At 38.4% G+C, this 144,179-nt stretch overlaps 6 protein-coding genes across 8 annotated transcripts; 1 reads left to right on the forward strand and 5 right to left on the reverse strand.

Moving 5' to 3' along the window:
* The first annotated feature begins 4,306 nt into the window (after positions 1–4,306).
* On the forward strand, positions 4,307–8,090 carry LOC308703003 (chymotrypsin-like protease CTRL-1). The gene is made up of 6 exons (XM_081386220.1): positions 4,307–4,417; positions 5,457–5,477; positions 5,598–5,766; positions 5,840–6,108; positions 6,189–6,322; positions 6,403–8,090. Exons 1-6 carry the CDS (start codon positions 4,357–4,359, stop codon positions 6,682–6,684), a joined length of 936 nt encoding a protein of 311 aa, XP_081242346.1. The 5' UTR covers positions 4,307–4,356; the 3' UTR covers positions 6,685–8,090.
* A 6,177-nt stretch (positions 8,091–14,267) lies between these two features.
* tcap (titin-cap (telethonin)) lies at positions 14,268–16,816 on the reverse strand. The gene is made up of 2 exons (XM_081387901.1): positions 16,418–16,816; positions 14,268–15,164 (listed from the first exon to the last, which is right to left on the reverse strand). Exons 1-2 carry the CDS (start codon positions 16,561–16,563, stop codon positions 14,774–14,776), a joined length of 537 nt encoding a protein of 178 aa, XP_081244027.1. The 5' UTR covers positions 16,564–16,816; the 3' UTR covers positions 14,268–14,773.
* A 4,656-nt stretch (positions 16,817–21,472) lies between these two features.
* Positions 21,473–38,233, reverse strand: syngr1a (synaptogyrin 1a; the record flags this gene model as incomplete). 2 transcript variants are annotated; one of them, XM_081348021.1, is made up of 4 exons in its annotated part: positions 37,874–38,220; positions 25,235–25,472; positions 24,109–24,254; positions 21,473–21,664 (listed from the first exon to the last, which is right to left on the reverse strand). In XM_081348021.1, the coding sequence occupies exons 1-4, from the start codon at positions 37,967–37,969 to the stop codon at positions 21,473–21,475; spliced, it is 672 nt and encodes a 223-aa protein (XP_081204147.1). In that variant the 5' UTR covers positions 37,970–38,220. The 2 variants fall into 2 exon arrangements, with proteins under 2 accessions (XP_081204147.1, XP_081204148.1); XM_081348022.1 differs by lacking the exon at positions 21,473–21,664 and adding an exon at positions 22,038–22,845 and having other exon boundaries at positions 37,874–38,233.
* A 1,430-nt stretch (positions 38,234–39,663) lies between these two features.
* fam171a2a (family with sequence similarity 171 member A2a) lies at positions 39,664–81,366 on the reverse strand. 2 transcript variants are annotated; one of them, XM_081348228.1, is made up of 8 exons: positions 81,111–81,366; positions 67,880–68,107; positions 56,945–57,037; positions 50,055–50,213; positions 49,718–49,897; positions 43,651–43,764; positions 43,258–43,384; positions 39,664–41,861 (listed from the first exon to the last, which is right to left on the reverse strand). In XM_081348228.1, exons 1-8 carry the CDS (start codon positions 81,208–81,210, stop codon positions 40,328–40,330), a joined length of 2,535 nt encoding a protein of 844 aa, XP_081204354.1. In that variant the 5' UTR covers positions 81,211–81,366; the 3' UTR covers positions 39,664–40,327. The 2 variants fall into 2 exon arrangements, with proteins under 2 accessions (XP_081204354.1, XP_081204355.1); XM_081348229.1 differs by having other exon boundaries at positions 43,258–43,378; positions 81,111–81,365.
* Positions 81,367–81,679: 313 nt separating this feature from the next.
* Positions 81,680–101,731, reverse strand: itga2b (integrin, alpha 2b). Its single transcript, XM_081348438.1, has 30 exons — positions 101,443–101,731; positions 100,644–100,771; positions 99,550–99,647; positions 98,982–99,141; positions 98,792–98,841; positions 98,636–98,681; positions 98,314–98,436; positions 98,003–98,047; positions 97,813–97,856; positions 97,628–97,690; positions 95,200–95,252; positions 94,888–95,099; positions 91,834–92,019; positions 90,782–90,827; positions 90,305–90,412; positions 89,944–89,999; positions 89,477–89,628; positions 89,038–89,142; positions 88,883–88,950; positions 88,656–88,803; positions 87,238–87,330; positions 87,054–87,133; positions 86,690–86,770; positions 85,880–85,985; positions 85,632–85,784; positions 84,859–84,972; positions 83,475–83,591; positions 83,276–83,377; positions 83,077–83,199; positions 81,680–82,930 (listed from the first exon to the last, which is right to left on the reverse strand). The coding sequence occupies exons 1-30, from the start codon at positions 101,616–101,618 to the stop codon at positions 82,823–82,825; spliced, it is 3,144 nt and encodes a 1,047-aa protein (XP_081204564.1). The 5' UTR covers positions 101,619–101,731; the 3' UTR covers positions 81,680–82,822.
* Positions 101,732–103,492: 1,761 nt separating this feature from the next.
* Positions 103,493–110,193, reverse strand: LOC308696204 (lens fiber major intrinsic protein-like; the record flags this gene model as incomplete). Its single annotated transcript, XM_081374669.1, has 4 exons — positions 103,493–103,684; positions 103,877–103,957; positions 108,559–108,720; positions 109,813–110,193. 4 exons carry the CDS (start codon positions 110,191–110,193, stop codon positions 103,493–103,495), a joined length of 816 nt encoding a protein of 271 aa, XP_081230795.1.
* Positions 110,194–144,179: the final 33,986 nt, after the last annotated feature.

A 144,179-nucleotide genomic window follows, 5' to 3' on the forward strand; every position in this document is an offset into this window, starting at 1 on the left:
ATGTTGAATATCTCCACAACCACAAGGACCATATTCATAAAAATGGTATCAAATGAAAGCCAACACTCATGGGATGTCTGCTGAAGTGTCAGAATGAACATTTATTGTACAGTGTAAGAGACAACAGAACTAGAACATGAAAAAAACTATCTCCGCCTAAAGAGAACCAGTTTTCAAAGTGAATATCAGCTTGGAAACATAACCTAGTATCCCAAAACCTCTATCAATCAGTACCCATATCTATGGGAATGAGTCAAGCCAAGTTTAAAGCTTGTAGGGAGAGACAGTGCAATGCTGCACAAGTTATAATACTTTAATGTCAAGGCGGAAATTTAGAACTGTAGATGATGGTCTGTGGTGCTATTTGACTTAATTAGTGTACCAGGTTGTAACACAAATTATATTACATTCACATATCAATATAGTTATTAATTCCATCCTAACAAAACTGCTCTCTCACTTCTTTAGGGTTAGGGGTTAGTAACTAGTTAGTAGTAATAACTATGTAATAGTCGTATGGCAAATGTATGTTTTTCCCCATCAAAGCAGTGGCTCTCAGGTTGTCAGTTTCATCCCTTTGAGACTGAATGGATTGAATAAGCAAGGTCAAGCTAAGCGCAATGCAAATAATGGTGTGTGTTGATTATATTGCAAAAATATTGCACAATATTATACTACAATAATCTCCAGAAAGAGCACAAAGACACCACTTCCTGAAAAATCACTTCAATCAAAGGGCTTTATCTTGGCTGTATTTTCCATATTTGTCTTGACAAATGAAACATTGTTCCCAATCAATATCTCTTCCTATTTGTTTTTCTTTGGACGCTAGGCTTACAGCTTCCTCTGGATCCATGTTATCTCATCTGAAGGCAAATATATTTTTCACTACACTAGTCTGATTGGTTTCTGAGTGGATCACTACAATGTCCTCTGACATAAGCTGAGGGCTTTGCTATCTAACAAACTTATTAAGGCTTTTAGCTATAGCAGACTGTAAAATAGGCTGCTGTGCAGCAAATAAATTAAAAACAATATTTCCATTACACATCTGCACAAAACTTAATTTACCTATTAGTAAGTAAGCTAGTAATTATGAAAGTAAATTAGCCTAGCTATACACTCACCTAAAGGATTATTAGGAACACCTGTTCAATTTCTTATTAATGCAATTATCTAATCAACCAATCACATGGCAGTTGCTTCAATGCATTTAGGGGTGTGGTCCTGGTCAAGACAATTTCCTGAACTCCAAACTGAATGTCAGAATGGTAAAGAAAGGTGATTTTAGCAATTTTGAGTGTGGCATGGTTGTTGGTGCCAGACGGGCCGGTCTGAGTATTTCACAATCTGCTCAGTTACTTTTCACGCACAACCATTTCTAGGGTTTACAAAGAATGGTGTGAAAAGGGAAAAACATCCAGTATGCGGCAGTCCTGTGGGCGAAAATGCCTTGTTGATGCTAGAGGTCAGAGGAGAATGGGCCGACTGATTCAAGCTGATAGAAGAGCAACTTTGACTGAAATAACCACTCGTTACAACCGAGGTATGCAGCAAAGCATTTGTGAAGCCACAACACGCACAACCTTGAGGCGGATGGGCTACAACAGCAGAAGACCCCACCGGGTACCACTCATCTCCACTACAAATAGGAAAAAGAGGCTACAATTTGCACGAGCTCACCAAAATTGGACAGTTGAAGACTGGAAAAATGTTGCCTGGTCTGATGAGTCTCGATTTCTGTTGAGACATTCAGATGGTAGAGTCAGAATTTGGCGTAAACAGAATGAGAACATGGATCCATCATGCCACTGTGCAGGCTGGTGGTGGTGGTGTAATGGTGTGGGGGATGTTTTCTTGGCACACTTTAGGCCCCTTAGTGCCAATTGGGCATCGTTTAAATGCCATGGCCTACCTGAGCATTGTTTCTGACCATGTCCATCCCTTTATGACCACCATGTACCCATCATCTGATGGCTACTTCCAGCAGGATAATGCACCATGTCACAAAGCTCGAATCATTTCAAATTGGTTTCTTGAATATGACAATGAGTTCACTGTACTAAAATGGCCCCCACAGTCACCAGATCTCAACCCAATAGAGCATCTTTGGGATGTGGTGGAACGGGAGCTTCGTGCCCTGGATGTGCATCCCACAAATCTCCATCAACTGCAAGATGCTATCCTATCAATATGGACCAACATTTCTAAAAAATAAGGGTGTCACAATTTCGATTTTAAATCGAAATCGATCGAAATTAATGCTCAATCTCGATTATCGAATCAAAAAATGGAATCGTCGATGCTGCCACGCCCCCATGTAACGGCAGCTCGGCTTGCCTGTAATAGGTAAAACTCCTTTTCTCGAGAATATTGAAGCCTTTATTTTAAAACACATTGCAGCTGCACAGCGAGAGCATCATATCTCATCTGAGCGAGCTGATTGTCTGCGCTGCGGCAACTGCACGAACCTATGGCGAGTTAGCAGTGGCGTACGGTCCAATGGGAGCGCATGGCGCCCTGGCCCTGCCAACCTCGAGCGCGCCAATTTGGACGTGGCTGGAGAGTATAATTCACAAAAAACTCGCCAAAGGATTTAATGTTTAAATTGACTGAAGCGAAGTACCTGATATGAGCGAAATAGCACGGCAAGGCAAAGCAGTACTCGTTCCCTTATCTCTAAGGGAACCGAGGTTACGCAAGTAACCAGGTAGCCTACGTTCCCTTACGAGAACGTTCTCTCGTACTGCGTTGCAAACGCTGTGGGAACCCAATTTAAAACGCCGTGCTATTTGCCTGTGACTGCTCTGAGGAGTCCAGGGAGCCCCGGGACTATAATAGCCAGGTAATAGGTTATATTGTTTAAGTTTCCAATTGACTGAAGATATAAGTTATTGTTACATTATGTTGTTAATAAACGTTTTAAATTTGACAATGTAGTGTGTGGTATTGCGAACAAAGGTCAGATATTATTATATTGCATAAAAGTCTTAAAATGGCATAGCTTGTGCTTTCAATTTATTTTTTTTAAATCAAGAATCGAATCGAACCGTGACTTTAGAATCGAAAATGTAATCGAATCGAGGATTTGGAGAATCGTGACACCCTTACTAAAGAATGCTTTCAGCACCTTGTTGAATCAATGCCACGTAGAATTAAGGCAGTTCTGAAGGCGAAAGGGGGTCAAACACAGTATTAGTATGGTGTTCCTAATAATCCTTTAGGTGAGTGTATGTCTGGTAAGTATATAGCTAGTTGGAAAACAGTTTAGCTTACCTGTTTCTGGCAACATTTGATGGTAGAATGGTAGAAACTTGAGATAAATGTTTGTGTTGACAAATAGATCAAGTTAATCTGTTGTGTGATTGTGTGATTCACTCCTTTATAAAGTTTTGTTCAGACTGTACTGTTGACACCTGCTGTGATCATCTTCTCTGGATCCGCTGCCTCAATCTGCTGCCAAATCACAGCTGCGCTGACACAACAGTGCCCCTTGTGGTGTGATACTCTTGTGGTATTTATTGATTATTATTTTTTAATGATCATGCTTGCACATAAGTTGGATTATATTGCACATTTGCCCAAAATTACAATAGGTAACATGGAAGAAAATGGAAGCACTTTGGGGAAAAAAATCCGCTTTTACCACTTTTAAGAATATAGTGTTAAAATGGACAAAAAAACATTTTCTAAGCTGACAACCTGGCTAGAACACATGTTGAGGGGATAAATATTAATACTGGATAGGTTGTATACTTGTACCAAAAAGTGTCCGACAAAGTTTTAATATCAGTTTTGGCCCCCTGACTAGAAGGGGGTTGCAATGATTTCCTGCAAGAGACTGATGCCATAGTGGCAAACATAATATCCACACTATATACTCAACCACTCGCGCATAGTTATGGAAGCTTTTTTCCGCCACGGAATAAAAAAAAAATGAAAAAGGTAATTGGTGATAAAGGTATTTTTTATCTCACAATTTAGAGAAAAAAAGTCAACAAGTTTCCTTAAACTTTCATTATACCTGGCCACCAATAGGCTATTATTGACTGGAGTAAAAAGTGTGACAACTAGCTAACTATTTCACCAATATGTGTTAAGTAGGCTAATAACATGCGCTTGCCGCTAATGGAAGTATGAGTCAAAATGGCATTTTGCAACTTAGTAGCAACTCCAGTTAAGCATTATAGAAGTATGCAGGTGAGCGGGGTGTGTATACACACTGGCTAGAATTGAAAACAAGGTGTGTCAGAGATAAATAAACGTAGGGTCCCATTGAATGTGGCAGCACTTGTTTTACGTGCCATTAGACACTCAGTGTCTAGGCTACTCTCAGTTAAAGAAACAGACAAGGAAATGAGGATGACACTGTGTCAAGCTGTGTGTGTTTCAGTGGCCATACTTCTCAACATAGCAGGTAAGATCTAAAATCATAAATGACAGGCCAGATATTAAAATAACCTTGTTTAATTGTAAATTTGTTTAAAATTATTTAGGCCTATTATGCATCACAATATAGATTACATCTATTGTTTTCTTTGTAACACCTAAAATGAACAGCCTACCAAACAAATGTTCTCTTTGTTAAAAATAAGAGAGCAATAAAATGACAATATTAAAAGTAAATGGAATTATATATGAACAGTTAGAATTATTTTCTTATGACTGATGAATTGATTTTAATGTATTCAATATCATAAAACAAGCATTATTATTTCTGATGACATACATTTTAAAAAGAAATTGGCTGTAATTTTTAAGTGCTGACTGCCAAACTTAAAGGTATAGCGGAGGATCTTTCCAAATTTTAGATAAGACCCGCCCTCTCCACTTTTTGAAAAGTTTGATTGATTCACCAGAATGATTGACAATTAGGAGGACCAATAGTTTACACTACCCACCAGGAAGTAAAACATCCTCCGCTATACCTTTAAATGCTACAGTACTCAACTGTGTCTCAATTGCTATGTTTAATAGAATGAAAGCAGGTGTTTGAGTCTATAATCACAAAACAAAAACAGTTTAGCCTATAGACTGCTGTTGTGAGTTTTGAAAAGGCGACCCTATTGAGAAATGTGTCCTAGTGATTGTAAAAACTGTATAACAAAGAAAGAGATTGGTTTAATCAACAAACTCCTAATATTTTTATCTAAAGAACATTATCTAAGTTTATTTGACAAAAGAAACAAAATGACGTACCTGTAAATGACTCAAAATATGTGTTCCACAGACGGAAATCTGTCGTAATGGAATTCATTGACAATGTTCAAAGAAAAGGAAACTATACTCACACAACCAGTTTTTCAGTTTGGTCTGCATATCTACATCTGCTTATCTCTATGCAAACCAGTTCTGACTGAAATACATGCACTGTCAAGAAAAGTAACACACAGAAAGTCTCAAAACTGTTTAGCAACTCTAAATATTTGTTATTTCTTTGTTTTTTCTTATTTTAGGCTCACTTTGCCAGTTAGACGGTAAGATTCTACACTCGAATGACCAAAAAAAAACAAAAAAACCCATGTTTAATTAATTGGATCATAATTTGTTGATCTCAGTTGATTTAACTCCAACAATCTTCTTTTTTTTCTCTTTAGTGTGTGGTCAAGCCCCCCTCAACACCAAGATTGTTGGAGGAGAAAATGCAGTTGCGGGGACTTGGCCCTGGCAGGCAAGCCTCCATCAAATTTCAACTGCAAGCCATTTCTGTGGCGGGAGTCTAATCAATAAAGACTGGGTTTTGTCTGCAGCTCACTGCTTCCAGAAGTATGATGTATTATATTACGCTTCATATGTAGATAGACAGAGGAATGAAAACCGATATGTTTTCTATCACCAGAATCACCGGATCTAATGTAAAAATCTACCTGGGACGCCAGCTTCAATCAGGCTCAAACCCTTTTGAGGTCTCCAGGACAGTGACTCGGGTCATCACTCATCCCAGCTATAGCTCATCTACCCAAAACAATGACATAGCACTGCTCCAGCTCTCCTCTTCTGTGACATTCACTGATTATATCAGGCCAGTTTGTCTGGCGGCTGCTGGTAGTGCATTTGATGCAGGTACTAAGAGTTGGATCACTGGATGGGGCAAACTCAGTTCTGGAGGTGAGTTCAATCAAACACGTCAACGATTCAAAACTTTGAATAATGTGTCACAAGAAAATTTCCACTGGTTTATGTTATAGCCACCTCTATTCCAAACATACTGCAAGAGGTGCAGATACCAATTGTGAGCAACAGTGTTTGTAATACAGCCTATGGTGGCGGCATAACAAGCAACATGCTATGCGCTGGAGTAAATGGCAAAGATTCATGTCAGGTACATCAGTTTCATGTTAGATATCACTCACTGTCTGTATATAGTCAAGAGATATTAACATTAGGTGTTTATCAATGCAGGGAGACTCTGGAGGTCCAATGGTCAGTAAGAACGGCTCCCAGTGGATTCAGTCTGGCATTGTGAGTTTTGGTATAGGATGTGCTGATCCCAAATATCCCGGTGTGTACGCCCGAGTGTCTCAATACCAGGACTGGATCAACTCTTTCATTGGCAGCAACCAGACTGGATTTGTCTCATTCAATTCCAGTGGATTCAGAAGCTCACCTGACCTGCTTTTATTTTCCATTTCTCTCACATCATCCATCATTCCTCTTATTTTCTCCTTCTATCTGTTTTCTTAAAGACAGAGGCATAATTCTCAGTTTTTTCTGATTACTAGATTTTGGTACGCTTAAAAGTGTAAACTATATAAACAGTACAGTACAAAAGTTTGGGGTTAGTAAAATTTCTTTCTATTCATCAATGAATCCTGAAAAAAAGTATCTTGTTTTCCTCAGAAATATTAAAGGGGGGGTGAAATGCTATTTCATGCATACTGAGTTTTTTTACACTGGTAAAGAGTTGGATTCCCATGCTAAACATGGACAAAGTTTCAAAAATTAAATTGTACGTTTGAAGGAGTTTTTCTGTTCCAAAAATGCTCCTTTCGGTTTGTCACAAGTTTCGGAAAGTTTTTTTTCGAGTATGGGCATGTGTGACGTCAGATGTAGCGGAATTTCCTTATATGGGTCCTAAGGGCACTTCTCCGCGGGCGCGCGCGCACTCGTAGATCAGAGAGAGAAGAGAGCGAAAGCAGTACGCCCATCAAAGCGCTATGCTCGGCTTTAGGGAAGTCAATGTTACCAAAGAAGTGGGTTTTTGGTTGCCAGGGCAAGACAACCCTGCACAGATTCCCAAAGAACCCAGCGTTAAGGGAACAGTGGATGGAGTTTGTTTTTTCGAAGCATCAACGGAGGTTGTGCAAGACTCTTTGTTCCCTGCATTTCGACGATGATTGTTTTATAAACAAAGCCCAGATCGACGGATTTGCAGATCGTCTAATTCCAGCAGTCCAGCAGTAAAGTTTCGCGGTCGTGCGTTGGAACCTAGCGGTGAGTAAAACTGCTTCAAATGTCTCTGTGTGTTGTTAGCTCGGCGCGTTAGCACAGCTTTAGCTTCGCCCACACGGCCCGCCTCCAGCCGCTCGTTTTTTTTTCGGAAAGACTCGGTACAGCCTATCTTTCTTTTATAAATATAATAAAACTAAAGACTTTTTGGAGATATGAAGGATGCAATACTACTCTATAGGTACTCAAGATTAACAGGAGATTGAGTGAAAATGAGCATTTCACCCCCCCCCCCCCTTTAAGCAGCACAACTGTTTCACATTGATAATGTTGAAAATGTTTCTTGAGCAGCAAATCGTCATTAGAATGATTTCTGAAGGATCATGTGACACTGAAATCTGGAGTACTGATGCTGAAAATTCAGCTTTACCATCACATTAATACATTAAATTTGTCAATTTATTAAAATATAAAAGTTATTTTAAATGGTAATAATATATCACAATATTACCATTTTGACTGGGTTTTTGATCAAATAAAGACTTCTTTAAAACATGAAGAAGAAAAACCTTACTGACCCCAAGCTTTTGTGTATGAGCCACACTTTACTTATATTGTGAGCGACTAGAGAATAATAATTAACATAAAGCAATACAAATGCACAAATGCCACTTCTGTATTTAAATAAAGGATTGTGTATTGAAGCACTATAACCTAATAGTCTATTGTGTCTGTCCTTAATTTTGAAAGCTCAAAACAACCAAACTACGTTTTGAAATGAACAGGGAAGGGTAGTAGGCTAACACACACACACACACACACACACACACACACACACACACACACACACACACACACACACACACACACACACACACACACACACACACACACACACACACACACACACACACACACACACACACACACACACACACACACACACACACACACGCACACACACACAGATTTCAATCTATGCTTTATTTGGGTTCACCACTGTGCAAAATTTAGTTAAGGGCGCCATCTTGTGCTCTGGCCGATGACCTGCATACTCAAACATTAGTTATTAAAATGAATAAAATTAACTTTTAATGCTTTTCAAATGCCTTTTATGTGGGCTACACTGATTGAATTGCTTTGTCCTGTGTAATTCCATTAGAAATAAATTATTATACAAAATTGTATAGCTAATGACAAATCCAAGCAAACAGATAAATAATCACAACCATAAACCTTTCACAATTTATTTTTGTGAAGATTTACTTTTCACAAGAATTACCACTTTGTGTTCTGGTCACCAAGGAGACATTAATGTGAGTAAAAAGCATGCTTGAGATAAAACATGAAACGTGATGTATGAAGAAAACGAAACAAATCATAACCCACAGTTCCCTTTCAAAAGCTAATGGGGGAAGAGCGCTATAGGAAGAAAACACCTTTGTTTGACCGGTTGTGAACACGTAGTTTATGGCAAACATGCCAAACAATCGGAATGTGCTATTTAGATGCGTGACAGGTGCGCTCATCAGGTTCCTTATCTTCAAAACCGCATTGTGGTTGTGTGTGCATGCCAGGGATGGGCAAAGAAAGCCTTATGAAGCACTGAGACTTTCCCAAGGGGGTAATCTTTCAGAAAAAACTGAAGCTTCCCCGGGGCCGCCATTGATTAGCAGACCATCACCTGCTATTAGCATTCCATTGACTCCCATTCATTTTGGCGTCACTTTGACAGCGAATAACTTTACATCTGAGGCGTTTAAAGACTCCATTTGTCCATTATTTATTTCTAAAGAAACACGAAAATGTATAAAAGGCTCCATTACCTTGTATCTTACGTTATGGCCCCGTAGAAGCAGTTTTTGTAAAAATAGGCTAACGATTGCATCATAACCACGCGACTCTCTGTCGCACAGTAGAGACATTACCGTATGGACAGGAGGAGAAGCTCACGGGCAATCGGGGGGACGTGGAGGCAAAATGACAAAATAATTAATCAGAATACTTAGCAAAAGTTTCTCCTGCTCCTAGCTCATGGACAGCTCCTACTCACACTCTCCGTCTCTGCAAGTTTCGGAAGAGAATGATTCAGATTTCTCTTGGCACAGCTACTAGAAGACAGACGGGTTGCTCACGTCACATCTTCGTCGTCAAGCTTAGTTTGAGTCTGCGCAAGTACGTTCAGCCATCAGAAAGTGAGTGCTTCTAATTGACTTCACTTTTCCTCGTTGAATCCAATACGCTGTGTCCATTTCTTTTACTGTCTATGGTACAAAATATTTTTTTTTGTCATGAACGAAGAGCACCAGAGGGTTAAACATCAAAATGGTCTGGATGATAGCAAAGAGCCTATATCCCATTCCCAGTGAACAATTTGATCTCACAGTGAGCTCCCAGGATACTCATGATGTGGTCGCAATGTGAGGTCACAGCAAGCTAAAAGTGTAAACTTACAGCGCATTAACTGTGTGTTCATACTATGGTCACAATGTGAGGTCACAGAGCACTCACTCAAACTATGTGCTCACCATGTGAGACCACTGTGATAATGAAGTATGACCATACTGTGATATCATTGTGTTAAACTCTCATTCCGTTCAGTGTGAGTTCACTGTGATCTAAAATTTCTCTATTATTAGTCAGTTATATCACAAACATTGTGTAGAACATATTTTACTACCATCAACAAGGTATTTAAAAAAATTCAGTTTCCTTGTTGTTGTTTTTTTGCATTCTTTTCAGTCTGGTGTTGGCACTTGACACAAATATTTCTATTTGACGGATGCATTCAGATTCTGGTGATTCGTAAAAAGTACAGACTACCTTTAATTGTTTCAGCAAACAATCCAGGTCTGTTTTGAAATGCACATTTAATCTAATCTACAACTGTCAGTAAAAAATATTATCATTACTAAAGTACAGAAAGAGACTGCAAAACACATTGATAAAGGACTAGCTGATTAAAGGAGAGATTATTGGGGTTGCGCTGTGTATTTAAATATTGGCACACATATTACACAATGTGACCAGTTTAAAGGAGAACTCCGGTCAATTTTAACATTGAGCTCATTTTTTTGTACATTTGGAGTGCTGTCAATACAGAGAACAACGACAAAAATCAGTGTTGCCTACACCGAGTTTATTCTATTTTTAAAATTTGCACCCTGTTGACTTCAATGGGGCAAGTATTAAACCTGCTTTTAGCCTCTTAACATCCTTGATGTGTCATTACAAGTGCACAGAAAATGTGAGTGATTCCTTCAGAGTGATCACGGTGAATCTGACTGCAGTAGATGTGAAAGATATGTATAAAAATGATGTTATTTAAGCCAGCGCAAATACCTGTGTTTACATCCTGTTTTCGGTTGAAGCCCAAAGTAGTCGATTTCCGAGTTCACGCGCGTGATCATTGGTAACTAAACCTATGCGGGTGAACTCAGCAATCGACTACTTTGGACTTCAACCGAAAACAGGATGTAAACACTGGTATTTGCGCTGGCTTAAATAACATCATTTTTATACATATCTTTCACATCTACTGCAGTCAGATTCACTCGTGTTCACTCTGAAGGAATCACTCACATTTTCTGTGCACTTGTAATGACACATCAAGGATGTTAAGAGGCTAAAAGCAGGTTTAATACTTACCCCATTGAAGTCAACAGGGTGCAAATTTTAAAAATAGAATAGACTCGGTGTAGGCAACACCGATTTTTGTTGTTGTTCTCTGTATTGACAGCACTCCAAATGTACAAAAAAATGAGCTCAATGTTAAAATTGACCGGAGTTCTCCTTTAAAGAGGTTGCTGTGCAATGCAAGACCAGCTGCTGTGAAGAAATACCTACTCTTACCACAAGAGGGTGTGTGTGTGTGTGTGTGTGTGTGTGTGTGTGTGTGTGTGTGTGTGTGTGTTTATCTCTCAAATCCACAAGGGGTTTTGTTGTTGGTGAATATGATTTGACGAAGTTCAACATGTTCTTGGATCAACATCCAGGAACAATATTTCAATCAACCAATCACATTTGAGGTAGGCCTACAAGTTTAGGTTTACAACCAGGGTTAGGTGCATCAGTGTTATTCATTTCCATCTGATTTTAGGGATAACTTATAGGGTTAGGTTTAGATGTTGATGCAGTCATGTATTATTAGTCTTGTGTGTATGTTAGAAGATTGTGTGTGTTTTGTAATGTGGTCTTTTGTCTTTTACTTACCTAAATTGTGCACTGTCATCACTTGTGACACACTCTACAGACACACACTCTTAACATTTTGTAGTGTTGTGCATTGGTGTGGATTACAGGCTGTGTGTGTCTGTACAGCCTGTTGCTGTGATGACTGATGTGTCTTTATCAGATTTGCCCTCTTATGCAATATAATTCTTCCACACCACACCAATTAAGAACACAGTCTCCTAGTTGTATTAAGCACGGGGAACATTTATATTAAGGAACAGATGTCACGTTGTTTGTTATGATCTCACAAACACTTGAAAAGAAAGTAAAATATGTTTTAAATTGTGCACTCTTGGATTGTTTAAATACATTTTATATGGGGATCCTGAAAGCTTCGTAACAGCACTCACTCTCTAAACAAGTGTTTATCTCTCTGTGTGTGTTGCCATGCAATGACTCACAACACAAATTGGTTATGCGGGTTATCTGAGAGCTCAAGCACATTAATGATACTGGCACATAATGCTGAAGATACTTCATACCAATAAGCTTCCAGGAGACAGACGGGGTCGAAATAAGATCAGCTGACAACCCACCCAACCAAAACAGCACATGGACAGACATGCTCTTCAAGCTGGTGATTAGATAGGATGAACAGTGATGCTCTAATCAAATATGTGTCTCCTAGAATCATGAGATAAAAACTTATACAGACTTGGGCAAACTAATGTTGATAATTTAGTTTATTATAAAGCTTGAAAGGCATTCATGGACGGATTATGGCTGTACGAGGCCCCGAAGCATCAGCCTCTCTCCAGCGAGCAGCTAAAAACAGTTATTTCAAACTGTACATTGCACAACGGCAACGTTATTTGCAATTTCTAATTTGAATTTTGAATTTCTCATAATTGCAACTTTGTTCCTCAAAAAAAAAAAAAAAAAAAAAAAACCTTTCAGAACTTTCGCATCTTGTAATTCCAGTTGTATATTTTGCATACATTTCAAATTAATTTAGGTCTACAATATCATATCACAATCATTGTAATATCCAAATAATCAGACATAAACCGTAAACCTGAGTTTCCAAAGCTGGGATGAGGGGAAGAGTGTGGTGACATTTGCAGCAGCTGAAAAAACGGACAAGAGAAAGAACGAGAACATGCAGGATTAAAGGATCAGTGAAGGGGTGCAGAAGCCCCCAGTCTCCACCACCAGCACCTCTCCTCCCTCTTGTCCTTTGGCTCTGTTGATTTAACTAAAAATATCTAACAGTCGTCAGTGTGACAAAAGCGCAAGTGGAGACAAATTATCACGATTATGACTGGAATAAAAGGATATATTTTAATTAGAGTGAGGTAGAGAAATCAGAAAGAGAAATGAAGCGATAGATGGAAAGAAACAGAGAGATAGACGCATTCGAACAAGACAGTGTCCTCTTGGCGATGACATTCTTGGCACTAATTCACTGAATGCATTCTGGGAGATGAACCAGACAGCATGTACCATAGTCACAGCACCACTTCACCCTTCTGTTCTTTCTGTAGCACTTTGTACAGAGCTCAGTTACTAATAAATGCTTATAATGTCATTCCATATAGACTAGATTTGATTTTCATCTAAAAAACAATCTTATTTATGGCATTCGTAAATTATTCTCTTTTTTTTGTCTAAAGCAGAAAATACCTTTTAAAACACACCAGGATTTGAAAATGTAGTATTAACAATTTCACTGTGAAATCAATGATTTTCTGTCATAACATATTACTGTAAAAAAACAAAAACAAGCAGATTTATAATGCTGGAATACCTGTAACCCGTAGCTGACCCTTGCCTGACTGCCTCTTTACATTCCATTCCACAACACGTCCCTGGGAGAACTGCTAATATTAATAATAATTTCAAAACATATACGATTATAAACAGGCACGTGCTCAGTTACACTCACACACTGCTTGGACTTGTTTTTCAGTTTGCAGCGTTTCCCTTAGTCTGTTGTCATGGTTTTTTAATTAATTTGTCAGTTAGTTCTGCTTTTTACACATCGTTATCACTAGCATTTAAGTTCTTTCTGTTTCTTTTTAGTTTGTCATCATTCACTATGCTCCTCCTCAGTCAATTCTTAAAGTTAGACATCAACCTTCTTAGTATTCCTCAATCAATTCTTTATAAACAATAACAAGAAAAAAATAATAAAATGATAAAACACTGCCTGCATGTTTTCCCATAATTTTTTTTGTAAACATTGTATAGGGTTTCTGCACAACAATAATTTAATTTTTTTTTAACTAAATGTGGCAATGTCTGATACATAATGATGACGTGACATTTCACTCATAGTTACTGCAGGCAGAAAACAAAAGAATAGGAAGTATCATCAGCAAAACATGAAATGGCTCAGCGATTTACTGCAGAACTACTGAACGCAATCAAATATTAGCGTTATTGTCATTTGGTGGATCTGGTGAAGAAGCTGTCAGCGATCAATATATTGATTTTGAAGATGTTGAAAATGATAGTTTTGAGAATATGTTTGAGATCGAATATGAGCCAGATGCTGAATGTACTGGGAATGTACTGGGAAATGAGCTCCGACGAGGACAGTGATGATGGTATAAAACAACATCTACTCAAACTGAACCCTTCCAAGCTCCAAAAGGTAAAAATAACTATTCCTCACTAATTGTATTCAAAGACAAAATAAAACATTTGATTTTATCCCAATAAAATTTTATTGAAGTGATTATCAATAATTACAACAACAAATACCATCTGTCAATAAAGTGCAGTTCTTATTTATCAAATAACTGAGTTTTAACAAAAATAAACTTTTTTTCTCTTTTACTAAACATTACATTTTTGCATGACCAACCCTGACGGCATGCAGCAAACATCAACATGAGCTCAAGAATGAACCTGTGTCCATTTAATTAATGGCAACCCAAAAAAGTGCTGTTTTGATTGTATTCTCAAAACAAAACAAGCAAATACTATTTACAACTCAAATTTCCATACGAAACCATTATGCTTGTCGTCAAGATCATCATTTTTCTTCATCCCATCCTGAATATCATTTCATCATTTGAGGTTTCACTCGCTGAACGTTCTGTTTGACTATCCCTAAAAACCTGTTTCTACATGCTCATTCCTTCTGTCTCATACTGCATTTAATAAAGTCCATAAAGTCTTTAACACATATTTGTCTTCCTGCTTTTCAGCCCCTCTGGGCCTCCTGGGACATGGATCGGCCCAGGGTTCTGGGTGCTTTGGCAAACTCCATTCGCATGGGTTTGACGGGCGGCAGGTCCCTGGTGATCTGTTCCACTGGTCTCTTGTCTGGACAGGCTCCGTCGGGAACCCGGGCAGGAGGGAGATCTTCCAGGGTGTGTGGGGCTCCCCGGCTCAGGCGGACGCCCAGTTCTGCAGGCTTGAAGATGGGCAAGGGCAGAGTGTTCCTGTAGGGTAAGAGCTGGTGCTCCCGTACACCTGTGTCCACAGTGCCCACTCTGAACACACCCGATGGACAGGCTTGATTGAGAGGACGGACCTGCCAATAACGGGACAGAGTCTCTCGGCGAGAGTCGTCCGACATCAGCATTGACTGGCTGTAGAGAGAGAAAAATTGAGAATTATGAATGAAAGGGGAGATCTGACATTTAATGTGTTTAAAATTACTTTGCACTATTATTTTCCTGCACTGGACATAATATGTATTTTCATTAAAAATATCTAAAGAGGCGTAAGATATTAAGGCTTGTTTTTAGAGAATGTTTCTTGATTTGAGTTTATTTATTTTTCAATTTTGTGTACATTTCTTTTCCCACCTGTTTGCTTTAAACAGCAAAAGCATATTTGCCAAGTCTTAATATTTTATTTTAGTCTTAATTTTGCTGCTCAAGTAAATTAAATATCATTATTATAGTTTTTTTTTACATTTTCCATAGTTTTTAAAGGAAAACAACAATGATAAAATTGATTCTGTGTTGAAGTAAATACTACAGAAAAAAAACAAATGTGATTTCTGCCTGAATAAGTTAGTATATTAGTACTCAATTTAAGCTTGAAGAAATTAAAGTGTAAATATCAACATCGGGCATGAATAATTAATATTTTCTTTATTTACACCGTTTTATTATTGCTTTTGTTGTTAGGTTTAGTAACTTGCTGTTTTGGAGTTCACCTGAACATCTGGAGTTCATTTTCTACTCAAAATGACACATTCATACTAAAAAATTATCCAACAAATGTTAGCGTTATTATGTATTGAGCACCAAGTATTGAGGTCTCATTACTTCTGTTATAGACATGTTGCCTACACAATATTTTCTGTATTATTTTCTTAGATGTTCTAAGTAAAGCATACACTTTAAAAAGCATGGCTTCATTCAGTGTTATATTATTTGAGTAAAATGTACTTGAAACAGAGTTTTGCAAAGTAAACTTCAAAGTAGAAATTACTCAACAAACTTTAACTGGTCACTTTTATTTGTTAATTACTTACTATTTACTTAACTTAATTCAATTTTACTTAATTCCATATGTGAAATGTACTTAAAAAAATCTGCATGCAAAAAACTTGCAAAAGAAAAATTAAGTCAATTTTACTTATTGTCTTTTTTTTTCAGTGAAGATAAAATAGGCTACTAATTAAGAATATATATATACATATATATATATATATATTTTTTTTTGTTAAGCATGCGGAATGATTTGACGGAAGTGTGCATATTAGTACCTTTTTTGAAAGGGTACCACCCCCTGTGATACCATATATCTTTTTTTCTGAGATTGTTCAAGAAAACAAAAACAACAAAAAAAGCCTCCATCTTGCTGCAGATATGAATATCTATGCACTCACCGATCCTCGGGTTGTGTCTTCATATTGATGCTGCGCCAGTCAGCAGTGTAACTCTCTCTCTTGTTTGGATTTTCCTCCTTCACACTGCAACTGAGCTTGGCTCCAACCACACAGCCTCCTTTCTTCTCCAGGACTGTGCACAGCATCTTCAGCTTCTGTTTATAAGTGGCTTGAAAACTTAAACTACAGTCAATTATCTGTTTTGCAGTGAGATAGTTTAGTCAATACCGCTTTGAAGATTTACAGTTTTCTTTTTCTCTTTTCTTGTCCTGGTTGAGTTTGAGGGAGGACTATCTGTCTGTCTCTTGAGCTGCCTTGTCGTCTGTCTGCTGGAGTGTGTGTCCGACTTTTATACAGCTCTGCTGCTATTTCTGTCCGATGGAGTCACTCTGCACTTTGTCCGCAAGGACATCTGACACACACCCACATTTCAAAACATTCACACACACAGCACTGGAACAGGGATGTGAAGACTTAAGAAATCCCCAGCAACTCACATTTCCATGACACATATCTATCTATCTATCTATCTATCTATCTATCTATCTATCTATCTATCTATCTATCTATCTATCTATCTCGCTTTCTCTCTATCTATCTGTTGTTCTATCTATCTATCAATCAATCAATCAATCAATCAATCTTTCTATCTGTTGTTCTATCTATCTATCTATCTATCTATCTGTCTGTTGTTATATCTATCAATCAATCTATCCATCTATCTTCCTCTCTATCTATCTATCTGTTGTTCAATCAATCAATTAATCTTTCTCTCTATCTATCTGTTATAGCTATCAATCTATCTTTATCTATCGTTGTTCTATCCATCTATCAATCAATCAATCAATCTTTCTCTCTATCTATCTGTTGTTCTATATATCTATCTATCTGTTGTTATATCTATCAATCAATCTATCCATCTATCTTCCTCTCTATCTATCTATCTATCTGTTGTTCAATCAATCTTTCTCTCTATCTATTATATCTATCAATCTATCTATCGTTGTTCTATCCATCTATCAATCAATCAATCAATCATTCAGTCTATCTATCTATCTGTTGTTCTATCAATCAATCAACCAACCTACCTACCCATCCATCCATCCATCTATCTATAAATGTTGTAATCAAAGTCAAAGTATAATCAAATTTGTCTTATCTTATATAAAAATGCCCAGTTATTACCTGAATGGATTCTGTTGCGGATGCTCAAATGCTTGATCGTGTTGTATCAGCGTGACAGTTGTTCCTCCATGATCCTATTAACAGACATGGAAAGTCTCTCAATGGAAACTAAACAGTGTTCGGATCTGGAACCAGACAGGAGATTATAAACATGTTGCAGCAACTGTTCTTTACTGGTAATCTTCTTTTGCACACATAATCTCTTTCAAAAGACATTTTTTAAATATGAATTATCACAGAAAAAAAGACTACTATGCTGCTATATTTATTTATTTTAGGAGATGAAACATGGCACATTTTAGCTGGAAGGTTTTGGAAAACTACCACTGGTTACAGATCAAGACTTTTTTTCCCAAACAACCAAAATATGGTTAATATAGAAAAGTGTTGTCATAGCATGTGTTCAGTGAGTGCAAGCGCTGTATTCACTCATCAGATGAATATAGTGCTCTGTGGATAGAGGTTGGGACAGTTGTATTCTCATGTTACACACATTCTGTCCCCTGTCTGTCATTGACTGCTCTCTCAGTGACGCAGTGAACGATTACAGGAACTGATCTCACTTTTGTGATGCCCCTCTCCTGCAATGTGGCCACTCAGCACACTATGGTATGGAAATGTAATGCCAGTCATGAAGAGTTACACATGAGAACCAGGAAATGTCACATCAGACCAGGAATGAAGCTGCTACTGTTTATGATATACACACATTAAATTCGTTTCCCGTCATGCATGTTCAGACCTAAATATGAATAAATGTCATTGCGTTACATTGCAATGATCAAATTCAAATTTATTTTAAAGCACTATCCTTTTTTAAGCATGATTTAAGTGTGTAGGGACACAAGAAATTCAAAATACAAAAGTATTCAAAAGAATTGGCGAATATTTCCATCAGTCAATGTCTTTTATTGTCATCTATATCAGACATTTTACCAGACAAGCAACATACAAGACAGGACAAAATACACTGAGCCATTTTAACCTAGTGATTCAGTTAATGGACAGTCACCACATCAAAAGAATTTACACTATTTTGTATCCCAGCTCCACAACTGCACATATACATTATATAATAACACATCTGATACATCACCTATATAACTGATTGTATTGTAGCGTTCCTTTTTAAGATTTTAAAATAAAAAGTTTGCTGATTTAGAAAACAATGTCACTAGAGAAAGGATAAACATTATTCTATGACAACTTTAAATGCGAAATACATACTATTATTATTTTTGATAATTATTTTGGTAATAAATTTATAAAGATATGTTTGTGTACTGGATTATATTACATCTTTGTCATCAAATAAAAATATGCTGGTTTTATATATTCAGGTACATAATTATGAACATTGTTTCAGAACTCAATTTAAAATAAAAAAAATTATTTATCTGTAATGCATGACCTGCTGCTCAGTGCAAAAGTTATTACAGTAACTATGATCAAAAATAAAATTATTAAATGATAAAAAAGATGGCCAGATAACACTATGTTAAGGGTGCTACAAAGAAACTTGTTAGCATACACAATGATGAATAATATTTTCACAAGTGTCAGACCATTATAATGACATGAACATTCACCCTAAAGATTTATACTAGTCTATTAATCTGTTCTTCATATAGCTTCACTGTGAGGTATTGGCTGGATTTGTGTTGTTAGTCATTAGCACTAATTTTTCATGCTCAGGGGCTCTACGTCTTTTTGTTCACATTTTTGAGTGAGGCATACTTTAATTTCATAGCTTTTGAAGCTGAGCGCTAGTCTGGCCATTTTCCCCCTCAAAAATGTGTTTCAAAGTCTCATGAATGTTAGTGTTGCACCACATATGTTTACACTGGTGATTAAAAGACACTGTCATAAAAATGTAAACGTGCACCATGTTGACAATGACATGCACATCGGCCCTAAACATATGTGGACTCTTAAAGCACACTTTTTTTTTTTGTGCATGAAAATGCATGAACTGACCCCACTGTGATTTGTAGTGGAATTTTCACCTCAAGTTTGCACGGGCATCCTAGCAGAGTAACCACAGGTGTTCATCAGATGTTCGGCGCATTTCAGCGGGTGAAATCCAATCATTTCAATAGGAATTTGCATCTGAAATTTTGTGAGAGGCGAAAGTTTTACCCCTTCGGATCAGATTCGAAGTTGGTCGCCTTGTTACCTAAAAAGAAAGCAGCTTGTTTTGAAAATGGCTCCTGTGTAAGGTGTGCTTCATACATCACTACACTGTTGACAATATTATATTCACTGGACCTTTTTTGCCCGCAAAATGTGACCGCACCTTATAGTACCCTATAATGAAAAGTTTAATTTAAAAACTTTTGATTGAAAAGTGTGTTTGTAGCCTAGAAATCTAGATGCACCCTAGCGGCAGCAAGATGTATTTCGCAGCCAGGGTAGTCTAGCAACTCTCCGTTGACGTTCGGAGCTGTAAAAACCTAAATTGGGTCAGGCCAATCACATCGTGTATAGAGTAGGCGGGGCGGGCTTAACATATGACGACAGAGTTGCGACGGTTCCCTGCTATTTGAAAACAAAGAAGAGTTGCTGCTTCTGGCGAACAGTCTTTCGAATCGGCTTTGGCCGCGACTCTGGAGGACTTGGAGTTAAGCTTTTCTTTGAGAAAAGAGCAAAGAACGGCACTTAAATCATTCTTAAAAAAGGAAGATGTGTTCATAGTTCAATTCAAAAGTTGAATCTATCAACTAACGTTAGGTCTGCTGTTGGGAAAACGCTCTGGTTGGTTGAAGCGCTGTCCTATTGCATGCAGAGTGAATTTGAAAGACAGCCGTTTATCCCGCCCCTCGGATTGAGCCGTGTCTATGGTGAGTTGCCAGACCTAACATCTTGATGCAGGTCTGGCTTGCCAGGCTATGTTTGTACAGTATTTCTTTAAAAATAATTGACACTTGGTTTGGTATTTTGTGCAATGTGACAGCCATATATTTAAGTGTTGCTTAAGTGTCCAATCACTGTTTATAGCCACTGTGCATATGGAAAGAAACAGACCTTAAATAATGTAATCACAGCCGTACAACTTTGCAGTTCAGCAGCTCTCACAGAATTCACTTTCAATAGCCTATATTCACTCTTTTACTTTCACTCTCTGTATTACATTATATACTATTCTTTTTTTCTCCTCTTTGTACGTTCTATGTGAACAATGCAGAGAATGATTTATTCCTAGACCTGATATTGTTAAAAAAAGATCATTTAAGACCCTTGGACATTGACAAAATGGCAGCAGAGAGCTATCAATGGAGAATGTGTTCTAGTGACAGGTTAAGGGTTAAAGTAATGTTCTATTGTATCACCTACACTTCACCAACAAAAAGACACTGTGGTCTTTAGAAACATTTCGTTTGGTCAGATTTTGTCACAAGTATGTCCAAATCTAGTTAGCTTCTTTGCCTATTAGAGACAAACTTCTATCAGTTTAGTTTAGAATTGTTTTCACAAATTGGAATTAAGTGTAATAAACCAAAGTGAAGGTCTGTATTCTATAATGGACACTTTGTAGAGTTTGCTCAGGAGGACACTGCTGACCAATCAATTGTCCCCAAACCCATAACCCCAAAGGCAAAATTTCCTGTTAAAAACAAAAAAACATTTCGAGAGATCTAGTGCCACAGTCCCCAATCTGCAAAATATTATATTTTATAGACTAAATGAAACACTCACTCAGTGTTTGAAACGCCCAACACCCACTATAAATTCCACAAGTGGTTATTATAGCATCCATATTCAACCCCAAGTGCCCAAAGTTCATGTTTGTCCTTTTCACCCCATATTTTGTTTCCCCAACCCCATCAGCCTAGCTTGTTAAGGCTGTTGTGTACATCCTTATACTTGACCTTAGTAGTCTTGGTTCTGGTATCCACCAGAGCCGTCATAATTAGCCTCCATGTCGGGGGTGTATCCAGTGTACTCCGTGCCAGCAGTGGGCGCTCCTGCGGGATCCTGGCTGGGATCAGTGTAGTCCTGAGAGAAGAGAGATGAGCTTGCGCCTAATTTGTACTTCTGGAATCCAAGGAAAGCTTGACCAGCCTTTAAGAAAATGAAGATGCCGGAAGGAGAGGTTTAGAGGGTGGGATCAGAGGGATTAGCAATGGAAATGACAGGATTATGGCAGCAGGAATGGAGGATTTTTTTTCCAGTTTGGATGGTGAAGGCATCAGTTAAGGAAGCCATGTACAGTTTAATTGGAAGGAGGGAATGAGAATGACAGGATAGGACAGAGAGAGATAGGGAGAGGGAGAAGGGAGGGGGGGAGGAGGGGAGAAAGAAAAGCAACATTAGTTTGATTAAGATACAAGATTAAGATGGTTAGTCAGCTTTAAGCTTAACAGAGTCAAGAATAAATTTAGGAAATGCTCAAGTGAGTGGCTAGCACATAGAAAACCCACATCCAAAACAAAATGTAGAACTTGAGTCAAACTTAATAGAGTTTAATCGAACAGCATCTGTCAGTACATTATAAGATCTATCACAAAGGATAAATATACATCATAGATAGCAACAACAGCAGCAGCTCAATTGTAAACAAAAATTAGATCATGAAATGCAATGGCAACAATAGAGGCAAATGAGCGGGAAATACTGTATTTCAGACAATGTATCAGGAAGACAACCTATAACGTTACAAAACAATTCTGTAAAGAGCTCAGCTGAACGTTTCATGTGGAACTGCCGCCCCCTAGTCAATTAAAATTGTAACCGCAATTTAAAAAACAATCAAATAATAATTTTCTGGAGAAAACAGATTATCTGGCACATAATCTGGCACCTTCAAAGGTTTGGGGTCGGTAAAATGAATCATTGTTTTTGAAAGATGTCTCTTATGCTCACCAAGGCTGCAACAATTAACTCAAAAATACAAAATTATGTTTTTCATAACTTCATAATTCCAGGCAGATATGTGTTGAAATGTTATTTGAAGCTCTTCCCAGTTCACACAAGGGGGTTTAGGGCTTGATACGGCACTTGATGTGGCTCTTGACATGGCAAACAAACAGATAACACGTAATATCTTCATTGGTATTCATTGGTGACTATAGGATTTGAAGGGTGCTTTTGTAGTTGATGTCTATGGCATAGTAAACAAATAAGTATGCGTGCGGTAAATGTTAGACAAATGGAGGTGGCGTATGTGGGGTGAACAGTTTGTCGTATTCCTCTTCAAACGAGACTTTCTTTAGGCGCTCCAGGGCCAGCAGTGTAAGAACACCCTAGAGAAAAACAGATCGGCCAGAGCCAGCGATCAACAGAAAGAATGACTGGAAAAACATTTCAACAACACTGGGTTAATCTTATGGATGCAGCTGGGTGGTTTCTGGAAGAGAAGTGCTTTGAGAGATTAGAGGTTAGAAGGATATATGCAAACAGTGAAGCAGAGATTACAGGGGTCAATAATTCTCTGGAAAAGTACAGAAAGTAGATTAGAGAATGAAGCTGTGTTGATGTTCACAGGTCATTCATTGAGAAGAAAGACAGGCATGCAATCTAATACATTTTCAGCTGAAAGAGAAAATATGCTGAAAAGCTTTGCTGAAAACATGAATAGAACTTTGGATAACACTGTAAACGTTGTCTCTGGATATTTAGATGGAAAGAGATTTTCAGTTGATGAGAATGTATTTGAGAAATATTTTTTCCTTTATTGGAAGTTATTACTAGCCTGGCTAACGTCAGACCTCGTCTCATTGAGACGTTGGCTGGGGACCACATGTTCATTTTCTCGTATTTGAGGCGTGGTTTACGAATGCCCAGAGCCTTTTATTGGGCGCTACGAATGTCTATCAAATGTGCCTGTACGTAGCTCATAGCCAATCGTTTCAGTTATACCAGATGACGTATGTAGAGCGACAGAAATTCGACGAGGAAGAAGACGAAATAAACTTGCGTTCTAAACTACTTAGAGCACTATCTAAGGCTGCATCGAAAGGTAACTTCGCGTCTGCTGCCATGTTGGATCCATAGATATAAACAAACTGCTTCGGTGTGTCGCATAGACGTCGTCATCGTCTTGCTGCTCCCTCCCCGTTCTGTGATTGGTTCCCTTTTTGAGGGGAAAATCTGGTCCATGGTGTCCAGGCTGCCTAGCAGCGTGAATAAAACCGCGCTGTGCTCAAGGCTGCATGGGGAAACCCAGGCTAAGTTATTACAGGAAGTTTGTGTAATCACTCTAAAACAAATACAAATATGTTTTAAATATCTAATATAATATATTAAATGTATAAAATGAGCATTTTGGTCAAGTGAGTCCTGAATGGTTTTGGTTTTGGTGTGTCACAGTGTTGTTATTGTTAACTAAAATGATTAAAAATTATTTTTTAGTGATTGAAAAAAAGTTTTAAATAAATAATTTTATTTATTCAAACTGTTAGATCAAATTAATTTTTTAGATGAAAAAACTCAAACTTACTGAAAGAAATTAACTATTCTAAATGACCTATCCTCCTAACTAAAATGGAAATATTCTCAGTACAGACCCATGTGAATATGGAGAAGAAGGCGAAGGTGATGGCTGCTCTGGCTGCGTCTCCGCCCTCTTTGAGGGGGTTGTCCTCTGGTTTAGCCACCTGCCACTGATTGGCCAGGAAACAGAATCCCACAAACCACACGAAAGACCAGAAGGCTGAGAGAAAAAAAGGGGAAAAAGGTTCAGAATTTCAGATCAATAAACAGCACAATAAATGCCTTTGATTGAAAAAAAAAAAAAAAAAACACGAATAAATATAAAATGATCTACAAACAAACCTAAAACAGTGATATTCACAATCTAAAGAAGATCTGATCAAAACAGTCAATTTATATTTACAGGCATAGATGGCGCCATTGCACCACAAATCCAGCATAGCACTGCAGCAAGTTTAGAAGCAGTTACATTTTACCAACAGAGGGCAGTGTCTTAAAGTAATGCTGCGGTACAGGAAGTTCGGATCACTGCTGCATCCGAAAGCTAGAGGTAGAAGGCAACAAGATACCTTCATCTGATTGATTTTTGAAGGCAGCATAGATGTATCCTTCGCTGCCTATGATATCCCACAATCCTGTGCTTTTGATTCTGAGACAGTTGAGCTAAAAAATAAAGATGGCATCTGAAAGTTGCGGTTAGTTTGTGTGTATGTACGTTTTTGATCAAAATTACATATTTGATGTAATTTCTAGCTTGAAATAACTATTGTAGTAATGAAATTTGCTTTGTTATCACCAAAGCTCTCACTACTTTGTTGTAGATCCTTAAACCATTATGCTGCATCAGAAGTTTGCCCTATATCAGTTTTGTGAGGGACCTTCGTGCGCAAACACTGCCTGCTAAGTCATGCTGAGAAGGAAGCAACGCAACAAGTCAGCTTCCTAAGCTTTAGGGACGCAGCCCTAGACTCTAAGTGTGCTTTTGAGCCAAGAAGACCTTAGAAACAAATGTATATGGGAAACATTATTAAAACCTTCTTAGAACCACATAATATAATTTATAAGTGTTATAAGTGTTTGTAAAAAAAAAAAAAAGAAAAAAAAAGTGAGGCAGATTCAACAGGAGCCTTGCAGTAAATTTATCTTATTAGTGATATAAAATATTGATATGCAATACTTCCATTCATATCAGCAGTTTACCTGAAACTCCAATATCAGCTAACACAGCCTTCTTGCGGTCTTTGACGCTGCTTATCTGAGGAAAGTAGATGTCCAGTGCCATAAATGCAGCACAGCAGAGGAAGGCCAGGGATCCCATCCCAACGGCATAGTTACAGGCGTTCTGGTTGCGGTTAAAGATGCAAAATTCCTCTACCTCATTTGGACGGTTCACATAGCCCTCATTAGCAATGCATCCAAAGATCACGATGGAAAAGATCTGAGGAGGAAAATTAAAAGAAGGAGACCATGAAGGGAAAACATGGAAAGAAAATCTGAGAATTTGGACTTCACACTTTCATTTATAACCCTGGGTTATTTTGCTGCATATTCACATTGTTCATACAGCCAACAGTATCCTTCGTACACAATGCCAAGTTTAAAGTGTAAGCTAGATTTGTACACAGAGAAGATGTGAAATGCAATGTACCAGTTTAATACAAGAAGGGATTTTGAGGAGGAACAAATTACTGGATTTGGAAATGTTTGTCAGTTTAATTTTACTTTTGTTAGTAAAGTCAGCATGAAACAGAAGTTTGGATAGTCTTTTCTTCCTTATTATGATGTATATGCTTCTCGAACAGGACCAAAAGTAGAGTGAGACTTGATCAGGAATTGATTGGATGGTTGTGGTTTGCTATTGCTGTGATGTCATGTGAGTGACAGGTTGTCCCGCCCTCACGCCGGTAAACACGTCATCGGGGAAAAGATGTCACCATGAAGTTACTTTGATTAAAGAATACGAGGGCACATGAATTTTAAATCAATAACGAGGTGCATGGATCAGTCATTTATAATAAATACTGCAATATTCCATAAAAAATAAGTCAATTTTGCCCAAAGCACTTAGTAGAAAGTAAGCTAGATACCCACAAACAGAACTTTATAATTTGCTTTGTTTTCTGAGTTATGTGAAAAGAACCAGTGATTTAATAATTACAATAAAAAACTTTGGGGCAGATTTGATATACAATTTTACACCACAAAGGCATTTTTACCCTCCTCTGTAGCCGGGGTTCATAACTTAGGTCTTAGTTCAGCGTTAAAAAGAAACATTAACCCAGAGTTAAACACAGTGTCAAAAGACCTAGAGCCAATTAAAGTTGTTGAAATGTTATTTATGTCCATTGTAGTGCTGATTTCAGCTTTTCTAGTATACAAACAAAGGAAATTAAACTGTTTCTCGCAGTCAACCACAACTTCTGGCCGAAAACATTCATGTGTACATCTGTTTTTAATCTCACTTAGTTGCTTTCTACTGGGTTTGTTTTCTACAGGAAAGCTAGGATATATTTGGCACTTCCATAATGATAAGTGCCTATTTAAATTCTGATGAGCCTATGTTCTCATTTTGGCTCCAGGAATAGTCAACTACCTTCAAGAGGATGAAGGCAAGTTTTGACAAAGGCCAGGGTTTTAACAGCTGGTCTGTGCATCTGTACTATATGGCTGAATGTGTGAGAGTCCGAGAGAGGCACATCATTACTCCACTCATGCAATTAAGTTGAAATGCTCTTGGCTGCCAGCAAACTCTCCCATAGTTGTTCCCTAATTGTCAGGTACAAGCCCATGATTTAACCCAGAGAATCAGCTTTATCATTAAACTAATGTTAAGGGGTTTGGCAACATCAAATCAAATAAACCCTAAATCTCCTAAGATTAAGGTTCAATGGCTCATTCAAACCTTAATCTTGATCAAGCACATATAATCAAGAAGATTAAAACATCAGCGAGTGAGCGAGTAGTAAACAAAGAGCAAGATGAATCGCACTTTGGCAATTGTGTTTTTTATGTGCGCTGAGCAGGAAGCGAAAGAGGAGAATATGGACGTGGTTATGGCTAGGGAAAAGAGGCCAACATGGCATACCAATTTTGCAAATGGAACTTGAGGTAAGTAGTTTTAAGTCTTAGCGCAATGTTGTGTTGATCACTTTGCATTTCATGTTGCATTTTTAATGGCTAGCCAGTAGACGTAGGTCGTAGCAGCAAACACAATGTGAGGTGATCATGCAAAATTTCTGAAACTGTCAGAAAATGAACGCAGGCTATCTTTGGTCACAAGACCGTGACAACGGCCGTCTTTGACCCTCTCTCACTGTATGATGTAGAACCACCGTTTAGGAACCAAGACCACAGTCATCTTTTGTCTGGGACAGCCCAAAATCGTACAATGTGTACTGGGCATAATGGCCGGTTCAGACTGCACTATATGACCCCGATTTTGGCATGATGCACTTGACATTGGGTGTCGTGGTGATTCATAAACAACAATTGTCATTGGGACGCAAGAAACGCGTTTCATCACGTATAGTGAGTCATAGGTAAGGGTTAATGCCCGACGAGGTGTCCATTGTCAGGAATTAATGGACGACGGCGAGGTGTGAACCGTCCGACGCGCAGCGTACAAAATGCGAAGTATTTACACTTGCCAAATTAACACATTTTTAAAACATTAGTTTATATTTTAATTAGTTTTACAATCGAAATCGAAGTTTTTACAAACAATAACTTGGTTTCCCTGGTTACGCCTGGAGATATTTATAGTCCGCTCGATTTATAGTCCGATTTTATAGATACTTTGACTGCCTGTTGCTATGGTTACTCACAGCTGATGTAGCCAGCGCATTTATTTATTAATTTCGAACGGTAAACAGTCAGTGTCACCAGAACTCCTTTACTAGGTGTCCTCTATCACTTTTTAATGGACACCCTGCAGCCAATCAGAATCGAGTATTCACCCAGACCATGGTATAATGGACGATAACTGATGCTGCATCTATGACAATGGTATTGGTGCTGCTAGGTGGAATTATGCAATAGAGAAAAGTTTCATGGAGCTATGGCAACAATACTCCTATCTTTATGATGTTTCCTCAAGGGACTACCACAACAGAGTGGAAAAAGTAACATTTTGGCGAACGATAGCAGAGGCGCTTCAGCAACCCGGTCAGTACTGGAATTAGCATTAAAGTGCCTGTTTTATAGTTTTTCGAATATTCCCTTTCATGCTGTGTGTAATACAGCTATTTGTGAATGTAAACGTTCTGCAAAGTTGTAAAGCCGAAACTGCACAAAAAATAGTTATTGCCTCTCAAAAGAAAGAATCAACTCTGAACTGCCTATATGAGTCGTTTGTATTTTAAATCCTACTGCGTGACGGTTTTACGTCACTAGAAAATACATTCGCATAATGCCCCCTATGTTGTACGTTGTCCAGCCCTCAAATCTCTCAAAACGCGGGATTCGCAAAACGCTTGCTCTTGAAAGATGGGTCAGTACCCATCTAACCCACTAACTCATGTTTTTACTCTTACTGAAATACTTACTAAGCAGCTGTGGGCCACTATTGCCTAAACTGTGTCTATTAATGCAGATTGTCTGTCGTTCTTACTACTTTGAGTAAAGATAAAGGATGTTTTCAAGAGTTGTTTTAAAATGTTTACATTACATCCGTCAATCACGTTAGTGCTGGGCGAACATAAGCATCGTTATTGATACAGTTCGCATGTGCACCACAACAAATTATAAATATACACATCGGTTTGTTGATGGACATACACTCGTTAATGCTGATGGTGAGGAATTACAGTTGCAACATCTCATAATGTACCTCAAACTAAGTAGTGTATCACTGAGAAACATCCTGCTCGAGTCGTCCTTGCGATGGAGGTTCGGGTTGAATAAGTAGTTCTTCCAATGTTTCATCATCGGACTCGCACTAGGATTGGTAAAATCGGCGTCATCGTTAAGGTCTTTACAGTGTGTACAATCGCTGAGCTTTAGGAAGCCTCCGGACAGACCTTAAGTTCAGTTATGGTAATGGGCGTTTAGCTTCCGAAACACACGCTGTACACGGTAAACCAATCACAACAGACTGGGCCATTTGGCCAATCAGAGCAGAGCAGGCTCGGGGAAAGGAGGGATTTAGAGAGACTGATTCATCCATCGAGTCATTTGAGAATCGTTGAAAAATGTGGTGATGTGCAATGCATATTATTATATGAGAAAAAAACTGTTTTTTGACTTTTGATGCATGTAAACCTGTTGTAGAGACCTCCAAATCAAAATTAGGAGTAGGGATGTTAACCGATGACCGTTTGACCGATGGTTGACCGCATCAACGTTAACCGATCAAAGTTGTCGGTAGTCGGTTAAAAAAAAAAAAGTGATCTCTAAATTAGGCTATTATAGACAGTGGACTAAACGCTACTACAGTTAGCCATCTCATTCCAAGATCTTTTTGTGTGAAGTGAACAAATACCTCACACTCAATTTTTCATAACTCGCCTGTTTGTACTTAATAAACCAATAAAAACATTTGCCGCGCGGTCACAGCGTTGGGGTTTGCACGCTCACAAGGTTTGTGAAAAGTAAAGGCTACAGGCTAAACACTCAAGGTTAAAGCGGCGTCTCTTCAGAGCTGTCATTTTCTTAAATGAGCTTCTAACGCTAGACAAACATCTTTATTTTCAACGTGATCACCTTGTACCCAAACCATTTCGAAACTAAGGAGCCATTTGTCCTCCGATTACATACAAGCTCCTTGGCGCCGCGTTTGCGGGACTCATGTTTCGCGCTGTAGGGGATTTAAAAAAAGTGACGTGAGTGTGAGTGTGTGTGTGTGTGTGTGAGAGCTGGAGGCAGAGCGGCAGAGAGATGCGACGCGACAGAGTTGCGAAATTGCAGGCGCGGCTCGAAATGGCTGTTATTTCAAATAGCGTAGCATATTTTAAACTAATCGGTTAACTGGTTTCAACCGGCTAATGAGGCTCGGTGGTCGGTCAAATTTTTTTTTCGTTTTCGCCATCCCTAATTAGGAGCCTTTAAAATAGCATAATAGTGGCACTTTAAGCTAGTACAACCATAGTTTGTTTACGCTCTTGTTTCGGGAAGTCAGTCGCTCGTTCTGGCTTCTTGACATTACGCACATCGTTAAAGACGGCAAGCGATGATTGGTCGGGAAGCAACGTGTAGTCTGACATGTTAATTATGCACGACACAGCAAGAATTTAGAAGTCAAAATCGCATAATCTGACACAGTGACTATTGTAACAGACAAAAATATTGTGTAGTCTGTACCTGGCATAACAGTCTTGCATCGCATTTTAGAAAGTGAGCGTCTTTAGAACACATAGAAAACATTTCTGGAGTTGTGAAAGTAGGTTTGCAGTCTGTTTTGACTGTGATGCAATAAATCGAGTTGTCCAAGTGGAACGAATGGAAAAAACATACACACGATGTAGTCTGATTCATGAACTAATTTCACTATGAGCTGGAGCCCTTTTTAGTGAATCACAACCATACAGCACGACCATGTTCGTGACAAGATTGTGAACATGGATGTGACAGTAAGGTTAGCCGCAGTATTGTCACGGTTATATATGCGCCACAAGATATCATCATGACAAAGCAGTATCACTGCTGACTGATTGTCCATATGACAATGTTGTTTTTTTTTTTAAATAACACATTTCTCTCTCTGAGTCTGTGGATTTAAGGAGCTACTGGTCAAGTATTTTGCATGCTTTTAATTAGCTGTCTGGATTACAAGGCTCCATGGCGAATGAGTGCATGAAAGCAAGCATTGTAACAGGCAGCACACGGGATCCTGATCTTGTGATCATCAGGAGCAGAGCTTTACATGCCCTTTTTTTTAACGTGATTGGAATGTTTTAGGCACATGTGTGAATGCGAAACAAGCCATTTGAATGTTTACATTTTTTAAACCGTGATCATTTGTAAACGCATTACTTGTTAAAATGTTTTTTTTTTAAAAAAATATTTTTGTTTATCTTGTGACAATGAGGTTGTCTAGTCTCTTTAAATAAAAGCATAAACTGTCCATATTCTATATATACACATTTTCACAAGCTTGCATATTGATATTACAATAATATTAAGCATTTTAGAATACATTTAATTTATATTCTCTGTTTTTGCTTTGAATTATATTATACTGTGCAGTATTGTATTGTTATTTGCCTCAATTTCCTACAGTGGATTAATAAAGTGCTACCCTAAATATTATATACATGTCACATTTTGTTGAGTTTAGCACCTCCCACAAGTTTAGTGTGTCATATTCTATTGGTTTTCATTGGTCCTCAATGTAATTTATGGTTCTTCAATCATCCAGACATATCAGCTGGGCCTGGTTTATGCTTGCACCATTTTAGAGCCAGTAACCATGGCTCATCCACCAATAAATCAATCAACACTTTGAGAGGAGGAGAAATACAGTCAAATAGAGCTGTCTAGTTATTCATCAGGACTGTTTATACAAAGCACAGTGGTGTTCCTGTAGCCGGTTGTGTAATGTTAGATAGTGGCCAAGACAATGACAGGTTATAGGAAACCTACAATAAAGTAAAACTAATCTACAGCTCATCAGTGATGCTCTAACATAATAACATACGATTCTGTTATGAACAAATGTATTTTTTTCAGTGTGAATCACTGAACTCAGATTAATCCAATTCTTGAGTCAGTGAATATAGACTTACATTTTTGTATTTTTATTACACAAGGCTTCAGATTACCTTAGCAAACTTGCAAAAGGCATATAGACCACTTTTATGATCTCTTTATAGTGCATTTGCATTCATTTTGAAGCTTGCTTCCATTTATTGTAATTAATTGCATGAAAAAGAGCAGCCATTCCATGTCTTTGATGGTCTTGATGGTTAGGATGTCTTCTTGACAACTAAAAATATATAATTTTCTGTCTTTTTCTCAGTCTATTACATGCCTGCCGAGCTTTGCCTCTCACTCTCCCCTCCCCCTCCAATCCCTCGCTTTTAATCTCCCTGACCTTGTGTTCACTATGCGGGGAAAGAGAGATCACGAGAGAGAGAGAGACTGAGTCATAAGACTACAGATGAAGACCACCTATACATCTATAGCGCTTCTCCACACAATCAACCTTACCATCGTTTCACAGTATTCAGAAATCATGCGTCCATGCAGCAACACTGGCCGAAGAAACAAGATTAGGATATTTATAAACATAAGTCATATGTACAGTAGAGCAATAGGTCTGCTGTGCTATAAACAGGAAAATTAAATCATACTGCTTTGGTAAATGCTCTGGTACATTTGCAAAATAGCTTACTTCATGTTAAAGATATTGTAATAGTGCCTCTAATAAAAACTAAAATAGCAAACATGCTGATGTATATTCTTATATATTGTATCAACTTGATCAGGGGCGCCGTTGTGGTTGGGGGGTTGTAAGTAGGTCCTAATCTTCCCCCCTGTTACGGCGCCCCTGAATCTGACATATATTCTTAAAGGGGTCACATGATGGTTCTAATAAGAACATTATTTTGTGTATTTAATTTAAAGGTTGTATCAGTGATTTCAGGCCCAAAAATTTTTTTTCACATTCATCTAATCTTTCCTAACGATCCGCTAGCTGCCCGCCCCATAAGCATGCCTTCAAAAAAACGCGTCTCTGTAGGCAGCCTAGGCTCTGAGATCTGCACACAAAAACAATTGGGTTCACCAACCACTCAAAACCAAAACAAATAGTGTTCCAACCAATCACTGACAGGGGGAGGGTGTTGTGAGGTTTTGTGCTCGTGCACGGCTGCACGCGAAGTCGGAGCTGAAGAAGAAGTTGGCTCAAAACCTCACAACACCCTCCCCCTGTCTGTGATTGGTTGGAACACTATTTGTTTTGGTTTTGAGTGGTTGGTGAACCCAATTGTTTTTGTGTGCAGATCTCAGAGCCTAGGCTGCCTACAGAGACACATTTTTTTTAAGGCATGCTTATGGGGCGGGCAGCTAGCGGATCGTTAGGAAAGATTAGATGAATGTGAAAAAAAAATTGGGCCTGAAATCACTGATACAACCTTTAATGCAATGTGTTTACGCAGTATTAGGTAAAAAAAGTCATTTTACACACACTGTACATTATTGTTGCTCCTCTATGCCCCGCCTTTCTGAAACGCGTCGATTTTTACAAAGCTCATCATTCTGAAAAGCGCGGTGTGCTCGGATTGGCCAGCGATCCAGTGCATTGTGATTGGCCCAAAAACCTAAAGCGTGTGACGGAAAGTTTTGTCATAGCCACTGGAGCAGATAGTATTTGTAAGGTTGTATTTCTTTAGGGACATAAATTACTGATTATAATGACTTATTCGTCTTATAATGTCTTTTTACACGTCACGCAATCTACGGGTGTGAGAACACTATATACTATGTAAACATAAAACTATGTCTGCATTTGTGATCGTAGAATTGAAAAGCAAGCGCTACTCTATATTGCTCAAAACTCGCATTTGAATAGTCAGTAGAAAATTCTTAAAATATGAAAACGTACTTACAGGCTGTGTCTGTGAGTCAGAAGCGCCAGACTGTACTTGCAAAGATGGAATTGCCCCACTTTTCAGAATCAGCCTTTGTTCCCAGCCGCCCTTGTCGTAGCTACTCTCCCAGGTTCTGGAAACAGTCCTCCGAAAAATGCGCAGCACACAGTCGAAAATTTTAGTTGTACTTTTCTTTAACAGTGTTGTAAATAAAGCTTAAGCACTGTTTTCGAATTGTGTCCTCTTTTGGAAGGCCAAACAAAGTACTTTTTGGCTTTCGCAACGAAAAACACAGGATCTCCACGACATGGCGGCGCCGGCGGCAACAATAACACAGAGAGAATAAAAGTTACGGCTTCTTTCTTTGCGTATACATTTGGGCGGTGTTATGAAACTCTGCCCTCACATACTGACGTAGATTTGTGTGGGGGGGTGTTTGAACAAAGCGTTTTAGGAAGGCGTTGAGCCTTAACTTTTATAAAGAATATCTCTTTAGGTTTGAGACTTTGTAACTCTGCAGATCTTATACATGCACAAACAGCTTCATAACACACTAAAAAACAACAACAAGAAATCGCATCATATGACCCCTTTAAATCAGTTCAAACTTAAAACTGTCCATTTAATTGAACTGATTCAAGAATCAATGATATGTTTGCATCATCACTCTAAACCTTCACTTTAGTTCATGTGGCAGTCTTCATATATTGAAAAACTAAATGCCAAATTCATCTTTATCGTTCATCTTTTCATCGTTTTTTTTTTTTTTAAAAGAATCACACCATTGCATACAAAAGGCTTCTTATCACAGAATGATTATATTATTTTATAGTATTATATACAGTGATAAAGGCCATGTTGATTGGCATTGCATTGTAAATATACATAATCCTTATGAAAATACCCAAGATGGCTTGAAGAACACAGGTAAACTATGGATGTCTTTGTCCATATAGGGTTTTCCTGGAATGTCATAGGGTTTATTACTCTTATGAATCTCACTTGTGGACTTTCTGCGTGAGGATTTCACAATCATGACAGAAAATGAAAACACTGACTGCATTAAATTAAATAAAGTAGAAAGGCAGCGCAATCCTCCTAATATGGCGTCTAAACAAGACAGTTACCCAGAATTCAACACTGAGTGATGTCAGCTTTACATTCTCAATATCGGTATATTGCGACAACCTAACGATATTTCATTTTTTAAATATCACAATTATTGTCAATACCAGTATATCGTGACATTCCTACTGTATATCCAGTATTTCTATGTATTTTTTATATTATATTGATGCATGTAAATTAATATTATTGTTAATTATAATATTATGTTAATTATAATATTATGTTAATTTTTCTCGTTTTTATTCATTAAACACATTGAATCTACTTAGCTTTTTTGTTTTAAATACTGACTTGAATCCAGAATAAGAGTGCAATATTGTATAAATGTGGATTAGATATGAGCTAGGCTAATGCATGAGTTAATAGTGATCCATTGCAAGAATATCACAACAACCAGAAATGAAAAAATCCTTCCAGGAAATAAATGAATCACAAACTATGATAATAATGTTAGAGAGATAAAGAGGCTCTGTAAACCATGTTTTCCCCCTTGACGTAGTAACTGTGCAGGAAAAAAAGGTGGACATATGGAGAGAAATGGAGAGTGTGTCACCCTGCAGCAGTATTCAACTGTGCCATTAGTCCCATAACGGACAACAGTAAAACGATTGTGCTATATTTAAAGCATCACATGTGCACTGTAAAGGACTGGGCAGGCAGGAAGGGTTCTGATTATAATATATATCCTTAAAAAAAAGAGCAATTGCAACAGACGAGCTGGAAAATTATGAGGTAATTCTGTTTCACAGAAACAGACATGCTGGTTGAATACAGTATGACAGCTTGGGAAAATAAATGAATGAACTGGCTGCTTATTCTTGCCAAGAGGTTTTTCATCACCCATGTTTTCAAGCTCTTTCTGTGAAATATTTGTCAGTGGAGTTTCCTGTGTGAAAGAGACTGCTCACATAAGTCAAAGATCCAAAAGATCATCAATTTTAAAGCGAGACTCTGTTTACAAACAGCAATGAGGAAAGACTCCAAGTCTATCCATCATCATATTTTTCTACCAGATCTGAATCATGACTACTGCATGCTAATGTTACCGTTTACAGAAGGAGTGAAAGTGGAAAGAGACACTGTTATCAGACATAGGATAAATGAAAGGTTTCAAATAAATATTCTAGAGGCAATCCAATTAATGCCTTTACTGTTCATCTATTTTGATTTTCCTCATAGTGAGCCTGTTAGTATCCAGCCTGAGGTCTCTGATTGTTGTCATGCCAATGGAGCAGCATTCACTCAGCCAATCAGAGTATGAATCAGACAAATACACCTCCAATCCATCCTGAAGATTCCATACAGCACTGCACAGACCACGCCACCCTGAAGGGTGTCATTTCTGTGCATACATGTATGCAGGTTGCCCGAACACTCTCTCTATCCTCCGTTGGTTGGAAAACAGGAAATCCCACCTCCAACTCACAGTACTGGTTGATCTCGGGATACTCAAACAAACAGAGGAACAATAACTAAAGCAACTTAAGTAATCCAGCTTACCTACTAACATTCAGGATAAAAAGCTCCAACATAGTCACCCTGATCAACAATATATATCGCACAGATGTATCCAATACAGCCAAAACCTTCCAAACCCTTTCTGATCAATACATTTCCATGACTTTTCTAGACATTCATGACTGCTGCAAAAGTATTTAAATATAAATCTCAAAGTTTATCAGGGGAGCGCAAAACATTTTGCGAGGGAACGCAAGATCGTTGACATAATTTTCCCTCCCATCTCATATTGTTTTCCTTCACCATGTGCCTTTAGGGGTTTCGTACTATTTATGTGCTGTTGAATTGAATTAAAGGTGATTTTTTTTTTTAAATATTAAATAATAATTTTTTTTATAAAATTAGAAAAGTTGCCTTGGCAATGAACTTTAAAATAGTAAGTTAGAATTACTAAGTAAGCTGAGTAACTAAAATAACTAAAACCGAAATAAAACAATTCATTAAAGCTAAAAATAAATATTTTTTAAATAACAAATGTAATTAAAAATACAAAAGTATGAAAAATATTTTTTTATTAAACTAAAAATATTAATACACAACACCAGTATAAAACACTAATACTAAAATATAAAAAATAAAATAAATAACAATAATTTGTTTTTATTTAAATAAATTACAACAATTTATTTGTCAGATTCAGATAATTATTCTCATTTGCGTTAAAAAAAATGGCCTAAGATTTGAATGTGGCTCAGTGGAGCTTTCTAAGCCTCCATGCAGAACATAATAACCACTGAATTGTTTTATAGACATTTCCATTAAAAAGAAATGTCTTTTTTTTTGTTGGTATTTTTATAAATGAGCAATGAGTGAGTCAGTGGTCATATTACAAACTCATTATAAAGGCAAATGTATCGATTCTCACAGGTAAATAATTTAAATTCTTGTATGATACCACCTATAGTTGTGGCTTAATAATCACCACTTCAGACACCTGGCCACCCCTCCCCCAAATCAGCCACCCTCTTATAATCTCCCACCACCCCCTCACCATGTGTGTCTCTCTCTCTCCACAAAACGTTTTTATCAGCAAACAGTGCTGCACACATGCTCATTCATGCAAGAGGCACATCTTTAAACAAACCAGGAGCCACTTGATTGAGTTCAGATATGATTAAGGAAATAAATGTTCAAATAAGCAGTGTTAAAATTGTTCAGTTAGTTAACATGGAGTCAGAAATCTCTCTTGTAAAGGTAAGAGGCAGACGTTGTCAGGTAGAGTAATCCACTTTTCCTTTATGAATACTGAGCTTCTTGAGCTAGTGTCAGGCTGTGTTATTCTCTACAGCTGAGGTCTGAGTCATGATCAAACTCTCTATTTACAAATAAATTAATGAAATTGAGCTACTGGACAAGTATAGTTATTTAGGTGATCTTATCAGATGATCTGGTCCATTAGTTATACAGTGTTGCACTAAACAATGGTTGTTTACAGCAACATTTGTATGCTGAATTTCACAAATTACCAATCAGAATCACGTATTCCAGAGAGCTGTGTAATTAAAAAAAATCATCTGAAAAATTAAATTGAAGAAATGATTTGCGAGCGCGCAGATTAGCGCGCGAGATGTGCATTTAGGCGGCAAAGCTTTACAAGCCGTTAACGCGTCATCACATGACACTCGGGTTCGCGCTTAAATTATGCAATTAGTAGAATCACTCTCACCCATGACACTATTCGAAGAATGGTCTGCGGTTGCTGAAAGAACGTAATTGGATCGAAGGTGCCGCCAGCCTTGCCAGCCCCGTATGCCTGCTCCATCCTCAGAGGTTCGTGATTTCTCCGTGTCGGAAGTTTTTGTTCTAGAGAGATAATTGACCTTGATTTCGAATCAATTTATCCCCGCGCTACACCTTGACTCTTCGTGCTTCACCCTCGTCTGTCGTGCGTTCTCGATCTCGGCTGCCCGTTTGTGGAGAGTTTCTTGTAAAACGATGTCTCTTCCACTCCGTACCTCTCTCATTTCAAGGGTGGAGAGAGGAGACTGAGTAAACGCGCATCCGGGGGAATGCGAGAGCGCGCATTATGCTGTCAAGCTTGATGCGCACTCTCGAGGATAGATAGGCGCGCCGCCGACCACGTGCCCGCCAGACGCGTAGTAGTTACTCTCTGTTTATGTTACAGAAATACATTTGAATCACGCGTAGATTACTTTAAAAACGTAAAATGTGTGTCGATATTCCCAAAAATGATGAGAACCCATAGAAGACCATTATATTGGATTTTATAATTACAAATCCTTGTAACATTGTGCCATCTAGTGACTGCCCATAGCCCACACCCAGAAGACAAATGCTTAGTCATATGTAGACACAATATTTAATAAAAAAAAATATTTATTTAGTTTATGTTAAGTAAAACCAAAAACAAGGATAGGGGTGCACCGCAAACTGCTCCAAATTCAGTTGCCAAATGCTTTTATGTGAAAATCTCAACTTTACAGGTGATGTACAGATCCAAATGATAAGATTGTAATGCAAAATGTTTTTCAAAATGTATTTTGTAACCATTAATATATAATTTATTTTATAATATTATGTAATAAATTATTTAACATAACTTCAGTAATGATGTAGGAACATCTCTAAAACAATCTATACACTTTCCAGGAAGTTGAGGGCACTTGTGAAAATTCAGCAGTTCATTTGAAGAGGAATGGTGAGAGATTTCTGTCGGTACATGCATGGCAGGTTCTCGTTGAGTGTATAATGTATTCAATGGTAATTGGCTAATGCTTCACAGGTTATGAGGGCAAGGCTTAAAGTCAGTATTACAATAAAATGTCAACTACTTAACGAAAATAACAGGTACAAGTGTGATATGAATAATTTGGCCAGGAACCAGAGCCCGAAGGTGATTGGTAATAATCAGACAAAAATAAAATCCATAAAACAAAAGTGAGGGTGTACATTTACTAAGATGTTATTTACAAATAAGTGGTTCACAGAGTTTAATAAGAGCGCTTAAGCAATACTTATTTAAAAAAAAAAAATTGACCATTTTTTTGCGTACATTCATCCATGCACATCCATATAAAAGCACAATCTCTATCTTCAGTCACACACAAAAACTCCATAAAAAAGGTTCCATTTTTTACTTCCACAGTTAACAGTTGCAGTGGTTCTTATTTATGGCAAAAATCCTGATGCAATGCAGCAAATATTAGTCTGAAAACATTTTCACAGGTGTCCAAGGTAAGTCCCTCAAAACACAATTCCTATTGCTGCACTGATCCAACAGGAAGGCTTATTCAGAGTACAAAATGTGTTCTGTATATAAGCAGAACCTTTTATTCATATCTAAAAGTAGCTTTCCTAGCCAAAACAGTCTCCTTAAACATATATTTTTTAAAATGGCAACACTGGTTTTAGATAAGTACAAAAGGGGAACTTTTACCAACAGTACAAAATACAGTGTCATTATCTGTCAACCACTAGGATTCAATAAGTCACATAGGAGTAAACACAAATTTATTTAGCAACCATTTCACCCGTTTGTGAAATGTACGATTTCCACACATCTTAATGGTTCAGGTCTACATAGTCACAAAACAAATTAAATGTTTAAGTAAACCACTACAATAAAAGAAATCTAAACTGATAAAATCTCTCAATTCTTACAACAGCCCATATTTTCATCAATATCAAATTTATATTCATTTCCATTCATATTTCTTTTGAGGAAAAAGCTTTTTAAGGCTTATGGATTGCTTCCCAAAGTCAGTTTTAAAATGGCTCATGGTAATTCTTACCAAAAATGGGCATCACTTAAGGAAAGCGAGACAACATCTTAAGTGCAGATTCAAAGTTACGACTCCCTCTGGCCTCATGAACTGCTGCTAGAACAACATCAGATGTCTAAACCATCTAAAGGACATCTAAGAGAGTGTGAGGACTTCAGACGCTTCATTACAAGCGACATTCAGTGCTAATTCTTGGTACCTAGTCTTGATGGTTGGAACAGATACCTCACTCAGGTAAGTGCCATGTCTCTTATTGTGCTTTTCATCCAACTTTTTTCTCCAGCTCTGCATCTTTACACCTCATCACTACTGAGTATCTATGCAAAAGAAGGGTATAGCCAAGACGGTGCCATAATCAGTCCTGGACAGCATGTGAGTTACTTGACATTGAACACTATGAGGGGCCTCTCTTCACGCTTTTGCCAGGGGCTCTTCTTATTCTCGCCGTCGTCATCTTTGTCGTCGGCTTCGTTGTCATCATCAGGACTGGTGACAGAGTCTCTGTGGACCTCGCTGGCACTACTGCGGGTGCTGTTGTCACGACTGCGGCCCTTACGAGGAAACGTCCCACCTCTGGACTCTGAGGTCTCGTCAAGCAGTGGTGCTGTGGAGTTCTCCTCAGGTGAGTACACAGCTGAATGGCCCTCACTGCTCGAGTCTGGCGTTTCGATAACGGGAAGTTTGGAATAAATCTTTCCATGAGCTTTTCTTTCACCTCCCTCCTTCACCTTGCCCTCCTCTTTTGTTTTTCGGTGAGTAGATTTCCCTGAACTCATGGGGATTCTTTTAGTACGGTGGTCCTGGGCTAGATTGCTGGGGCCCACGGGTGCACGCAAGGCTTCATTGCTCAGCTCAATGTAGGAGTGTCTAACAAGAGAATTTGAACGGCCATCAAGGGAAACAAACCATGCACGGGGGTGCGGCTTTACCCCAAACTCCAGCAGCTTCTTCTCTGTCATTGCTTGCAACTCTCCATTCATTTGTGCAATAGTGGAGTCATTGAAAAGGACAGGAATACGGACGGGGGCAGTGGATTGTTCAGATCCCCAGTTCTCCTCTGAAGGTCCCTCTGCTTGCTGGCTAGACTCTTCCTCTTCCTTTTCTTGCCTGGGCTGCTGCTGCTGTTGCTTTTGGTGTTGACCCTGTTGCCGTGGCAGTGTCATGCTAACCTGGATGCCCTCCATATCATGCTGCAGCTGTTGCTGCCTCTCCATGGCCTGCTCCACAGCTGATAGGTCAGAGGACAGATGCATGTAATGTGCAGGGATGACCAGTGTGGGCACCATGCTGTGGTACATGCTCTCTTTCATCTGCTCCATGGAGTGACAGAAGATCAGCTGGCCAGGCTGGGTGTTGACGGAACTGGGCCGAGTGAGAGGATCCCCTGCCGATGCATAATACTCTGGAGGTTTGCTGTCCTGACTGTGATCCTGATAGTGACCAGCAAACGGTGGCAAAAGTGGAGGTGGAGACGGTGGGTCTGACGAATAGCCCTGGTTGTCTTTAGCATTATGGTGATGGTATCTGCGCTCATCTGAGTCCTCAGCAGAGCTGTAACCTTTGCTATAGTCGTCCTGTAGAAGCGGATTTCGAGTTCCTGAGTTTGAAGAGTGAGTGGCCTTCAATGGGAAGCTCTCTCCTCGCTTTGTGTCAGCATTCATCCTGGAGTTGCGCTGCCTCTGGGTGGGGCCATGTTTGAAGAAGTCCTCTCGAGAGCTGTGGAGATCACGGTTGGAGGAAAGTTCAGATTTGATGCCGTCATGGTCACCGGCCGAGGAGGCTGTCTCCACGTGTCCACCACTGATGAGATTGAGCTGGGAAGTGGATGTGCCCTGGTCTCTCTTTGAACTCTCCAGAGTGGATGAGGGGTGCATTTTCCGACTATGGTGCCGAGGTTTCAGACATCGCCTCCTGGAAAAATAATAACAATATCTGTTAGCTATATCCCACCAAGTACTTATATATATATATACACACACACACTGAACAAAATTATAAGCGCAACACTTTTGTTTTTGCCCCCATTTTTCATGAGCTGAACTCAAAGATCTAAGACTTTAAGATCCAAGATCCAATACAGTAAAACTGCACATTTTTTTTCACAGGCACACCTGTGCAATAATCATGCTGTCTAATCAGCATCTTGATATGCCACACCTGTGAGGTGGATGAATTATCTCGGCATAGGAGAAGTGCTCACTAACACAGATTTAGACAGATTTGTGAACAATATTTGAGAGAAATAGGCCTTTTGTGTACATAGAAAAAGTCTTAGATCTTTGAGTTCAGCTCATTAAAAATGGGGACAGTTTTGCCAAAAGAAAAATACAAATGAAGTTTAGTGTCTTGCTCAATTTGCTCATGGAACTGATCTTGCCATAACATATTCTAGGGCTGCCCCCGACTAAAGATTTTTCTAGACGACAAGTAGTCGTTCATTTAAGCCATTAATCGACAAATCGCATGTTTATTTTTAATTAAATACTGAGGAGAATATACTAAACCATAAAGAGCGTTTAATATATAGGCGTAATATCGCCTATTCCGCGCTCAAGCGCACACATAAAGCTTGCTGCAAAGCAATGAATGTGCTGGAAAAAATAGCAAGGAGACATTTTATTTATTTGTTAATAAACTATTGTTTTCTGAGTCGGTGTTGGCTGCAAAGATGAAGTTCACGACCCGCCTATAGAGAGAAATGTATCTTTCATACGGATTACATAAGCAGAAAGTTCTTCTTTTCATTTTAAATTGGTTAATTTAGCAGTAGACATTTCAAGCTGTCTAATGATATATTTCTCATGTCTGTCAGGCAAGTAGCCTATACGCTGAGTTAATTTTTGTTAAGCGCTTCAGTTCACAGAGACTGAGACAGCAGAAAACACATCCTGTTTGTTTTTTTTATTTTATAAAAGCACGTTTTCTTGTTATTGTGACTTTACACAAATAAAAGTAGACCCTTTACAATTTTCAGAAAAAATGCAAGTGATCGCGCCGGCGCCTCCATGTCATGCATATTTAACGTTTGGATTTCCTGCCCGACATACTGTAATTATACTTTGTATTACTGTAAAACAAAGAACCGTTGTTAACAATCTGTCCCTCTAACAGACTTCGTCACTAGTTTTTTTTCTGTGACTAACTGACTAATAAAATTTTGGTCGACTAAGCCTCTTCTAGTCGACTAACGTTTAGTCTACTATTAGGGGCAGCCTTAGTTGATTCAAAACTTGCTACGGCCAAGCCTACAAGGATGAGCTATCACTTTTTCGGGCACACAACAAAAATGCATACAGAGTGAAAATACCTGCAGTAGTACAGTAGTAAACACAGCAGAATAAGCACTAGCAGGGCCATGGCACCCAGAATTGCTAGCAGGAAAATGGTGTGGTAGGTAGTGATGTCTCTCAGACCAGAGGTGTTCAGTCCTGTTCCTTCAACACAAAAAGCATTTTTATTTTCCCATCTCTTAAGCATTAAAAAATTAAACCAACCAGGTTTAGAAGTTAATGTTATAAAAAGATGAAGATGGACATTAAACAAAATTCGAATCTAAATTTATTTCATGTTTAAAGTCATTGTGTAATTTAATGTTTACTGATCCAGAAAAATACGAAACTTAAACATATTAAGTATATCCTCAAAATGTCTCTTATTTGTCATACAACATAACATGCCATGTAACTGCTGCTGTCCTCACCTGAGGTTGAGGGAAATGCTGCAAGCCAGTATCCTAAATTTGGAGCCACAAAACTCCATGTCATCTGAGTGCCCTCTTTTTTAATGTATCCAGCACCGCTTCTGATCCATAGACCTGCAGCAAACCAGGACTTTATTACAAAATGAGCAGACATGGATAAATGCAATGAAATATTGCTTCAGCATACAGAAAAAGCTCAATTTAATGTGAATGGGCAGTGTGCCAGGGACAGATTAGACCCAAACTGTGCCAAATTACACATCCAATAGCTTTTCTTCATTAAAAAGTCATTTTAGGATCAGCCTAGGTTACCATTCAATATTCAAAATCACATCTGATAATGGAATATGGTGCACCAAAGCAGGGCAGCGAGGGGCACACATTTTGCAACAAGCCCTAAGGCCAGACAAATGAGCACAGAGAGTTAATATGTTCTGACAGGGTGAACCCTGACAAATACGATTTCAAATGTCTCCCTCCACTAAAGACGAAATGCTCTCCCTGTGCTAGACTGGAGCATAAAAAATTGGACCTGTTACTATATAGTAGTAAAAACAACAACAAAATTTAATTAGACATTGATGCTTTTTATTGTCTATTAAATATGACTTATTTATCATTTCAGATTTAACAGCTTTGTGCACTTTCAGCTCTACAGCAGAATCCAAAGAACCAAACCCTGACTCATGCACAAAAACAGACCCAGGCAGCTGCATGCAATGTGTAATTATGCACACTAGAAGGTGCTATATGTTCATCTCAGCAGGGGCTTTCCCAGTATAGTAAGCTCCTCGAAGTACCATGTGCATAAGTATTCCCTGTCTCTGTATGGGCTGCTTCCTCTGTGATCTGTCTCCAAAACAGACCTTAGTAGTCACATGGCAAATTTCAGCAACACAATGAATGTTTTCATAATCTGAACACATTGGGGCATTCAGGCCCCACCCTTTTTAGATAAAGCAGAGGGCTGGGACTCAGCAGTCGGTGACATCATGTAAATTTGTGCTGTGTTAGTATGAGACTATGTGACTAAGGGCTTTGGGTTGTGCTTTGAGAATGGAATCGCCTTCTCATTTATATTCCCAACATCCACGTTTCTACAGTCTACAGAGCAAAGTCTTAGACAAAACAGACTTTTGTAGTTTACAGCCACACGCGTCCATCACATGGTCAAAGACACACTTACAGAAAGATTATATCTGCCCACACTCAATAATACAGGACCATGTTCTGCAGAACTGACTCTTCTCTGGAACACAGTTCTCTGACCATCCCCACACACTAAATATTCAGGGTTTTCTTTCTCTAAAGCTGTCCAGCATTCTCCATCTAGATTTAGACAAGATAGACTTTTCCGCATCCTTGTAACAGTTGGCACCGTTTGAACAGCTCCATGTACTAAGCTACTATTTACTCTATTGGCTCTAAAGGGAGTGCTTGTCCACCTTATCACTCATGAAGAAAAATTGTCTAGAAAAATATCTAGACAAGACTAAATTATAGTTGAATTTTTTCATGTGAATCTTTTCATGTTTTTCATATGATATATAATAAATAAATAAGTGATTACCAAATTATGAATACATGATTCATACACTACCATTCAAAACTTTGAGGTCAGTACGCTTTTATAATGTTTTTGAAAAATGTCTCATGCTCACCAAGGCTGCATTAAAAAAAAAATTACTGTAAAGTAATATTGTGAAATATTATTACAATTTAAAATAACTGAATTAGTATTATTAATGAATTATCGCCAATAATAATTTAACCAGTATATTAGAATGATTTCTGAAGGATCATGTGACACTGAAGACTGGAGTAATGCTGAAAATTCAGCTTTACCAACAAAGGAATAAATTACATTTGAAAATACTAGTGCAGTGCCCGCAAAATCAGTTTTTGTGTGTGTATTTAGTAATTGTTGTTTTGTTGTGATGTGCTCATTGTTACAATTACACAGCAAAAGTTCAGTGACATTTTTATTTGTGCATAGAAAGCAAATACTGATACTGACATAATGACATACAATAAATATGGAAAATTGAACTACATGGTTGTAAAACAATTTATAATGGTGATATTAGGTGACATGTATTTGGGTATCTGTGTACAGGTAGCAGGAGTTTAGATTAGATTAGAATAGTTTAACATTAGTTTCCATTTTGTTGTCATTGTGCAGATTATAATTATAGAGACAATGAAAGGCAGTTAGCGTCTAACCAGAAGTGCAAAAATGCAGAAAAGTGCAATGTGAACAGTATGGACAAGTAGTGCAGTATAAACAGAACATGACATATAGTGCAGTGTAGACAGTAGTATACAGTTAATGAAGTGGTATGGTGTACATTAAGGATATGGGGATTTGCCGTCACGATCGGTAAGAGGAGAGTTAACCTCGTTTAAGCCTGCATAGCCTACATGAGCTATCCTGTTGAATAGGCAGGGCAACTATTTAACATAGCATATTCAACATCAAATAGTTACAGGCTAACTTCAGCGCGCATGACACAGTAATAACTGAGCAAACAGTTTGTGAATAGGCTACTACAAATTATGGCCGTAAAAAAGAGACTGTGAATGCATTAAACTACTATTACACAGTAGGTAGCGATAACGTTAAGTGCACCAGAATAAAATATAATATTCATAAGTAAACAGTGTAGCTGACTTACAGATTCAGTTAACAGCCACAAATGAATAAGCGTGACGATTCAGGGAGCAGGCTACACAGTGACTTAAGCTCCGCTGCTTTCTTCGACCCTCTCTGTCTCTGGTCCTGCGCTGTGCTCACTCAGTGTGCAGTGTGAGAGGGGGAATGGCCAGCTGTGCTCACTCAGTGTGCAGTGTGAGAGAGGGAGTGGCCTCTGGTCCTGCGCTGTGCTCACTCAGTGTGCAGTGTGAGAGGGGGAGTGGCCAGCGGCTAGAGCGGCAAAAGCCAATATGTGCTTCTTTTACCGATATATTTAACAATATCTTTTGAATTCTTAATCCAAACAACATCAAACTTGGCACTGCACTTACTCGTGCCCCTAGAAAGACACCTGTCAAGTTTGAAATCCATCGGACTAATGTTTCGAGAGATATGCGAATAATAGACACAGACAAGACAGAAAGACATTCCTGTAATTTATATAGATAGATGTTCAAATAGAAAACAGTTTATTTAAATTCAAATAAATTTGAAATTAAATCCTAAAGGATTATTAGGAACACCTGTTCAATTTCTCATTAATGCAATTATCTAATCAACCAATCACATGGCAGTTGCTTCAATGCATTTAGGGGTGTGGTCCTGGTCAAGACAATCTCCTGAACTCCAAACTGAATGTCAGAATGGGAAAGAAAGGTGATTTAAGCAATTTTGAGCGTGGCATGGTTGTTGGTGCCAGACGGGCCGGTCTGAGTATTTCACAATCTGCTCAGTTACTGGGATTTTCACGCACAACCATTTCTAGGGTTTACAAAGAATGGTGTGAAAAGGGAAAAACATCCAGTATGCGGCAGTCCTGTGGGCGAAAATGCCTTGTTGATGCTAGAGGTCAGAGGAGAATGGGCCGACTGATTCAAGCTGATAGAAGAGCAACTTTGACTGAAATAACCACTCGTTACAACTGAGGTATGCAGCAAAGCATTTGTGAAGCCACAACACGCACAACCTTGAGGCGGATGGGCTACAACAGCAGAAGACCCCACCGGGTACCACTCATCTCCACTACAAATAGGAAAAAGAGGCTACAATTTGCACGAGCTCAGCAAAATTGGACAGTTGAAGACTGGAAAAATGTTGCCTGGTCTGATGAGTCTCGATTTCTGTTGAGACATTCAGATGGTAGAGTCAGAATTTGGCGTAAACAGAATGAGAACATGGATCCATCATGCCTTGTTACCACTGTGCAGGCTGGTGGTGGTGGTGTAATGGTGTGGGGGATGTTTTCTTGGCACACTTTAGGCCCCTTAGTGCCAATTGGGCATCGTTTAAATGCCACGGCCTACCTGAGCATTGTTTCTGACCATGTCCATCCCTTTATGACCACCATGTACCCATCCTCTGATGGCTACTTCCAGCAGGATAATGCACCATGTCACAAAGCTCGAATCATTTCAAATTGGTTTCTTGAACATGACAATGAGTTCACTGTACTAAAATGGCCCCCACAGTCACCAGATCTCAACCCAATAGAGCATATTTGGGATGTGGTGGAACGGGAGCTTCGTGCCCTGGATGTGCATCCCACAAATCTCCATCAACTGCAAGATGCTATCCTATCAATATGGGCCAACATTTCTAAAGAATGCTTTCAGCACCTTTGTTGAATCAATGCCACGTAGAATTAAGGCAGTTCTGAAGGCGAAAGGGGGTCAAACGCAGTATTAGTATGGTGTTCCTAATAATCCTTTAGGTGAGTGTATTTTAAAATGTAATTTATTCCTGTGATGGTAAACCTAAATTTTCAGCATCATTACTCAAGTCTTCAGTGTCACATGGTCCTTCAGAAATCAGTCTAATATTATTATATTTTATCTATGTATACATATATTTTTATATTATATTTTAAAATATATTCAAATAGAAAACAGTTAAATTAAATTCTAATAATATTACACAATATTACTGTTTTTACTGTATTTTTTAATTAAAAAATGCAGTCTTGGTGAGCATAAAAATAATTACATTATTTGTGCATTGTTAAATAATGCTAAATCTGCATGAATTTCCATCCAATATTAACAAAAAAAGTACTGTACTGTAGGGGTAATACTCAGACAACAGAACATCCTTTCAACAGACTTATCTGTCAAAGGTCAAAGGAGGCTTTTCCAGGCCAACTGACTCTCTTATTGCATTGTGAATTGAATGGGGACCTCTTATTGAATCTCTTAAATGCATTGTGAGACATCTTTAATTATTGTACTTATATTACCCACCAAGACCAGTTCAGGAAAACAAACTGAGAATGACATACATGCAATCACACATGGCAAAGGGACCAAGACGTTGAGGCTGCATACTGTAAAAGGGGGAGCTGGGATTAGGTTGCCATAGTCTAAGCTGCTTAGTTTAAAATCATTTGAGATTTCTCTGTGGAGCTAAGAGAGGCTAAATGAATCTTTTACCACACTTTAGGAGAGATCCCAATAAGCAGTCCAGACATTAGGGAGAAGAACTGAAAAAAAAATGTAACACAAAAATACCGGATAACCTGGAATGACATGTGAAACTATATCAAAAGCAATCTAAGGGAAATTAAGACCTAAATGTACAGCCAGAAAGTGGGCCGATACCCTATTTTAGTTGTATTGATTTTTCCACCAGAGCTGTTCTCTTTATTAAGCGGGCACCAGTGAAGGATCTAGGGAATTCTGCAGAGCTTGCCAGGTACTAAATCACATCTTGTTTTGGGAGCTGTGTCATGACAGGGTCAATGTCTGGAGATGATTTCTGCTTTATGAATTGGCAGGCAATTATCTCTCCGTTGTGAGAAGACTGAACAGCTTTCTTTAATTTGTACTGCACATTCACTTCACCTGCTCTCACTTTATCTGAACCTGCTTAAATAACTCAACTAAATTTGGAAAGTTAAACAGTCTTTCTCCATCTCCCCTTTACCATATTTTCTTACCTTTTCTCTGCTTCTTGTACACTTCTTAACAATTTACGACCCCCTCTTCCAAATGCCTTAAGCCCTTGTGGTCTTCCTGGAGGCTTAATTTTGCATGTACTATGACAAGGGTTTCTAATCCTGCCTCAGAAAAGTCAATGTCATACCGAGTTTAGCACCAAGCTGCCCCAACACACTTGTCTGGAAGTTTCTAGTAATCCTGAAGACATTGTTTAGCTGGTAAATGTGTTTAATTATGATTAGAGAGAAACTAGACCACTATAGAATCTGGATCAGCAAAAAGGGGTGCATCAAGAGAACATGATGCCCCCTAAAGTGGGCGTCTGTGATCACCCTCCTAATTACATTGGTAACAAAGTTGCTAGTTTGATTAATATAACTTGGATAAAATTGTCCATATACCAGTGTCCAAATTTACCCATATTTTGTTAAATGCTGTTTACCTGTTCTGTCCTCGAACCTCCAGACTGGGACACTGGTGGCAGTTTTGAGAGGAGAGTCAGAAGGAAGAGGGATAGAGATGTGAATGGCTTCTGACACCTGGACCTCAGTGCCATTGGGCCCAGTGAGCTGAGCACACATTGCAGCTAGTGCAGTCAGCTCCACCCAGCTACTGTTGGTTCCTGAATCAGAAGTAATAGCAGAAAATGTATAACACTCCATGAAGCCACAATGTGCTGTGCTGTGCGTGTGTGGGGTGGGGGGTAATAGTAATGGTCAGATAGATGGGTAACTCCACAGAAACATATCTCTTTGAAAAGGGTGTTTGGATAAACTCACCTGTTGAGTTGTTCTCCAAGGCGAGGGGGTAGGGGAAGCCCCCAAGCTCATATTGACTGCGGGAAGAGGTGAGCATTGCAGAGAGTGTGATTTGGGAGGTGTTTAGTGTTGGTCTGATGGCTCTCCTCTGAATTTGTACCCATGGCTGTCTCCGGGATCCTAGACAACAGAGATAAAGACTTTTTCTTTTTAAATGTATAGGTATAGTGAGTAAGAATGGATTAATCGTAAAGAATTTATAGATTCTGTTAATGATAAAGAACCAAGTCATAACAATGTCTCACATTATTTCACGTTATTTCTCACGTTATTGGTTCCCAACCCTAATAATGAGCTGCTTTTAGGATTTGTTTTATAGGATTCAGTAACCACTTCCTTTAACCAGTGTTGCTGTTATAATGAGCAAGTGATTCAACCTCTCTCTGCTATGGCCAGTCCTCTCTCTTGCCAGTCAGAAGGAGAAATTGTGGGGCAGGATAATTAAGTAATTGCTAAAATACCGCAAGAATATAAAGAAAATGTTTCCCAGAACTATAGAGTTCTTCAAAGTTTCCTGAAACATTTTACAAGAATCCAGAGTTCAGAATCCACACTGCAGTAATCCCTTCCCCTCCTCCACTTGGCTTGCTTAGTCTGCGAGAGGCAAATAGAAAGGCCTAAAAATACAAGCGTGTATCTCTCACTGTAGGCTGTCTGCTCTGATTAGTGCTGGGTTAGCTGATCACTGATCGGCCCAGGCATTCAGGATAGCGTGGCTGCAGTGGCAGTGCTTGGGGACCGTTGAAAGCTGGCAGGCCTGGATATTCCCTTTTTGTTGGTAACTGTTTTGGTCACAGACTAGTTATTCATTTACTTACCATATCCATCTCTTGATGAGAAGAGAAACTAATACAGTCCAAAGGAATCTCTAAAATTAAACCCTATACCAATTATCTGACCATCTATCTTTGGGCAACATAAACAAACATGTATACCAGCATTTAAGACAAGTGTGAGATTCAATTAGGCTATAAATGGCAAGGCTATGAGCCTACTCACAGTCTAACTTTAGCTTTCAGACTCTAAGCCTAACTGCATAATCGTGGCACTAGTAGCGATTTGCATCTTACATGATGATAAGGAAGGCGGCAACAGTGTCTGGCCAACAAAGCTTCCAATTCCTCTAGGATTGCTCAAGGATTGGGCTGCAGATGGGTTGATCCCCTATAAACCTGACACTGAAAACTATGATTATGCAGTAAAAGAACGGAACAGTCTATTTGGGTCTGATGCATTGCCAATTGGCAAGCCTCCTAAGGAGCTTGGGCATTATGAATTGCTTTGAGAATCCCCTTCATGTGCAGCATCATGTGGTTGGCCACCACTGAGAGATGGTTAGTAGTGGTAAACCTCACAAATGTCAGTTGGCTTCATGAACAGAATGAACATAACTATATAAAACATATATTCCCTTTAAAATTTCTTGTTGTGTCATAGATTTTCACAGTTTCTAGGTTTCCTTTATTCTCTTTTAGTTGGGCAATTGGGCCTACTCCGAAGTGCTGCCAACAGGCCAAAATCTTTCTGGTACAGAGAGGAGTGTTCACTAACACTAATTTTTAAGTCGGACAGAGGGTTAGATTGAGAAAAACTAATACCCCTCAGGGAGTGAACTCACCAAATAGACATACCACTTATGATAAATCACTAAAGTGCACTTCCCTCAACTACACTAACCAATTTATCATAATTTCCATGACAAAGCCATTAGATGTTAGTAGCATCAGTTGGCCTTTTGTAAAGAAGGCTGTTTGAATGCTATAGATTAGAATTGTTGACCTTGGGGTCAAGCTATCTGAGGAAAACAATCAGAGTTAACCCACTTAAGTGTCTGTCACCCACTCTGATATAGAGACCTTCAATTGTGGGAGTGGCCAGGTCAATGAATGTGTACCATCTGCTTACAATAAATTAATGTAAGTTTGGATAAAAGCATCTGCTAAATTAATAAATGTAACTTTTGTCTTTAAGAAGATTAAATGGTTCATAGCCCATAAGCTGGATTTTTGTCATGAGTATCAGAGATGATTGTTACACAATATTACATTTTACCTCAGGAAAGTAAACCATTATTATAGCTCATAGCTAGAAAAATAAACTGATGAGTATATCATCACATAATTGAAATTATAATAATTTAAACTCATAACAACGAGGGATGTCCCGATCAAGCTTTTTATGCCCACCGATCCGATTTGAGTAATTGAATATTGAGTATCTGCCGATACAGAGTCCCGGTCCAATACTTGTATTTACCTAGTGCTGGGTGCACACAAGTACATTACAATTATTAAAATCAATCAAATGTCTACAGGGATGTGCAGAGTTTCTCAGGGGCTCAAATGTAAAAAAGGGGTATCTATCACTACAAAGTAACTCTAATATAACAATTGCTAAAGTAATTATATTTATAGGCCTATATTATTTTATTTTAATAATAATATTAATAGAGACACACTCTCTCTCTCTCTCTCTATATATATATATATATATATGTGTGTGTGTGTGTGTGTGTGTGTGTGTGTGTGTGTGTGTGTGTGTGTGTGTACAATAAGCAGAATAATAGAATAAAAAGTGGATTTAAGGTTAGAAAGCATGAAGCTCACGGTTAAATATTCGACAGCTGAATATTAATGACTTAAAACTACATTTCTTGTGTAGTGGCTGAAATCCACTTCTGCTGAATGGGGATAGGACAGCATTGTTAAACAATGAAATAAACGTTTGCCCCTCATTTCGCTTTGTAATTCACTACTGGTTTTGTGTCTATAATATTTTATGCGGCTGTTAATCTTCATTGCTTGAGTGTATTTTATATTTTATTCAGGTAATTTTTCCAGCCTTTTAATTTGTTCTGACTTTATACTACAATCAAATATGCTGAAATGTAAAGATTAACCGGAACAATAAGCAGAATAATTGCAACAAAAAGAAGAAAAAAAAAGTGGATTTGAGGTTAGAAAGCATGAAGCTTATGGTCCCGAAGCAAGACACATCCCATAGTGACGCTTTGTGGCAAGTACGTCTCAAATAGTCTGACGCCAGATACAAATAAACAGTAAATAAATGACTTGAGTAATTTGTTAGAAAAGTATGCATCAAATATGTTTAACACCGTATGACATGCTAGAATAGACTTTATTGGTTTTCGCACCATTAAAAGGAAAAGAAGCCTGAATGTGCGTGCGCATTTTCCTTTTAATGGCGGTTGGCAAACCCACTTGAAGGTACATACTGCGACCTACTGCATGGCACCTCCGTGACATCTGATGTAAAATAAAGGATCGGGCTTAGGATAGCCAATGCCGATCAGTTAAAAAAAAAGTGAATTCATCGTCCAGCTCAGTTCAGTTCAGTTCTCATATAATGGTGTCAATGCAGGCAGATCAATAATATTGTTGAATATTAAATTAAATGTCCCCAACTAAGCAAGCCAAATGGTGTTCTCCTCTAATGAATGAACAGTGTGCATTGTGGTCGTGTAATAACATTAATATAACATTATATACATTTAATTTAGTTCATTTTGTGAACTATATCTATTTACTGTGATATGATCAACATTAAATGGTATTAAAAATACTCATACCATGATTGATTTTGGTCACACCACCCACACATGGTAGCAGTCGAATGACTCAATAGCTATCTGTATCTCAATAGGCCCTGTGCCTGGAAGCTATTCATGCAAGCAGGTCTCAGGAGATTTACATTCAACTCACACTCCTGCTTGATTCTCACCAGTTTATTCTCAGAAAAACACACTTCCCTCCTCTTTCACCCTGCCCCACTCTCTAGTCAAGGGAGTCATTTCTCATCCCTCTCTTCATTGCACGTGTTATCAGTTACAGATGTGCTTGTGCTCTTTTGGGAGAGAAAGACATAATGCCCTTACTGGCCAGAGAAAACGAGATACTAACTAAAAAAAGGATGCACAATGACTGATTTATACATACATACTAGTAAGGTAGATTTAACTAAATATAGGGCTATCATGAAATTACGAATATTTTGTTAATGGTTAATTATGATTAACAATATGTGATAAGATTTTAAAGTGCTAAATGTTTGCGGTTATTGCAAAAAATCACAATTGTATCAAAATTGCTTTCAGGCGATTCTATAATCAGGAAAGGACTAAATAGAATAAAATGGGGTTGCATATTGTAATGTAATTCATTCCTGTTGTGAAATGCGCCTAAAGATATCCAGATATACAAACACAACAATGATATACAGCAATGGCTTTCCAAACATTCAGATTCACCATTTATATTAGCATGTTTCTAAACAAACCCTCAAGCCCAAATCAATTGAGTGACTTCTTTTCAGACTGGCATGCTGTGAACACAAAAATCCACCCACGCTACGGCTCAGAGTTTATGCTGTTTCAGTCTGTACATTCGATTGACTCACTTTTCATAAAAAATGCTCACAGAAAACATAACCCGACTCTGCAAACAAACAAACTAGAGGTGCGTGTTTGAGCAAAACAATAAATGCATTATATTTGACATTAATTCGTTCTCTAGATTCAGGGGGCATTAACAAGCTCTTTATAACAGAAATTTAGTGGTCAGACAGCAGCAGAGCCTAATTGATGGACTAGCTGATTTCAGATCAGGTTTTACATGACACATTCCTCCCACATAACAGAGACGGATATGCAACACTTTAATAACCCCTCCTCTTTCCAAAAGCACATTCTACTGGCACTGCCAAAGTTGCCATGGTAATGGGTTTTGAGGCATGAGAAAAAACACACGCCAATGTGAGTCTTGATCTCCCACTACTTCCCTCAGTAAGCACCATGTAATTATCTGAGGCTAGATGTACTGTAATAGTACATAAATAATACTAAAATAACACTTTTACAGTTGTTTTTACATTTAAATATATAGTTGTTTATAGACTGATTGTTAACTCCAGTCAAATTTATTCATCTTCGGCTGTAGGACAACAACTGAGATATGATGCCTGATGGTGACACCTCTTCCCAAGGACAAAGTTGGGGCCAATTGCATTTATTGTACATTTCAATGGCTGCTTAAATAAAATTCAAAAGAGTTTCAATATTAAGGAGTATTATTAAGAGTCCACACCACAACTACAACGATAATGGCACTTTTTCCAGCTGATGAACGATAAAAACCATTGACAGAATCCAATCATAATACAACTGACTTTAAAGAGCTATAGCATTTAAAGCAGCAGATGACAAAACTGCAGTGCACACTTATAATAATAACAACAGGTTGTTATAGTGCACTGGTATGGAAGCTTTTATAGTTATCATTATAGTAATCTTTATATTTATCGTTCTTGGTGTGAACGTTTACTCAAGTCAGGTACAAAAATAATACTTTGGTACAGTAATGAATGATTACTCAAGGACTTTACACTCTTACTAAAATGTCTAAATCAGACTGCAAGGCCTTTTTTTCTGTGCTGGGCCCAACAAGTTGCCCATTTATCTCTGGAAGAGCTTGGAGACACTGATGGTATTCTATCCTCTCTTACTGAATGTGAAGAGGGAACGAGAGCAAGCTGTTGGCTTGTCAGCAGAAGAGGGAATGGGAGGACACTGCAACATTTGAGTGCATGTAACTATAATCACTGATCACATCAGGGACCCACACACACACACAGCTACACAGTCCCTTTATGCTCAGAGAGATCGAGCTCATTAAGTTGATAAGGATCAGGCAGAAAGAGCTGTGTCAGGATGCCTACACACACATACATAGAAAAAGGATATGCAGGGCTCTGATATTCAAGTTTGCATGAAGCACATTACATCATACTTGGTAGTCCATTGGGTAAAATCACTTCCTACCCAGAAATCTTTCAACTAAAAGTCAGTTTCCCACAACCATAATTTGAGCCATTGCACTCCACATTAAACACCTGACTAGCACTGCAAAACACACAAGCCACCCAGGCAACACAGGCAGCAGTTTCTCTAAATCTTCCTTATGTTTCCAGAGGAAACAACCACCTGCCAAAGCAAATGTGTCATTTGATCATGTTTGTAAATCTTAGTGGACGTTTATTGAGCGTGGAATGTGGTGAAATAGCTTGTAGACACTGCGCCCAGTCTCAGTTAAATTGGATATGCTTATTGGCAGCTCTTGAGATACGAGACTATAGTGTTAGTCTGATTATTTAAACGACCAACTCAGCAGTTCCACACATCTGCACATGTAAACACTGCAGGATGTGTGTGAATCAATGGTGCTGCTTTTGGATCTCAGATTCCGAGCTAACCATGTGGAACAGAGCCTGGCTGAGTCGCAACACCGTATTGGACGGTAACCCCATATCACTGATGGACACAAAGTATCAGTCAAACCTACAGGGAAACTGCGGTGCTCAAGTGGGCATTACAGGTTTAAGTCCAAACTGGGATGCCTTTCTCTCCCTAGTAATTCCATTTTTATAGTACTATAAATAGAAAAACTGTGGTGAATTTACTAAATAGAGTTTATTCTTAAAGGCTATGATTAAAGAGATTAAAGAGTTTACCCACATTTTTTTTTTACTTTGTCACCATTTACTTACCCTCATTTCATTCCAAACCTGTATGTATTTCTTTCTTCTGCTGAACACAAAAGATATTGTGCAAAATGTTGAGAACCAATCAACATTGGAGCCCATTGACTTGCATTGTAATAATAATAATAATAATAAATAAAAATAAAACACTGGGATATTTTTCAAAATATCTTCTTGTATGTTTCACAGAAGAAAGAAATTGGAACAGCATTGGAATGACATAAAGGTGAGTAAACGATGAGAGAATTTCCATTTTTAGGTTAAACTATCCCATTAAGAAAAAAAAGAGAACTCACCTGGAGAACCCAACAGTAACTGCACAACATCGTCATATAGCAGGAGAGTGGCCGGTCTCTGGGGAAGTAAATATAGACTTACGGAGGCGTATACTGAAACACAAGAGAGAGAGAGAGAAACAGAGGGATAAGTACATTACTGTTCAAAAGTGTGGGGTTAGTAAGATATTAATACTTTTGTTCAGAGAGAATGCATTAAATTGTAAAAATAAGTCAAAAGTAAAGACATTTATAATGTCACAAAAGTTTTCGGTCCCACTTTATATTAAGTGGCGTTAAGTACTACTGTATGTACTTACATCAAAAAATAAGTACAATGTACTTATTGTGTTGTTCATGTTGTATTGTAAAACACTTTTGCTGCTATTGAGGTGTGATACGGGTAAGGTTAGGGACAGGTGTGGTGGATTGGGTAGGTTTAAGGTGTAAGGGAAGGGTCAACTGTGTAATTACAAATGTAATTACATAAATTAATTACAGCTGTAATTACATGCAGGAATTTTTAAAATGTAGGTACAATGTAAAAACATGTAGTTACACAATAAGTACATTGTATAAAAATAATTAATTTCAATGTAAGTACATAGTACTTAAAGCCACTTAATATAAAGTGGGACCAAGTTTTTACCAAAATATTTAGCGGCACAGCGGTTTCCAACATTGATAATAAGAAATGTTTCTAGAGCATCAAAACATCATATTAGAAGGATCATGTGACACTGAAGACTGGAGTGATGATGCTGATAATTCAGCTTTGCCATAAATTACATTTAAAAGAATATAAAAATATAAAACACATTTTAAATGGAAAGGATATTTCACAATATTACTGTTTTTACTGTATTTTTGATCTAATAAATCAGTAGGCCTACATATGCAAAAAAATATATAATAACAGTAAGCTTTACATTCATAAATACTGCATTGCACTCTATTCTATATATACACACACAATGTTTATAATTTATATATATGTAAATGAATCATACGGTAGATGCATTGACGTACAGATGTAATTAATAGACCTTAGATGGTCATGGTCCATATGCATGTCTCAAGAGAAAGTTCATTCTACTTCATGCGACATTAGCTTAGCATGACAAACTTCTGGATCTTACTTAGCCATATTTGTAAGCTATTTGTCCATCCACATGTCCGTACAAATCAGTTAATCTTCCACTGTCTCATTTTCAGGAATCATTTATCCTGGAGAGCACAATGATGTTGTTTTTCCTGTAATATACAGTGGTTCACCAGATGTAGCTGCTTATTCACAGGTGTGAGACATGACTCAGCAGAGTCAGTTTATTGCAACACAGCAGGAAACCGCGTTCTCGCTTCAAACAAGCCTTTGATGACAGACACCATGTAAAACCTGACAAAATCTTGAGACAGTCCTGTCGCTATTTGTCTTCCTGTCAAACACTACCAGACCATCAGCTCTGTTGCTGTTCAGTGGATCCATCAATATTTTGTCCGGACAGACTCCTAAAGATATAAAAACCAGAGCCTTTGACATATTATGTGAAATTATTACATGGCTTGGCTGAATTCTAATGTATAATGCGGTCTGTTATTTCTTGATAACAGACCGCTGCGAAGTATAACAGATCGTTGCCATGAAAAACAGCGCGTTGCTATGGACGCGGAACGGACTATTTTCTTTGGTGGAAGCAATACATTCGTTTTTAAATCAATAAACTACGGTGGCCGAGAAGGGTCACAACACAAACAAACGGCACAACAACTACATATGCAGAAAACACCTCCAAATTCAGAAAACACATACAAGCGCCACAACAACTACATATTCAGAAAACAACTTTGTCGATTTCACATCACGTACGCTGCAAATATTCACAGCACGAGCAAATAGGGAAACGAACTGCAAACTGCAAAGACACAACGGATGTTTCCGTTTTTCTTTTATTATGACAGACTTGTCGATGTGCTCTGATACCGAAGTGGTTTTGTGTGTTTTCAACATATTAAGTTATTGTCCCCATAACGTATTAGTCCACGCAGATAATTGTTAAACATTCTGCCAACGTTGTTAGCTGGAAACTAGCTCGCTTCTGGTCACTAAATACAGTGAGGAAAATAAGTATTTGAACACCCTGCTATTTTGCAAGTTCTCCCACTTGGAAATCATGGAGGGGTCTGAAATTGTCATCGTAGGTGCATGTCCACTTTGAGAGACATAATCTAAAAAAAAATATCCAGAAATCACAATATATGATTTTTTAACTATATATTTGTATGATACCGCTGCAAATAAGTATTTGAACACCTGTCTATCAGCTAGAATTCTGACCCTCAAAGACCTGTTAGTCTGCCTTTAAAATGTCCACCTCCACTCCATTTATTATCCTAAATTAGATGCACCTGTTTGAGGTCGTTAGCTGCATAAAGACACCTGTCCACCCCATACAATCAGTAAGAATCCAACTACTAACATGGCCAAGACCAAAGAGCTGTCCAAAGACACTAGAGACAAAATTGTACACCTCCACAAGGCTGGAAAGGGCTACGGGGAAATTGCCAAGCAGCTTGGTGAAAAAAGGTCCACTGTTGGAGCAATCATTAGAAAATGGAAGAAGCTAAACATGACTGTCAATCTCCCTCGGACTGGGGCTCCATGCAAGATCTCACCTCGTGGGGTCTCAATGATCCTAAGAAAGGTGGGAAATCAGCCCAGAACTACACAGGAGGAGCTGGTCAATGACCTGAAAAGAGCTGGGACCACCGTTTCCAAGGTTACTGTTGGTAATACATTAAGACGTCATGGTTTGAAATCATGCATGGCACGGAAGGTTCCCCTGCTTAAACCAGCACATGTCAAGGCCCGTCTTAAGTTTGCCAATGAGCATTTGGATGATCCAGAGGAGTCATGGGAGAAAGTCATGTGGTCAGATGAGACCAAAATAGAACTTTTTGGTCATAATTCCATTAAACGTGTTTGGAGGAGGAAGAATGATGAGTACCACCCCAAGAACACCATCCCTACTGTGAAGCATGGGGGTGGTAGCATCATGCTTTGGGGGTGTTTTTCTGCACATGGGACAGGGCGACTGCACTGTATTAAGGAGAGGATGACCGGGGCCGTGTATTGCGAGATTTTGGGGAACAACCTCCTTCCCTCAGTTAGAGCATTGAAGATGGGTCGAGGCTGGGTCTTCCAACATGACAATGACCCGAAGCACACAGGCAGGATAACCAAGGAGTGGCTCTGTAAGAAGCATATCAAGGTTCTGGCGTGGCCTAGCCAGTCTCCAAACCTAAACCCAATAGAGAATCTTTGGAGGGAGCTCAAACTCAGTGTTTCTCAGCGACAGCCCAGAAACCTGACTGATCTAGAGAAGATCTGTGTGGAGGAGTGGGCCAAAATCCCTCCTGCAGTGTGTGCAAACCTGGTGAAAAACTACAGGAAACGTTTGACCTCTGTAATTGCAAACAAAGGCTACTGTACCAAATATTAACATTGATTTTCTCAGGTGTTCAAATACTTATTTGCAGCTGTATCATACAAATAAATAGTTAAAAAATCATACATTGTGATTTCTGGATTTTTTTTTAGATTATGTCTCTCACAGTGGACATGCACCTACGATGACAATTTCAGACCCCTCCATGATTTCTAAGTGGGAGAACTTGCAAAATAGCAGGCTGTTCAAATACTTATTTTCCTCACTGTAGATGCATTACCAGCGTTTGTACATTGTTGTCCTGATATCTGAACTATGTATTTATTTTTCAGATTGAAATGTTCTGTCCGTTTTGTGCTGCAAACCACTTCGGTATCAGAGCAGAGCACATCGACAAGTCTGTCATAATAAAAGAGAAACACCAGAGAATGTCTAAGAAGGCCGTAGACGGGCTCTGGAAACACTTACCTCTTGTAACCGTTACTGATTATGGCCCCCGGGAAACATTTCCGTTGTGTCTTTGCAGTTTGCAGTTCGTTTCCCTATTTGCTCGTGCTGTGAATATTTGCAGCGTACGTGATGTGAAATCGACGAAGTTGTTTTCTGAATATGTAGTTGTTGTGGCGTTTGTATGTGTTTTCTGAATATGTAGTTGTTGTGGCGTTTGTATGTGTTTTCGCTTTCGCGTCGGGGTCCTGTTCAGCCTGTCGGGGTTGTTATTCGCTATAACGACCGCCTCTCTATACATTATCCCTTACGTATTATTCATATTATGTGAAGTATGAGAAGCATAAAATAAATGTTACCCGTGGCATGCCAACATTAAATATTTCTTTATTTAAAAGTCTTTTTTAGTCATCTATCTTTGTCAGCTAATCTGAAATGTACCTCACCCTTGAGTGCTCTCTACGGGCAGGAGGACATATGCTGGCAGTACTCCAGAAGACTGCTGCATGCTGGGAGCAGAAATCCTCTGTGTCTCTTTCCCATCTGCTATGGCACATTGTAATGTCCCCCGACTACCCTGAGCTCTATGTTTTCCAGTGTTTATTTCATAAGAACATGATTTTATTCAAGCTCTTCAATGTAATGAATGCTCTCAGGATTATTAGCAAAAACATAAAACAAGTTTGATCAGTTTCTGTATGGGACTGTCTGCTGTGTATTTGAGAATTTAGCAGGCCACCAAAAGACATTAGGACCCAAATGCACAGTATAATGCATTCAGATTTCCCTGAGATCAAGAAAGCTTGTCACTTGCAGGAACAGACTGTAGGAAACATGACACAGGCGATTCATGCACATTTACACCCATGCAGTTATGCATACATGAACGCACACACAGCACAGATGCCCTGAACAGAAGGGGCTCTGCTCTCTTCAATATTCTGCTTGGTAGGTATGTGAACAAAATAAAGGGAACGACAACAATACTGCCCACACTGCATTAGCTAGAAGCTCAAAGAAAAGTGTGTATGAAGAGAGGGAGGGTAATGCATTGTGTGGTTTAATTTTACATCATTTGTGACCTTAGTTACCTTCTGAAGCATTGTGACGACACATAACACATTTATATACCCTGGCTTTGATCATACAGAATTCACTCAGAATAATGTATAGAGATGCACAATGTATTAGTACAATATCTGTTATGATATTGAGAGAGAGAGTCATGAGAGAGTCATTTACCATTCACTTTATCTTTTATCCCAATGTATCTTTAAAATAATTTATTAACACTGTTAAATGTTATCTTTGACAGATCTCAAAATAAATTTCTATTTTTCATAATGTATAAAATAATATTGTGATGTCTAAATCGACTTGTAGAATTTAAAACAATATTGTAGGTTTAGTTTTACTTCACATATATTTAAAGACAACATAATATGGAATTTTAATATCAAGCATTTATTATTTAAATAATTATAAGCTGACCTTAATTGGTGTCAGTGTGAACACTTGTTTAATAGATAATTTAATAGTGAACTGTTCCTTTAAATGCTTTGGGGTCACTGCAGATGGCCTCAAGCTAATATTAGCATGAATTGAAAGACACAGAACCCAATTGTGATATCATGGGCTCTTTAAAATCAGTAAAATAGAATTATTCAGTTAAACCATAATGGACTAAGAGAGATAGGCCAATTGAGGACAGAACAAGTGTTCCCGACTTCAATTGATTTAATCCGAGCCGCAAGCAACTGCCTTATCACTCCATGAGAATGACTCGCTCTCTCTCCCGAGTTTGCGTGACTCACACAGATTATCAAAGTGCTGCAGGGACAGTTAAAACTCCACGTCCACGACACTGTAGTTTTTTTTAGAAACCCTTTTTCAGCATGGCTAAGAGACGAAATGGAGGAGGAATGGGGGGCAGATGTTTTGATAGCAAACAGATTGGAGTTGGAGTACAGACCAATGCATTATTATCATTCAAATGACTGGCATCAAGTCATTTTCACACCACTGCTAGTCATGTAATTCATCTGCCCTGCATTAAAACAACCATCCAGATTAAAATATGAGTCTGCCAATTAAAAGGACTTTATCAACTATTAGTACGATTATAACCATCACAGGAATGTGCTGTTAACAAGCCACATGCAGGTGTAAATGAACAGGGACTGAATGATATATATTAATGTTAAAACAATGGTTTTTTTTTTTTTTATATTTGATATTAACTTATTATATACTATAATGTATAGTTTATTAATAGTATAAATATTATTTCTTTAAAAAAAATATTATACTGACAAAATGGCCAGCTTTAACTCCCCTCTCACCAAATGCTAGCATAATGTATCCCGATCTTCAAGCAGAAGGAACTGGATAAAATCAATCCACAATCTGACTTGTGATGCAGCCGGAAATTAAACCACACCATGTTCATTCGTCTGACCAGAAGAGAACTGGCCCTGGAAGACTGGAAGGTTTTTTTTCTCAGCTTTTGTCACCGATGGAGCATGGGTTCCTTGTAACTGTCGCCTCTTGGCTTGCTTTGTTGGGGACACTTAATATTCTGTAATATTATTAATTGACTGCACTAACACTAACGGATGAGAACCGAACTGAGCTGGATGATGACATCACTGTTTTCTTCAGAGCTGCTTCCTTGATATTATTGCATAACTGATGAACTTCCACAGTTTTTGAACTGAACTGAATCAACATTGAAATAATTCAACTTAATAATGACTGTTTAATATTGTCTAGAGCTGCTTTACAGCAGAATTTAATTCTGTTTGCATCGTTGCATCGTTATTTTACTGTGAAGCTGCTTTGAAACAATCTGTTTTGTATAAAGTGCTGTATAAAGGCGATGTGACTGACAAAGTGACGGGAAACAAGTTGTGCTTCTGGCCTGTATGCATAAACAAACACACAAGCAGGCCTAGAGTAGTTGAATGATAATAACGAAATGTCCCAAATAAATCTGATTTCAAAAATTGTAATTAATCGAGAACTTGTGGGAAAATTTCTATCAATATCAAACTCTACTTACCAACTCTATTTGACTTTTTTCATTTTGGACAGTTGATTGGTCTTGCCATCAATACAAAGAATATATCTTACATTTCTAATATCACTCAGACTTTGGGCATAGTATATTAATCTCTAATTGATTCCTGTAAATTGATCTGTAAAGGGACTGTGTCCTCACATTTCATTTAATTCAATAACTTCCTTTCTTCCGCAACTTCATTTCATTTACACAAGGGGTGTCCAAACCTGCTCCTGAAGGGCCACTGTCCTGCAGAGTTTAGCTTCAACTTGCCTCAACACACCTGTCTGGAAGTGTCTATTATGCCTAGTGAGACCATTATTCGCTTGTTCAGGTGTGTTTGATTGGGGTTGGAGCTAAACTCTGCAGGACAGTGACCCTCCAGGACCAGGATTGGACACCCCTGATCTACACAATATGTCATCCACATTTTTGACAGCATTTCCTAATTTGGTGTGACTCAATGGGAATGTGTGCAATGCCCCCCCAAGAGGGTAATGTCATACTAAACATGCCTTCATTTACCAGCCCGGCAGGTCTGGCACGACATGGAGTCACATTTGCTGGCTGTCTCCATATCTGTAACCCCTCTGGCTAAGTGGCTTCCAGCTGCTCGTACAGACAGCTTTATGCTGAAATACATGATTTCACTGCCTCCCCTCTCCAGAGGTCTGACCGCATAACTGGGTGGGGTTTGGGTGGAGAGAAAGGGGCGGAGGAGAGCATGCTGTTGTGCAAACAGAATTGAGCCAATCTTAGAGCGAGAGAGTCAAAAGAGGACACGGCCGTCTGGGGCCCGACTCCGAGCAGCTGCTAGGTATCACAACGCGGGCCGGCACGCTCCACACTGGGAGTGTTGTTTAACATTCCTGTCCATTTGTGTGCAAAGCTCCATCTGGATTACAGATCTAGATGGTTGATCTAAATAATAGGACGAAGCCAACAGATCGCAAATCACTCGTCAGATTTGGAAAGTTCACTGAGTCCATGAGCAAAAATATCACCATGTTAACAGTTGCACTCGAAACGGCAATGTAATGGCTAATAAACTAATAATACGTTTAACTAAAATACACTTTAAGATATTTTGAATAAAAGTAAATATGGAATATAAATCAGAATTTAGACATTTTTTTGTGTTTTGTGTTTCTTGCCAGTGTCACTCAGGGTGACAGAAACCTAGTTGAATTGTAAAATTTGGGCATTAAATTAGGGGTGGGAATCTCTAGGCACTACACGATTAGATTCGATTACGATTCAGAGGGCTACAGCACAATGGTAAAACTATTATCGATGCATTTTTTTTCTACAATTGTATGTTAACCCTCTGGGGTCTGGGCTGTTTTTGGGGCCCTTGAGATGTTCTGACATGCCCTGACATTTGTGCTTTTTTCAGTTGCTTATAAACATATTAATGGCAAAGGTGTAAATTCACTCTATAAAGCACAAACAGGGCATGATTTAAATTGATGTAAAACAGGTTTTGCTTGGAAAGCCAATATGCGAGGGGGCGTGAACGAGGAGTGGTTTACAACTTAGAACACCCACTCTGCATAATGACTCTGCATAATTAGCCATTCATTCAGGTGTGACACTGAATGAGCCACAATGCAAGGACAAAGATATATTTAGAAGAAGACTTATATTGACCATTTAAGATTTTGCTTACATCTATCTTGTAAATATGTTTTGCCATTTTATTAAAAAGGTTACAATTACAACAATATTACAATTTCAACAATATTTCAAGTGTACTCTTTCTTTGTAAAAAAAAAATGATTATAGGCCTACATTTTATCTATGTATTCATTACTTTCATATTTCGCCTGACTGTAACGTTGTTTTCATGAAATATTAGGGCATATTGTTAATTTGCAGTTTAATATGTTGCTTATACAAATAGCCTACATTTTATTTCAGCATATTTCAGTCGATTTTTACTCATCTCAGTATAGCAATACAGTTTGCTGAAACATCATCATTCATTCACACACGCGATTTAAATTTAAACTGTCTTTGCCAGCTGTGGTAAACAGCGCGCATCTCTGCCGTTCATTCATTCATAAACAGAAACCCACGTGAAGAAATTCACGTGAGAAGGAAAAAACTTACTAGTATTCCTCAGCTCGCTCCTCGATATACCCGCACTTCTGGGGGACATTTTCCATTATTATTCCTCACAGCTGCAAGACGGTGTAAACAAGTAATGATCTGAATAAACTTGTGTTTTCTCGAGCTGATATGGGGGCGTTCACAGGATTGCGTGGATTGCCTCAGACATTTGCGTTTGAATAGCGCGCGCTCTCCGTGGGCGGAGTCACATTACATCTGAATCAGATGTAATTAGCTCGACTGGAATCGCTCTCTTTTAATACAGATTTCACAAGATGAGAATATTTGTTTTTTATATAAATTACTTCATTAAAAAGAAGAGAATTCAAGCTTCATGCCTGTGTGACTGTATGCCTGTTTGACTGAGTATTCGCTGAGTTATTGTTCATTTTCGGACGCGTTTCAGAATGGACTACACTGGCAGAGAGAAGGCAGAACTCGCCTCGTGTTTATTTTTCTTTATTTGGCAAAAAGCACAACACTTTGTTTTTATTGTGAGTATACACAAAAATAATACACATTTAACAGAATCGATTGATGTATGAAACTTGTTTTGTAAAATCAAAGTCAAAAGAGTATTTCGGGTCTCAATTCAACTCACAAGGAAAAAAGCGAGCAGATCACGCCGGCGTGATCTCCGACATCTGAGGGTTAAAGGGGTGGTATAATGCCCTTTTCACAAGATGTCAAATAAATCTCTGATGTCCTCAGAGTGTGTATGTGAAGTTTTATCTCCATATACCATACAGATATTTTTATATAGCATGTTAAAATTGTCACTTTTTGAGGGTGAGCAAAAATGCACCGTTTTTGTGTCTGTCCCTTTAAATGCAAATGAGCTGCTGCTTCCGTCACAGAGGGCGGACCTTCAACAGCTTGTGTCCTTTTACCTCACACAGAAAAAAACAAAAAACAAAAAACTTTTAGCCTTTTATGTTCGAGTCACACAATGATGGAGAGACTCAAGAGGAGGTGACAACATGTAGAAGCAACAGGACATTTCTGAATGGTTAGTTGAAGAATTTATGCAGCTGATGTGGAGTTAACTATCTTCTAGTCATTGATTAGCATATTCTGTCATGATAATCTATAAATCCCATTCCCGGGGGCGGGGTTTATGTCAATTCTAGGGTTGGTGATGTCACTAACCCGGGAGGAAAGTGGTGTAGTCCCTACCAGCCCTTTGTTGTTAAAACGCTATTTAAAAAAAAGCAAATATCTCCCTTTGCTTTGAACTTTGAGCGTTGGAACTTTGCAGATGTTGTTTATGCTCAAACAGCAACAATACACACTAACTAAAGTTAGAAAAGTGAAATCATAATCAACCACCCCTTTAAGAATTTTCAGCTAACTATATAGGCTATACTATAGCTTCAAAACATACATCTAATCGGCCGCATTCACACTAATGTACAGCTCTATTTTGACATATCAGATGTTTGTCCTGTCTGTCTAATCCCTTAAGACATAAATTACTGTGTTTACATTCATTTCGAGTCATGAAAGCAATTTGAGATGCAAGTGCATTCTGCAGTAAAAAAAAAAATAAAAAATTCATAATCGATTCAGAATTGTTGAAAAGAGAATCCTAAATGCATCTGTGAATTGATTTTTTTCTCTCACCCTTAATCTAGATAGAAGCCAGGAACCTTTTAATCTACAGTCAAATGCTTCAGATATATCCCTCATTTTTAATAAGGGATTAACATGATTTCAGAGAAGCCCATAAACACTAACTGGTCTTGCTCTAACAGTTTTGACAGGAAGTCCAGTTAATGCGCGTGCATTTCAGCATGAAATTGAATACTCGGTTTCTAAAAATAATCTGTAGGCTTCCCCCAACACAATGTAGAAAACGTTCAGTCTTCCAATAGTACAGGAAGTACTCACGCGGGATGCGGCTGGCATGCCAGGGTGCTGAGTTTGTGACAAATCCGTGCTTTGATGCTGTGACGATGACCCACGTTCCTGGCCGGTACAGGAATGTAAGTGTGACAATCCCATCTCCTCCAGCAAGACTGGATGCTAAGATGCTCTGGTTTCCACACACCTGAACTGTGGATTCCTTTAGGGGTGACAGGTCGCTGTTATCGAAAACCTGGACTTTAATCAGCACCTCTGTGAAAACAAGAATTAAAGGCTTTTTAAAAGAGGACATATTATGCTTTTTTTATATTTTCAACTTTCTTTAGTGTGTAATGTTGCTGTTTGAGCATAAAAAGGTCTTTGCTAAGTTACAAAGCAAAGTCCCTCCCAAGGGAGTTATTCTCTGTATCAGTAAGCACTGTTTTTGAACTCTATGTAACACCTTGATTGTAGTCTTGATTTCACAATATTCTTTATTTAAAATAAAAATAAAAAGGGACGAGGCCTGGTTGAGTTGTGTTGCTGAAACGCACGGTTATGATAAGGGGTGTGACAATTCCGAAACACGCTCAAAGCAGTTTACCAATCACAACACACTAGTCCAGCCAACCAATCAGAGCACATTGAGCTTTGCAGAAGGAGGGGCTTCATATATACCGTAACAAAACAGTATTACTGAGAGAATGGGAAGACAGGTGCTGCAACAATGTAAAATATGTGAAAAAAAAATAATATATATATATATATATATATATATTTTCTTAACATTCAAGCACGAAAACCTATTCTAGTAGACTACAAAAACAAAATCAAGACTTTGTTAAAGGGCATAATATGGCATCTTAAAGCAAGTATTTATTTTTATAAAATAAATCATTTTAATACAGAACTGACATGTACAAATCAGGGTTATTATAATTTACTAAAACAAACCATAAACAAATTTTCATTACTTGAAATAAAATAAGCATTAAGTGAAATAAAAAAAACTAAAAAAAAACTTGAATCTGTCACAAACTGCTCTGAGACACAAAGTTTGAGGATCCAAATGCAGTATTTATTGAAAGGGTAATCCACAATCGTAGTCGAAAACAGGCAAAGGTCATAAACACTGGGTAATCAGTCCAAACAATAACAGGGTCATGGGGCACAGGCAAAAACAGAGGAAACCAAGAAAACAGGACAGAAGATCGAAAGCCAAGATAAAGAAAACCAGGAGAATTCTTGGAATTGCAGTGTAACACTAAACAAGACTTCACAGGGAATGACAGAAAGAACAGAGGCTTATATAGGGTGAATAAACAAGAAGATGAGACACAGGTGAAAACAATGAGTGCTGATGAGTCCAGGCAGAGAATTATGGGAGATGTAGTTTGTCCGGGTCGGAGTGCCCTCTGATTCTCACTGGTGATCGTAACAGAACCAAATGAAAACAAGAAATGTTGCTTCTGCAACTAGCTGAAATTAAATGTTTAAGTTCTAAAATAAGTACTACTACCATGGTAAAAATGTAATGGTTTTTATGGTATTTTTATGAAAAACAGTAGTGGATTCATTTAGTGTAAATGCACAAATGCTATAGCTTAAATCACACAAATTACTGTAATTATATTCCATTAAAATCATGTCTTCATTAATAATATGCCACATTTCTGCCACAATAATACCATGGTGCAGTTAGTCTTACAACAGTAAATCCATGGTAAATGATTTGTAGATTGAAAAGCCTTCTGACTGTATCATTGGCAGTGTTTCTCCTGTTTGTCAGCGCCGTTTCATCAGGATTTAAATCTCTGAGATATTTGTGTTCTTCACTGAATTTAAGCGCTTCTAAGTTCTCACTGGATCTCACAGCACTGTTTAGTGGTCGTGTGACCGAGACCAACGAGTAAATGCATCAGCTATAGTATAGTAAGCTTCGCTGCCATTTGAACTTTGCGGATAAATGGTCCGTGTGGAGTAGTTGAAATGAGCAGCACTGTTTCGTTCCACTTTTGGCGCATAAACATTAAATCGGAAATTTATCGTACTCCTGTTATCGATTAATCGAGGAAAAATATATTAGAATAATTGTCTTTATCGTTTTATCACCAAATCGAGCAATCTATTCCAAATCTACCTGTCCCTCAACAGCAACTACGAATGCAAGTTTTACATGTTAGTCAGACCATCTTTCCTTTCTAATTGATTGATAAGTGGTAAACTGGACCACAAACAAAAGCTACACAATACTACATCCGTGTATGGTACTAAAATTTAGTCAAGTCTTACTGACTTATTGACCTACACATTCACTAAGAGTTTATCTTAGAACTTCTAGACCCAGTGACCTACACTGAACAAATGACATGACTATGTTTAGAAGTGTCTGTCCTGATCCGGCACGTGACGCACTCTGGCTTGTTTACATTGAAGACCATAAAGCATGGAGTGCAGTTGAGTCTCTACTCAGTGAGCCAGATTGTCTGCCACCATGTTCGATTGACACTGGGCAAATGCAGAAATGCTGTCTGGTTTAGTTGCTGGACATGTGCTTACTGTTCGAAACGGATGACCTGGTTCATTCCACCCAGCATTTTTACAAGCCATTTAAAGACATGTAAACAGGCCAGGGAGATAGCAAGTCTTTGCCCTGTTTTTTGGTGATCTGGGTACACATGGTTACATCTGGATTCATGAAGTTTAAATGTAGTTTTTAAGTTTCCATTTTTTTGGGCAAATATATTTTTATTGAAAAAAACTTTTACTTTAAAAGTCATATTTTCCAACCTGAACTGCGTACCAATGTTTGTTTTGCTTTCTGTTCACACTTGCATGCTGCAGTGTCCTTCAGAACCTCTCATTCTTTTGATTCTAAATGGGTCAATTGATGCATGTTACCATGGATACTAGGAGATGTCAGCAGGCTAACTGTGGGAAAAAATGGGTCCCTGCATTTCCTGGTGAGGGGATACAAGTTCGGTTCAAAAAATAAGATCCTTTGAGTAAGTGATGGGCTGTAGATCTAATTGCACACCACAGATTAGGGGTGGGAGATATGACCAAAATCTTATATCACGATACAAATCATTTTATTTTACGATAACAATGTATATCACAAAATAGTTTGCTTTAAATAAGGCTGATATAAAATAAATAAGACAATTGAAATTTTTTAATTCTCATCACCAATTTCAATATTACAAAAATAGGCTAATACAAGCCTAACTAAATAAAAAAACAAGCTTACTGAAGAAAAGTAAACAGTCAATTATAAAATAAGATCAAAGAAACAAAGTACAAGCAATAGAACAAAAACTACAGAACGAAAACAAAAATGAAAAAGACCTACCTGATAAACTTCAAGCACTAGAAATCAGAAATACTGCATAAATTGTATAAAGTACTCAAAAATGCAAATGAGTACTTGTGTAGTATGTAAATGAGTAAATGCACTGTGTAAATTAAATCTACATTTATTAATATATTCAGTCAAGAGCAGTGAGAGATTTTCTCTTTGTCTTTTGTTCTTTGATTAACATTAATGACAGACAGCAGCAGGTTTATTAGGCTGCTGTCCTTTTAAGATTCACGAGTTCACACTTACATATAATTTTGAAGGGGTAAAGTTTAATGCGTGTTTGGCGTGCTGTCCGGAGGGAGGGCTCCGAGCTCGGAGTTCGGCCCGAACCCAGAGTACTCCCCCCGTATGTAAGTGTTTTAGGACTAGAAGCGTGGAGAAGGGGTGGTGGAGGGATGCTGCAAAAACTGTCAATGAAATGAGGTGAGACTGCTGAGTATATATACCTCTTACCATTGATTGCTGAGTGCTCTCCACTTGTGTTAATTATCTGAACGTGCTCCTCCCGAACCTTGTTAATAAAACGTCATGTAAAAGCACGGATCTAATATACTGTTACACATGCGTTTGTTTCTTAACGGTTTACCTTCATTTAAGACACAAACGACTGTGTTTAGAAGGATACTTGCAAAGACAGGCATTTTGACACATAAGTGTGTGTTTTTGACCATTCAAGCCCACTAAGGCACCAAAAATAACTCACATGCTCTATGAGCAGCGGCTTCATATGCTTCTCTCAGATAATAATAATGACTGTTTAGTGCGAGTTAAATCAGTTTTTTGGCCTATTTTCCCTGTAAAAGAAAACCTGCTTAATAAATTATGCACATCTGAATATACGTTTTTCACTTCCAGCCCGCGTTAACAATTATATAGCCCTATCACTTATAAAATTAATAATAGTTGGTTTGAGATTGGTGTGGTTTGGAATTGGTAAAATGAGCATGGATTTTTATTTATTTATCAGAATATCGACTGACATATCGACCCTTTAACTGAAAGAGGAATCAGAGACAGCGACATGCTTAATATATTATTACATTAATATATATATTTTATTAATATTACACATTCATGATTCCTCAGAAGGACATTAAAAGAGCTGAAAAGGCTTTTAAAAACAAAAGAATCTTCACTTCCACTCAGCCACAAGGATTTCCTGCACACAATTCCATTTCCTGTCTATTGTTTGAGTCGAAGTGCAAGGCGCAAATAATCCAAGAAACATTTCTGCGACATAAAAGTTCTCAGCCTCAGCGGAAAACTGAACTCACAGAAAAACGTATTTTACTACAACTAAATGTTTATTGAAAACTAAAGCAAAATTTGTCAAATATAAATATTTGTCTGCCTTTGAGTGGAAGGTGAAAACGAAGCCTACATTTTTCTACTCTTTCCATGTTTAGTCCTGTCCACTGTGATAGTCTCTTTAAAACAAACAGCACTTCATTATTTGCTTGTATTAGGGAGCGAAATCTCTTCCACTCACTCACACAGTGGTCAGCGTTTCCCTGCAGGCTGCGTTTTTTTGTTATAGGCAGCTGATGAGACTGCATGGAGACCACAGCACTCGGAGTGAAGCACTAATGGACATTTGCCAGCAGTTTGCAAAGTCTCACTTTTGGATAATAAACATTTTCAAGATTTCTGCCCCGTTGAAATGTCTTCTAGTACCACTCAACAGACCATAAACATCTCAAATGGCAAAATTATCAATATAAACCATTACGTTATGCTTTTTAAACTTTTTCATGCAAATTTCTCTATATCTTTATCTCTGGTTTTGTTTTGTAAAGCCTTATTGTTTGGGCAAGTGTTACGGCAGAATTGAAAATGGGAAAAGATGGTCAAGTTAGGAAGTCCTACAAGACAAATTTCTGCTCTATATCTAAAACCCATGGGGGAAAAGGTGGTATTAACTGGTTGAGAGGTGGTCCTGGTGTTACCAATGGCTCCAGACCACCCTGTTGTTTTTTCAGGCAGGCAGATGATGTGTTAATAGCCAAGCAGGAATGTCTGCCTGTCAGGAGCCCTGTTTGCCAAAACCACTGGGTTTCACTGGGATGCTCAGACATAAAGGCAGCGTAGCCGTATCCTTACTGTGAGGGCTGAATAAACAGCACATTTCAGTGCTAAAACCTATTTTTTACAGTCTATGGCTAAAACACACACAGTGATGTATTTGTGGTAGCAGGGTCCAAAATGAACATTCACTCAGCACCAAAAGCAAGTAAAGATTTGGCCAGAACATAACACATACTTAAAACATAATACATCATTTAAGTTGATTTGTAAACGAAAATTTTACTGTTGCTGGAGTGATGTGCACAAGTATCCACATAATAAGCCACCAAAACAAAAATATAAGAAACGTCTTATGATCATGTGAATGACGACCTGGTCAGTGACACAATGTTCTGTGGTATAAGAGAAGGAAACCGCAAAATAGTTACATTTACACAATAATACAAATATATAAAGTAATAGAAAAAAATATGTATGTAATTAATTATAAATTAACTCATAAATTTCTTTTTCTAAAATTAATTGTATTTTAATCTTCAGTCACACTTTAGATTAGGGTCCGATTCTCAGTATTAACTATTAAGTACAACTTATGCCTCTATAAACTTCTAAGTACTGCTTATTAATAGTTAGAAAGGTAGGTATTGGGTAGGAATAGGATTGTAGAATATGGTCATGTAGAATAAGGCAGTATTATGTGCTTTATAAGTACTAATAAAAATCCTAGTAATATTCATGTTAATAAGCAGCTATAGTTAATAGTGAGAATTGGACCCTAAACTAAAGTGTTACCTTATTTTCAAAATAAATTAAGATATAAAAATAATAAAATAATTTTACAATGACAAGATAGATAGATAGATAGATAGATAGATAGACAGACAGATAGATAGACAGACCAACAGACAGACAGACAGACAGATAGATAGACAGATAGATAGACAGACCAACAGACAGACAGACAGACATACAGACAGATAGATAGATAGACAGATAGATAGATAGATAGATAGATAGATAGATAGATAGATAGATAGATAGATAGATAGATAGATAGATAGATAGATAGATAGATAGATAGATAGATAGATAGATAGATAGAGTCTCTAAACCTGCTTTGTAGAGTCCTGAGTACAGAACATCTCATAAATCATTCCCAAAAGCCTCACCCTTTCTCTAAGCACCAGCTGGATGATGTCCTTTGTCCAGGAAAACAGTAACTCAGGTCCGACAGCAGGACAAAACGTTATGCAATAGTTAGACAAAAAAAAAAAAAACATACTTCTATTTGTTCTATGCCAATATTAGGGCACACCCACTCTTCATGTGATGATAACACTTTGAGATGCACGTGGTCTCTGTCTCCTCATGAGATGCTTATAAACAAGGAGCTTTTGCAGATATTTTCATGTTGGTTGTTATGCGAGGAAAAAAACACTGCTAGGATCCAAAAAAAAAAAAAAAAAAAACTAAGATCAAATAGCTCAAGGTCTGACTTGTGATTTAGTACACATTTAGCTTGTACGCTCTGGCATCTTTACAGATTTAAAAGGCTGCAAAAATAAACCAGTCATCCAGAGTGCCAGATTTTGCTGGAAGTGAAAAAATATCTTCTAAGGCCTCTAAAGGTTTTGATACAACCCCGGGGAGGAAAAGCACAGCAGAAATGTGTTGACTCAGCTCTAATGAACCCATTGTTGCTCAGGGAATTTATATAGACTTCTGCACGAGGAAATGTTTGTCGAGCCTGAAATTCACAAGACTGCTTGCTTCCTCTGTCAATGGTAGGCACTTAAAAATGAAAAAAGATTTAGACAATTTATCAAGAATAAAAAAGCTTCAGCAGAAACATATCATTTTTATCAATAAAAACAAAAACAGGCTTAACATTTAGAAAGCCAAGTACGAGATTTAAAATTACTTTTAACAGATAATTAACTACAACATGAATGTTGTGCATCAACAATAACATGATTGAATCGTTCCGCTTTTCATTACTACGTTTTATTTATTTCCACTGAATGAGTTGCCCAACAGTAACTGTAACAGTCTGCTAAGAATACTGCATGACGAAAAAGGATTACAAGCAAAATTAGAAACCCTTTTTAAAGCCTAATCCAGATTACTGTTTCAAAACATCACTAAACTCATATTAGACAATAATACTGAGCAAAACACAGATTTAACATAATAAACAAGCTGCTGTGCTAGAATATGTCTGGCTGTAGTGTGTTTTATGGGCAAAAGGCCATCTTGGGTTTAATGTAGATGATGTAATCTCCAAATTTTTCATGCATTTTTCCCAAAGCTTTTCACGCCCACCAATCAAAACATCTAGACACATTGTGATGATGTGAAGCAGTATCTCCTCAGAGGTCAGGTTTACAGGGGCTCTGCTGCTGATAAATCTGCCATTTCCTCTAAGCGCGAGGGTGTCTGGTGTCAACAAAGAAATTCCTACCTTTGAACAGCTGCCTGGGGAGTTCACGGTGGGCTGATGGCCAGACGCACACTCCTTAAAGATGTGACGGCCCGTGTAACCAGAAAATCCTGCCAAGCTATTCTGTACCCTTCCACCCACAAACAGTCCCAGCTATAAAGAGCCTTAAATAAAAGATCTGCTGTCACCTCAGAAAGACCTTTCTATGACCTGCCAATGCAGGTGCTTTAAATGTGCAAAATCACAAAACAGAACTCAATTCACTTCATATCACTCTCTAATAGTGGTTAATGGAACCATTTAATACAAGTTAAACTCTAACGACAGCACTGCATATGGGCATGTAAAATATTGCGATCATCAAACAGCATATAAATCAAAACTGTCTAACGTTACCGAATGAAACGTCGACCTAGGAAGTGGTTAAGACGGTGCAGCTTTAGGGGTGTTGATGGACTCGATCTACCCCATTTGTTTTGATTGTCATTCTTAATCACGTAGTCTTTGACAAAAGAAAAGTGATTTTCTCAACTTTTTGTTCAAACTAGCCTTTTTTAAGAAGATTACCCACATTCAAGTTTTGATTAAAACAAAGAATGCATGAAGCTAGAATGAAATGTTTTTGTTTGTTTGTTTAAAAGAAGAGGCTCTGTTCTTTCTTTTGATATATTGCATGGTCAAATATTCATACAACAAAATATTCTGGGGGCCAAGACATTTTTGTGAAAATGATTAAAAATGCTGCCGCTGGCTGGCAGGGAAAGAGTTAAACTCCTCCTCAGATAACTCTTTCCCCACCACTGATGGAATTTTCCGTCATTTATGAGACAATGCTTCCCTGCCATTGATGGATTTTTCGCTGTTCTGTGGTAGAGGGCGCTATTACACATCTTCTGAAATAGTACAGAATCTCCTGATCAAAAGACATGCGAAGAAGAAGCAGAAACAAGCGAAACATATGCATATATACGTAAAATAACACCATCATCAACACTAAACAGCATATAAATCAAAACTGCCCAATGTTACTGAATGAAATGTCGACCCAGGACGAGCTATAGGACTGTGCAAGCATTAGTGGTGTTGATGGGCTCGATCTACTCCATCTATGTTTTTTTGATTATCGGTCTGAATCCGATCTGGATGTAGTCTGACAAAAACACAATTTTCTCAGCTTTTTGCTCAAAATGTAGCTTTTTTTAATGAAACTTACCTACATTCAAGTGAATGATTAACCTATAGCCTAATACAACTTTTTTGTTTAAAAGCAGATGCTGTTCTTTCTTTTGAAATATTGCATGTTCAGATATTCACACTACAAAATATTCATGGGGCCTTTGCAAAAATTATCACGAAATCAAGCGTAGCGTCAGTTCTGGCAGGTCACGTTAGTCAAGCTCGCATCAGCTGACTCTCAGATGATCCACGTCTACCTATAGGAATACGACGCCTATCACTGTATACATATACTGTATAAGCTCCTTCAGTATTATCAGCTGCTATCGCGTTTCTCAGGAGCTAATTACCCTCCTCCATCCCAAGCTCCTCCTCTTGCCCAGTCAGGATTTGGCATTATGATTCCCTTGAATAAGAAAAAATTCTCGAATTATGTTGTACTTTAAAATCTTGAATTAATGATCTGCATACATTCATGTTGGTTCTGTTCTGTTTACCCTAAGGTGAGTTATTGCTGCTCTCCCTGCTCTTATCCATGCTAGGCTGCATGGATGCGCAGGTAGTTCTTGCCCAGAACGGAACCATACCGCCAATCCAAACTGTATGCTAATTGTCAATCGTATTCAACGATAGTGGTCCTGACAGAACTGCTGGCGCTGGCTGGCAGCTTTTTTCAAAAAATGCTCGCAGGGAAAAAGTTAATGAAAACACCTTTAATCATCAACAATTTTTGGCTTGTTGCAATTCTCTGATCATGGCGATTTCTTTGAAAAATTATGGGGAATGTAATTTTTCACTAGGAATTTCGATGATAAAAATGCGTTGAAATAATGTGGGCTGATATACCATCGTTTAACATCCTCGTTGCTCACAGTAGGTCTGTCTTTATAAGTTATCATTAAAAAACAATTCCCCTGTAGAGAACATTTATGGGATATATACTTCCAGAATCTGACTGTAGTAGTCAATTATACAATTATCTGTATGGCTGATTTGATTTCAATGGAGCTGCATAAAGTCATACAAGTTTCGATGACATCTAATAAAAGCTTCATGCAGAACAATGCAGGGATTGTGTCCCAAATAAAAGCATAGAGTGGCAAGCCGGGGCAGCACTCAAGCAAGTGCTGTCATGGTAACACTCGACTTTGCATGAGAGGAGGATGTAAAACCCCCTTAAGGGGAATCTCATGAAATCTACTGGAAGTTGACAATGCAATGACTTACTATGTGGCGACTGGACGGTATCCTACACAATCATGAACACAAGAAAAAAGGGAAGAGCAAAACAACTTTTTTCAAACGTTTCAATGAAACCACCCCAAAAATGATTTAAATATAAACCAAAAACTATTATAAGAGGAACAATACAGCTGTTTTTAAAACTGCAAAATGGGCAGGGTCAACACCTGCCTAAAGGCAAAGACCAATGCACTAAAATCTCCAGCAATCAGTTTGCATTAGTGTCTAGGCTGGCCTTCCCTCGCCAGGCCTTTGTCCCGAATCAGAGGTGGCGGCTCTAGGTGTCAACTTGATTAGGACAGGGATGTGCGTGCCTTGCCACTGCAAAAACCCATCAGGATAACAATATTTCACGCTCTGGTAGATGCTTCACAGCGTGTCAGTAATAAACATCTGATCCCTCGATGCGATTCACACAACCAAAACTCAACCCTTTACCTCACAATTGTAAAGCTACGCTGTTTAAACTGATGCAAGATCTTGAAAAAATCTATGATCACAAAAAAAAATCCTACATGTACACAAGGACGTAAGTGAAAATCAGTGTCAAATTTCCTGAGTGTCATGATGAAACTAGAGAAGTGACAGGAAGCTGCCCTGCCATCCTGCTATTGTGTTTAAAGGGTGACTTGACAACTTATTTTATGCAGTGCTGAGAAGAAACATAATCAGATTTAATTTGAAACTTCACAATATTGCACTTTAAAAAAGTACAGACTTTAGAGGAATTAAGGATGTAGAATGTTGATAATTATGTGAGAAAATGAGTCATGCTGCGGTAATTACTTGCTGTTTCCCAATCTAACAGTAATAAATGATAATAATTATTCTAAAAATAAAATAAAAATCAGTCTTTGAATCCTAGGCCAAGTTAATGTAAGACAAACTTTAATGCTGCATGACAAAGCCTGAAAAATCTGAAAGTCAGACAAATAGACAAACAGATGGATGACAGACAGATAGATAGACGGGCGGGCGGACAGATGACAGATAGATAGATGGACAGACAGATAGATAGATAGATGGACGGATAATGGACAGATAGATAGATAGATAGATAGATAGATAGATAGATAGATAGATAGATAGATAGATAGATAGATAGATGAACAGACAGACAGATAGATAGATGGACGGATAATGGATAGATAGATAGATAGATAGATAGATAGATAGATAGATAGATAGATAGATAGATAGATAGATAGATAGATAGATAGATAGATAGATAGATAGATAGATGAACATACAGATGGATAGATAGATGAGGAATAACATTATCTCTCACTGGGTTTTCAGAACAAATTAATTTTCAAAAACAACTCATTAATATGTATGACGTGCTTAATATGTGCATAAAAAGATACTGCACATAGAACAAAAAAATCTCCATGGAAGGATATGATAATGCACTCTTGTGCTTGTGCCTTGATCCATTTTTTAAATCTAATTTTACTTTTTCATATGTCACAAGAAATTCAGAAAACATGACGTTTTTGACTGACTCTGATTTAAATGTTTCCCATCAGCACAACAAGGAGAGCTTAGTCAGCGGAGCCCTTTCCAGCAGACTGCTTTGCAATAAAACATGGATAAAAAGGATCCCAGGCTTTTTAAAATGTCATCCCAGGTTTCTCTCAGCTCCAGAACAGGGAACTCACACATGGTTTTATTATGTGGCTTCACCTTTAGGTCTTTCTTCAAAGGGTCCCAGTAAAGGTGGAGTCCACAGGCTAGCGGTAAATTAACTTTTGATGTCAGCTTAAAAACCTCTGATGACTTTTCAGAATTCAGATTACAAACCACAAAAAGTATGCTGACAGTCAAAGTTTCAAGTATTTAGGCTTTTTTTACATTTCTGTATTTAAATGACTCAGAGATAGGCCGAAATATCTGTGCCTGAGTTTGTGAGCTGCTCAGTGCACATGAGAGAAAAGACGCTTCAAGCCCACATTAATATTCATTGGAAGTCGCTGAGGAAAAAAGGGGGTTCACAAAAGAGTTTGCACAAACAGCTCTTAAAGATCCGCTTGGTGCTATGTTGACAAACTGGCAAGCAAATATAAGTAGAACAATTATTATTATAGGGGTAAAATACATTTATTTAAACTAACATTAATGACAAACAAATTTGATTCAAATATGAGTGCATGTATTGTACATAGGCATATATTTGCAGAATATAAGTGTTTTTTCTCTCTCCTATATTTCAATATTTGTTGGCCAAAGCAATGGTTTGGTATTTCTATTTCTATGTGTTACATTTTTATTCTTGGATTTTCATAATAGTAATACTCTTTAAATTATGTTGACAAGTCCACAATATGCAGTGACAGGTTTTCACTGGGGCAAGTTGTCACAAAGACCAACATGTGTTCAATGAACTTTTTTCCTCTGGTGGAGCTGGGGAAACAGAGATTTAGATGCAAAACAGAGATTTTTATAAAAAGGATTTGTAGCCTACCTCAACAAACTCTGACTTTCAAAAACAGAAATATTTTCTGGAATAAAAAGTGTGACAACTAGTCCAGGTCTCCTCTATGTCTACTTTTAACGTAGGCCTAAATACATAGATTAATTCAAATTATTAAGAACTACCGAAGTTAGAGAGGCCGATAGGGAACAATGTTGCCGCTCAGTTAACTTTCTTTTTCATGGAATTTTGGGTGGGCTTGAAAATACGAAACGATGCTAGCTTTAGTATAGTTAGTTACTAAAAACTGTGTACTTTTTTTTTACATTAAGATAAGAATGCCACACACAACTTTGTTTCTGAAGCTTAGGGCCTGTTGAACAAACTTCTTCCATTTACATATACACGGAGGGGTCATTTGAGGGGCCGAACAGTTTGAAATCCTTTGTTTCCAAACTGTAACTCCCATAAGGCTCTAAAGTAAATGTGCGCAAAAACAACGGCGCGTGATAAACTGCTGTGAGCCCAAATGCGGCAGTTACATAATAAAGTCCCACACGCTCTCTACACAAACATATCCCGCTCAAAGACGGATGCTACAATCTCAAATCAAACTCACCAACTGGTCCTGGGGTCGGCAGTGATTTCGCCAGCGTCCTCCAAGAACTACAGAGGAAAAGAAAAAGAAAAAAGGAACGGGAGGTGTGCGGTGGACGCATTCTTACAGCGGCATCGTCAGATCCTCCTTAAGTAACAGTTCATCCATGTTTGTTTGCGGGATGGCAGAAGACTGACTGCTCTAAAGTGCGGTTGCCACTGATGCCCACTCCCTTCCCGAATACGGCTGCTCCGCTTCTTTCAGTCCTGTTGTCCCAGATGGAGGGAGGGCGAGATCCTGGAGTGCAGGGCTCCCGTGCGCCCTCTGTCGACCGAGGCTCATGCAACTTTTGAAATTTGAATCATTTGAAGGCCGTTTCCAGTCCTTCGTTGGCTGAGCCTGCTTTCTCCCAAGGTTTTCTTTTCCTTCTCCATTCTGTCACTTGATGGAGTTTGGGTTCCTTGCCACTGTCACTGGCTTGCTTAGTTGGGGACTCCCCAACTGAATGGGGGCACTTAATATTCAACAATATTATTGATCTGAATGGACTGACGCTGCTGTGAACTGAACTGGACGATGAAATCATTTTTGCAGAGCTGCTTTATGTATTAAACGAACTAATTTAATAATTGATGATCTTTACAATGCAACTGAATCAACACTGAACTGACTTCAGATGAACAACAGTCAGCCGAGATTTTTCCTAAAACTGCTCTGAAACAATCTTTATTTTAGGCTATAAAGCACTGTATAAATAAACGTGACTTGACTTTTTCTTTGATAAGTTATAAAGTTTTACACATACATAAATTAACAGAGCATTTGATGAATGTGATTAAAATCACTCACAGGTAAAGATGGCAGACAAGTATTGGCTTTAGTGCAACTAAACTACTTAGTGCACTTTTAAGAGGTGGTTTTTATTCATATTACTTCTACATGGTCACTATATTTCACCTCACTGGTCGTGTAAATGTAGGCTACTCACACCCTGAAACTTTGCACGCAAAAAAAAAAAAAAAAAAAAAACAAGTTTAATTTGTTACTCAAACCCAAAGCATTGTAGTTACATGCACGTCCTGAGTTAGACGCGTTCCTGGGTCGACTTATTTTGTTGATCCTGGAACAACATTCCTGTCCGAAAATGTTATAACCATATCCCTACCCCTAAACCTGACATAAACTGTAAACATGTCCCTTAAATCTGATTTGTTGATTGGAACGTTGATCCATGTTGTATTTAGTGAAATCACATTCTGCATAGTTGCACAGACATTTTAATGACTGAAAATGAAAAAACAACAACAAAAAAACACCAGAAATTACATGACTTACAATGATTGATGAAAGTCAACAACCATCATTTATGAAGTATATGCATAATGAATTTCTGTGCAAATAGTTCATGAATGAGATGAAATGAATGTGACTATTTACATTGGTTTCATTAAAAAGGCTCAGTGTTCATACAGCTCAGTGATCTCTACTGATAATCATCACCTGCTTGAAATACTAGGAATGTTAACAAGGGCATTGTCAAATATTATTATTTTTTTATTCTGCCTATTTCTCCTATTTCTGCCTAAAGCTATATGATATCTACTACATGCTGGGCTGGTCACCAAATGCCTGCAACTCCATACAAACCACTATCATACATGTTTAATAAAACTGCAGAAAGAATAGAAATATAACAGAGCAAACAAACTTTAAAAGCTATAAAGCATTATAACTCAAGATTTGCAGTCTGACATCTCGTTCTGTTCACCACTCAGTTGCTGCCTGTCATCATCATCATCATCATCGTCACATGGAGGGCGGTTACGCTTGAAAAATCCCACCTTAAAACAACGCTGCATGTTAACATGGACGGAGATTTATGTGGTATCACATTTGCGTTTGTTTTACAGTTATAAGCTTTGTTTGTTGTTGGCCCAGAGGTCTAAATGAGACAAAGCACCCTCTGCTGTTCAACATATAGAAGTACCTTCCAGAAGATTGTGCTCAGGGCAGCCAGTAGCAGGAGTCCAGCGATGACTGACACTACTATCCACCACACAGGAACCTCCTCTTGTCCATCTGGCCGTCTCCATACTATATTTGTATGTGTCTAGATAGAGTTTATGAGGGGGTTTAAGAGGAGTTGCATATATAACGTGATACAACCCAAAGAACTGACGTCTCACCTGTGCTTTTCCTCTGGGCAGGACAACTGGCTGGATTTTTGAGGGCACATCTGTCACCTCATAGTGAGCCGTGGAGTGAAGAACGTAATTTACATATGGTCTCTGAGCAGAGAACAAATACAAACAGTGAGAGAAAGGGGTGTGATTATTAGACAACTTCTTTAAATGTTTAGAGTTTGATCTTTAAAGTTTGGCCCACCTTTAAGAAGGTTTGTACCCATAGCCTGCTCATCACTCTTACAATGGCTCGCTCATCTCTCTGCAGTCCCGCAGCCTCACACTCAAACAGAAGACATTGGTCACCACTAGAGCAGTTCTGCACAGTGAGAGATTTAGCAATATTTAACAATAAATTCATTACAGTTTTAAAATATAATTGTATGAGTCCTGAAAGATGGAGGCGTTTGCACATGCTAAGTGCCTAAAATTAGAAATGTCAAAATCTAAATGAATAAGCAGCTTCTGTTTACAAGAACGATCTGTGAAATCACCCTCTACTGGTAAAGAAGAATCACAACATTACTGTAAAATAAAATAAAATATCTTTTTCTAAGTTGGGTTTGTTTTTTAACTAATACTTCATTCAGTAAGGATGCATTCAATTAATCAATAGTGTAACTCTTTTTTGTTACATTGTTACAAAAATCAATTTCAATTGAATTAAATGCTGTTCTTTCTATTTGCCAAAAAATCCTGAAAAAAGTACCATAGGTTCTACAAAAATATAAAGCAGCACAACGGTTTTTTCAACATTGTTTACAATAATAAATGTTTCTTGAGCACCAAATTAGCAAATTAGAATAATTTCCGAAGGATCACGTGACACTGAAGGATGGAAAATTCTTGGAAAATATATTACAATAGAAAACTGTTATTTTAAAATTGTTATACTATATCACAATTTAATGTTTTTACTGTATATTTGATCATATAAATGCAGGCTTGGAGAGCATAAAAGACCCCTTTCAAATTTAAAAATAAAATAAAATCTACAACCCCAAACTTTTGAACTGTGTATACACTATACACACACACACACACACACACACACACACACACACACACACACACGTCTGGTTTACTATCTTTGTGGGGACTCTCCATAGACGTAATGGTTTTTATACTGTACACACTGTATATTCTGTCCCCTTACACTAACCCTACCCCTAACCCTACCCATCACAGAAAACTTTCTGCATTTTTGCATTTCCAAAAAAACTAATTCTGTATGATTTATAAGCTTGTTTACCCATGGGGACCTCAATTTAGGTCCCCACTGTAACACGAGTCCCCATGAGTCTGTGTGCATTCAGGTTGAAGTCCCCACCGGGATAGAAAAACAGGTACACACATACACACACACACACACACACACACACACACACACACACACACACACACACACACACACACACACACACACACACACACACACACACACACACACACACACACACACACACACACACACACACACACACACACACACACACACACACACACACACACACACACACACACACACACACACACACACACATATATGATGTATATGACAAATGATGTGATAGAAGGTTCTGTACCACATGGACTGCATGTTGCCACTGCTGCTCATATTCAGTTTTTTGCGACAGGTCACGTTTGTTGAAATGATGAACCTGGCCTACGGTGACGTTGGAGGACTCCAGCTTCACTAACTGTGATAAATAGGTAGTTTAATGTTTATTGCCATTGAATACATAAATGGCATCACAAAAATATGTCATGATAATTTGTGCAATGTATGGTACCATGGTTATGCCACAGTACCTTGGGGTCACTGTGATTTTGCCAAGTAAGACATGTTCCTGGGTCAAAATATTTTGTTAATCCTGGAACAACATTTCATGTCTGAAAATTTAGTCCTAACCCCATCCCTACCTCTAAACATAACCCTACCCATAAGTTATCCCTAAAATCAGAGGGAAATGACAGGTGAATAACACTGATGTAGAAGCACCAAAGCCTGTTTGTAAGCCTAAACTTGACATAAACTGAAAAACTTGTACCTCAAATCTGATTGGTTGATTGGAATGTTGTTCCAGGATCAACAAAAATGTTGATCCAGGAACATATTGTACTTGGTGGAATCACATTAACCAGTACCTTGGAGTGACAAGTAGATACCAGTGTATGATTGGTAATCATTCAGTATCAGTTATGCATGTTAACACTGTGCCATAGTACCACCACTGCACATCACTGTTTACAGATATTTTTTCAATAGTGTAATAAAGTATACTAGTATAATATAATAACAAATGACTTATTCAGAGGGTTTAGTTTCAAAATCATAGTCAGTAGGGGGCACTCTCACCCCACGTGGGTCGATGTTGGAGTAGTCTGTTTGACAGGAGATGAGCTCTTGGGAAGCATTAGCAAATACATATAGCAGATAGGACTCGTTTTGTGAAACAGGAAACTCCAGTGTAAGCTTTGCATTCACCGGACTGGGGCCCATGTTCCTTAGCTGAGACAGGAAATTATAAACTTGTGCATAAGTATGGTAAAACCGTTTAAGTGAAGGTGTTAACAATAATCCTAGACCTAGACTGAGAATATTACCTCATATACATGCTCTACGAGTGGGCCTACTTCATTCAAGTCTTCTGGATAATCCTTTGGCTCCCATTTAGCAATAGGCAGGACACAGTCAGCAGGAGAAGAGATTCTGTAATGAAGAAATGAAATGGTCATTCAAACATGAACCAAACCAGTTTTACTTTCAGAAGAGTGAGAAATAATATTCAAAAAGAAAATTTAGCAACTGTAGTGAAGCATGTTAATACATTTGATTTTATATATACGCTAGCGTTAACATTTTTGGGGTCAGTCATTTTTTTAAAAATAAGTCTCTTATGCTAACCCAGTCTGCATTTATTGGATTAGAAATACAGTAAACAGCAATATTGTGAAATAATATTACAATTTAAAATAACGGTTTTCTATTTTAAAATATTTTAAAATGCATTTCTTCCTGTGATGGCAAAGCGGATTTTTCAGCAGACATTACTCCAGTCTTCAGTGTCACATGATCCTTCAGAAATCAACATAATATTTTGTGGAAACTAATACATTTTTATTTGACAACATTCTTTAATTAATAGAAAGTTCAAAAGAACAGCATTTATTTGAAATACATTTTTTTTAGAACATTATACATTTCATTACTGTCACTTTTGATCAATTAAATGCTTCATTGATAAACAAGTATTTAATTATTTCCATAATAACAGTCTTGTGAATGGTTTACTATGCTAAAATATTCTATCAAAGCCTTCTATCAAGTCATTATCTCACTTCTGTTTCGTGCTTTTTTGAAATGGGTGGGGGAAATAAAATGACACAGTATGAGAAAATGACAGTAGAACTAACCCACGCATTTCCAGGGAAGCTGCAGCAGTAACATTAACCTGCAATTGGACCAGGTTACTGTCTGGTTTCTGGCTGTTCTTACTGAAAACAATAAGAGAGACCAAGAAGAAGAAACAGAAGATAATAATCACTGTCATCATGGGCAACACATACCAGAAAGCGTTTGTTGGAGCAGACAAGCTAGCAAAAAAAGCTTTTTTCCCCCTGTTTTGTTTTGCTTTGTTGTGTGTGTGTGTGTGTGTGTGTGTGTGTGTGTGTGTGTGTGTGTGTGTGTGTGTGTGTGTGTGTGTGTGTGTGTGTGTGTGTGTGTGTGTGTGTGTGTGTGTGTGTGTGTGTGTGTGTGTGTGTGTGTGGATGTTCAGACCTTCGTATTTGCATTTGGAATGTGATGTGGTTCTCCACTTGTTCCAGACCACCCATGCTGAAGTAAAGACCTGCTTTCAGCTAAATGAGAGAAAACAACCGAGAGCAAAATGTTTTACAACAGGCTTATCATGAATGGTCAAATGATTTGAGGTGGGTTATTATGTTGATTATGTCACCCTGACCTGATGTCCACCCTCCATGGGGTTTCCCAGATCACAAACCACAATGACTGAACCATTATCCTTCTTCTGACCACACACCAAGTGACTGAAGTCCTGCAAAACACATTTTACACCTTATGTGACACAACTCGGCAACAATGCTACTATTCACAAGAACATAAAATAAGTGTGCTGACAGAAAGGGGACAGTCAGATATAATTTGTTAGGCTTGATCTAGTTGTCAGGCCAGTGGAAGACAGTTTCTTAAAGGAGAACTCCGTTCAATTTTAACATTGAGCTCATTTTTTTGTAAATTTGGAGTGCTGTCAGTACAGAGAACAATGACAAAAATCGGTGTTGCCTACACCGTGTTATCCTCTTTTTAAAATTTGCACCCTGTTGACTTCAATGGGGCAAGTTTTAAACCTGCTTTTAGCCTCTTAACATCCTTGATGTGTCATTACAAGTGCCCAGCCATGTGAGTGATTCCTTTATTATAGATTATCACGCGCATGAACTCGACAATCGACTACTGTGGACTTCGACCGAAAACAGGAAGAAAATACAGGTATGAGCGCTGGCCGAATTAACATCATTTTTATTCATATCTTTCACATCTACTGCAGTCAGATTCACCGTGTTCACTCTGAAGGAATCACTCACATAGTTGGCCACTTGTAATGACACATCAAGGATGTTAAGAGGCTAAAAGCAGGTTTAAAACTTGCCCCATTGAAGTCAACAGGGTGCAAATTTTAAAAAGAGGATAACACGGTGTAGGCAACACCGATTTTTGTCGTTGTTCTCTGTATTGACAGCACTCCAAATTTACAAAGAAATGAGCTCAATGTTAAAATTGACCGGAGTTCTCCTTTAATGATTAACTAATCATTTACAAAACATGACTATGCGTTTCATAAATGTTTAATAAATTGTTACTCATTAATTAATCATTAATGAATGCATAGTGATGTTTCATAAATGATTAGTTAATCATTTACTAATAACTTGTAAATGACTTATAACAGAATTTACAAAACATACATAAAATGTTAGCATATCACTTGCTAATCATTTATGAATGTTTTGTAAATGATTAGTTCATCATTAACTAACCACTTATAAATTACTTACAACTGAACGTTATTATAAAGTGTTACCAAATAAATATCACTGCCTTATCCACACCCCGGTTAAGTCCCCATTGACTTCCATAGCATGGAAAAAAAATACTATTGACGTCAATGGGGCCCATCAACTGTTTGGTTACCGACGTTCTTCACTCTATCTTCTTTTGTGTTCAGAAGGAAGAAACTCATACAAGTTTGGAACAACTTGAGGGTGAGTAAATGATGACAGAATTTTCATTTTTGGGTAAACTATCCCTTTAATGTTCTGTAGCTATCAACAAAAAACAGAAAAATGACTAAACCCTCACCTGCTGGTTGCTCACAACACCCTGATAGTGTGTGTGCGCTGGCGGGCTGATATATAGCTCAGTCTCGTAAGCTCCCTCTCCCTGATTTTCGGCCTCGATAATCAGCAGTGCTGGATTCTCATCGCCGATCAGGATTGGTTCTGTTGACCTGTTTTAGATAAAGGTTCGCTTAAGATAATAGTCTGTAAACATTTCATATCTATACTGTAGCTAACAAAGGAACCTACGCCACTGCTTTCAGCTTCAGGTCTGGAATACAGATGTTATCTTGACCACAGTTTAGTATTATCCGTGCCTAGACGCAACAAAACATTTCAACAGGTTATAATGTTAATAAATATGTGCCATTGTAACAACAAAAACGATATGTTCCAGCATTCACCTGTCCAAAAGCGACACTTTGTCCATGCAGCACTGCATCTTGGGAGTCAGCCAGACTGTAGTTCATCGAGAAGAAGATTGGACTTAGCTTGTCCTTAAACTCAGGCTTAAAAGGAAAGGAATGAGATGAATGATAACTCACGAAACACACTGCAACATTAACATCTTCTTTTTACATGACAAAAAAAGGATCATTAAGAGAATTTGATTGCAGAGAGATCACATGAATGACCCGTTGTGCAGCTGGGAGCACAAAAACATTCTTGTTTTCATTTTGTATTAGTACTCTGAGCAAACTGGATCTAATTTATGTGTGTATAGTTTTTGTACTCTCAAAAGCACTTAGAACATTCAGTGATCTGCAACATGAAGGTCACAGGACTTGTGGTTCTTATCCACAGGTCACATGTTCAGCGCATCAACATTTTGATGAAACACACCAGTAGGTAGGCCGTGAAGTTCCTACAGACATCTCCTGAGTTTCTTTCCATCGAGAGTTGGAAGTAAGCGTATGGCTGGTTAGAGTCCAGTAGGAGGGTTCGTCTGGCCATGCTCTGCTTCATCCTGTCCAACTGAAGCTCTGTGTTGAGCACTAGAGGAAATATTTTGCACAAAGCTGAAAAACCTGCAAATCTTTGATAACACCTTTAATGCACCCAAAATATTTTCTTATTATTATTAAGGAAACTATATTACTATATTACATTCTTTTAAATGTACACTAAGCTGAATTCAAAACACTAATAAAGGCTAAAATTAAATTAAATGTAAAATGAATAGCAGAGTTCAAACCACAACTATTTAACGGGAATGAGAAACGATATCGTTGGAATCACTTTTAGAACAATGTTTTCCTGCTGATGAAACGCTCTGTTTATTACTAAATTATTTCATATGGATTACATACCAATCTCCTCAGGAATTCTGTGTCCAGATACACTGATGCATGCCATAATTATAAAGCTAAGGAAAAAGAGAAAACAAGTGAAGATGATAGATATTCTATAGAAGTACCACAACCATGTAGGTTGACATTCAACGCAGAAAATATGGATTGCTGATCAATGGAAGTCCTTGATGTATTGAGATTACTCCTAAAAACGATGTGGGTGTATCAATAGCTCACTGTACCATTCCTCACACGAACTCTTTTAATCCTTGAGAAGCTTTTTTTTTTATAGCTGACTAGTCAAGCATTTTGAATGCCAGCCTCTTGAATCATAATGACACAGTAAAGCTGTCTCTTGTGCTAAGTTCAGAAACATTACCAAGTAATGAAGGTGCTGCTCTGGTGGAGTCGACACAATTTGTCTTCAGGGTTCAAAAGTTCAGGGAAGAATAAGAGTCGAGCCTGTGTCCTCACAACAGCTTGTGCTCTAATAAAGTCAAACACGTTATTGATCCAACACACAGAATCATAGTTCAGATCAGTGGTTCTCAATTGGTTGGTCACGACCCTGAGCAGGGAAAAACTGCTCAACGCATATTATATAGTTCATAAAATAATATAATAAAGGATTCAAGGATAAAAGAAATTCTTTGGTTTACTTTCATATGATAAAGTAATTTTGTTGGGCACTGTGTTGGGTCACCATTTGATGTCTAATGTAAATTCCGGGTCCTGAAGCAAAACCAGTTGAGAACCTTTGCTTTAGACAAATATACTGAAAAGGATGAAGCGTATATTGATAACAATAATGAATTTAAGGTTGTTTGCAGTAATTCAGATGATTTTAAATTAGCACCTGTAGGTTGCCACTTTGCTCGCACCCCAAGCACCAATGATGAGATCTAAAGAAGAAGAAAAAAAGCATATTATATGCCTTGAAATTTAGAAATCTCTCTATCAGCAAACACCACAAAGTGAGTGAAACAAGGATTGAGCTACAAGACAGCCATGTTAAATTGGAGGAAAAGAAGTGTGGGGACTACTTAGTCTGTGATAAGTGACCTAAGAGCACCAAGAGTCCCTCTTAAGAGATTGAGGTGCTTTGTGTCAAAAAGCATTGCCATGTCCACACTGGACCCCAGTGTCAGAGCCCTTTTCCATTTACATCTGTACTAAGAGGGTTGTGGCTCTGACTAAAGCATTCCTGTCTCATGGTGACTCCCAAACAGCTCTTTACTCCTCCCAAGGGATTGTGGGAAAGGGCTGTTAGTTGAGATTGTTCACAACAGACATTCGAACTTTGAGGACAGTCTCTGAAGCTTTTGTTGGCTCTATCATTCGGTTATTTATTTGTGGGTTTTGTACTCCAGGCATGACTCATAGATGGCTATAAGGGGTTGCTGGGAAGGTTATGGTATTTTGATGCAGTGACCCAGCTGAGGTTTCCAGGTCAGATTTTAATGGAAGATAATGGCAGGTGAACAGTGATCTCAGGGTTCTGAGCTAGGTGAAAAGAGACACAATTTGCTGATAAGGCATTATATATATATATATATATATATATATATATATATATATATATATATATATATATATATATATATATATATATATATATATATATATATATATATATATATACATTTTTTTTAACAAAATAAAGTAAATGTGAGTATTGAATTAAGTTTACCCCAAAAATTAAACCTGTCACCGTCATGATGTTCCAAACCTATACCACCTCAATTCTTCCATTGAACACAAAAGGAGATCCATATAATGAAAGTGTTTACATGCTTGTATATGGTGGCTTTCATTGTATGCATTTCATTGTATTCTTTATTGTTCCTCTTTTTGTGTTCCAGAGAATAAATAATGCATGAATGCTTTTCAATTATTCACATCACATACCTGGATATCCATTATCATCAATATCTATCCCTCCTCTCATGCTGAAGCCAAACATTGGAGGATCTATGAGGGTGTGAAACGGGCTCTCGATGACTTGAACATACTGGGTGGTCAAACCATCACTCTGACCCAGGTAAATAAACACCTGACCTCCTTCACCAGAGCCAGGTGCCCCCACAGCTACATCTGAGAATAAAGGAATATTAAATCACATTTGTTTATTTTTATTTAAAGGTGTAATAAATATACAATCGTCCAGCATCTACAAAAAAGGTTAACTGGGTTAACTGTTACCATCCTAATCTGCAATTTTACTTACTACTACACCGTGTCAACGCCCAGGAAGGAGCTATACTCTCTCTTTGGAGAGGCTCAGCACCCAGGGGGCACGGTGCACATTGGAAATATACACCAAGATGATGGCAACCACTTATCCAGTGGGCCAACCTCAGCTTGGAAACAGCCTTCCCTTCTGCTGGTCTCTGTAACAGACAAGAGATGGTCTGAGGTCCTGAGGCTTTGCATTCTGTCCAGTTATAACCGCAAGGAGCGGAAGTGACGGAGAAAAGCCAGGGCTGGGTCTGCCTCCTCCGGGCAGTGCTTGCAGGCTCACCACCTGGTCCCGTTTTAAGGGAGAGGTAGGAACCTTGGACACATATACAGGCTGGGGTCTCAGGATACCGTGAGAGTTGGTCGGCCTGAATTCCAGGCTTGATTCGTCGACCAAAAATGCGTGCAGGTCCCCTACCTTCTTGATAGAGGCAAGCAAGCAGGAGAACTGTTTCTTTAAAAACAGGATTTTTAACTCAGCTGCCTGCAGTGGCTCAAGGGGAGGTCTCTGCAGTGCAGTAGCACCAGAGATAAGTCCCAAGAAGGTATAGAGGGGGTGCAAGGCGGATTCAGTCTCCTTACTCCCCTCAGGAACCTGACGATCAAGTCGTGACGTGCGTTAATATAAAGGCAACATACATTTTGAGGGCGGAGGGAGACAGCCCTCGCTCCGACCCATCTTGCAAGAAAGAAAGCACGGAAGTGATCGAACACCTTCGGGGGCCTCTCGGTGAGTTTAACACCACTCAACGAACAGAATCCACTTCAGGCGTAAGCATGCCTCATCTTTAGAGGGTGCTCTCACAGAAGTGATGGTGCCTACAACGTGTCTGTGGTAGATCACCTAGAACCTCCGCTTCGGGACCAGATATGGAGGTCTGGACGCGGATGCCAACGGTGCCCCATTCCTGAGATGTCTCAGAGGAATGGGTCAGGAAGGGGCTGTCGAGAGGAGCATAAGTTTGGGGGAACTAGGTCCGGTTGGGCCATTAAGGGGCAACTAGGAAGACCCGTTCCTTCTCCCCCCTGACTTAGCACAGTGGAAGGCTCGCCTCGGAAGGCCCGAAGGTGGCCCGAAGCGGGTTCTCAGTGTGTGGTGCAACACTTACCTGTCTCTACATGATGGCAGAGAGTGCATGAGAAGGCAAGACCGGGTCCTTGAACCGCACCCAGCTGCCGGCTGGCGAAACAAGAGAGGGCTGAGGGGTGCAAGGCTTTACAGGGTCGCACACTGCCAGTCTGACCCTCTTGGGACCAAGGAACAGAGGAAATTGCTCTTTCTTTGAAAATGGAGCCAACGGCGGAACAGACACACACACAAACAAAGAACTCCACCTGTGAATGAGGAGTGAGGGACCCACGGGGCTTTGCCGGGCGGGGAACCCCTCACTGTGATCCTCAGATCACCCATCTCATCTCACCCGGCACTCCAGCCATCTTCTGGGAAGTTGGCCCAAAAGAACTAGAGCGGGGCATGGGAATGGGGACTCCAGCTTCGCGGACGAAGGCGAGTCTCGATCTCAGCACCGAGATGGTCATGTTCCCGCACTGAGAAATTGAGTCATCCACAAAAGCTACCTCAGCGTGCTTTAAGCCCAAACACGTGATACAGCTATTGTGACCGTCAGAGGGGGACAGAGCCCTACCGCACCCAGAAACGCACAGATGGAATGACATCTTTAAAAAGATGCAAACACATCCGTGTTGCTCTTTCAGGAAATGGGACACGTCATCAGTGAAGCACTCACTACTTCCGCCCTCAACCAGCCGTCAACATGCTGTTAAAACAGCAGTTGAGAGCTTCAGAAGCTCGCGATCACCGCTGCAATCTTGCTGTAGAAACACCAGCACTGGGAGAGTCTTCCAGAAGAACACCGACACACTCGCTCGTTGTAACACAACAACACAACCGATCGGCTCCGAAGCTAAAGACAACTGGTGCATGCATCCACTTACGTATTTATACCAGCGCTGCGGAGCGGAGCATGTGATGCAATTCACGCACGCCAATATGCATTGGCTCATTTTAACAATACTTGAAGATGACAGGCTCCCTAAGCGTGATTCCAATCAGTCGACACGTCGACTACGACGAATGTGACCGAACTGATAGGGAACTGTAAATTTATGTTACCAGAAGCCCATGTGTGATGCATCACTTCTGATTATATTTTATCTAAATACATATGCTTCTTTTTTCTTCCCATGATACCTGAAACATTGTCATATACTATGAACAGGATTTGTTTTACAGTGTAATCTCATGACAATGCTTTCCTTAAGAGAAGCACTGAAACTCAGCATGAATCTGAATTATACTGTCACAGCTGAAGAACACCTGACCCATTTAGGTCACATCACTTTCAGATGCTGCTTTCATAACAGAGAAAAAAATATATGGCTTGTGCTCCTGCTGTTATTAAGTAACAAGATTAATTTGATTGCAGCTAGAAAAAAAGATTGTGATGGTGATGAATGCAATTTTATATAACAGCAACCACAGTGCCTAATTTAACACATTGCCATCTGTAAAGATCAATGCCTGGGGCAACTGACAGATTTTCCTTCTGATTCATACTTTGTCTACATTAAACTCATTTGGCTGTTCATTTTCTTCTTGTACTTATACACAGATGGTTTGTGCTCAGAATTATCAATAAAAACATTAAACTGCATGTTATTTTCACAGTAAATACTACTTTGTAATGTCAGAGCAGTCCTCACCATTAAACCCATCATGGTCGATGTCTCCCAAAGGGGCGATGGCGCTGCCAAAACGCCCATAGGCATATGTCCCTGTCAGCATTTGGTTGGGCCTGGAGGAGAAGGAGAGGCCCTCTCTTTGCAGGTAAACATATACTTGTCCCACTTCTCGAAATTTCTGAGTGGACAGCTGCTCCATAAAAAGCGGTGCTCCAATCAGGATGTCATCGCACCTGATGACCACAGAGAGGATATAAATCATTTAAAAAAAACATTTAATAAATTCTCATGAACTACCAGAACAAGAAATTAGTCTCTGCGGGAATCATTTACCCATCTCTGTTGATATCTGTTACTGCCACAGAATGCCCAAAATAAGATGCTATCTACAGAAGACAAGACAAAAAGTTAAATTACTGCATTTAAATCTTTAGGGTGTGTCCTTACCTTGACAACATACACTACCGTTCAGTCTGGGGCAATTTTTTATGTTTTTGAAAGCAGTCTCTTTTGCTCACCCAGTCTGCATTTATATGATCAAAAATACAGTAGAAACAATAATACTGTGAAATATTATTGCAATTTAAAATATTAACAATATTATATTTAAATTGACACATGATCCTTCAGAAATCATTCTAATATGATGATTTGATGCTCAAGAAACATTTATTATCATCAATGTTGAATTGATAATATGTTTTATGACTGATACTTTTTGTTCAGAATTCTTTATATATATATATATTACTGACTCAAAACTTTGAATAGCGTATAATAATTTTAACAATATTTTACCATTAAAGACATTGTATTGTTTTGTTAAATATAATAACAATTTTCACTGTAAATTATAAGATAATTTATACTCTTTACTGACAAAAATATATAATTTTACAGTGTAGTTGTCACGTTGTGGGTTTCGTTTCTTGTTCCTTGTTCTTGTCTGTCATGTGATCCCCTGTTCTAGTCATGTGATCCTGCCATGTGTTCCCTTGTCTGTTGTATCATGTTGGCATTGGGTCAGTGTGTTTAATTGTTCACAGGTGTCCCTTGTCTTGTCATTAGTCTTTTGTGTATTTAGCCCTCATGTTTGCCGTGTCTTTGTTGAGCATTAGCAATGGGTCAGGGCGGTGTCGACAGAGCCTGCACGAGCTTGTTAAATCTAATACATTATAACAGTCTTTCTTTACTATCACTTTTGATTAATTTAATACATCCTTAAATAAAAAATTAATTAAAAATAATAATTCTGACCCCAAATATTTGAACCTATAATAATAGACAATAATGAGAACAATTTAAACTCAATTGTACTGGTTCATACACTGTAAAAAATTATTCTGTGGCTTAGTAAATATTACAGAAATTTTTAACTTTATTAACTTAATAAAATCTCTGTATATCGTTTACTTGATTGTTTGAGTTAAACATACCAAAATAATTGAGTAAAAATCCAACAGTTAATTTTATCTAAAATTTACAGATATATTTAAGTTTTTTTCAATAAAATAATTTAGTATTTGACTAACCAATTATTTCTTTATAATATACTTAATATATATGTGAAATTTCTATCAAAATATTTGAGAATGTTTAATTAAACTGATCTGTTTCAAGAAACAAAAAAATTACTTAATTCAAATCAATATTATTAATATATTTAACACGCTCTTAAAATTGAGTAAGTTTACTCAATTAAAACAATGCCCCCCTCCCCCACCCTCTGACGTGACGAAAACTCGACGGTTGGAGTGAGCGTGGCTGTTTGAACTCTCCAGTCAAGAACAACAGCTCTCTTCTCAGCGTCGCAGATTTGGTGCATTTTCACTGTGAAATTCAGGTTGGTGTATGTTTTATTTTATCTATAAAATCATTACTGTGCTTTAAATCATATTTAATGCAAAACAACATAGCCTACAGAGGCGTAATTCGACACCTAAACGAGACGAGAGCCGCGTTTGTCTTTTTGCGTGATTGAAACGCTTTGCATAAACACATGACTGACTTTCATAATGATAATGAATATAATTATTATCATTTGGATGATAAAATGTCCTCAGAACTATCACTTTTTGTTTATTGGCAGGTTATGTCAGTCGCTCGCAGTATATTTCGGCTGTGCCTCGACTGTGAGTGAAGCAGGACGGCGGTATGAAGTTCAAAGTTCACCCGCAGAGCGCGAGTCTGTCTCCGGCACGAGGACCAGCGCAGATTCGGTGGATATTGGATAACAGAGTGGTTGATTACACTTGAATTTGGCTACCTGAATGTTTAAATATTTCATTTTTACTTGTTAAATAAGTTTAAATGCAGGCAATATTGTATACATGTTAAAAACAGTCTAAAATGTGCTGTATTGCTGTACTCATTGAAAATAAAGGCCAATGTAATGTATAATGGTGGTTGTCTGGAGTACTATTTTTACAAAGGTTTAGAGAAAATAAAAAAGTTAATATTACTCATTAATAAAAACAGTTAATAGCCTATTACTCATAAATATTGTTTTTTTAATGTTTAAATGTTAAATTATTTCTACTCAATTTTATTTGTTAATGTACCAGATGCAGTTACTCAGATTTACTTAATTTTTTTACTTGCATTTACTCAATTCATACAGTATATTTCATTGATTTCACAGCTTTAAAATTTACTCAATTTTTTTGAGTGTAAAAATGTTTCACCAATAAAATTGAGTAAATAATAGTTAAACTTTTTACAGTGTATCCAAATCAAATTTAACCACAGATACAAGTTTAACCTGAGTGCCACTAAGCGCCTTCATGATTTGCAGGGACACTGTTGCTCCATTTATTATTTTGACCTAAAAAAAAAAAAGAACAGTACAACGACTGATTACATTGACTAATTCCATAATCAATTGTGTAACTGTGCAAGAGCTTAACTGGAGTGCAATCATCCACATAAAAGTGTAAGAGCACTTACAGAGCCTGCAGTGTGCAGATCGTTTGGGACGCCAACAACATAATCTGCAATCATTTTAAAATAAGAAAAGTCACAAAATATCGCTGATAAGAGCTGCAGACCAAACTTATGTTGCATTTTTCTAAAAGCTGCTGTTTAATTTAAACTAAATATGTAAAAATTAAGATAGCTTGTCAGTTATGATTATCACCTGGGACATGGTCTTCATTAAACTGCCCAGCAGCAACAGAGTATCCTATGATGCAGAAAAATGAAGAATCCTCAATGGATGTTTCAGATTTTCATTATCACTTTATCATTATTATTTTTACACTCTTGGAAGAAAAGTTTCTATGGAACCTTAAAGTGTTCTGTCAGGTGCTTCATATATAGAACATTTTAGGGGTTCCCATCGTGGGATCATTTTATGGATTTAGTTATAAATTAATAGTTAATAAATTAACAGTCTAATTAATTAGCCTTTTTTGGTCTCTGTTTTGAATGACAGCTGTCACATCTTACCCAGATACAGGTCGTAGTAGTCACGCCTTGGTGGTGTTTTGGTCTCACCGATCACTGAATGCTTGGGAGAGAACGTGCTGCCACTGCTTATGATGTTTGCAAGAGATGCAGTGATTATCTGACCTGAAGTAAAGAGAAAAGTTTACATAGGTATAGTCACAGCACACTTCACAAAGACGTAGGCTAACTCCCACTGAAAGTGCTCTGTCAATGCACATTTAAAACAAAAACCCTCTTTTCAAATGTTTGAATCACACTATCACAGTGAACTTGAAGACAGACATCATTCTAGTGGACTTCTAGCTTTTCTAACATATTTTACCTTGAAAATAATAGCCTCCTGGTGCACCAAGTATCACTCTGCCATTCTGTCACAACCAACGCAAGCAGTTTTTACATGCAGGAAAAAAAAAGAGATGTTAAACTATTTAAAGCCTATTGCAAATTACTCCACTGCCAGAAAAGAGAAACAAGGAACCTTGGTGATGTCTGTGGTAAATCCAGCCTCACAGTAACGCCTGTCAGGATCTGTACACGGTCAGAGTACTTGAAACATTAGGCATTGAAGAGTAATAACAATGTATTTGTATTTCAAATTTATAAACACTGCTGTAAATCTATAGCAGTTACATTTCTGTATGTGACAGCAGTAAAATTCAGTGTCTTACAGCCTCTGGTGTAAATCGCCTCTACAAATTCTTCCCTGCAGGGGGCGTAGTTTGCCAACTCTCCTGTTTGCATGTTCAAAAGCTGGCAGTTCCCAACAGGCGTGTTCATGGCCTCCTCCTTTTCCAAGAGCACGTTCCAGTGGAACATGGGGGCACAGGCCTAGCTCATATGAAACATATAAAACTCGTTTTGAACTCCGAATTAAAACCGGGGAACCCCCCCAAAACGTAAATACAAAAAATATTTCTCACTTTATCATATATTTATAGATGACAAAAACGTTACTGTTTTGTTTAAAACATCTTCACTAAAGCTGATGTTAGCTTTCAGTGTTTGAGGTGGCAAAATACAATTATGGTTGCTCATGACAAACCTAAAACTACTGGACGAAATCCCTTTAAAGGTCCCTGAATAATTTACATTCTACGACCAATTATAACAAACTATATCAAACCTAAAAATACGGATTTGGCTGAAAAACAAAAAAACAAAAAAACAAACAAGATGCTTAAATCAATTCTATTAACTAGCTTTTGTGAGGGCTGTTTGTGAAATGCAGTAACTCACCAAGATGTAGTTCTTGTAGGTTCGAACTGAAGCGCCCAGCCACTGGTTTGATTTGTGAGCCATAAGGAGCATTTTACCAAATGTGATGTTTTCATCACCTATGAAACATTCATTGAAAAAAAGAAAGAAAAAAGGTGTGGTAGAATTTACTTTTACTGTATTTATGACAACATTTCATGACACCAAATACTGCAGTGTTTCCACAGGATTTTGTGAAACTGTGATGGGTGGACCTCTGTCCTTCTAGGGGTGGTCTGGAAGCATGAATACATTGATGTTTTTGTTTAAGTTCATTCATCAATCTGGTGCACTTTGAGAGTTCAAAATGAATTGCTCAAATCACATTCAGTGTGCAAACTGAACAAAGTGCATCCGTGCATTGACTTGTACCTGAACTTTAAAGGGGACTCAAACCTCTTTTTAGCTGTGATATAGTGTCTCAGTCTACATTACACTACATAATAATAATAATAATTTTATAATATTATTCCTATGACAGTAATAGCCATATATTGTAAAAAAAAACATTGCAAAAAATTGTACTGAAAAATAAAATAAATTTTCGTAATTAGTTTTGTCCTAATTTCTATACTTGAAAGAGATAAAACACGTGAGCTTTTAATTTGACGGAAACTGCATTCGAGCTTTACAAATGGGTAATCGTCAACTATGCAAATGGGAAAATAATGCGTAACTGGTGGCCGTTAAGTTCCCACATGCACGCTAAACTCAGCACATGCACAGATGAAGTTAACTGCATTCATTCACTGTGAACTGAGAGACGTGGATCTGATCACTTGAGCGAAGTGCGCACTTCTCTCTGTGCAGCACAGTCAGTCTTTTTTGAATTGATAAGGACACAAAGCCTTCTCGCACTTTTGATTTTAGTTTGTTTGACAGCAATGGGAAAAAACACGACATTAAAGACCTTTTGTTATTATAAGAAGTTTAATTCAATTTTCAAGCCGCCACAGACTTAATGAATGGGAAGCACTACAATCTATTTGTGGTGGGCTGACACAAATAAATAAATGTATGGGAAGCACTGCATACTGCAAACTTAGCCAGTACATATTAAATGATGCTATACTCACCTTTTTGGTCAAAGTTTAAAGTCTGACACGATTCTTCACTTGTCGAGTTACACATGAAGACAGAGCCACCATGCGAGATCCCAGGCTGTCTGGTGTTTGCTCTGGGTGCTCCAACCACCACACTTATACTGCAGGGTGGACACCAGAGCATACATAATCAGAATTTTTCACAGAAAACCTTCAGCATTTTTATATATATATAAAAAAACTCCATAAAACAGAGAGAGAGAGCAAGAGAGAGAGAGAGAGAGAGAGAGAGAGAGAGAGAGAGAGAGAGAGAGAGAGAGAGAGAGAGAGAGAGAGAGAGAGAGAGGGAGATCCGACTACAGTTCGGAAGTTTTTATTCAGCAGGAATGCATTCAATTGATCAAAAGGGACAGTAAATACATTTATAGCGTAACCACAAGATTTCTATTTCAAATAAATAAAATTCCTGTAAAGATGTATCAAAGTTTCCACTTAAATATTAAGCAGCACAATTTTCTGATTTTCTTTATCAACAAACCAGCATATTAATGTCATATTAATGTCTGCTGAACATTTAGCCTTGTCATCACAGCAATAAATTACATTTTTAAATATAGTAAAATACACTGTTACTGAATTGTCAAATTATTGCTGTCTTGGTGAGCATAAGAGACTTGTTTCAAAAACATAAAATTGTACTGACCCCAAACTTTTGAACGGCACTGTATAATTGTATAGTATCATATTTGGGTGAAGGGCTTAACAGATTCTGGAGCAGTTAACCAGCTAATCCATATGCAGAACGTTTGCTGTGGAGGTCAGCACCACTCACCTTTTGCTGCTTGACTGATAAAAGTCCACTGAGAAACCAAAGTAGCTGTCTTCTGGGCCAGAGAAGACTGTGTAATTGTTCAGATCCAGGTTAAAGCCACTGATGTGATTTGGATCAATGAGCATGGACAAATATACAATAAAAAACACCAGAATGACTTTCAGCCTTTTCTCCATCTTCTCTGAGATTTTTGGAGTCGTCCAAACTCTTTCTACACAATTCTCTCTGCCACTAGGAAGAAGTTAATGTTGTTCTGTCCCTTTGAGAGATGTCGGCACAACTCGTTATAATACTCTGTGGTTATTGGAGTTAATATGACACTTGTGGGTGTCTGTTTCTGATGTGCTTCCTTCAGATAAGATGAGGAACATGCCATGGGTTTCCTGAATGCTCAGTGTGTTGTGGCATTTATGATTAAAATAAATAAATAAAATAAAATAATAAATAAAATAAATTAATTTTAAAACATTTTCTGTTTTGAGATTGCAGCATATGAACACCCAGCTATGCCTTTCAATGAATCCACATTACAGTAGAGAAAGTGAACATGCCAATGTACCAAAATGTAATTTGACAACAGCTCAAAATAGACAAAAAGAAGGAACATTTTCAGAAGTGATAGCAGAGAAGTGACAGAATTATGTAAGCAGAGGTAATGCTCAGGAAGTCTCATCATAAGAGACAACACACTTCTATAGCTATACTCATCTAATCGTAAAAACGTTATTACATTTTTCAATGTTCTTTTAGATCTGTTGCAGATTTGGGTCTGAGTGCAGCCTGGAGCAGTTCATTAGCTCTTTAAATATGAACATTTACTTGCTGTTCAATTTGCCTTCCAATATTTGTTGTTTATCCGTCTAAGTCTGGTGGCTGAGTGAATGTCTTTCCTACTCTCTTTATTGCGTCCTTCCCATATAGGGGACATACAGGTCAGATTAAGTTTGGGTATGTTCATATATGACTTTATTTCTGTGCTTTTCCCAGTGCATGTCAAAGGAGATTTTTTTTTTTCTGTTTCTGTTTTGTGAAGTTCATTGTTCTTTTTTATTCACTACATTAGTTTTATTTCACAAAACAAGATGTATGCTTATATTGTTTGAATTGACATTAACCATCCATATTACAATTAGTTTAAAAAAGGGATGCATGAATAAGCATTAAATATTTTGCTTAATGTTTGTTTGATGTCATGCATTTCTATTCTGAGACAATCTGTTCACTTCAGCCTAATAAAAACAAAATGACATGCTAAATATTTACAAGCTCAGAGGGATTTTCATCTTATTTTCTGACATTGGCTACATTCTGTATTGCACTGAATTCATTTGAAAAAACTGCGCAAAGATAATAAACCTAAGAGGCAGATATATTGATATAAGAAACAGTCAAGGACAAGGGAATGACGTTTGTACCAAGAAGCTGTCAGGGTTATGTTGTCATTCCATATTTCCCTGTATGTTTGTGTTTGTTCCTTTGATTGATTCATCTCACTCCCCTGTCGTTCATTAATTAACTCATTAGTTCCCCTTGTTTGCTCTGTATAGGCCTATATAAGCCCTCAGTTTAAGTTAGTTCTTAGTTAGTTTACAGGACTCCCTTGTAAAAGAGACTGTGTCTCAATGGGACTTTTCCTGTTTAAATAAATGTTCTATATATACATATATATATATACATATATATATATATATATATATATATAAGTGTGTATATAAGTGTGTAGTTTTGACTCCTATTCTCCTGTGTCTTGTCCTTTTTTGATTAAAAAGTTTTTAGCTTAACAAATCTAACAAGTACCAGTGGAGCGAGAGATTAGATGCTGTTTGGACCGATCCTGATATCATGCCTTTTAAAATAGGGATCTAAGCTTGGAATTACACACCTGCAATCCTACAATCTCTGTCAGTAATGGATGGTCTGAGGATGTGCTAATTTGCTTTAGTTAGTAAAAAAAATGGGACGTTCAGTCAGTGATGTCTTAAACAATATTGCATGAGATACAAGGTTTATTTGAATGACTATGATTTTGATTAGATTAGGTAATTCTGTATTAGATTTCTGACAATTCCATATTGTTCCCTTCCATATTGTTTTCAGGACCTCTGGGCTGCTTTGAAAGATCTTTCCAGAGCACCTTACATTCTGTCACCCAGTCGCCAAGGCAGCTCCAACGAGGATGGAGCACCAGATCATGCACTGACCAGGCAAGGAGAGAACCAGCACAAGGCCCCAGCCAATACACCTGCACAAGGCCAGGTGAGAGACATGAGACATGAGCATGTTACTTCAGTCAGTTTGTTCACACAAAATAAATACTTCATTGACTTAAAAACTTTATTTTTAGTTAGACTTTATTAACTAAAAATTATTTAGTTCATATTTGTATCTGTCTATCTATGATTTGTTTTTCATCACACAAGATTTGTTTACTCACCCAGTGATTGTGGAAGTTCAATGTAAGCACAGCTGGACCAAATGACCTTGCAGGATTCATTCCACAACCTGTGAAGCCGATCTGCAGATCAAAATACACAGGACAACTACTGTATGGGTCTCCTGCCAAATTCAAACTTCTTGCCAAATCTCTCCCTATTTATTTTGGGGCAAACAAGCAGTTCATTTGTGTTTCAGAAAAAAAATTAAATAATGCAGCCAAGTATGTTCAGCTGTTCATCGACTTGAATTACGTGCCATTTCAAGAAATCAGGAATAATATAAAACAAGGAACACGTAGGAGAATCACAGGAAATAAAGTTCGGGAAACAACTACGTGTAACAGAAACAAGACGGAACACAGAACAGAAAGAACTCAGTGCTGAAATACACAGGGAGGGTTATTTGGAGCTTGATGGGACCAGCAGAGACACAGGAAACGTGGAGCTGGGTGGGACCAGCAGGTAACGGAAGAATCAGGAAAATATCTTCTTCCATTTCCTTAAAAAAAAAATACAGAGGCCAGCTACAGCTCATTGTCAGCAGTGGGAGTGTGGGCGGGGCTTTCCTCCATGCCCTTGTATTCCACAAGCCAGTGCCGGCCTGAGCCTTTTGGGGGCGCTAAGCAGAATTTGATTTAGGGGCCCCCTCCCACCACGCGGAGTCACCTGTGCTTGATGATTATTGACACAAATGTCACGCTATAATGTTACATTATAAATTAATACAATGAGGTTATGTATTAATACAAAACAAATACTTAATAAAAAAATAAATAGCCTACTTAAATAAAAAAGTTGTAACTTTTCCTTTACTCTTTTACTAACTCTTTTAAACTTCTGAAAACAAACCGTCACAAAACATATTAAATAAATTATTTGCAAAATATCCTCCAACGTTTTGCAACACTTTGCAGTTTGAATGATGTCTTGTATGAACATGACGGAGTATGTTTTTATGTTTCCAATGTTCGATCGCGCCCGCGCCTCTCTCTCTCTCTCACACACACACACACACACACACACACACACACACACACACACACACACACACACACACACACACACACACACACACACACACACACACACATTCCAGCATTGCAATCTTGACATCGCAGCCTGTTCATTATAGCCATAATAAAATATAATAATAAAATAGTCAACCTAACATATAAAAATTACACTGCTCTGTTTAAATAGTCAGTAGTACAATTCGTAGACTACCATTCAGTGTAGGCCTAAGCACCGCTCCACTGTGATGTTTCCAAGCACATTTTTGCGCATGTGAAGAGGATGATTTTTTCCATCGATATCGGAACGTGAGTGAAGTACAAAGAAGCCTATAATAAAGAATAGTTTACCAACCAAATACATCGCGAATGTTGAAACATTTTGATTCTAATGAGAGAGTTACGTGAGCCCAACGCCGCTTACTTTCAATTTCGCTTTAAATTATTTCGTTTTGGCTTGTTTATAGTTATTTTTTTTATTCTTGTTCTGTTTTGAATATCATTAAATTTAAAGGATAAATCATTGATTTAAATGTCAATCATCAATCATTGATCAAATAAAATTTTTTTTTATTTGCAGTAAAAAAAAAACAGTCCCACGCTGTTCCACAAGCAGTCCCACGGCGATGCACAATGTTGCTGGCTCTCACACTCTGTGGGGCTAGAGCTCCGGGGTGATGGTTTGCTCAGTCCTCTTGTCTGGCTCTGTCATCGTGGCAGGCTCGGGCTCTCTGTCTGCAGTGGGCTCTGGCGTTAGCTCCACGCTAGGCGTGGGAGGTGGCTGGCAGGCCTCTGGAGCGGGGCTGGTGACGTCCTCCTTTGCTGGGCAGATGGTGAATGGGGATCCGCAGTTCACCAGTACCCACTCCACAAATTCGGTGAAATCTTCCAGAGGACCAGCACCAGGCAGACATTCGTTTAAGCTGGTTATGAAAAATACGCACAGTGTGTGTTCAGGAAAATTCGTTAAGCGCAGCAGTTGAAGAAATTTCCTGGAGTGGTCCTCGAGAGTTTGCTGTTCCTGCTCCATGCAGAGTAGCTGGACGGCCGATAAGTCAATCCTTAAATACTACTCGTTATGAGGGTTTGGTCTTCTGTCACAGTTTGTTGGCTGTAGTAAGCATCATGTTTCCACTGTCGGGCCAAAGCGAGCATGCTAGTGCGTGCCAGGGCCAGTCGTGTTTACTCTGTCACTTCTGGGGTTTGATTGGGCGTCATCTGGGCTTCCTCTGGGCCAACGGCCTAGGTTTTTTGGCCTGCCGGATACCTTTGTCCAAAGCGGGGCAACTGGGTCTTGACGAATGGTAATGGACAAAGGCGGAGTTTACTTGAGTCAGGAGAGGTTCAACACCGCTGCTCATTTCTCATGTTATTCTACCAGCTGTCAGGCTGCCAGCTAACTTCAACATTTAAGACATTTAAAACAATTTTCAGCTCAAAACTCACTTTCAGACACCAGCGAGTGTTTGAAATAACTTCCTTGCGATCTGATGCGGATTCTGATCACCGTATGAGGCAGAAATATATTTATATGCGATGCTAAAGGCTACTTATGCTAACCATTGTGATAATAAATACATTATGTTTATGGAAAATACCAGAGACTGCTTGAAGAATGTAGACAAATCATATATGACTATAATCGTGTATTTATTTGATTTTATGTATTATCTCTTCCCTGTGCCTTTGTACCGTACTAATGCATCCGCATATGTCATAAAAAACATGCACTCCGGTTAACTCGTATAACTCATAACTCCTGTTTTCATAACTTTTTCATGAGCTCCCTCTGTTACGCTGTCTGAAAGGATAACAGTATAGTGAGAGGGGAGGGATCGCTCAAACCTCCTCAGATCGCATAATTTCATGGAAAATTAATAGAAATATTCAATCTTTCTTAAGAAATATGATGAAAACATGATATTTTATCAACATTCTTCTAAATGTGTAAGCCTTTGGACTTAAAAGCCTTAGTGGAGTTGGGCATTCCACTGATCGCAATAAAATGGAGACAGGTTCAACCGTGTGTTCTGTTTTTATGTGAAATGGTAAATACCAGTTTGATTCAGCGTGATTGATGTGCACTCCTGACACAAATGAATAATTTACTGTCACTGTAAAATGTTTTATTGTAAAGCATTGGTCAAATATCGATGCTGTAATTTTAATTCTTCAAGTAAAGACCAAACGTTCACTTCTGTCATGCTCATTTTGCGATCTAGCTATTTTCAGTCAGCTGGTGAAATGGTGGAGTTGTGTGACATTGTTCTATGGGGGCGTGTTAAAGGAGAACTCCGGTCAATTTTAACATTGAGCTCATTTTTTTGAAAATTGGAGTGCCGTCAGTACAGAGAACAACGACAAAAATCGGTGTTGCCTACACCGTGTTATCCTCTTTTTAAAATTTGCACCCTGTTGACTTTAATGGGGCAAGTTTTAAATCTGCTTTTAGCCTCTTAACATCCTTGATGTGTCATTACAAGTGCACAGCCAATGTGAGTGATTCCTTCAGAGTGAACACGGGTGAATCTGACTGCAGTAGATGTGAAAGATATGAATAAAAATTAAGTTAATTCAGCCAGCGCTCATACCTGTATTTATTTCCTGTTTTCGGTCGAAGCCCACAGGAGTCGATTGTCGAGTTCTCCACTGTTGCTTAGTTACCTATGATCACGCGCGTGAACTCGACAATCGACTACTATGGACTTCGACTGAAAACAGGAAATAAATACAGGTATGAGCGCTGGCCGAATTAACTTCATTTTTATTCATATCTTTCACATCTACTGCAGTCAGATTCACCATGTTCACTCTAAAGGAATCACTCACATTGGCTGTGCACTTGTAATGACACATCAAGGATGTTAAGAGGCTAAAAGCAGGTTTAAAACTTGCCCCATTGAAGTCAACAGGGTGCAAATTTTAAAAAGAGGATAACACGGTGTAGGCAACACCGATTTTTGTCGTTGTTCTCTGTACTGACAGCACTCCAAATTTACAAAAAAATTAGCTCAATGTTAAAATTGACCGGAGTTCTCCTTTAAGGGCAGGTTTTAGAGAAGTGCAGCAGGGCTACTGGCCCTACAGTGGAAACACAACTTGATTTTGGTCTCGGTGCTTGAGGCCCAAGGCTATTGGCCCTGCTCGGCACGTTGTTAGCTCTGACTCGCACTGGCCCGACAGTGGAAAAGCGGCTATTTACAAAGGAGATCACACAAAGAGTCCTTTAATAAATTCAACAAGGAACATGTAGAAGAATCAAAGGAAATGATGCTCAGGAAACAACCAAGTCTAAAATAAACGAGACCGAATCAAGAACAGAAAGAACTCTTAAATAAGGTTCAAATACACAGGGAGGATGTTCAACTGAACAGAAACAAGTGTGTGGAACTAATTAACAACCAAGGAAACTAACTAGGTAACACATGCAGGCAGGCAAAACAGGGACAGAAGTGAAAACAAAACCAAAACTGAACAGATACGGTACAAATTAAATATACACTAAATTTAAAAGATATTTGAATCAAAAAACAAGAATTATGACTTGACCACTGTTTTCTTGTGCACCAGTGAGCATTCAGTTCACTTGAAAGTTTGAATCATGAACGTGAGTTTCTGTTTTATTCAAAACTATAAATAAAGTCTGAAGTTTTCTCATCTGTCATCCTTACCGCCATGAGATGACCAAGGGTGACTGACAGGCCAATGACTGCAGGGGTCACAGAGGAAAAGGCTGATTTGGGATGAGTGGCAGCCTGGACACACAGCACTAGCTGGAATGTAACAGCCATCTCCACTAACACAGCCTGATACAGATATACCCCCGGGGCCACCTGAAGGAGGGTAAGTGGAGTTTTATCTGTTATTGTTGGACACTATCTGTCTTTTCAGACTGACTCAACTCCTTTCCTCTTTCACTCCCATTACGTGACAAACTATAAACTCATATTGCTTTTCCTCACTTTCTCTGATACATACATATACCACTTTTCCCTTGCTCATTCATTTTGATAATTTCTTGCCATTTCCTTCTCAGTGATTACCCGACCTGTCTTTCTATTATGATGCATCTGTATTTCTGTTTACTATTACAAACTTTTTGACAGATCTGTATTGTACAAAAAAGAACACAAAAAAGAGAAAACAGAAGAAAATGTAGTGTTCCACATTGATAAGTGCACAGAGATGTCATTTCATGCTGAACAGGAACAATACAGAATATAATATGGTTTCTTACATTTCTACCACGTACTATCAAATTTCTTCATTATGTATTTTCTTCTTTAACAACCATCAATGGTTAATCAACATTGAAAGCAGAATTAGCTCATTAGCTAATTAAAAGTATAACACTTTGCATGTCACAATGAAATTAAGAATAATTTGCAAGTAATCATTAAATTAGATTGTGGAATAAATGAGAATGGCTTAATAGCTTGGCAATTACCCAGAGTTAACATTATAATGGTGAATAAAAGCCCTAATTTTATCGAGCAAGCGCATTAACTATAGACACAGAAATGTGTTAGATAAATCTAAATTGGTTTCTTCAAGATTTTCACAGGTCTCCAATGAAACCAAATTGCAATTCATTAAGCTACATTTAATTTTGATTCTGACAAAGTTGAACACAGAGATGAGAAGATCCAGATGACGAAATCAGAGGATCCGAAACACAGAGATAAGATGATCTACAGAACAAAGACATCAGAAAAATATATACATCAGACGATCCAGAAAAGACATCAGAAGATACAGAAAGCAGACGATCCAGAACAAATATATCAGAAAATACTGAAATCAGACGATTCAGAACAAAGAAATCAGAAGATACAGAAACCAATATCCATGACACAGAGAATAATATTAGGGAATCTTATAGACCTATAACCTAGGAGAAACCTGTAAGATCAGAAACCTCTCACCTCAGTAACCCCCAGGTTGCTCCTTAGGGCAATCGGTGTAGTGCCTAACAGCAAAGCACAGGCACTGAGGGCACCAAGCAGCTGGGCTCCCACCAACAGGACAGCCCGCCAGGGACTCACCCTTAAGCCTGCGACCAATGCCAGGGTAACCACTGGGTTGAGGTGAACCTCACCGAGGCAGACACGGGCCAGGGCTAGCGATACTCCGAAGGCAAAAGAAACATGCAGTGGGTCGGTCGAGCATGCCGGAGAAGAGTCCAGCGTCGGAAGGGGTTCGTCTGTAATGGAGTCCCAGGACATATGCCCTGGATGCGGCCACAGCACGACAGAAGAGAGGCTGATGAAGAGGAAAAAAACGGTTCCCAAAAACTCACAGAACATGTCACGTAAAAACAAGCCAGTCCATACATCCCTCAGGATCAAACTGAACGTGGACATGGGTTTCAAGGTGCTTCTTCTTTTTCTCGTCTTCTACAACTTCAATCAGTTTGTATTGCTCCTCGTATAAGATCTCCAGTAGCAATTAATTTTGAATTTGCAGTTCTGATTCTAGATCTTGAAGAGACATCAGCATGATAAGAATTATCTATTTAAATTGCTCAAATTCACACGCACGTCGTTCTTATATTTGCCATTCAGCACGGGACCCTGTGACGTCTACAGTTGGATCCCTCAGCTTTCACCCTGCCTTCTTTTGTCCACTGGCCTGATCTTTCCTGAACACTGTTATAGAAAAGGCTTTCACCGGGTGCTAAGTGAAGAACCAGGAACTGCTTTCAGACTCTCTCCATATGCTAAATGTCTCCTTTCCAACCCCAATTGGATTTTCTTATCGAAAACCAGCAGTCCTCTCTCTGGGGTTTCACCTGCCAGAGGGGGGTTGAGGGTCTGACTTGATTCAGTCCCTTTATCGAAAAAGCTCTCATGTATTCCTTTGAGGTAGTCATGACTGAAAGGGATTAAGATGTGTCGAATATCCAACATTTTACCCAGCAAGTGTTAAGACGAAGAAAGATTAGATCGTTGTAGGCGTTAAAAATCAGAGAGGAGCCAATATTGTGAAGACTGTAAAGAATGGTGCAAAGGAGACTTTTGTGCTTTCATTCTGAGCTGGACAACCCCAAATACAAGCAAAACTCAATTTCAAATCACAAAATTAAAGTATGAGAGTGCTACTCTAAGGGATGTGGTCCATGGCTATACCTGCTCATGCTTTCAGCGGCAAGCTCTCTCAAAGTGACTGAGAAGAAAGAGTGGAAACGAAAACTCTTGCGATAACATGGCTGACCACAACAATGGCTGCACAGTTTGAGACTGAGCTTCTATGACATTCTATAGAGGTCACAGTATGAATGTAGGATCAGGATAAGTTTGATATGAGTGAAACATGATTAGGAACTATAAAGTTACCTTTTTAGAGGAAAACAGCTAGCTCTTCTGTATATGATGAGGCTTTTGATGGAAGGACATTGGAGGACTCAATGTATGGACAGAGGGAGCAGCTCATAGCCTTCCTTTGTGAAAAAGACATGAAAATGGTTAGTCTGTATAATGCATTTGTTTGAAATCAATGCATCATTAACTAATATATAGTGTAATCACAACAACCTGTAGCTGAATGCACTCAAAACAATAGAGATGATTGTGGAGAAACTTCCCAGCTCTCCCCCAACTCACCATCATGAGCAGCAACAGTGACGTTATCCAGGTTGCTGGGCACTAACCATCACTCAGGACTGGAAATGGAACACTCACACAGGCTCCATTGTGAAAAAGGCCCAGCAGCGGCTGTATTTCCTTCACCGGCTGAGGAAATTCAACCTGCAACAGGAGCTGCTGATACAGTTCTACTCTGCAGTCATAGTCTGTCTTCTTCACGTCTGGTTTGGCTCTGCAACCAATGCAGACCTCAGAAGACCCCTCTCCAAGAACTGTACTCATTCAGAGTGAGTAAAAGTCCAGTGGATGCTGCAAACTGGTGGTGGTTGAGGGGAGATCCCCTGATATGATTGTAAAGCACTTTGGGTGTACAGTAGTACAAAAGCGTATTTATAAATGCCTCATTCTATTCTATTGTAAAAGGGCTGGCAAAATTACTCTGGACCCATCACACCCTACATAGCACTGAGCACCAACCAGGCACAAGAAAAGTTTCTTTCCTCAGGCCATCTACCTCATGAACAGTTAAATGCTCCCACTGGGTAATAAACTGCAATGCACAACACCATTTCATATTTATTTAGCACACCAAACCTCTTATTCACATTCCCTTGCATTGCAAATAACATACCTGCACATACAGATATGGTCTATTTTGTATTTTATATATTTATTTTATTCACTTTAATTTAATTATCTGTATTGTCACTGTCATTCGAATTTGACAATCACACTAAGCCATATCGTGATTTTAGTTTTATTTCAAATCATCGTGTAGCCCTAACTGTCAATACTGACATTACAAAATCACATTGTTTATATTTATAGACATTAAGATTCTGTGGGAATGAGATAAAAGCAAAAACCTCTGGAGCAGGGATGATGTCCTCTGCCTTTGTGCTTTCCAATAGGTTTAGAGTGGTTGACCCACAATTGTAAAGGGTCCAGAAATGTGAAACTCTTGGTTAATATTTGGAAAACAAGCATTGAGATAAAATCCACCAGAGTAGCAGTGGTGGCTACTGTAAAATATTTCTAGGTAGGACTGTGCCACATCCAACAATTTTAGCAAACATCCCAGAATGACATAACAGAAGGAAAACAGGCTTGAAACGTATTTTAAATAAAGAAAATTGCTTTCACATGTTCAGGATTAAGATTGATGTTAATTCTCACAAAACTGTATTTTCTTTTTTTTTTTTATTTTTTTTTTTCATGGTAAAATAAAAATACTTTTTCATTTTCAGAATTCACAATTTATGTATACAGTGCAACAGCAAAACTTTTTTTTTATAAATATAAATAACTACAATTCAAGCTGCAATACCAAACAGGACAACATGCAGATGCCAACAGACCAATACCAGCCGTTTCAAACTTGCATACAGCTACAGATCCATTCAGAACACAGCAGAACATACCTCAGAGTATACCTTCAACATCCCTTTATGTGAAATTTAAAGGGGAGCTATTATGCCCCTTTATACAATTTTGTTAAAAAAAACTAAATAAAAGTGAATTTCGTATAATAGCAAATATCTGACATTGACCTGAGAAATAAGGTAAATGAGACCAATGACTCAAAATATTTTTTGCTGATATCCAAGAGAAAAAGGCTGTCTAGGTCTTTCTAAGGTCAAAGCGGTATTAAGATTCCAGTTCAATATTCTCGTCTCAGTAGGTTGATGGCGTCTTATCTTACAACCTCAGTCTGCGGTTTTAGCTGGCTCTCAGATTTATGTTCATTTTGTTCAGTCTCTCCCCTGGACAGGGTTGGGTTTATATTCATTGTCCATCCTCAACCTGTGGCCATCTGTAAATGGTTTCTGAGCTTCTGCAGAGCCTCAGAACCATGCAGGTATAAATCTAATCAGGCCACCCCTCCTGCATTTGAAGATTACATTTGGTCACCCCACCAGCACAAGGGCTTTGTTGTTCCAAGAAGTTCAGAAGAGTATCATTTTGGATTGGATTCCACTGGAGGATTTTTTTGTAATTTATTCAGGCCTCAGGGGTTTCACATCAGTTTCTGTTCTTTTAGTGAAACTTCTCTGGGAGCAGAAGTCTAAGTCATTGCACTTTTCCGCTGACTTGCATATCATGTCAAGCGCTGCTGTTCAATTCACACCAAAGAGCAAATCATATAAAAAAAGAAAAAATTAAATAAAAAAAGTGTTCTCATTGTGAATCACATTGCTTAAGCCCCATAACATTTGTGAATATAGCAGGAGAATTAGGTGCATGAATAAAAAAAGTTTCTAGGCAATTTTGTCCATTGGAAGATAAATATCTCTAGCCAAGTCTGTCTTCAAATGACATCCGATATAATTACCTGCAACTTCAGCCGTCTGTATGTATTATTAATGACAAATCTAATAAGACTAAAACTGTCAAATTTTTTATGAGGTGAAAAGGTTTCTGAAGTTATGTGATTTCAGCCCTAAAGGAGGCATACATTTCAGCGAGTCAATTTAGCAAGAGTTTTCTGACTCATTACTCATTTTTAATGAGTGAAGTGGGCGCAGTCAATGGATAACTAGTTCCTGTTTCATTTTAGACCTCTTTTATTCAAAGGACAGTGAAAAAGTGACAGGATGTTAGTGGGGAACCTGTTTGATAACAGTCATTATTGTTTGTCATAGATATAACACATTTTGCCTCATTATTTGAGTTAACCATACTTAATTGTTAAACTGAATTGCTTGAATCTGTCCACTAAAATTCACAAAAAACTCAGCAATACAGACTCAGCCTTCACTCAAGTGTTTCCATTGAAGACCGCACGGAGGTCAGTTAACGCTCAGCAAAGCGCCTCCCCGCACACACCTCTAACTTCCCATAATCGAAGGCGATGACACATCCATTTTCACGCCCCGTCTTCCAGTATGCTTCTCACCGGCGAGGGTGAAGCTGTGTGTCATGATCATCCAGCTGATAGCTGTGGTCTGTTGACTGCTAGCTGACCTTGAGTCATTGTAACACTCAGTGGAATCCAAACTTCAAACTAGGGCTGTAGTTACCTGTATATATATTTGGACTTTTGGACCTGCCATTACATTTCCTAAAGACTGTCAAAGATTGTGTGTTTCTACAAAGTTCTGTCATGAAACTCATGGCTCAGGCTGAAAGGTCCTTAAGTCCATCTGCTTGCAATCACATCATTCTCTATAGGGCATGAGTATCAGTAGCCAATGAGCTCGCTGCTCAACCTTTAAGTACTTAGTCAGCATTAACTGTAGCAGTTGCGGTTTTCAGAAACCCTCCCTCTTCCCCAGCTCCACCTCTAAAGATCTGCTATGGGTTATTAATGTATGCTATTTTGTATAGCAGCAGCATGTCTTACTTGCTCACAGCAGTGTGTCATAGCAGTAGCAAGTCATGTACTTGCTCTGCAGCATTGTCACATTGTCATATCCCATACATTGCCAAACACTCAGAAATACAGTTAAGTGAACCATAAATTAATGTTCAAAAGTTTGGGGTCAGTAAGATAAAAAAAAAGAAGAAGAAAAAAAAAAGAAAGAAATTAATACGTTTGTTCAGATTTCTATTTCAAATGAATACTGTGCTTTTGAAGTTTCTATTTATCAAAGAATCCTAAAAAATAATAATAACTGTATTTCACAAAATTGTTGCTGTTATTACTGTATTTTTTGGACAAGTAAATACAGCTCTGGTTGAGCATAAGAGATTTAAAAAATCTTACCAAACCAACCCGTACTCTTCACATGTCAAAGGCTTTTAAGCCATTTCAATGCAAAAGCATAAAGATTGTCAAAAGTCTGAGATACATAGAATGTTTTAGCTCTTCCAAAGGCACTGCTGTTGAAACATGCCATTTGTCCTTGATAGCCACGAATGCAGAACTTTGCTAGAGTGTAGAGATTTATTCAATAATAAAATGACAGCCAGTGAAGTAGGACTCAAGGGCACACAGCAATATTACCTTCCAGTAGTTATAAAAGACAAAAGAAGTAAAGTTATTGATTTGAAAGTTTTACGGCAAAAGTCAGATATTAAACGTCAAAAGCATTCTTGATTATTAGCATCATCCTCTTTTAAACCTTGTTCAACATGCTCCACTGCTTTTTTAACATTCTCTCACTAGATGGCAACATTACCATGTAACACTTGCTCTCTACAGCAATTAGACAGTATTTCCAAATCCCACATTTACCCAGCAATGCTAGCATGCAGATTTGTGTAAAGATGTATTAAATATATTTTAAACCTACAGTGATATAATTCATGAATTGCATGAACATGATATTAATGGCACGGTAGAGGAGTAATGTGGGCAGGCCACTCTGCGACACTTGTCAGTTATTTTACGCACTCTCATTTATTTGTTTATCTGGCTGTGAACGATATTGCACACAGAGGTTTAGAGTGCTCCTCCTCCGCCAGCACATTTGAAAGAGCATATTTCCATGTGGCGGGGAAGCTGATATTTCAAATACCATGGCAACATTTGTGTCATTTTGTGTTGAGCCTATAATGAAAATCAGTGACACTAATCTGATAAACCAGGGGGATGCAAAATACTTGCTAGCAGACTTATCAGGGTTCATTACATGATAACTCATTGTATATTTCTTTGTATCTTACAAGAAAGGCAGTGCAAGGAAGTAAACAAAACACAAAAGGTGTTATTGTGAGAGATTCTATTGGTTTCATACAACAGATTCACTGCAATGGCAAATAAAAATCAAGTTCTGTCCGCTTGTCGTTCGACAACCCCTGGTGTTCACTGCATGATGTTCAACTGCTTGAAAGAACTGAGATCTAAGAGTACTGCTCTGCTCTCAGAAACCTGTAACCCATTCCATAACTATTTAACTATTCTGACTAAAAGGCTTCAAATTTCAAACTTCTAAAATCTCATTGCAAACAAGCAAAAAAATAAAAATAAAAAATTAATAAAAAAAAAATTCTGTAGCACTATAGTGTCACCAAAAGAAACTGCAAAAATAGTGACTGTTTTGAAACAGGTTTTTCAAACCCTCCTCCTGTAATAATAATGTCAGCTTAGCTTTCTGGGAAATCAACAAACAAATAGCGTTGACTTTCTGTATCAAAATGTACATTTTGGCTTATGTAGTGCAGTTATTTGGACCTTTGAAAAAGCTTCCCTACTAAGAAACTCAAGTATGTTCATCCCAAAGCAGCCCTCACACTGTAAAGTTGACAATTCGGTTGCATGAGACAAATCTTAAAATGTCAAACAAAACCATGAAAAACACTGACAAAAAGCACACACTAAGTTTTGCATTTCTGCAACATTCCAAAATGCATTTCTGCATCATTCTGAAGATTATATTAAAGAAAAATATATTATAATTTTATAATATTTACATTTTTAAAAAATGATAAAAATATATAAAAACATTTTTTTATTGGGAACATTGACATTTTCTATTCACTAAACATACTGAGAAATGTGAAACATTACAGGTCAAATCCTTATAAGACTGCTACATTTGATCTAAAAAAAGTCAGCAATGGTGTCAATAGGCATTAGTTGTGACTTTGGCATGCTGGGAAGTTCAAATTTTAAATAATTTTCTGCCAAACCTGTTGCTATAACACATTTTAGAGTGGTTTAGCCCATTGGGTCTTTGAGGGTTACGTTGGCAATTACAAAAAGTATTTTGTAATAAAAAATACTTTACCTTAAAGACAAATGGAACTGGGTTGCTCATTAACTCAAATATTATGTAATCACTGTTTTACAAATCTCCAACCACAAACTCTAGGTCTCAGTGAACAAATACAGCAATATAGTTGAAAAAACAAACAAACATGGAGACGGTTTACATTTGAGTTTACATGGAGTTGGCATACAAACATTTGTTTAAGCAACAGTTCAGTAGAAAGCAAGTCATGCAATGGTAATCCGCATAGTCTAGCACGCACATCCCAGCACTTCTTTCAAGTCAAGTGTTTTCCAGTGGCCGAGCAGATAGTGTACCAGGCAGGACTATCTGCCAGAATAGATAAAAAAAATTACCCTTGCTGTCAAAACAAAACCTTATGTTCAGTCTTTTCCTCTGCTTTTTGTAACAATTTCATGGTGATCGCACAAAACAAATGCTTTCAAATAATGACACAGCATTCCGTGTTATTTGTTTTTATCAAGCATCACTACATGCTGTATTCAAGTCCTCCAGGTCAGTTCCTACTTTTAGGACATCAGAAATGTAATTCAGACATACTTTACGTTCAAAATATTTTGTCCTGAATCAAATAGGTTCACTTGAAAATGTTATATTTCTCTTGCTTTCCCATTTCACTTCCCAACAAAGACAGGAAGGTCTTTTATTACTATTGTAACATAAACCAACCAAATTAATTATTATTCAGCATAGTTTATCGGCATTCTTCATCAAAAGAACACAATAATTTACATAAGCTACTGTATGTTAAGCTATTCTGAATGTGCTCATCAGAATACTCATTCACTCTAAAAAATACAGGTTCTTTATTTGCATTGATGTATCCATGAAGAACCTTTAACATCCATGAAGCCTTTCCATTCCCCAAAAGGTTATTTATAGTGGAAAACGGTTTAGATTATTACTATATATTTCTTCACAGAGATCAGTCTTTTAAGAACTGTTCAATGAAAGGTTATTTTGGTAACCAAAAAGGGTTCTTCTATGGCATCGCTGTGAAAAGCCCCTTTTGGAACCTTTATTTTAAAGAGCATTCATATTTGCAATAACCTCAGTGGATGTCCGAACGGCCACACACTACCATAGTATACCAAGCAAGTCTAGAGGGTTCTAGTCTTGCGTAGCCAGACCATAGAGAGCTTCAGACTGATGGCAGAAGGTCTGGTCTCCATAGCAGCTTTTATTTGCCACCCATTTACATACCACCCATAGGCCGTCTGACTGACATGTAAAGCAACCAATCCCAGTTCGTTTTTTATTTTTGTCATGTTTAGGTGAGTGAAAATGTAACGTCGATGTACCTACAATAACAGTCCGGTGTGTAAAACTCTTGGATGTATTTTAAAGAGTCTATGCCCCAAACTTTACATACTTCACATACTTTTGAAAATCCAGTGTTTAGTTGATCCTGATAAGCGCTCATTGTCACAGTTGTAAACATGACCGCTTTCTTCTTCCATGAGGGGGTTTGGCATCACAGCATCTTTGTTTCTAGGTTGACCGTTTAAGAACGCAGAAAACATGTCCCCTGGACATCCTGTAGAATTCAACCAATCATATGACGACTTCAAAAGTGTTTCAAAATTTGTTTGCGTCGGAAATCTTAAAAATGCTGCCTTCGGATGATGCATTGCAAGCTAAGAAGGCATCAAGGCACGTCAGAGTCCAATGTTAGCTTCACTTCCTGTCTCCTGAGATACCTTCATCTTAACGATTTTTGAAGGCTGTATAAATGTATCCTCTTCTTTTATAAAGTTAAATGCCTTGGGTGGTTTCTTGAATGTGTTGTAGCATGCTGAATACCGTATATTTGTCTTTATAGCATACATTTATGACTAATTTGAAGCAATTTCACAGGCTGTTTCTGAATGACTTCAATCAAAAGGTAATTCTAATCATACTGAATTATGTATTAAAAGTTGCTAAAAGTACTACTTTTTACTGAGCATTGGCTTTGTATTTGGGTGGTACTTCTAAGATGGAGTAATTATAATATACCTTATTATGGAATTAAATACATGCTGTGCATTAAAGAGGCCAGAAAATACACACTTATCACATGAAACATGATGTGCATGCAGAATGTTTTTTCAAGAATACCTTTTTAACAGCAATATTATTATTATTTTAAAGTTATGTGTGAAGAAGGCATGGTATGCTCTTTCGTACAAATTTATGTGCATTTATATTAGTCATCCACCACATATTTTTGGTTATCAAACCAGCACAAAATTCTGCAGAATCTTCAATCCCTCAACAGTAAGGGGTCCGTGTTGGTCCTGGAGAGAGGATTGTTGTTTTTGTGTGCAGTGTACTGCTAGTGAGTTTATCTTGGAAGTTCATCCCATGAGATCCTCCAGATCAGTCACACAGGAGGTCCTTCAGTGTTTTTCAACCAATCCAAAAAAGGCACAATGAAAAAGGCAAGTGAGGCACTGTGGGAAATAAGAAACTGAACAGAATCAGAGTCAGACTTTGGGCAAATGTTCAATTGTTCGAGCACCAGCTTTCCACTCTTAAAACCGCTAGCTATTGTAAGCTTTTATTTTAGCTAGGGTTTGAAATCCATTCCATATATGTGTGTGTGACTGAAAATGCACTTTAAAAGACCTAAAATTTCACAGACAAGCCTTAACCCTAGTCTAGTCCCAGACTAAAATGCATGTTTGAGCTGTTTTAACTGAAAGCAACTTGCACTGACATCTTAAAGGTGCATTGCGCAACTTTTCCGGTTAAAAATACTCGTTTTCTAACCCATACATGCTTAAACAATTGCCTGATGGGCTGAATGAGCCCTTCTCTGATCACTGCGATTGTCTCTATAATCCTGTACAGTAAAATAAATAAGAGGGATTCGGGTCGGAATTTGAGACTGGGCGTGACGTCATGCGCGTTCACGGCACGCTCACCTGGCTATGTCTGGCAGGTTTGTGTATTCGCCGCCATTCTCCGTAGAAGATGGATTCTAAGAGACCGGCTTGTAGTTCATTTCAAACACCAACGCAAACTCCACGTAAGATAAAAAAAAGAAAACTTTTGTCCGTGAGCGTGCACACCTCTGGTTGCAGTTTCGGTTTGCCGCCAGAGGGGGCATAGTTCTGCAAAAACTCAGAGACTTGCGCAATGCACCTTTTAAATGTCAGTGGCATTGTGTTGTCTTAAGATACACCCAGTAAGGTTTTTATTTATTTATAAAAGCTACTTAAATGTCTTAATTGAACTAAAGCCTAATCCTGACTTAATTTAATCCCTGTCTGTGAAACCAGGCCTTTGAATTAGAAGAGTGTAGCAGTTGGCAACTAAATATGAAACATGTTTTGGCACTTAAAGGAGGAAGTTGCAACTGATCTGTTTTTTTGAATTAATACTTCTAAATAAATAAACATTATGATCTCATTCTGATGGGAAACATATCGTGTCCATGGATTAATTTAGAACAAGCTTTATCTTGCTGTATGTTCAGCACTTAGAACTTTGTTTCCAAAAGACTGAAATGGATTTTATTGAAATTTTGGGAAGAACAGAACAGTTCTGAATACATATTGAGTTAGTTATCCATAATGTAATGCACATGCAAGCACTCTGATGCATCAAGTAAAAGCTCAGAGCTTTCTTTCAGAGAAAAATGTGATCCATCATAACCAGATGGTACAGATCTTTACAGATATTTGGATTTAGGGTTGAAGCCCCCCACAAGGAAGAAGGTAATGCTATGAGTGTATTTTAGTTGTTTTATAGCAGATTAATTTTAAAACTGGAAATTTAGTTATAGTCTTATTATTAGGGCCCAAGCCCTGAAAGGGCGAAGGCCCTATTGTTTTCGTAAGGATTTTTTTTTTCTTTTTCTTTTTTTTCTTCATTATTTTTTTTTTGCCTTTTTGCCACTTTTGGGGCCCTTATCATGCTCAAAAACTCTTGAAACTTTGCACACAGGTCAGAACCCGCGGCCATCAGGGCCGGACTGAAGCTGGTACCCGGGCGTGGCAGGGGGGCTCGACAGCGCCCCCTGGAATGGGGTCCGAAATCTTGGTCCATATATCAAACACGCTTGCATGTAATAATATGAAACTCAGTACACATATAGATCTCATCGGGCCGCACAACTTTCGTGCTCTGAGTTTTACAAAAGCCCAACAGGAAGTCGGTTATTATACGTTGTTTGGAAAACGCATACAATGGAATGTGAAATACTCCTCCTAGGGAATTCATCCGATCGCCACCAAACTCGGTGTGAATGAAGTCAAGACATTGAGGATGAATTCTTGCGAACAGATTTTTGATATCTCGAACGGTTTGGCCGTGGCGAGGAAACGAATTTATGGCGAATAATGGGACACAGAAAGTGTGTTATAACTTCTGCATACATTATCTGATCTTGATTAAACTTCAGCAGTGTATTTGTTGTAAAAGGCCGATCACATGGATGTGACCTTTGTGAGTCAAAGTTATAGCGCCACCAACTGGCAACAGGAAGTGTGTCACTTTCAAAATGCTTTGAAATCACCCTCTTATTTTTACCCGATTTGCTTCAAACTTTATGTGTATAATGTAGACACACGGCAGATATAGGCCTGTGAAAGGATTATTGATATCTTAGATACTGTTGCCGTGGCAACGCATCAAACTTTAATATTCTTTTCGGATGCTTTTGAGACTCTTCACATGCTTGAAATTGGATGAAATTCGACAGACACATCACACTTATTATCCAGTAGATATGTGCAAAATTTCAGAAACGGGCGTGGTGAAATGGCTCAGTAGCACCACCTTTAGTCAAAAGTGGGGGGGTTAGTTTTATCAACAGCAACAAAACTTGGTATGTGTATTGTTCTCATCAAGACGGACAACTTTCTAATTTACAGTAACTAGCTCGGACCAAGAGGAAGAGAGATATTTTGGTTTGAATGTGGATTTTCTGGAGAATTTTCTCTCCCTCTCTCTGTGTCTCTGTGTGTGTGAGGGGAGGGGGGATCTGACTATTGCTTTTATATTGTTAATCAAGGTTTCAGGGGCTTTTGGGGTCCTTAACGTGCTCAAAAACTCTTGAAACTTTGCACACAAGTCAGAACCCCCTGGCATCAGGGCCGGGCTGAAGCTGGTACCCGGGCGTGGCAGGGGGGCTCAACAGCGCCCCCTTGAACTGGGTCTGAAAACTTGGTCCATAGATCAAACACGCTTGCATGAATTACTATGAAACTCGGTACACATATAGATCTCATCGTGCCAAACAACTTTTCCCCCGTCAAGTTTTACGCCAGCCCAACAGGAAGTTGGCTATTATGGGTTGTTTGGAAAACGCTTGCTGTGGAATGCGAAGTACTCCTCCTAGAGAATTCATCCAATCCCCACCAAACTCGATGTGCATGAAGTCAAGTCATTGAGGATGCTAAATTGCAGACGGATTTTTGATATCTCGAACGGTTTGGCCGTGGCGAGGAATCGAATTTATGGCGAGAAAAGAGAAACACGAAGTGGAATAACTTCTGCATACATTAACTGATCTTGATGAAACTTCAGCAGAGTGTTCGTGGTAAGAGGCCGATTAGATGGATGTAACTATTGTGAGTCAAAGTTTATAGCGCCACCAACTGGCAGCAGGAAGTCAGTCACTTTCAACATGCTTTTGACAAAAGTGGGGGGGTTAGTTTTAACTACAGTAAAAAAACCTCAGTTCATATATTGATCTCATCGACCCGGACAACTTTCTAATTTAAAGTCATTAGCTCTTACCATCAGGAAGTCAGATATTTTGGTCTGAATGTGGATTTTTTTTGCAAAATCAGCCTCTGAATTTTTAGCCACCTTTATCGAAGTGGTTTATTTTATTCCCACCAAACTTTTTCAACATGATAAAAATATATTAATTATGCTAAATTGTGAATGGATAATAAATATCTCAAACGGTTTTGCTATGGCGAGGGATTAAAGTAATGTCAAAAAAGGAAACACTAAAAACGTCATATATTCTAAAAATTTAATTATACACCATTTATTACTATATAAAAGTACACAAATATCTGAACTTAACTCATTTTATTCTTTTTTTTTCAATTTAAGAATGAAGTTTAAGTTTAAAAACTGCCAGAATGGTTGTTTAGAAACAATAAATAAATAAAGTCAAACATAGTGCTATACTGCCCTCTTGTGTTCAAAATCAGGTAGGCCTATTATATCTATATAAAAATATACTTGGTATGTGACGGTGAGAATATTTTACCACCGGTTAACTGACGTGTGACACCGCTGGGGGCTTTTTAATCGCTAACTTAAAAACGAAAGTAAAATATGTTCGTCTGCACTGACATTGATAGTGGTTGAGCGGGCGTTTCAAATGAATTCCTATTGAAGTAGGAATTAACTGAAAAACGTTCACTCTGTTCTACTCGTTCATCGTCGTGGATGCGCACCATTATGAATGCCCGTGCAGCCATGAGCATTTTAGTTTAATTTTAAAATTAGCGCCTTTCGGGGGGTGGATTGCTTGAAATTATTTTACAAAAGCACAATGTTGTGTTTTATTGCGACTGTACAAAAATATAAGTTAACACTTTGCAGTTTGAATGTCGTCCTGTATAATGATGGAGTATGTTTTTATGTGTCCACTGTTCCATCGCGCCCAGGCCACACACACACACACACACACACACACACACACACACACACACACACACACGCACACACACACACACACACACACACACACACGGTTTACTATCTTTGTGGGGACTCTCCATAGACTTAATGGTTTTTATACTTTACAAACTGTATATTCTATCTCCTCACACTAACCCTACACACTTCCTGCTAAACCTACCCATCACAGAAAACTTTCTGCATTTTTACATTTCCAAAAAAACTAATTCTGTATGATTTATAAGCTTGTTTACCCATGGGGACCTCTATTTAGGTCCCCACTGTGACACGAGTCCCCATGAGTCTGTGTGCATTCAGGTTGAAGTCCCCACCGGGATAGAAAAACATGAACACACACACACACACACACACACACACACACACACACACACACACACACACACACACACACACACACACACACACACACACACACACACACACACACACACACACACACACACACACACACACACATTCCAGCATTGCAATCTTGACATCGCAGCCTGATCATTATAGCCTTAATAAAATATAATAATAAAATAGTCAACCTAACATATAAAAATTACACTGCTCTAAATAGTCAGTAGTACAATTCGTACATTCACAGTAAGCACCGCTCCACTGTGATGTTTCCAAGCACATTTTTGCGCGTGTGAAGAGGATGATTTTTTCCATCAATATTGGAACACGAGTGAAGAACAAAGCCTATAATAAAGAATAGTTTAGCATCCAAATACATGGCAAATGTTGAAACATTTTGATTCTAATGAGAGGGTTACGTGAACCCAACACTGCTTACTTTCATTTTTATTTTTACATTAAATTTAAAGGATTTGTTGTGGAATATTTTGAGTGTATCGTAAAATCAGAATAAGGTAAGTCAAGTAATATTTTCTGTCTTTTATATATTTATGTATGTGTGTGTGTATATATATATATATATATATATATATATATATATATATATATATATATATATATATATATATATATATATATATATATATATATATAAATATAGTTGCTAGCAGCGATGAAGGGCCAAAGCCGGCGGTACCCCCACCCCGGTGCCTTTAGGTAAAGGCACCGGGGTTGCGGTGCCACCGGCTTGGGCCCGTAATCGCTGCTCGCAGCTATATTTATATATTTTTTTTTTTTTAATTTTTACATTTATTTATATTTGCTTATGTGAAGATAAATCCAAAACACAGATACCGTGGGGTCCAAAAGTTAGAGACTACAATTGAAAATAGTACTATTGTTTTGTTTGGGGTCAGTTTATATCATTTTAATCAGCAAGGATGCATTAACCCTCTGGCACTGTTCATTTGATGCTCACAATTGGCAGGTTCGCTGGTCACAAATGACCGAATACCATGATTGTAGCTCTTTTTTAAATAAATATTTTTCTTCAATAATATTTTTTATTAATATTTTGTATTTTGAGGGTATTTTATGGTACTAAACAATATTTATCACTTTATTTTGACCCATTTATACACTGTAAAAAAATTCTAACCCTCCCAAATCAAAAATTTCAAGTGACCGATAACATCTAAATTTTTCAATTGGCCCAAGTGAAATTCTGTAAATTATAAAATTAAATTTACAGAATTTCACTTGGGCCAATTGAAAAATTTAGATGTTATCGGTCACTTGAAATTTTTGATTTGGGAGGGTTAGAAATTTGGGGACTGAAAGGTATCAGTCTTATTTGGTATCACCAAAAGACTGATACCAAATAATAAGAAATTTAAACATTTTCACAATTATGCTGATAAAATACAATACCATTAATTTTTGTGGTCAGGAAGTCTCTTATGCGCACCAATTAAGGCTGCATTCAAAATACGGTAAGACAGTATGTTAATGTAAATATATACAGTTTTTATGTATAAATAATATTTTTTATTAATATTTTGTATTTTGAGGGTATTTTATGGTACTAAACAACATTTATCACTTTATTTTGACCCATTTATACATAAAAACTGTATATATTTACATTAATATACTGTCTTACCGTATTTTGAATGCAGCCTTAATTGGTGCGCATAAGAGACTTCCTGACCACAAAAATTAATGGTATTGTATTTTATCAGCATAATTGTGAAAATGTTTAAATTTCTTATTATTTGGTATCAGTCTTTTGGTTTAATTACAGCAACATTAAATATCATCCTTTAAAATCTTTGCATTTCCTTGTTTACATTTTTGCAAAATCCTAAAATTTGCTTCTTTCCAAATTTTGCATCCCAGCTATTCAGTGTGCACTCAGACATGTTTACCCTGATGTATGTTGAAAAAAACCCAGACAATATGTTTTATTATTTGTCCTTATTTTGTTTCTTCAAATAGTTCTCATTCTACAAGACAGATTTCTATCTGCTAAATTGACAGGCAAGTAAGTCCCTTGAGTCCAGCATGTTGTGATATGATGAGAGACAAAACCAAAAGGTTTCCAATTACTGCTTGCTGAAACTCTGTAGCCTTATTTTGGTTTAGACTCAGACTTAGTGCTTGGCTTATATGCAAGTTTTTCTCCCCACATGCTCATTAATAAGGCTCCTGACATGGGATGCTGTCTACTTAGTCAAGCACATCCCATTGCATTTCATTACTGAGGGTTCAGCACCAACCACAAACAGACGCTTCATTGCCCACTGACATAATGGAATGGCTTTGTGTTCAAAGTTAAGCTATATAAAATAAACAGCACTCTCGAGGCAGGCCTCTTAACAGTTTTATGTCACATGCACTTTCATGGTCTCCGGTGCGATGATGTACAGAGCGTTGGGTATTTAATGGGAATTCCAGAAATGGCTCTGGCCAATGCGCACAGTGTTTTAGTGGCCTGTCAGTTTTGATTGCTGTCTATGTGGATGCGAGCTGCAATTCAAAACAAGTTTAAAACATCTTGTTTTTGCTATGGTTGTCCTTAATTTACCCTCATCCTGGCATCTTTTTCTTTTGATTGCGATGAGGTCTAATGGAATTAGAATAGAACATGAAGGAGCCATTAGGAACTTCCACACCAGTGCTGGTTTACATCTTTGATACAGAAATTGTTGTCCATTGGGATTTCATTTCAGTTTAATATTCAGCACCAAACTCTGCTGAGGCGTTAGATTTTTTTTAAGTAATAGCCGGACAGTCTGACACTCCATTCATAATTCCATTGTGAAAACTAATTTGCATTAGAGTAAAAAATAGTTCCCTTCCTTTTCCCCAAACTGTCTGAAAAGCGTTTCCTGTAATCTCTCGAAATCACATGAAAAGCTGTGCCATTTTGGGATGCTTCTGAGAGCTCAGATAATCTGCTAAATTTTTGCCATGACCTGATGGTCATTTTAAATATGTAAACAAAAAACCTTCATTTCCTTTAATCTCTTATACAGTCATTTTGCCCATCATGCATTGCACTTTCTATTTGGTAATCCGGCCTTAATCCTGACTAGATGAATGATCTGCCATAATCTGTAACAATAGCAATGCTACCCAATGATGACTCTGGCTTCTCTAGTGCTGCTAGAAATGGCAGTGACTCCTTGGAAAATGTAACTGTAAAGCATAAAGCATAAAAATTATCCATTGGGCTAGTTCACACCAGAGACGATAACTATAATAATAACAATAAAGATTGTTATTGTTGGCAAAACTGCGGCGCATGCTTATAATAAGCAGTCTGTTGCTATAGATGCTAATATAGTTATTACAGTTATCTTTATAGTTATGTTATCGTTCTTGGTATGAATGGGCCTTTAATTATTCTTAGTATAAAATAGAACAGAAAGTTAACAAACTTTTATTATTTATTTGTCAACTGTAGTTTTAAGTATTATCAAGTTAGCAATTTTCAAATGAGGGTTGAGTAAATAATTTTGGTGAACTGTTACATTGGAATGCAATTATGATGATAGTTTGAATGAAATATAGACAAATTAGACTATTACATCTCTGAATAAGAACAAGGCTTTTTCTTTTCTCATTTCATTCATTCATTAAAGGGGTCCTCTCCTCTCCATCCTCTCACGGCATCATTACCTTGGTTTCCCCTGTCACCTTCTCCTGTTTCCTGCCCTTCGCCTGCTCCACGTCCTCCTCCGGGGCGTAATGAAAGGGTTATGTTTAGTTCTGTTCATTGTAAAAAATTGTGGTTTAAGTGAAGTGTTCTTGCTCGTTTCTTAAATCTCTTGTTTTGGATGTTACTTTACACAGCCATTACATTTTATGAAACACAAATGGAAGTATGAGAATTATGGCTGAGAATGTTTTAGATCAATATATATATATACATTTTTTTTTATTTTTTTTTTACCATCACATGGAGCATAAGGTAATTTTAAATTATGAAAGGTGTGTCCAACATACTGGTGATTTATAAAATTAAAAGGGAACATCAAACAATTTTTTTTTCTTTGTAAACAAATACATTAATATTTAAATATCATGAATCTCTCCATAGTTGTGTACAGCAATACCTGATAGTGTTTTGTGTTGCCATACAGTGCTCTGCACACTGCATTCAGAATGGCTAGGAAAGGCTCTGCATGCTAGTTGGAAAGGAAAGTCTTGTAAGCATATGAGTTAGTTTGCCATTCTGCATACCTCCAAGTTAAGCCAAGTTCCATCCTTTTGAAATACTTTCATTACTTCCTGAAGAGCCGTAGGCGCGATGATAAACACTGTTGCTTCAGACCGGGGAAGAATCTAGTTTCTGATCCATTATTGCATTTGGAAGTAGAAGGCATGTGCTTGCTTCTGGTGTTTGCATTTCACTTCTCATTTTTAATGCACCTCAAGAAGTCAAAAACATTGACTTTCACACATGTTAGAAAAACAGCTGAACTGCTGAGGTAAAAAAGAAAAAGAAAAGAAAAGAGAAGCAACAAAAAGTGTACAAGATTTATAATGTAAAATTTACAGTTTTTTTTTTTTGAGGTAAAGGTACATAGTGTTCATTAGTGATTACATGATGAATGCATTATATGTTATGACATTTTGGGACATATTCAAAACTGTAATTCAAAACTTTGATTTACAATGGGTAAACCAGGGAGCAGTACATCACAAGCATATGGTTTTATTTGCTTGTAGACCTTGAACTGGGTTTGGAGTAATTTATTACAGAAGATAAACAACATGGAAGGAAGCTGTATTATTACCCTGATGTAATGTTGCCCTATGATGAAATGTTGGCATTCTCTGTGGAAGGTGGATGTAGGAGCCATAAGGCTATTAATAATGTTACTTAATGTCACGGCTGTATGTAACTAGGGTCTGTACTTCCCCCTGCGGGAAAGGGAAAGAATTGCACCCCTTTTGGGAACTTCCTGTAGGTAGCCATCTTAAACAGGAAGTGATGTGGCAAGGGCAGAGGGGAAGGGAGACAGTTTTTTGACCTACATTTCACCACACTGTTTGTTTTTGAATTAAGAGTTTTGTTTCCAAGTTTTCACCCTTTTGTTACAATAAATTTCAAGTCTGGTTAAAACGGGTGTAGCGTCAAACATACTTTCCCTCACGGAAGTGGCTTAAGAAGGAAAGGAAGCCACTACATTAAGTCAAAAAACTCCCAAGAAGGACATGCAGGCATGCGGTAGGCCCAATCAAGGCCTACATTTGGAATGATCAAGCCACGAGTGGCAGGCATCGACAGGACAGCTTTCAAAGGATTCTGAAACTCATTCAATGCGTGAGTAAACAAGGGTGAAATTATTTCTAAAAAGCTGTGGTTGAGAATTTTGGCTTTGATCAAAGCATGGTACAAGAAGCTGATGCTTATGTGTACATTGTGGCCTGTTGATTTTATGGAAAGCTGGATACTTGATTGTGCTTGTTTGTGTCAAACATGGCTGATGAAATGTCCAAAAATGAAAAGGATGAAGTTGGACAAAGCATTGGATCCCTCAGTTCTATGCGTAGGGGAAAGCTTGGTGTGTGCACACGTAGGATGAATGAAGTAAAGGCATTGCTTGCTGATGGTTGTGATGCGGAATCAATAAAAAGAAGTGCAGAGACATTTTTTATGTCACTTGGAGAATTTAAGTCTGCCCACAGGCTTGTGCAAGAACAACTATCTGATGATATCAGAGAAAATGAGCGTATTGACTGGTTTGAGCCTAAAATGGCTACATTTGAGAACTTTATGAGTGAATATGAGAGGTGGAAAAATGTTCAAAAGGATCCACAAACACTTATCGAGCCAAGCGATAGTGTTTCGAATGTGTCCAAGAGGTCACATAAATCTCGTAGTTCTCACAGCTCAAGTATATCATCATCGGTATCATCAATGAGGATAAAAGTAACTGCTGATAAAGCAGCCCTTCTTGCTCGCAAAGCTGCATTAAAACAGAAACATGCCCTTGAAATGGAAAAAGCTGCTTTGAATATGAGACTGGAAACAGTCAATTTGGAATGTGACATAGCTGCAAACGATGCTAAACTGAAGGTCTTTGAAGACTCTGTAACAACAGCAAGCCCAACTCTACAAGTTCGATCTGTTAATTCTCAGCAATCTTTTGAACCTAAGGACGAAATGAACGAGTATCTTGAAGGGTACCAGGCCGAGAATTCTAAGAAGACATCAACGAAACAGGATCAGACATCACCAGGACCCTCGCCATCTTTTGAATTTGTTCAACTTGGAGCTATCCCGAAAACTCCATTGCAAAGAATGTTTCAACCTCCAAAACTCAACCAAGTAGCACATCGAAAGTCCAATATTGAGGATGCGACAGCAGCAACATCTGATAATCCTGCTACAACTTTTCAAAATCCATCTGTTAGTTGCACAGACGTGGGGCTTACAAATATGAATCTTTCGAATGTGGTGCGGAGGCAAAATGACATTGCTGAACTTCTGGTCTTGCAGCAAAAGCACACTTTACTCCCATCTAGAGAAATTCCAGTGTTCGATGGAGATCCACTAAATTTTCGCCCTTTCATGCAAGCCTTTGAACATGGCATAGAAGATAATACAGACAATAATAGGGATAGACTTTACTATCTGGAACAATTTACTTCTGGCCAGTCAAAGGAACTTGTCCGAAGCTGCTTGCATATGGATACTAGAAGGGGTTATGCTGAAGCTAAGAAGCTCCTCAAATGTCATTTTGGTGATGAAGTGATAATCACCAGTGCTTATATGGAAAAGGCCCTGAGCTGGAGTAATATCAAGACCGATGATGGAAAGGCCCTTAATGCTTATGCACTTTATTTGAGAGGCTGTTGCAATGCTGCGGAAGACCTTCCTAACATGTTTGATCTTGATTTGCCTTCCAATCTTAAACAGATTATATCCAAACTCCCATATAAACTACGTGAAAGGTGGAGAAACATAGCATGTGACATTCTTGAAAGAACACACAGTAGAGCCAAATTCCTGGACGTGGTTGCCTTTATTGAAAAGCAGGCAAAGATACTTCAAGACCCTCTCTTCGGCAATATTCTAGACCCTACTTCTGCTACAAAGGGCATTAGGGCCGAGACAGGGTCTCGTCCTTTCAAGTCTGGGAGTAAGAAAAGCTTTGCTACTTCCATATCACCACTGATATCCAGTATGAAAGAAATAAAGATCCATGAGGCTACGGGTGTTGCATTACAGGCCCCCTGCTTGTTCTGTTCTGGCAATCATGCATTGGAATCATGTCGTCAGATAGCGTTAAAGCCTCATGGAGAGAAGATCGATTTTCTAAAGGGAAAAGGACTATGCTTTGCATGTCTTCTAAAGGGGCATATGAGCAAAGCCTGTAGAAAACGTCTGGATTGTAAGACTTGTCACAAAAGCCACCCAACAATTCTCCATGTCGAAAGTATGCCCCTCAAAGAGCAGGACACTTTCCAGAAGGATAAAGGTTGCAGTAACTTAATTACAATTGCCATGGTGTCAGCAGAACAGGCGGAGGTTGGCTCTTTAGACTACATACTTGCTATTTTGCCAGTGAAGATTAAGGCCTGCAATGGGAGTAACATAATAGAGACTTATGCTTTTCTTGATCCAGGAAGTTCTGCAACTTTCTGTACAGAAAGTCTAACAGAAAAGCTGCATGTGAGAGGGAGGAGAACAGAAGTTCTACTCAGGACTATGGGACAAGAAAGACCAATATATACATACAAATTGGATGGGTTGGAAGTAAGTAGCCTTGACAGTAACAATTTTTTGCCCCTGCCAGAGGTTTTTACTCAAGCTTCTATACCAGTTGGTAAAGAAAACATTCCTACTCAAGAGGACATTCAGCACTGGCCATATCTCAAAGAGATCAGTTTGAATTCCATTGAAGCGGAAGTCGGTCTGTTGATTGGAGTTAACGCTCCAAAGCTTATAGAGCCATGGAGGGTCATTAATAGTCAAGAAGACGGACCCTATGCAGTCCTAACTCAATTGGGATGGCTTATTAATGGACCATTGGGCAGAAGCCCATCTATAAGCAGAAATGAACGACTAAAGGTGTCCTGTAATAGGATTTCAATTTCCAGCATGGAACAGCTCATCCTGAGTCAGCTGAATCATGATTTTCCTGAAAAGGTATGTGATGAGAAGTCTGAGTATTCAGCCGAGGACAGGATGTTCCTCAAAATTGCAGCAGACTCTGTTGTTAAACAAGATGGTCACTATCAACTTCGACTTCCATTCCGTCAAGAGGAGGTTCACCTACCTAATAATAGAATGATAGCTGAACAGAGAGCTATTACCCTCATGAAGAGATTCCATAGAGACGACATGTTATTTGCTGACTATAAGGAATTCATGGGTAACCTCTTGGAGAAAGGGTATGCCGAAAAGGTGACACTAGATCAGCTGTCAGGAAAATTCGGAAGAGTATGGTACATACCCCATCACAGCGTGTACCACAATAGGAAAAAGAAAATTAGGGTTGTATTTGATTGCGGATCTTCATTTCAAGGCACATCCTTAAATAAAGAGCTCCTACAGGGACCTGATCTCTCTAACAGTCTCCTTGGAGTTATCCTTCGATTCCGTCAAGAACCCGTGGCAGTTATGGCGGATATTGAAGGAATGTTTCATCAGGTTAAAGTCACACCTGAGGATGTTGACTTTCTGCGGTTCTTATGGTGGCCTAACGGTGACATTAGCCAACCATTGGCAGAATATCGGATGTTAGTTCACCTTTTCGGTGCCGTCTCTTCACCTAGTTGTGCAAACTATGCACTCAAGAAAACGACAGAGGACAACGAGGGCAGTGTTGGTAAAGAAGTTCTAAGTACCATTCGAAGGAACTTCTATGTTGACGACTGCCTAACTTCCTTACCCAACGAGGATGCAGCTATTGCCCTGATTCGAGACTTGACAGCGGTCTGCGCCACCGGCGGATTTAGACTGACAAAGTGGACAAGTAATAGTCGCTCTGTCCTAGCTTCAATTCCAGTAGAGGAAAAGGCCAAAGATGTGAAGGCGTTAGATCTTGATATTGATAAGCTACCTGTGGAAAGAGCTCTTGGAATTCAGTGGAGCACTGAAACAGACTCCTTTTTCTTTAAGGTTAACTTAAAGGAGCAACAGTCCACCAAGAGGACTATTCTTTCTACTGTGAATTCCATCTACGATCCAATTGGGTTTCTCGCCCCATTGATTCTTCCCGCAAAAAGAATCCAACAGGAACTTTGCCGAGTCAGTTGTGGTTGGGATGATAAGATTCCAGACAACTTAACAAAATATTGGAAGGAATGGCTTGAGGGTTTGGACAAACTTAACCATCTAAGTATTCGCAGATGTATCAAACCAGCAAGTTACGGCAAAATAAAAACTGCCCAGCTACATCACTTTAGTGATGCGAGTGAATCAGGGTATGGTACTGCTAGTTACCTGCGTCTTACCAACATCAGTGGTGATGTTCATGTTGCCTTTGTATTGGGCAAGGCCAGAGTTGCTCCATTAAAACCTGTAACTATCCCCAGGCTTGAGTTGGCAGCGGCTGTCCTTGCTACATGTGTTGACAGGATGCTAAAGAGAGAAATTGAAATTCCACTCACAAAATCTGTCTTTTGGACAGATAGCACATCTGTCCTAAAATACATCTTAAATGACACAACACGATTCAAAACATACGTTGCAAATAGAGTTTGCAAAATACGTGATTTGTCCGAGAAAGCCCAGTGGCATTATGTGAATGGCTCACTGAACCCTGCAGATGCGGCATCACGCGGCCTGTCAGTCGATTCCTTTCTTGGTTCAGAAAGATGGTGGAAAGGTCCAGAGTTCCTTTCATTACCTGAAACAAACTGGCCTTGCTTTCCAGAGGAGCAAATGACCATATCTTGTGACGACTCCGAGATAGTGAAAAGGGCTATGGCTTTTACTATAGTCTTAACAGGAGGCTCTGATACTGTTAACAAATTCATCGAGCACTTCTCTTCTTGGAATAGCCTCAAAAGGGCTACTGCATGGATCCTGAAGTTTAAAAGGATGCTCCGGATGATGAGCCAAAAACAAAAGGATGCTCACTTAATTCTTCATCTACAAAGCATTGATCCTCATTATTCGGCTAGGTCCAATGACAGGAAAGCTGAGAGCAAAACTCAATTTGGAGACAAAGAGCTTTCAGTGGATGATCTTAAGCAAGCAGAGAAGGCGTTAGTAGGCTTTATCCAGCAACAGACATTTCAATCGGAAATGACGTCTCTGAGAAAAGGGCATACTGTTAAGAAAACTAGCAGTATCTACAAACTCGATCCTTTTCTGATGGATGGTATCTTAAGAGTTGGAGGGAGGCTGCACAAGATGTCAATGCCTGAAGATTTGAAACATCAAGTAATTTTGCCAAAGAACAGTTATCTGTCCACATTACTTTTAGACCACATTCATCAATCAGCAGGTCATTGTGGAAAAAATCAGATACTCTCAAAGCTTCGCCAGAAATACTGGATAGTTCATGCCAATTCCGCTGCTCGGAAGCTAGTCAGGAACTGCCTGCCATGCAGACGTTGGAATGCACCAGTAATGGAGCAAAAAATGGCCAATCTACCTCTAAGTCGTCTAGCTTGTGACTCCCCTCCATTTACATGTGTAGGTACAGATTATTTTGGTCCAGTCGAGGTAAAAAGGGGCCGGAGCCTGGTAAAGAGATACGGTGTCTTATTTACATGCTTGGCGAGTAGAGCAATCCATCTAGAAATGGCCTATTCATTGGATACAGATTCCTGCATTTTGGCCTTGAGAAGGTTCATATGTAGAAGAGGTCAAGTTCAAAGAAATGATATCAGACAATGGAACTAATTACGTAGGAGCCGAACGAGAGCTTAGAGATTGTCTCGCTCAGTTGGATAACAGCAAGATCAAACGTGCAATGTTGAACGAGGGAATTAAATGGAGTTTTAATCCTCCCTCAGGGGCTCATCATGGAGGTGTATGGGAAAGGCTTGTCCGCATCATTAAGAAGTCTCTGTATTCCGTCCTAAAACAACAAGCCTTGGATGAAGAGGGACTACAGACAGCACTCTGTGAGGTAGAGGCTATAGTCAATGATCGCCCTATTACCACCATTTCTGATGATATCACCGATCCCGAGCCTCTTACACCTAATCATCTCCTACTCCAGAAAGGAAAACCGATTCTGCCACCTGGATTATTCATAAAAAATGACTTGTATTCAAGACGGAGATGGAGACAAGTCCAGTATATCAGTGATCTTTTTTGGAAGAGATGGACAAGAGAGTACCTGCCACTGATGCAAGAGAGGCAGAAATGGCATGAAGTGCGAAAAAATCTTAAGACGGGAGACATAGTTCTTATAGTGGATGATACATCACCTAGAAACTCTTGGCCTATGGGACGGATCACAAAGACCTTGCCTGACAAAAGAGGACATGTTCGTCGTGTCTTGGTTAAAACAAAGTCCAACATACTGGAAAGACCTATTAATAAGCTATGTCTTCTTCAAGAATAACCCTAAGAGTAACTTATGTTGCTTGCAGAGTTGACATGCTCTCTTGATGAAGGTAACGATCACCACTTGTGACAATTTTTTTGGACTATTTTTGAATCTTTTTCATTGATTTTTCCATTGGACTATTTTTGAATCTTTTTCATTGATTTTTCCATTGGACTATTTTTGAATCTTTTTCATTGATTTTTCCCATTGGACTATTTCAGAAACTTTTTTGTGTGTGAACATATTTAAAAAAAAATCTTGAAGTACATTGTAATATGTATTTATATGGCTCCTCAATATATGTATAATTTATATAATTGCCTTTTCATCGTCAATTAAGGGGCCGGAATGTAGGAGCCATAAGGCTATTAATAATGTTACTTAATGTCACGGCTGTATGTAACTAGGGTCTGTACTTCCCCCTGCGGGAAGGGGAAAGAATTGCACCCCTTTTGGGAACTTCCTGTAGGTAGCCATCTTAAACAGGAAGTGATGTGGCAAGGGCAGAGGGGAAGGGAGACAGTTTTTTGACCTACATTTCACCACACTGTTTGTTTTTGAATTAAGAGTTTTGTTTCCAAGTTTTCACCCTTTTGTTACAATAAATTTCAAGTCTGGTTAAAACGGGTGTAGCGTCAAACATACTTTCCCTCACGGAAGTGGCTTAAGAAGGAAAGGAAGCCACTACAGTGGATAAAAAAAGAACAAAAGTATAAAATATTGTGCCATCCTGAATACATTTTTGATTAATATAAGACATAGGATGGCACAGTCTGTGATCAAATTAAAGACTTTTAAATATGAAGTGTGTCATTTCTATACTCTAGCACCCCCACATGGAACACAAAATGTTTCAAAATATTGTTTCAAACCGTCTTCCATGCAGTATATGGTTCTACAGTCTTATTGGTAGCTGAAAATACAATGAATATAGTGATTCGCAATATATCGGCACCATAATGGTTATGTTGATGTTCGTTAATGGTCATTTCTTCATTTGTTTGCGAATGGTAATCTAATGCTTACTTATAGTTAATATTTACAAACACTTAATTTAATAACACTTAAATCTTTAGAAATTCACTAAATGAATATCCATTATCTTACTGTACATCATAATTCTGTGATGTTTAAAGGGACACTTCACCCATTTGCATTAAGCTTTGCATTGTTAGAAACCCAGTCATACTATTGAATAGTCGTGCAACACTCTCTCATTTTCCCCTGAGACGGGAGAAATCCGTTATTTACCTCTTACACTTCCTCCTACAATGACGCAAAAATCATCATTTTGCGTCATTGTAGGAGGAAGGGATTTCTGTTGAGACTACAACACTCGTTCCTCATCTTTCCCAGGGGGCGGGACCCGCTCACGCTACAGACCTATTACAGATCAGTGGGTGGGACTTTACTCTCTGAAACTGAAAGCAATATCCTCCATCTTGTTTGAAGCTAAGCTAACAGGCGCTGTGGAGACAGATGTAAAGTTATGACAATAGCGGAGGAGAGTACTCAATATGATATAGAGGAAGAGGATTTCGGAAGTCTGATGCTTGAATCAGGTGTTTGTGGCTACCTTTACAAGCCGCATTATAGCGAAGAGCAGCCGAAGCAGAAGAGAAGACCTGCCTGCCGCGGACGAGGAGCCCGGACTGGCTCGAGTTAGGGCGGACTGGTGGCGCCGGTGATCTCACTATGCAGCTACGAACCGCTACGAACACAGAGATAGAGTCCGTCTGCGGCAAAGAATTTCAACGATGACAATTTCTCCTGGACGAAATCTCTGAATCAGACGAGGACACGGACGTTTGTGTTGCGAACTATCCTAGTTTCGCACCGCATATGTTCTGACTGAACATCCAGGTACCATGCAATAATTCACCTTTTCGAAAGAAATACAAACGCGGAGTAATGCGTTCACCAACTAACTAGACATTTTGTGTGAATGTGAAATGAATTTCAAGCTCTGGTGGTAGCTAGCCTTGTAGACGTAAGAATTATTTCTCTTTTAGGCAGATATGCGCTTTCTGGATTAGTGGGAGTGGCTTGCGGAGCTGTGCAATGTGGTGCATTGTGGGAGTTGTTGTCTTTCATACAAATGCGTCCTGAAGTTATTTTTTGTCTTTCCTCGGTCACAAAGGCACCAAATTCAAAATTTATTTTACATTTCGACTACATATATGACCCACTTTAAATTAAAAACAATGTTCAAATGGGTGAAATGCCCCTTTAAATTTACTTGTAGCATTGATTCTGGCATATTGTTAAATCATTGTCTAAAGAGTGTGCTTTCTCAACAGTGAATACATACAGTACTTTACAAGTTATGCTAATTGGGATACAGCTGTGTATTTTTTTGTTGTGGCTGGTACACTGAAAAAAAATATTGTTGGTTTTAAGTTACCTGGTTGCCTTAAAATTTGAGTAAATTGTAACGAAACAGACACTCCAAACAAGATGGTTGAGATGAGAAACAGATTTATTAAATTTTAAGCGAATAGCAGCGGGAACTGTTGTGGATGAATGTCTATGAAAGATGAAGAACCGGAGATAGTGACTGTCCTTTATGTTATGGTGGTAGATGAGAGCGAGGATGATGAAGCACACACTGGTTTTGGAAGAGAGGTGAGTATTTGCAGGCACGACGAAGAATACGAAGATAACGACGAACTGGAAAACACAGGAGACGAGTAGACACACTCAGGAGGACGAAGATACTTTTCCAACAAAGCGTGGAAGGTGAGCGAAGATACATCTGAAGTCTTTACTCATTTACGAGACCAGACAAAGTTCCCGAGTGAAATGTGTGTCGCTGTAGATCGCTGCTAGAGGGCAAGCATGTGCTGGTCTGGACGGACAACACTGCGGCCATTCCGTACATCAACCACCAGGGTGGTCTACGCTCTCGTCACGTGTTGCAACTCACCCACCATCTTCTCCTCTGGAGTCAGAAGCATCTGAGGTCGCTTGGCGCCTTTCACATCCCGGCCGAGCTCAATCGTGCACCGACGAGCTCTCACAGGAGTCCACGCTCCCAGGAGAATGGTGACTCCACCCACAGACGGTCCAGCTGATTTGGAGACACTTCGGAGCTGCACACTGCCAGTTGTTCTACTTCCTGTCCGAGGGGACCCTCTGCACTGGCCTCACACAGCTGGTCTCAGGGCCTACACAAGTATGCCTTTCCCCCAGTGAGCCTGCACGCACATACACTGTGCAAAGTCAGGAAGGACCTGCTTTCTCAGATATGGGGTACCTTATGACACCTAAATCCAGTCCTCTGGAACCTCCACATGTGGTTTCTGGACGGGACAAGGAGGACTTAAGTGATCTACCCCTGGGAGTGGTAGACATGATCACTTCAGTAGGAGCCTACTCTACAAGCCGCGCTTATGCTTTGAAGTAGAGCCTGTTCGTTGATTGGTGTTTTCCTCACCGAGATGACCCCATGTAAATGTCCGATCAGAGTCGTGCTTTCTTTTCAGCCTGAATCTTAAAGGGGTCATATAATGCCATTTTTGTACAAGCTAATATGATTCTTTAGGGTCTAAATTAAAAGTTTGTAATATACTTTAATTAAAAATTCTCATTAGTATTGTAAGAAAACACTAATTTTACCTGCTCAAAAACAGCTCTGTTTTCAGCACGCCGTTTCAGTGCATGTGTCTTTAAATGATAATGAGCTTTGCTCACCCCGCCCCTCTGTTCTGTGGGTACACCAATTCTAACACAATAACCAGGCGTTGTTCATTATAAACGTGGGATTATGAATTATATTGAGAACGTCGTACATAGAAAACATGCCGTAATGTACCCGGAGTGTAAACCTTAGATGCATTCATCATGAAGCGTGCAGCAAGGTTTGCAAATTTGCAAAGATTAATATAAATACTAATATAAAGGTTAATAAAACATTACACTCACATCTTCTGGAGGTTCAGCAGTAACACGTTGGTACCGATCCGTTTTTTTCTCGTTTGTAACGCTGTCTGATGTGAAATGATTCACGCAAACAGGAAAGCACAGACGATCGTGGGGAATCCCCGTGAGGGAATCCCCGCGTCAATCCTTTGGGCATATCGCTTCAAAAACAAAACTCAGCCACTGCATCTTCAATGGCTCAGATTTAGGAACATTCAAATGACTGCTGTGTTCCTTATTACACCGAAGAACAATCGCAGACGCCATTATGCTCATAGACAGCGCTCCAGTGAGGGTATCAACAATGACGCGCGGACTATGATTGACAGCTCGCTCATGAGCGAGGGCGGGTGTGTGTTGAAACGCTGCAGCTGTCAATCACAATCGTGGGAGGGGCGTCCGACCGTGTGACGTCACACGGTCGAACGGCTTGATTTCAGAGAGGTTCAAACATATAAGGAGATTAAAAAAAAAACACTGGATGGATTTTTATCATTTTATGATGGTTGTGTACAGGCACTGCCAACACACATTTCAGTACAATCAACTTGTAAAAGTGCATGTACCATTATATGACCCCTTTAATGGACCTTGTTCATCCATTGGCCAGAGAAGAACTGGCCCCCTGATTGAGCCTGGGTACTCCCAAGGTTTTTTTCTCCATTCTGTAACTGATGGAGTTTTGGTTCCTTGCCACTGTCGTCTCTGGCTTGCTAAGTTGGGGACACTTAAATTTTAACAATATTATTGATCTGACTTTACTGATGGCATTTTCGGTCAACGAAAACGTGCCTGGAATTTGGGCCGACCAACTCTCATGTAATCCTGAGACTCCAGCCTGGATGTGTGCCCAAGGTTCCCACCACCCCCTTCAGGGATCAGGTGGTGAATCTGCAAGTGCTGCCCCTGGAGGAGGCATACCCAGCCCTTGCTCTGCTCTGTCCCGTTCACACCTTGCACACGCAGAGCTTCAGGAACTCAAACCAGCTCTTTGTCTATTATGAAAGCCAGCAGAAGGGAAAGGCTGTCTCCAAGCAGAGGATAGCCCACTGGATTATGGATGCCATGGTCTTGGCGTATCAAGCATGGTCTTGGCGTATCAAGCGTATCAAGCTGAGAGCTCACCCCACTCGGTTTGTTGCCTCCTCTTGGGCGCTGTCAGACATTTGCAGAGCTGCGGGCTGGGTGACACCCAACACGTTTGCGAGGTTTTACAATCTCTGTGTAGTGCTTGTGTCCTCCCGTATACTGGCTACAAGTAGCTAGTATTTAGGGAGACCCGCTCGGTTTCTCGTTTGCAGCTGATGGGATACGAGCACTCATCTGCTCCACAGGTGAGTTCCCCAACTGGCGAACCCTGTATGGAGTTTCTCCAGCACCCTCGGCAGGCAGACTCTAATCTGGTCCAGAAGCATCAGATGCTAGGTCTAGCACTCGTGTGTATGCCCAGAAGGTCAGCCCCTGTGCTAGACTAGGTGCCCACGTGTTGTGATAACCCTACGGATGAAATCCCAATTCGTCAATCATTCTAACGAAACGTCTACGTTCCCTCCTTCAGGGAAGGGGGGTTTACATTAGTAACCTAGATGTTCTCAACTGGTTGTATTTTAAGATTCAGATTGATTATTCAAATTATCATTACTACTACTATTATGAACTACATAAGCCCATGGATATGAGTTTGATATGAGATATGAGTTTGGATATGAGTTATAAGCCCATGGATATGAGTTTTTCCCTCCTTCAGGGAACGGGGGTTTACATTAGACTACTTACTACTACTATTACTACTACTATTATGAACTACTCATATCTCATATGAGTTTGATATGAGATATGAGTTTGGATATGAGTTATAAGCCCATGGATATGAGTTTTTCCCTCCTTCAGGGAACGGGGGTTTACATTAGACTACTTACTACTACTATTACTACTACTATTATGAACTACATAAGCCCATGGATATGAGTTTGTCACATGACCTGTCCCTATTGGCATCTACCTAATTTGTTAACTTGCAAACAAGTGATAAATTGATGATTACAAAATGCTGTGAAATTTAATGTAGAGTTTAATTAGCTTCAACGTCAACAAAAAAGATATGGGAAGTGCTTTCTCCTGCATTGTAATGCTTTTTTATTTTGGCATCATAACTATGCATGATATGACATGTTGCAATTTATTATTTGCATCCTGCATTGTTTTCCTTATCAGAACAGACCTGCGACCCATTTTTGGGTCATGACCCACCACTGAAATAGCCTGTAAGCTGGCAGGGAGGACACTGGAACTTTCACTCAGCTTTCTTTTAGCAATTAGTCATTTTGAGGCTATAGATGGATCTTGTCTTGTTGACAGGTCAGTATACTGTGGCCAACAAGTGCCAGGCCTGCAACCTGAATCCATAAGTCATTTGTTGTAAAGTCTGTGCTCAAACAATCATTTGCGGCTTGTTGTATTGATTATGGATGAGCTACTCTGCCACAATTGAAGTGGTATAGCACATTTTTTTTGACTGATACTATTGCACATACACCGTCTGTGAGGCTCATGGTATTATTTAGTGGCCTACTTTATTTTTTTGTCTGTCTTGTTGTGATCTGCATTTTGTCCTCAGGAGGTTTGCTCCCTTGATGTGTTGTATCCCTAATCTGCATTTATTCTTTTCTAGGAAGCCTTTTTTTTTTAAGAACATAGAACTCATAGGAAAAATCTATCTACATTTTTGCAAACTTACATAATCAGCTCTATATGTACAGTATGACAGAAGACTTACTTCTGACGTAGTAAATTTGCCAGCATGGTACAGCGATGCACGAGTACGAGTCCTGTAAAACAAGAGTCACGATAAAAGAGCACAGTCTTGTATGGAAGCAAGCTAAATTGGCATAGTTGTTTTTCTCACATTTGCTTTTTATATCACTATTGGTTAGGTTTAGAGTAGGGTAGGTATGTCATTTTAGACGTGATGGCACATTAACCTTTTAACGCCACTCATACGGACATTTCAGTTCGATAAATTGTCACAATACATTTTTAATAAAATGTTTTAAATTTAATAAAAACCGATTTAATAAAATGTTGCCACATTCACATTAATCCGTTTCTGATTATGGTGAATATGGTTTTAGCTCCACTCGCTGGACATTTTTAAGTATAGTGAAACATGCAAGAATTAACATAATGCAGAAATGTCGCCACAGGCACGTTTTTAAGACAGCCAGGGTTGTGTTTTTAAATTGAGAATCTGCTTATTTAAAATGGACCTAGTCTTTGATTTGAATATAGTTCACAACATTTTGGCCCCCATTTCTGCAGATGGTCACTTCCAGATATGAGTCATGGTGTCTCTGGCTGTTATTACTGTAAAGAACATTCCAGATAGCTGCTTTAACAAATTTTTTTTTTTTTTTTTTTTTTTTGTCTACAAGGATTATGAAGAGAAATACACTGTAAAAAAAAAACCTGTAAAAAAACGGTATTATTCCGGCAGCTGGGGCGCCAGAAAATTACCGTAAAATAACGGCAAAAACAATCACGTTAAAATACAGTAATTTTCCATAATTAAATAACAGATTATATCTTTAATATTACATTAAATCTTATGTAATTACTGGGATTTTTAATGTTTTAAAAAGTCATATACACCTTTAAAACAATTAAATACTGTAAATTTAAGGTTTTATAAAATTATTTTATATAGTAATGCTGTCTATCTACAGTAATTTTCTTTTAATATAGTTTTTATGTGTAAAATAACAATGAAATTATGTATAAAAAATGCACACAAGTACATAAATTCAAATACAAATGTTTGTAAATTTACAGTTTTATTTTTTATTTGTACAGATCCAATTTCACAACATCTCTAATTACGTTCTTAATAATAGCAAATGTACAGTCAATTTCTTTTAAATTAACTAAATGTATGAGTACAAATTACCTGCATATTTAAAGTATTAGTAATTGAACAAACACTAAACATCAAGATAAGTGATTGATAGGAAATAGAAGCTTAGTATATAATTTAGAACATGTAAAAATATCCACAATAAAAAGCAATTACCGTATACCTTTACAGTATAACTTATTTTAACATTTACAATTACATTTTATCCAAAGTGACTAACCAATTAAGATAATAATTAAAGATAATAAAAAGCAACAAGTGCAGTGACAAGTCCCAGTTAGTCTAGTACAGTACACATAGAAAGGTGTTTTTTTTTTTTTTTTGTAACAAAGATTAAGTATTATTGGGTGAAGTGTTTATGAAAAAGATGGATCTTTAGCAGTTTCTTGAAAATGTGTTGCGTTGCGCCGGTCATTCCACCACCAGGAAACAGTCCAGGTAAATGTCAGTGAAAGTGGTTTTGTGTCTCTTTGGGATGATGGCACCACAAGGCGCCGTTCACTTGCAGAGCACATGCTTCTGGAGACACACAGATCTGAAGTAGTGAGTTTAGGCATAGGGCTACCTTTAAAGACAACTCTTGCTGCAGCATCTGGATCAGTTGCAGAGGTTTGACTGACACTGGAAGAGCTGCCAGGAGGGCATTACAATAGCCCAGTCTGGATAGAACAAGAG

Source organism: Scardinius erythrophthalmus (genome assembly GCF_964197995.2).
Source record: "Scardinius erythrophthalmus genome assembly, chromosome: 1".
In the NCBI taxonomy this organism is placed as follows: domain Eukaryota; kingdom Metazoa; phylum Chordata; class Actinopteri; order Cypriniformes; family Leuciscidae; genus Scardinius; species Scardinius erythrophthalmus.

Coding starts and splice junctions, on each gene's coding strand:
- LOC308703003 (XM_081386220.1), top strand. CDS start 4,357: ATGAGGATGACACTGTGTCAAGCTGTGTGTGTTTCAGTGGCCATACTT. Junction 4,418..5,456: donor CATACTTCTCAACATAGCAG/GTAAGATCTAAA, acceptor TTCTTATTTTAG/GCTCACTTTGCCAGTTAGAC. Junction 5,767..5,839: donor GCAGCTCACTGCTTCCAGAA/GTATGATGTATT, acceptor TTCTATCACCAG/AATCACCGGATCTAATGTAA.
- fam171a2a (XM_081348228.1), bottom strand. CDS start 81,210: ATGCGTCCACCGCACACCTCCCGTTCCTTTTTTCTTTTTCTTTTCCTC. Junction 50,214..56,944: donor GTTACTGTTGGGTTCTCCAG/GTGAGTTCTCTT, acceptor TCTGTTGTCTAG/GATCCCGGAGACAGCCATGG. Junction 43,765..49,717: donor GAGGTTCGAGGACAGAACAG/GTAAACAGCATT, acceptor GGTTTGCTGCAG/GTCTATGGATCAGAAGCGGT.
- tcap (XM_081387901.1), bottom strand. CDS start 16,563: ATGCTGTGCACAGTCCTGGAGAAGAAAGGAGGCTGTGTGGTTGGAGCC. Junction 15,165..16,417: donor AAGACACAACCCGAGGATCG/GTGAGTGCATAG, acceptor CTCTCTCTACAG/CCAGTCAATGCTGATGTCGG.
- itga2b (XM_081348438.1), bottom strand. CDS start 101,618: ATGGAGAAAAGGCTGAAAGTCATTCTGGTGTTTTTTATTGTATATTTG. Junction 98,437..98,635: donor AGGAGGCTATTATTTTCAAG/GTAAAATATGTT, acceptor TCTTTACTTCAG/GTCAGATAATCACTGCATCT. Junction 82,931..83,076: donor TGAGCACAATCTTCTGGAAG/GTACTTCTATAT, acceptor CGTTGTTTTAAG/GTGGGATTTTTCAAGCGTAA.